The 144,179-nt window shown below is 44.0% G+C and overlaps 1 protein-coding gene across 2 annotated transcripts; it reads right to left on the bottom strand.

Annotated features, from left to right (window-relative positions):
• Window positions 1-60,711: 60,711 nt before the first annotated feature.
• On the bottom strand, window positions 60,712-137,017 carry U2SURP (U2 snRNP associated SURP domain containing). 2 transcript variants are annotated; one of them, XM_056564810.1, is made up of 26 exons: window positions 136,862-137,017; window positions 117,370-117,471; window positions 115,654-115,768; window positions 115,162-115,295; window positions 113,381-113,448; window positions 111,477-111,571; window positions 99,397-99,432; window positions 99,235-99,317; window positions 98,737-98,902; window positions 92,174-92,385; window positions 91,149-91,192; window positions 85,093-85,197; window positions 84,840-84,906; window positions 84,015-84,178; window positions 83,607-83,769; window positions 83,365-83,444; window positions 81,740-81,827; window positions 74,198-74,317; window positions 73,877-74,036; window positions 73,695-73,787; window positions 70,903-70,969; window positions 69,009-69,165; window positions 67,361-67,471; window positions 66,507-66,625; window positions 61,741-61,908; window positions 60,712-61,115 (listed from the first exon to the last, which is right to left on the bottom strand). In XM_056564810.1, exons 1-26 carry the CDS (start codon window positions 136,904-136,906, stop codon window positions 60,977-60,979), a joined length of 2,901 nt encoding a protein of 966 aa, XP_056420785.1. In that variant the 5' UTR covers window positions 136,907-137,017; the 3' UTR covers window positions 60,712-60,976. The 2 variants fall into 2 exon arrangements, with proteins under 2 accessions (XP_056420785.1, XP_056420786.1); XM_056564811.1 differs by lacking the exons at window positions 91,149-91,192; window positions 98,737-98,902; window positions 99,235-99,317; ... (5 more) ...; window positions 117,370-117,471; window positions 136,862-137,017 and having other exon boundaries at window positions 92,174-92,220.
• Between the last annotated feature and the right edge of the window lie 7,162 nt (window positions 137,018-144,179).

Below are 144,179 nucleotides of genomic sequence, written 5' to 3'. Positions count from 1 at the left end.
TGTGTTTTCCCCCCCAAATTTCACATTTTTGCAAGGGTTAATAGCAGAAAATACCCCCAAAAATTTGTAACCCCATCTCTTCTGAGTATGAAGCTACCCCATAAGTGGACCTGAAGTGCACTACGGGCGAACTACAATGCTCAGAAGAGAAGGAGTCATATTTGGCTTTTGGAGAGCAAATTTTGCTCGGGGGCATGTCGCATTTAGGAAGCCCCTATGGTCACAAAACAGCAAAAAAAAAAACACATGCCCTACCATTTTGGAAACTAGACCCCTTGAGGAATGTAACAAGGAATAAAGTGAGCCTTAATACCCCACAGGGGTTTCACGACTTTTGCATATGTAAAAAAAAAAAAAATTCTCACTAAAATGTGTTTCCCCCCCCCAAATTTCAAATTTTTGCAAGGGTTAATAGCAGAAAAGACCCCCCAAAATTTGTAACCCCATCTCTTCTGAGTATGAAGCTACCCCATAAGTGGACCTGAAGTGCACTACGGGCGAACTACAATGCTCAGAAGAGAAGGAGTCATATTTGGCTTTTAGAGAGCAAATTTTGCTCGGGGGCATGTCGCATTTAGGAAGCCCCTATGGTGCCAGGACAGCAAAATAACCCCCACATGGCATACCATTTTGGAAACGAAACCCCTTGAGGAACGTAACAAGGGGTACAGTGAGCATTTACCCCCCACTGGTGTCTGTCAGATCTTTGGAACAGTGGTCTGTACAACATTTTTAATTTGCACAGCCCACTGTTCCAAAGATCTGTCAGACACCAGTGGGGTGTAAATTCTCACTGCACCCCTCATTACATTCCGTGAGGGGTGTAGTTTCCGAAATGGGGTCACATGTGTTTTTTTTTTTTTTTTTGCGTTTGTCAAAACCGCTGTAACAATCAGCCACCCCTGTGCAAATCACCTCAAATGTACATGGTGCACTCTCCCTTCTGGGCCTTGTTGTGCGCCCCCAGAGCACTTTGCGCCCACATATGGGGTATCTCCATAGTCGGGAGAAGTTGCATTACAAATTTTGGGGGTCTTTTTTCCCTTTTACCTCTTGTCAAAATGAACAGTATAGGGCAACACCATCGTGTTAGTGTAAAAAATTTATTTTTTTACACTAACATGCTGTTGTAGACCCCAACTTCACCTTTTCATAAGGGGTTAAAGGAGAAAAAGCCCCCCAAAATTTGTTAGGCAATTTCTTCTGAGTACGGCGATACCCCATATGTGGCACTAAACTGTTGCCTTGAAATACGACAGGGCTCCAAAGTGAGAGCACCATGCGCATTTGAGGCCTGAATTAGGGATTTGCATAGGGGTGGACATAGGGGTATTCTACGCCAGTGATTCCCAAACAGGGTGCCTCCAGCTGTTGCAAAACTCCCAGCATGCTTGGACAGTCAACGGCTGTCCGGCAATACTGGGAGTTGTTGTTTTGCAACAGCTGGAGGCTCCATTTTGGAAACAGTGGCGTACCAGACGTTTTTCATTTTTATTGGGGAGGGGAGGGGGGCTGTGTAGGGGTATGTGTATATGTAGTGTTTTTCACTTTTTATTTTATTTAGTGTTAGTGTAGTGTAGTGTTTTTAGGGTACAGTCACACGGGCGGGGGATTACAGCGAGTTTCCCGCTGCGAGTTTGAGCTGCCGCGCAAAATTTGCTGCATCACAAACTTGCAGCCTGATACTCACTGTAAGCCCCCTGCCCATGTGAATGTACCCTGTACATTCCACAGGGGGGGGACCTCCAGCTGTTGCAAAACTACAACTCCCAGCATGCACAGTTTATCAGTGCATGCTGGTAGTTATAGTTTTGCAACAGCAGGAGGCACACGGGTTGGGAAACACTGAGTTAGGAAACAGACAATGTTTCCCAACCAGTGTGCCTCCAGTTGTTGCAAAACCACAACTCTCAGCATTCTCAGGCATGCTGGAAGTAGTAGTTTGGCAACATCTTTAGAGCCAGAGGTTGCCGAACTACAACTCCCAGCATGTTTGGAGTTGTAGTTTTGCAACATCTGGAGGACTACAGTTTGAAGACCACTACTACAGTGGTTCCCAATCTGTGCCCTTCCAGATTTTGCAAAACTACAACTCCCAGTATACCTGGACAGTAAGGGCATGCTGAGGATGTGTAGTTTTGCAACATCTGGAAGGGCACAGTGGTCCCAAAACTGTGGACCTCCAAATGTTGCAAAACTGCAACTCCCAGTATGCCCAGACGCCAAGGGCTGTCTGGGCATGCTGGGAGTTGTAGTTTACAGGGTCCCAATACAGCAATGCATGTCGCTTTACGGTAGTGAGGACGTTAAAGAACGTCCTATGTCCTTAAGTGGTTAATAAAGTCACTATGTTGAACTTTGGTGACAGCCTCTTGGGCTGCTAACAAACAAGGAAAAGTTTAGGTACGGGCATAGGCACAGTGATGCTGGTGTGCTGTACCTCCATTCTGAGGCAGGCATGGGAGGTGCTCAAAAGCTGAGCTCTGACACCAAACAGGGAGAATGAGGAGACAGCCTAGTGAAGTTGTGACTGGCATGTCATTCTGGAAAAATAGGCCTGGCTATGGTTACCAGGTTACAGGCCTGTCCCTGTGCAGGAGAGACAGGAACCTGCAGGTTGGGAAGGCGCTGGTGTATTAAAGTTCTTGAAGCCTACTGTATATTAAAACTGACTAGAAGGGTTGCCTGTGCAGTGAGGATGAACCTTTGCAAGAGAAGCAGCTGCGCTGCATTGAAAAGGAAGGCTCAGACTTCAGAAAGCTAGGCTTCCCAACCATTCTAGATCTAGCAGGACAGTCCTAGATTGTACAATTGCCATTGTACAATTGCCCTGGGAGACCTGCCTCATTTCTAGCTTTGGAAACATGAATAGGTTGACCCTTTTCCATCCCTTGAATTTCCCCAAGAGATGTCACGTTCAACTGGATCTGCATCCTCAGGATGCTAATCCAGTTGGAAACTGTTGTGAACTAGAGGACTATCAGCTTCCTTTCCCATCACTAACTCTTGTGAGTTGAAGGCTACTTAAGATCTGTGGCCTACAAGAAGTTGTGACAGCCAAGCCAAGGGCACAGTTTCCGGGTACAAACAGCTCCTCACGGTTTTACTCTACCTGCATATGGATGCCTCCTGCAGTAAAAGAAGGAAGCCAGGACTCGACCTTGGGGACAAGGAGAGGCTAGTCTAACAGTTTTGTTGCTATTTATGTGCGAAAGCAGAGAAGGCACTAAAAATGTGTGGGGGCACAGAAGGGGCATTTAAATCTGTGAAGGGGCACAGAGAGAAATAACAATTGTATAGGGTCACAGAAAGGGCATTAAAATCTGTATTAGGGCACTAAAACTGTATGAGACACAGAGGGGGAAAATAAAAATTGTGCATGGTTACAGATCGGCATCATTATGTTCGGGGGACATAGGGGGCCATATTACTGGTGAGGCCACTATGAGAAGAACATTTAGTGTGTTGGGTCTAAGGAGGGACCTATTACTGTTTGAAGGCACTGAAATTGTGTGAGGCACAAAAATGGTACAACTATTATTGTACAGGGCACCACAGGGGTATTATAACCATTCAGGGCTAGAAGAAGTGTCCTGTGTAATGTAACACAAACTAGAAAAGGTCTCCTGTAAAGAGAACAGGAGACTGAGACTATTTGATGGGTTGAATTAGATTCCTGTTAATACTGTATTGTTTAGTAACATTATTTAGTACCATGACTCCATGCTTTTGTGCTTCTATGGACAACTGCAACTACTGAAATTGCTGCACCGCCAAGTGAACTTGTTTGTCTAGATAACATTAATCTGCACTTGTCTTAAAACCCCTTAACCCCTTAAGGACTCAGCCCATTTTGGCCTTAAGGATTTAATTTTTACGTTTTCATTTTTTCCTCCTCGCCTTCTAAAAATCATAACTCTTTTATATTTTCATCCACAGACTATTATGAGGGCTTGTTTTTTGCGCGACCAGTTGCCCTTTGTAATGACATAACTCATTATATCATAAAATGTATGGCGCAACCAAAAAACACTATTTTTGTGGGGAAATTAAAAAGAAAAACGCAATTTTGCAAATTTTGGAAGGTTTCGTTTTCACGCCGTACAATTTATGGTAAAAATTACGTGTGTTCTTTATTCTGAGGGTCAATACAATTAAAATGATACCCATTATTACATACTTTCCTATTATTGTTGTGCTTAAAACAAATCACAAACTTTTTAACCAAATTAGTACGTTTATAATCCCTTTATTTTGATGACCTCTAACTTTTTTATTTTTCCGTATAAGCGGCGGTATGGGGGCTCATTTTTTGCGCCATGATCTGTACTTTTTTTTTATACCACATTTGCATATAAAAAACTTTTAATACATTTTTTATAATTTTTTTTTAATAAAATGTATTTAAAAAGTAGCAATTTTGGACTTCTTTTTTTTTCCGTTCACGCCGTTCACCGTACGGGATCATTAACATTTTATTTTAATAGTTCGGACATTTACGCACGCGGCGATACCAAATATGTCTATAAAATTTATTTTTTACTCTTTTTGGGGGTAAAATAGGAAAAAACGGACGTTTTACTTTTTTATTGGGGGAGGGGATTTTTCACTTTTTTTTTAACTTTTACTTTTACATTTTTTTACATTTTTTTTACACTTGAATAGTCCCCATAGGGGACTATTCATAGCAATACCATGATCGCTAATACTGATCTGTTCTATGTATAGGACATAGAACAGATCAGTGTTATCGGCGATCTTCTGCTCTGGTCTGCTCGATCTCAGACCAGAGCAGGAGATGCTGGGAGCCGAACAGAGGCAGGTGAGGGGACCTCCGTGCGGCGTTCTGAATGATCGGATCCCCGCAGCTATGCTGCGGGCGATCCGATCATTCATTCAAATCGCTCACTGCCGCAGATGCCGGGATCTGTATTGATCCCGGCACCTGAGGGGTTAATGGCGGATGCCCGCGAAATCGCGGGCATCGGCCATTGCCGGCGGGTCCCTGGCTGCGATCAGCAGCCGGCATCAGCCGCGCATGACACGGGTCGCTCCGATGCCCGCGGTTATGCACAGGACGTAAATGTACGTCCTGGTGCGTTAAGTACCACCGCACCAGGACGTACATTTACGTCCTGCGTCCTTAAGGGTTAAAGGGTACTCTGGTGGAAAACTATTTTTAAATTTTTTTTTTATGTAAATCAACTAGTGCCCGAAAGTTAAACAGATTTGTAAATTACTTCTATTAAAAAATCTTAATCCTTCCAGTACTTATTAGCTGCTGAATACTACAAAGGAAATTATTTTCTTTTTGGAACACAGAGCTTTCTGCTGACATCATGAGCATAGTGCTCTCTGCAGAGTAGGAGAAAATCCCCATAGCAAACATATGCTGCTCTGGACAGTTCCTAAAATGGACAGTCAAGGGGCTATATCACCTAGCAATATGCGCAGCAAGGTTCTCGGTGACCTCCGGTCAAAGTCTCCTGTGGGGTGCACGTACATAGATATGAAGCATCAAAATGAAACAAGCAAAAAGCACGTAAGTGCACTCACCGCAAGGCAGAGACAGTCGGGTCGAGGAGTCCAGTGACGGGTAGCCGGGTCACGGCATAGGGGCTGGTAAAGTGTGGCGCTCGGAGGCCCGAGCTTTGCTGAAAACCTGCGTAAACTTTACTGAAGATTTTCTGTAACATGCGAACATAGGAACAGTCTTTGTAACAGAGTATATGAACAGCTTAGCTGAGATTGACCGTTGCTTGGGACTTTTAGTAAGTTCTTTAGCTTGTAGGGATTTAGTATGCGCAGATCTGCTGGATTTAGGGTTATGTTTAGGTCCAGGGTCCTTGCCAACATTAGCGGGGAATTTAGAAGAACTCACTGTGTAATTCAGCCGAGGCCGCAAGGCTTTGGCTTAGTAATTGTCGTTGAAAGTTGCGGAGGTCCTACCTCATTCAGTGACAGCAAACCAAGAGAGCGAATAATGGCCGCAGCTCCCTTATATGGGCAGGGGCTGGCCGTCTTTTGATTGGTCCACGCCATCTGTCAATCAGCTTTACAAGGCATTGTGGGTATCACATGTCCCATAAACCTCCAAAGGTCCTTTTGAACTACCATAGAGACTAGACATCGTCACGTGACCTGCAGGTCCTGCGGCGCTAGCGCAAGGTAAGTACACTTTTTATATACATTTATTTACATTTACTCTAATAATATATTAACTATTTAAGGGGTGACTAGGGGAGGGCTAGACCTGAGGACCCCATGGGTCCTAGGAACCCCTACCAAGGTACGGTATGTAATACGGTACCGGGACCCCACAAACCCCCTTACTTAAAACAAGTTGACCCCGACGCCTGTCCCTTAAGGCAGAGGAACTAGGACGAATGCAAAGGATGAAATTATCATACATTATATACATCCTGACACATTAGACATTTAGAACTCTCTATACATTTTTAAAGTTCCCTAGACATATCTAAAGCTCTCTAAAACATTTCTCAAGCTTTCTAGATATTTATACACAGCTCTCTAAACACTTAAGAAGCTCTCTAAACATTTATTCTCAAGCTTCCTAGATCTTTATACAGCTCTCTAAACATTTATTCTCAAGCTGCCTAGACACATATATCTGACTAAAACATTTTACTTTTCGCCATTTAAGTTTACCTGTTAGTACACAGAAGGTTATATTGGCTTTCCTGAGGCTATCTACCAATAAGTTAGCTACTAGGGTCTATTGGCTACACGCTTCTTACCCCTAGAACACAACAGTATAGCCTTACCTAGGTTACCTTTAGTAAATACGTGCATCAATTTTTAGCTTGCAAGAGCAAGGTAGTGCATCTCACACACGTAGAAAGAAAATAAATTAGTGTACCTAACAGTGGCAGGAATTGGACAATGACTTAGGCTACAATTCCTAAAGTGTTTTTTATTAATGTGAGATATATTTTATTTTGGTGTACTAAGTTAGAATGAAGTAAGTACATTTTAAGTGATTTATTTGGTGTACTATGTGTACAGATACTATTTGGAAGATCAGTCTTGGTATCTTAAGGGTAGTTTACCCTGTGTAGTCCTTTGAGAACGTCGCAACATCACCTCTGGGCTGGCAGGAGTCTCTTCAAATAATAGTTCTGTGGAAATTTCAGTCCCCGAGGGACCAGCTTGAGGCTGGAAACAGGAGAAACTTCTTCGGGTGGACTGAGAGATTTCCTGAAATCAGGTGGAGAAGGTCTTGCTGGACTTGAAGCAGCAACGGGAGAGGTGCTGGTGTTAGCTGGAGCGACCGGTTGCGATTGACTAGGTGGAGCAACTAGTGTCAGCTGGCTAGGTGGAGCAACAAGGGGCGGCTGGCTTACAGCTGGACATGGCATACCCCAATACATGACAGGTTGGTGAGAGGAGAATAAAGGAACGTCCATACTGGGATGTATTCCTTCTCCTGGTACATATTCCCTCACTGGCTTGGCTGGAGGAGGAGTAGGGAGAGGTGCAGGAGGAGGTGATCCCGGCAAGTCTTCCTTCAAGCACACCTTTATTCTGTTTCGGTGGATCACCTGTGGCTCAAACCCTTCTTTCTGTATTTCATACACATCCGTATCGGGATAAGGTATTGCAGTAATAGTATAGGGTTCTGTTTCCCATAGAGAATCCAACTTATGAGTTCTTGGGAACTTTCTGAGCCAAACTTTGGCTCCAAGCTGCAGGGCTTGGGCCGAGGCTTGCTGATTATACTCTTTTTGCTGTCGGCCCTGGGCTTCGCCCATTTTCTTCTCCACAATGTCTCCGGCTTCTTCGATCCTCCTGCGATGTTCAGAGACCCAGTCCTGAGAGACTTGAGGGGAATTATTGAAAGGAGCTTGTAGCCCAAAAGTTCTGTCCTTTGGCAGTTGACCATGTCGGCCCATCATGAGAAAGAAGGGAGTATACCCTGTAGAGCAATGAATAGTGTTGTTGTAGATTTCCAATAACTCAGGCAGTAGTCGGGGCCACTCTTGGTGTATCGAGACAGAAGCTGCTCGGAGCATATGGATAAACACCTGGTTGATCCTTTCGCAGAGCCCATTTCCTTGAGGATGGTAAGCTGCTTCAGAGCTTCTTACAGTCATGCAGCTGGTAGAGTTCCTGAAACAACTGAGCTTCGAAGGATGTCCCTCGGTCAGTGAGGACTGCTTCGGAACACCCCAAGGGTTGGATCCAGTGGCTGTAGAAGAGTTGTGCTGCTGTCTTGGCAGTCAGATCCTTGATGGGAACAACAACCACCCACTTAGAGTAGTGATCCACCATGGTCAGGGCATAGCAATGGCCAAATTGAGTGGGGGTCAGCTTCACATGGTCCAGGGCAACCATCTGATTAGGCCTCTCAGTATGGATGGGGTGCAAAGGTGCTCTCGCATCTTTACAGGGGTTCCTGATGACATTGCACGCGGTGCATTCAGCACACCATTTTTTCGACGTCTCCTCGCATTCCTATCCAATAAAATCTTCGGCAAATAGTAGCCTCCGTCTTATGGATTCTGAAATGCCCCGACTGGTCGTGATATGCATTCAGGACCATAGCTGCATCTTTTCTGGGGATTAAAATTTGATGCATCCGTCCAGGGAGTTTCTGTATAACAGCCCTTTATGGAGGAATAGACGATTTCGCTGTCACCATAACCGTTTCAGTTCAAAGTCCCCTTGCGGCTTGTGGAGTCGAGTGGGCACCTTCTTGTGGAGGCAGTAATACAAGAGGTCCCCTATGACCCGACTGTCATCCTGCAGAGTCTTCCGTGTGTATTGGTCCTTGGAGATTTTCAGAGGTCTGGGTTCGTCACCCTCTTGGGCAGTTAGAGCATTCTGGCTCACGAACCGTTGGTAGAAGAGTGGCATCTCCACATGTTCCCATTCATCCCCTGCAGGGGGTTCTTCACCTGGGGCCATCCGGGAGAGAGCATCCGCATTGACATTGGATTTTCCACTGCGGTACTTAATGCTGAAGTTATAATTGGCCAACCGGGAGGCCCAGCGCTGCTCAATAGCCTCCAACTTAGCAGTAGTCAAGTGGGCCAAGGGATTGTTGTCCGTATAGACCATGAAGGGGGTGGCCGCCAGGTAATCCTTGAATTTTTCAGTGACGGCCAAGACCAACTTGACAGAGCTGTAGTTGGCATTGTTCCTTTCCGCGAAGATGACGGCTGGTGTAGGCTATTACCCTCTCTTTACCATCTTGTAGCTGAGATAAGACGGCTCCCAGTCCTTCGAAACTGGCGTCGGTATATAAGCGGAACGGCTGACCAAAGTCAGGATAGGCCAAGATAGGAGGTTCTGTAAGAAGGTACTTTAAAGCTCAGAAGGCAGTTTCTTGGTCTTCAGCCCACTGTATCGGGAGCCTCCCATTATAATTTTCCTTGGCAGTACCCCTCAGCAGGGCAGTCAGGGGACCAGTAATTTGTGCAAAGTGAGGGATGAAACGTCAGTAGTAGCCGGCAAATCCCAGGAAACTTCGGACGTCTCGCACTGTCTTGGGTGTAGGCCAGTCTCTCACAGCACTTATTTTCTCGGGATCAGGTTGGACACCTTCGGCACTTACAACATGTCCTAGATAGTGCACTTGTGGCTTTAACAGGCGGCATTTGGAAGGCTTGACTTTCAGTCCATGCCGTATAAGGACCTGGAAAACTTCTTTCAGGTGGTCCAGATGTTCTTGATACGTCCAAGAATAAACAATAACGTCATCCAAGTATAGGAGGACACTTTGGAAGTTGAAATGCCCCAAACATCGTTCCATCAGGCGTTGAAAGGTGGCCATAGCATTACAAAGCCCAAAGGGCATACTTTTGAACTCGAAGAGTCCCATGGGGGTCACAAACGCCGTCTTTTCCTTATCCTCCTCAGCCATTGGTACTTGCCAGTACCCACTGGTCAGATCTAGCGTTGAGAAGTAAGCTGCAGATCCCAACGCAGTCAGAGATTCTTCAATTCTGGAAAGAGAATAGGCATCCTTGTGGGTCACACTGTTTAACTTCCGGTAGTCTACACAAAAACGGATAGTTCTATCCTTCTTTTTCACCAGAACCAGAGGAGCCGCCCAAGGACTTTGGCTTTCTTGATTACATCAGCCTCCTTCATTTCCTCCAACATTCTCTTGATGGTCTGGTACATTCCAGGTGCCACCGTCCGATGTCTCTCCTTGATGGGGGGTTTGTCGCCCATAAGGATCCGATGCTGGACCATCGTGGTCCGGCCAAAGTCAGTGGGAAATTTGCTGAAGGCTTCATGATGCTGTTTGGCTACGTGAAGGATCCCTTTCACTTGTTCCTCGGGGGTCTCTTCATCCCCAATTTGTAATTGAGTCCACCAGGGCTCCATAGGGTCCTTATCGGCTCATGGTCGGGCAGCCTGAGTCTTGGAGATCACGTCCTTGGAGTCCAAGCGGTTCAGCTGGGCCACCGGAGTATACTTGGTTAGTTTCGCAGCTACTTCAGAGAGATCCACCAGTCTCACCGGAACTCTCCTGTTTCTTACAGTCACCAGACTCCTAGCCGCTCGCACCAGTGGGTAGTCCTCCAGCAGTGTAGGCTCCAAGAGTGCCTGATAGACCTGACTTCTCACCCCAGGTCAGGCGCGACACCAGATGACAGTCTCTGTCTGCGGATGCAAGGTAACAGCTCGCATGTCTTGAATTTTCCCCCTACAGATGCTTCTCTGATGATTCACAGACTTCTGTTCAGCTCGAAGTATCTGGAGGGGATGTTGCGCGGCTCGCCGGCTTGGTGGTGACATGTGAGGGAGAGATGCATGCAGTGAAGCAACAATATCATCAAAACAATGCCTCATAATATTCATACCCAGTATGCACCCTCCTCGCTAACACTAGTAATAATCACACCCTGCTCCTTTAAAATATGCTCCCCCACCTGTACTGTCGGCTCCCAGTAGCCATGCCTGGGTACTGGTTTCCCGTTCCCTGCAATCACCCTAAACTCTGTCTCCCCAGGCTCACATAATTTTTCAGGCCCCCAATACCTATAGAACACCCCTTGTAGAATCGTGGACACCTGCCAACCAGTATCTATTAAAGCCTGCCGTTTGACCCCCTCTACTATCACTTGTACATAGGGGCAAGGAGCAACTTACATTGACAGTCCCTTCTTGGTGCTGGCTGTCGCTGGACCTTCTTCCGTCACTCCTGGGGTGCGGTCCTCAACCCCAGGGGATGCCAGTTTAAAGCCCAGCATTGGCTCTTCCAGTGTACTAGCTTTCCACAATGGCTGCAGACAGACCTCTGATTGCCAGGGGGCCTCACCGAAGGGGTGCCATGTGGATTGGCAGGGTGGGGATCAGGTTTCTTAGGTGGAAGAGGCATGGGCCTAGGCGAATTGGACCGGCCTGCCATCTCTTTAAACGCCTTGGCTAACTGTTCAATGTCTTGTTTTAAATCCTGCAGATCAGCAGTCCATGGACTGGGGGAAGGGGTAGCAGGGACAGGCGGTGAAGGGACCGGAGATTGGGGTGAGGCCACCTGGGGTTCTGCAGCAGGGACACTAGCTTCCTCTACTGGGGACCCAGACTCGATCACCTTGACGGCTAGTCTTTTAAAAGCTGGGAAGTCCATGTCAGGATTTTGTACCGCTAGCATCCTGAGCTGGGCTTTGTCCCACTTATTCTGTGCCCCCTCTATAAACCGGTCCATCAGAACTCTATTGCCCTGATCAGGCGTGATGCCATCCAACTTCTGCACTGCCTCTAATGCATTCTGCAAGGCTACCGCATATGCCCGGAGAGTCTCATCTGGTTTCTGAAGTCGCTCATATAGTCTGAGGCATACCTCAGAGGTGGAGTGGGCTTCGAACACTTGAGAGAGCCCCTCGAAGATCTGTCCCCCTGTGACTTTATCAGCCGCTGGCCAGGTGCGGAGCTCCTCTAAGGCAGGCCCCTGGAGCTGCCCTAGAAGCAACTGTACCTGTTGGTGAGGAGGGAGTGCATAAAACCCGAAGAGGCTGTAAATCTTCTCTCTAAAATCTCTTAACGTGAAAGGATGGGCGGCGCTTCTGGATCCCGCGCGCGGGAAGGCCCTGCGCCGGTTTTGACTCTTTTCAATGCGGACTGCAGCTCCGCTATACTCTTCGCCTCCCCCCTTACTTTTCCCCCTTGTAACGTTCGCCACACACGTCACTCTTGCACATTAAACACAGTCTCTTGTATAAACACAGTCTCTTATATAGGGGGGAGTACACTTTCTCTGGTGGCAACAGCAGCAAGCACACACCCGTATCCTGTTCGTGAGACGCCAAAAAGGCTTTGTGGTGCCTTGTAGGTGTGAATGGTGATCGGGATGTTGCTGTGCAGGTTATAAAGGGTGCTATTGACGCCAGGGTGAGGGTTAAATGCTGTATGACTTGGCCTATCCCCACCCTTCCCAAAGACGATAGGTGTTTGCAGAATAAAGTATTGTCCACAACCAGAGCTTCGCTGAAAACTTGCGTAAACTTTACTGAAGATTTTCTGTAACATGCGAACATAGGAACAGTCTTTGTAACAGAGTCTATGAACAGCTTAGCTGAGATTGACCATTGCTTGGGACTTTTAGTAAGTTCTTTAGCTTGTAGGGATTTAGTATGCGCAGATCTGCTGGATTTAGGGTTATGTTTAGGTCCAGGGTCCTTGCGAACATTAGCAGGGAATTTAGAAGAACTCACTGTGTAATTCAGCCGAGGCCGCAAGGATTTGGCCTAGTAATTGTCGTTGAAAGTTGTGCAGGTCCTACCTCATTCAGTGACAGCAAACCAAGAGAGCGAATAATGGCCGCAGCTCCCTTATATGGGCAGGGGCTGGCCGTCTTTGGATTGGTCCACGCCATCTGTCAATCAGCTTTACAAGGCATTGTGAGTATCACATGTCCCATGAACCTCGAAAAGTCCTTTTGAACTACCATAGAGACTAGACATCGTCACGTGACCCGCAGGTCCTGCGACGCTAGCGCAAAGTAAGTACACTTTTTATATACATTTATTTACATTTACTCTAATAATATATTAACTATTTAAGGGGTGACTAGGGGAGGACTAGACCTGAGGACCCCACGGGTCCTAGGAACTCTGACTTTGGGGACCCCTACCAAGGTAGGATATGTAATATGGTACCGGGACACAACAATAACATCATAAATAAGTAGATATGTTTTAAGTCAGGAGATACACAAATATCTCAGATGTAAAATGTAGGACTTAAAGACAACTATTTATAAAAGGATAGAGTCCTCCAAGGGAGTAGTGACAATTCATCCCCCTTACAGGCTTTCTTAAACCTGCACATGCCCATAGAGCACAATGGATTAGCTTTAGGCATCATTTATGTTAAAAGCAAAATTGAATACCGTACATACTCGAGTATAAGCCGAGTTTTTCAGCACAATTTTTCGTGCTGAAAACGCCCCCCCTTGGCTTATACTCGAGTGAACTCTCCGCCTGTCCGATGGCTGTCCGGGCATGCTGGGAGTTGTTGTTTTGAAACATCTGGAGGTCCGCAGGTTGAAGACCACTGCCGGGCCTTCGTCATCATCCAGACCCTCCCTTTAGTTTTCTACTCACCTCCCCTCGGTGGGAAGGAAGGGTGAGCTGGTCCGGGCCATCTATGCGGCAGGGACCGTCCGCTGGGGAGGGTTAGTTGTTCCGGGCTGTCCATCAACACAGGGAGGCCCTCTTCTCCTCTACAGGCTGGCCCTGGACTAGTGAGGTTGCCTTGATGACGACACACAGGGACGTCCCTGAGCATGAACGTCCCTGTGCGTCATCATCAAGGCAACATCACTAGTCCGGGGCCGGCCCGGAGCGGAGAAGAGGGCCTCCCTGTGAAGATGGACAGCCCGGAACGACTAACCCTCCCCACCGGACGGTCCCTGCAGCATAGATGGCCCGGACCAGCTCACCCTTCCTTCCCACCGAGGGGAGGTGAGTAGAAAACTAAAGGGGGGGTCTGGATGATGACGAAGGCCCGGCAGTGGTCTTCAACCTGCGGACCTCCAGATGTCTCAAAACTACAACTCCCAGCCGATGGCTGTCTGGGCATGCTGGGAGTTGTAGTTTTGCAACATCTGGAGGTCCGCAGGTTGAAGACCACTGATTGAAGGGATTGACAGGCGGTGATGATGAAGGGGGGGGGATGATGACGGGGGGTCTGGATGATGAAGGGGGGGATGATGTATTTCCCACCCCAGGGTTATAGTTGAGTCAATAACTTTTCCTGGGTTTTTGGGGTGAAATTAGGGGCCTCGGCTTATATTCGGGTCGGCTTATACTCGAGTATATATGGTATATAGCGCTGTGGGGATAAAAATGAAAAATGTTTTGAGGGAAAAAGATCTGTATATTTGCATCTATTGGCACAATTATATAATATTATATCATATAACCTAAGTTTAAATAGGTGAGTAACAGACCAAAGAGCACAGTTCATTGAAAAAATATCCATTGTTGATACATTATCTATATATGTAGAGCAGTTACTATTTTCTGTGAAAACCATAAAAGATGTCTGAATAATGACTATTGTATCAATAACTTACTTATATGCATAAAGGAGAATAACCCCAGGATCTTCAGCCCCTTGTTGAAGGAAAATGTCAGCACATTGGAAATGCACAAGTTCTATGTATCTGACACCCACTGACTAACAGTGAAACCACTAAATGGGATCAGGTTTCTAAAATGGGGAGGACAACCCACCTACTGCACCTACTGCACATGGGCTTTTCGCAAAAAATTCTATGGCTTTATCACCATGAGAAAGAAACCGCTTTACTAATGTGATCGCCAGAACAGGTATAAAAAGGACATTTTTACCAGCTCATGAATACAAGATATTATGTTTTAAACAAAATGTATTTAAAGGCTCTTGTAATACAGAAAAATAAAGTATTTTGTAACCATGATGTTTCCATGGTTACTAAAAATATTGATAAAGGAAAAACAATAACATAAACAAGAATGAGGGCAATAAATAATTTATAAACATTGTATTGCAGGCGATGACTGCTCTGTTTTTCAATGAGAATGTATATTGGAAGCCTAAGTGTTAGATGTGTCATAACTACAGTGTAATAAAACTAGGTTAGCGCGTTAACAAAATGTTCCCATTACCCCGATTTAAGAATAAAGTGGTCAATAGGGCATACAGGTAAATCCTCTGTTTGTACACATCAAAAGCATTTAGTGAACATGCAAGATAGAGACATTTTAGATATAATTTTTTTAACCCATTCTGCCTCTCAATGTTTCAGGGCTTTACCTCTGTCCCCACCACATTTCGAAGAGGGTATGTGATCAACAATAGGAAACGTCATTGTTAACCCCTTCATGACCCAAGTTTTTTTGTTTTTTTTTAAATAGGAAAAGGGGGGTGATTCAAACTTTCATTAGGGAAGGGGTTAAATGATATTTATTCACTTTTTTTTTCACTTTTTTTTTTGCAATGTTATAGCTCCCATAGGGAGCTATAACACTGCACACACTGATCTTTTACATTGATCACTGGTTTCTCATAGGAAACCAGTGATCAATGACTCTGCCGCTTGACTGCTCATGCCTGGATCTCAGGCACTGAGCAGTCATTCGACGATCGGACAGCATGGAGGCAGGTAGGGATCCTCCGGCTGTCATGTAAGCTGTTCAGGATGCCGCGATTTTGCCGCGGCGATCCCGAGCAGCTCCCTGAGCTAACCGGCATTAGTTTACTTTCACTTTAGACGCGGCATTCAACTTTGAACACCGCGTCTAAAGGGTTAATAGCGCGCAGCACCGCGATCACTGCCGCGCGCTATTAGCCACGGGTCCTGGCCGTTGCTAGGTGCCGGGCCCGACACCTACGTTATAGAATGGGAGCCGACCCATGACATACATGTATGCCATGGGTCGGGAAGGGGTTAAACATTATGGTCAGCTTAATAAAAATGTCCAGGTATCAGTATATCGTCATACTTGGGGGAACATATGCTTGGCTTAGTAATGTTTGGCATTCCATACTTACAAATGTTGAAATCAACATAAAAAAATCATTAGCAACAAATTAAGTTTTGCAAGTTAAACATGTATTCATTGTACGGCTCATTTTTGTGACGGGATGAACAAAATGATCATCTTTTAACATAAAGAGACCAATCTTAAAAACACAAGGAGGAAAAACAGCCTTTCACCCTATGGTTAAAAGGCTCTGCCAAGGATTTGGATTTCACAGACTAATGTTGGTTTTGGCAGGTTTATCTTTTGGATTATAAGGCCTTCTATACAAAAACACAAGGGCTAATAAAGACTCTTAAATGTTTCTATAATAATTTTTAGTATAGACCAGTGTTTCCATATAATATACAGTCAGGTCCATAAATAATATTGGGACATCGACACAATTCTAACATTTTTGGTTCTATACACAACCACAATGGATTTGAAATTAAACGAACAAGATGTGCTTTAACTGCAGACTTTCAGCTTTAATTTGAGGGTATTTACATCCAAATCAGGTGAACAGAGTAGGAATTACAACAGTTTGCATATGTGCCCCCCCCACCCCCACTTGTTAAGTAATGGGACAATTGGCTTCTCAGCTGTTCCATGTCCAGGTGTGTGTTATTCCCTCATTATCCCAATTACAATGAGCAGATAAAAGGTCCAGGATTCATTTCAAGTGTTCTATTTGTATTTGGAATATGTTGCTGTCATCTCTCAAGATGAGATCCAAAGAGCTGTCACTATCAGTGAAGCCATCATTAGGCTGAAAAAACAAAACAAACCCATCAGAGAGATAGCCAAAACATTAGGCGTAGCCAAAAAAACTGTTTGGAAAATTCTTAAAAAGAAGGAACGTATCGGTGAGCTCAGCAACACCAAAAGACCCAGAAGACCAAGGAAAACAACTGTGGAGGATGACCGAAGAATTCTTTCCCTGGTGAAAAAAAAACCTTCACAACAGTTGGCCATATCAAGAACACTCTACAGGAGATAGGTGTATGTGTGTCAAAGTCAACAATCTAGAGAAGACTTCACCAGAGTGAATACAGAAGGTTCACCACAAGATGAAAACCATTGGTGAACCTCAAAAACAGGAAGGCCAGATTAAAATTTGCCAAACGACATCTGAAAAAGCCATCACAGTTCTGGAACAACATCCTATGGACAGATGAGACCAAGATCAACTTGTACCAGAGTGATGGGAAGAGAAGAGTATGGGGAATGAAAGGAACATGATCCTAAGCACACCATCTCATCAGTGAACATGGTGGTGGTAGTGTCATGGTGTGGGAATGTATGGCTGCCAATGGAACTGCTTCTCTTCTATTTATTTTGATCATGTGACTTCTGACAAAAGCAGCAGGATGAATTCTGAAATGTTTCAGGCAATATTTTCTGCTAATATTCAGCAAAATGCTTCAGAACTCATTGGACGGCGCTTCACAGTGCAGATGGACAATGACCCAAAGCATACTGCAAAAGCAACCAAAGAGTTATTTAAGGGAAAGAAGTGGAATGTTATGCAATGGCCAAGTCAATCACCTGACCTGAATCTGATTGAGCATGCATTTCACTTGCTAAAGACAAAACTGAAGGGAAAATGCCCCAGGAACAAGCAGGAACTGAAGACAGTTGCAGTAGAGGCCTGGCAGAGCATCACCAGGGATGAAACCCAACAATGTCCGATGAGGTCTATGCGTTCCAGACTTCAGGCTGTAATAGACTGCAAAGGATTTGCAACCAAGTATTAAAAATGTAAAGTTTGATTTATGATTATTATTCTGTCCCATTACTTTTGGTCCGTTAACAAGTGGCATGCACATATGCAAACTGTTGTAATTCCTACACTGTTCACCTGATTTGGATGTAAATACCCTCAATCTGCAGTTAAAGTACATCTTGTTAGTTTCATTTCAAATCCATTGTGGTGAGGTATAGAGGCAAAAATGTTAGAATTGTGTCGATGTCTCAATATTTATGGACCTGACTGTAAGCAATATATTGACTACAAATATTAGTGGACATCAGCAGGATGCATTTGGATTTAGAAATATTCTTCTTATATAGTATTAGGCCACTTCTATGTCCCCATGTAGAAGCAGGCACTATACACTGCCTCTAGGCCACATGGAAAAACCCACTCATCTCTGCATTGTTCCCCCACACCTCCTTGGGCACCGGCACTGGAAGCCATGACTGAAGTAAGAGAATGTACCGTGTCCAGTCGTGGGCACGGCCTACTTAAAACACAGCAGACACAGTTCAAAGCCATGATTGCCCGGGGATCTAGAATCCCCAGATGGGTCCCCCATCCCCGGCATGCCTGGTCATGGTCACACCCCCGTGACAACAATTAAGTCTATATTAATCATTTTCCAAAGTGCCATCTAAAGGTGAAGATTTTAACATATAAAGTAGTACTGTGCGAGAAATGAATGCGTATATGCTCACACAGATAGAACTCTGCGATAGTCTGGTATCATTTGTAACTAGGTAACTGCAGTTTTAACCTCTTTAATATATTGCAATTGTAGAACCAGGGCACACAAGGCAAGTGTTATTCACTTCATTAACTCATCTAACAGGATTATGATATCACAGGTCTTCACCAGAGCAATGTATCAATTGGCTAAAAAAGTTCTAATGAGCCAACCTTTCGTTTACCTTCCTGGAGCATTAGAATGATTAAATTCCTTTGTTCTAACATTTTTCATTCCTTTCTAATATACTCATCCACAGAGCTCCACTCATACCATCGGCACCTGGTTCTGTACGCTGACATAATCCGAGTTTTCTGTAATCCCCTAGATCTCTATTAAATATGTTATGTAATATGAAAGTGCAGAGGATAAGAGTTTATGACAATATGATCAGTGTTGTCTCTGAAGCTAAAACTTCACATAATAAAGTGCATGCAAAATATAGAGAAGGGACATTTTTGAGTAACGTTTGACCAAAATGTGAATCATAATTTTTTTTTTTATACATAATTCATATACAGTTACATAAAGGTCACTCTTTGTAAAAAAAAAAAAAAAAATGTACTCTGCTTGCTGTCATCCAATAGAACTACTTCTAGCAGATAATAGTCAGTCCTTGTCATGTGATGATCACACAGATGTACGGCTTTTTGCGAGTTTGTAATATCCACTGGAATTAAAGCAGACCTGTCATCAGGTTTTTGGGGTTATAACTAAGTCCACAGTTATACTGGGCATCTCAACCTGAATCCAGGCATCACCAGCTTCCAATAACATTTAAAACATGGTTGTTATGTATGTTGTTTTGTCCATGTTTATTTTTGTTTACTTTGAATGGATCTTGAATACATTTTTGAATTTTATTGAAGCTGGTGACTAGTCTGCATATTGGCTGTCTATGCAGGAACCGACACGCTTTATTCCATGTTATCCATGCTTCACCTAAAGATAATGCATGACCCAACACATGTCCAGATTTATGGTAGTGAGGGTTATTAGTTTATTTTTATTTTTAAATAAAATAAATCTTTGTTTTGCAGATTTCTCCCTCCAGCTGTAAGATATAATCCTTTTAATAAATATGCAAATCATGCAAATCAGGCGTACCCCTGGGGCACAAGAGCCCAGCAAAGTTCAGCCCATCCACTTCTAAACACCTCCTCTCTATTAGTCTGTAACTAGCTCCACCCATGTGATTGACAGCCACACGTTTGCCTTTTCCCCATGTGCTATGTGCAGGAAAGAGAGGGAGAGGGCCTGGGCTGGGTACCTGCAAGCTGAGCCAGTCTATGTAATCTCCTCTTCCTTTAGCTTCTCAGCAGCAGCAACAGTGTATACTGTAACCCCTTCCTTGTTATGTTGTTGCTGTTTTCTTCATATCTGCTTATATAGCACCATTCAAACCCAGGGCATCAGTAACCCTTTTTCACCCCTCCACATGCCATCTAGTACTGTACTGTATAAATCAACAGCTCAGCACTGTGCCAGCTGTTCAGTCATGTGCACTTACTCCAGCACTATGTCATGTTATGGCAGAGAAGATCATTTGTTGTACTGTGATTGGCCAGAGAAGTAAGGTAAAAGAAGTTCCCATATGTATACTACTGGCTAAGAGCCCTGATCTGGTTTTACCCCTGAAATGTAAAAAATTAGAAATAGCTGTAGAGGGAGCTCTCATGGGCTTAGTAAGAGCATGATATCACTAAAACCACATTGGAACCACTCGGAAGGGTTAATCTAACAAAACCAGGCAAGTTTAAAAAAATTTTTTTTTTAATTAAGGTATGATTTAAACACTAAAGGTTACTAGTGAATGACTGCAAGCAGAGATCTTTAAATGGGCACTGTCACCAACTTTATTTTTTGATATGTTGTAGTACTTATGTACTACAACATATCTCTAATATACTTTTATTATTATTTTTTTTAATTAAAATTGTTTAATTTACATTTGAAAACCGGCCACTAGGGGTCTCCCTCCTAGTGGCCGGCTGCAGCCTGGCGTGACGTCACGCCTGAAAAAGGACCAATGCCGGGCATTGGTCCTTTTTCATTCAGCCTGCGCTCGCTCCCTGTCTGTCAATCAGACAGGCAGGGAGCGAGCGCATTGGCTCCCCGGCCACTGGCTGGGAGGCCACTTCTCCCGCACATCGCTACTGCCGCCTCCGCCGCCTCGTCGCCGCCTCGTCGCCGCCGCTGTCCCTGCACGCCCGCTGCCGGACTCTGCAGTAAGTGTAATGGGGGGGGGGGTGTTGTGATGGAGGGAACGGGGTATGGCGCGGGGGGGGGGGGAGGGAGACGGAGGGGACAGGCTAGTGCCGCATGTAACTAATAGTTTATCTACACAGGGTGCCTCCAGCTGTTTCAATACTACAACTCCCAGCATGCCCTGACAGCCAATAGATGTCAGGGCAAGCTGGGAGATGTAGTGATGAAACAGCTGGAGGCACCCTGTGTAGATGAACTAAGGGCGGAAGTCCCCCCCAGCAGGCATCAGTGACGTGGTGCCTGCTGGGGAAGTCTGCCTGGTAGTGAGCACACTGCCAGGCAGACAAAAAGCATTTTTAATATAGTAAAAATAAAAATTAAAAGCAGGGAGGGTGTTAGGGATAGATTGGCAATAGGCAGGGACAGAAAAAAAAATAGGATGGTGGGAGCTACCCTTTAAATTAGTATTTAACTGTACTGGAAATGTGTATTTATTCTTACTTATTATACAGTGAATAAAATTTGTTTTCTAAAACTGTAATTCCCTTTTAAATTGATGCAACATGTTCTGGGACCCCATGTGTAAGGAAAGTCTCAGCACATTCACACAGCTGTGTTCCCATAGTTGTCTACTATGGGACTGAATGGTCACAGAATGTAACATTGCAAATTTGCAGCCTGTTCCCTGCAGAATTGTTTTACAGACACGTGGGAAACTAGAGCCCTTGAATTAGCTACCTTTGATAATGAAGCCATTTACTAGAGCTCCTCAGAAGTGAACAGATAAAAAACATGCCAAGAATCCTAGACGGTAATTGTTATAAGTTGTTTCTTTTATGGGTTTAGTCAACTACCTAAAACTAGTTAGTGGCCAGTTTTTTTTAGATATTAATGATGGCAAAGGAAGCAACACGAACTATGTCTGGTATGGTAAAATGTGTGTGGAGTATACAGGCTCAAGTGTACAGGCTATATACAGGCTCAAGTGACATCACGCCTCCGGCCCCTGTGTAGCGTCACACTCCGCCCCTCAATGCAAGCCTATGGGAGGGGGCGTGACAGCTGTCACGCCCCCTCCCATAGGCTTGCATTGAGGGGTGGAGGCGTGACGTCACATGCCACCTGCCCTGTGGTCGCCGGTAATCTGACCCGGAGCGAACATGCTCCGGGGACTGATTTTAACTGGGGTGCTGCGTGCAAGATCACGGGGGTCCCCAGCGGCGGGACCCCACGATCAGGCATCTTATCCCCTATCCTTTGGATAGGGGATAAGATGTCTAAGCGCCGGAGTACCCCTTTAAACTAAGCCAACTAAAGCTAAAACCAGATAGTCTAAAAATTTGCCAAATTTCAAACAGCCTGAGCCGCAGTGATAAATCTGGAGAATACTTAATTTGTCTAGTCTAAGTTGCAACATCTGGAGGCACACATGTTTAAAAACACTGCTTTGAATCATTCACACTGAACTTGACAGGTAAATGAAGGATTCTCTATCATTTCTCACCACCCATAAAGTTCAAGGCAACTGTCCCTTCTAATACCTACTATATACATGTCTTCCTACTATATACATGGTGCTGTATCCTGAATGTATTCCACCCTGCCGGTTTAGTCTGGCAACTTGTCATTATTATCATTAGTAGATCGCTGCTTAGATCAGGGCTGCTTTGTGGTGTCCCCCCAGCTCCCCCACAAATCATCCCCCGACATGGTAGCCGCCTGCTTCTTCCTGTTCAGTCAAGTGCCCTTTTCTCAAGCACCATGTGTGCACAATATTTTCTTTGTGCTGAAGCCATATTGGCATAGCAAAGTAGGAAAAAGAGTAGGTGCTCTGCTGTCTTTGGCCATTGGGGACCATCAGTGAGGACAATAAAGTAACCCTGTCACCACTTTTATATAACAAAACCATGAAGTACTGTTGTCTTTGAGTTGTAGCTTGCTTTTCGCAGAAAAAAGTTGCTGTGTGAACACAAGCGTGACTAATCTTTAGTCTGTGATGGATTCTTAAGGAAATTTATCAACATTAAGGACAAATAATTCAACCTTCTTGATGATACCACAGTAATACTTCAGATTCTCAAGAAAGTACATGGGAAATTATTGTTACAAAAAATATTGCATGTCCTGTCACCTGGAAATGGAAAATGCCAGAGGGGACGTGTGTCCTGAAACACAATTTCGGAATCCCTGCTGAAACAAGGATCATGTAGCAGATCAGTGCGCTGCTCACTATGATAACAAAGAGTCAATGGAATCTTTCATATCTACTGACCCAGAATGCCCCCTGCTGATTCTGTCTTGCATTACTTCTTATTTAGTTGCTTATGAAAATTAGCTAAATGAACTATAAAAACACATATATAATGTGTCTACACATTATATTATACAATATCAATAGACCAGCATATGTTCTGTGCATTATATAAGCATGATGTATTATTACCAGCTGACCTCACTGTTATTTCACAGGGCAAAGAGCCAAGAAATCTTTCATATCTACTGACCCTTAATGACATCACATTTCGCTGCATGGGAATAAAAACTCTAATTATTTGCTGGGAAAACAGACATATACCGTATTTTTCGCCGTATAAGACGCACTTTTTCTTCCCCAAAACTGGGGGGAAAAAGTCGGTGGATCTTATACGGCGAATACACCCCTATCGCGGCGGTCCCTGCGGCCATCAACGGCCGGGACCCGCGGCTAATACAGGACATCACCGATCGCGGTGATGCCCTGTATTAACCCTTCAGACGCGGCGATCAAAGCTGACCGCCGCATCTGAAGGGAAAGTGACACTAACCCGGCTGTTCAGTCGGGCTGTTCGGGACCGCCGCGATTTCACCGCGGTGGTCCCGAACAGCCGGACTGAATAGCCGGGTTAGTGCTTACAGGACACCGGGAGGGACCTTACCTGCCTCCTCGGTGTCTTCTCCGTTCAGGGATCCCCTGTATGGCCGGCGCTCTCCTTCCTCGTCATCACGTCGTCGCTTACGTGCGTCGGCGTGCGTAATGACGGCGATGGAGAGCGAGGATACCCGGCCGGCAGCAGAGACGTTCCAGAGCGACGGGGACGCGGCGACAGCGATGGAGCGACATCCAGGGCAGCGATGACGGGTCCGGAGCGGAGGGGACACGTGTGTATTACCTCCTCCTGCAGTGGTCTTCAATCTGCGGACCTCCAGATGTTGCAAAACTACAACTCCCAGCATGCCCGGACAGCCAACGGCTGTCCGGGCATGCTGGGAGTTGTAGTTTTGCAACATCTGGAGGTCCACAGGTTGAAGACCACTATTGGGTTCAAAATCTTTATTTTTTAAGATTTTGCCCCTAAAAATTGGGTGCGTCTTATACGCCGGTGCGTCCTATAGGACGAAAAATACAGTAGTATACACAACACATTATACACTCACCAGCCACCCACCATATTAACATTAAAACACACAAATCACCAGGCCCAGATGGCATCCATCCCAGAGTTTTGCAGGAATTAAGTACCAGGCTAGACAGACTGGCGCTTAGGATATGTGGAGCCAATATTCAAAAATGGAACCTGGAAACTATAGACCTGTAAATGTAACATCTGTTGTGGGTAAGAAAATTACAGTTTTCTTAGAGATTGCATTCTGGAGTATCTGAATAAAAATAACCTTCTAGTACTGCACCAACATGGGTTTACAGTATGCAGGATCAGACGAATCTGAACAGCTTCTATGAGGAGGTAAGTTATGGATTGGATGGGGGTGAAGCTGTGGATGTTAGATATCTGGACTTTTCTAAGGTGTTTGATACTGTGCCACACAAAAGGGTAGTACATAAAATGAGGATTCTGGGACTAGGGGAGGATATATGTAAATGGGTTAGCAGCTGGCTCAGTGACAGGTAGCAGAGTGTATGAATGGAACTTACTCTGGTTGGGCGACAGTTAATAGTGGGGTAGCACAGGGGTCAGCACTGGGTCCACTTCTTTTCAATATCTTTATAAATGACCTTGTAGAGGGATTACAGAGTAGAATTTCAATATTTGCATATGAAATTAAACTAGGTAAGGTGATCACCACAGAGGAGGATAACATAATATTACAGAGGGATCTGGCAAACCTGGAGGCTTGAGTACAGACTTGGCAAATGACATTTTGTGTGGATAAATGTAGTTATGCACTTTGCCAACATGTACAATTATGTGCTAGATAATAAGACATTAAGTCAAACTTCTTCTGAAAAGGTCTTGGGCATATTGGTGGAAAGTAAATTCAACTTTAGTGATCAGTGCCAGGCAGCTGCTGCCAAGGCTAACAAAGTCATGGGATGTATCAAGAGAGGCCTAGAGGCTTGTGACAAGGACATAGTTTTGCCTCTGTATAAATCACTAGTCAGACCACATATGGAGTATTGTGTCCAATTCTGGGCACTTGTATGTAGGACATGGCCTGACTGGAGAGGGTGCAGAGGAGGGCAACAAAGATAATGAATTACAATAAAAGAGAACATACAGTGCTCCGTGGTGTGATATAGAAAGGTGCCACAGTAATAATTTCAGATCAGTAACTGCTCACCGATGTGGGTTGTACCAACCAAGAACAACATTGGAAATAGCATTTAAGCAATGACCGGGACCCTGCAGCCGCTCCAAGCCTTGTGCACAGCATACAAAGAACAACAGACCTCCAGAGAATTAGGCTGGCACACAAAGGGTGCTGGGAGCTGGATAGGTGGATTGTACATTTATTACCCACAATGCAACGCGTTTTGTGGTAATACCGCTTCATCAGGCATATTGGGAACACAGGAGTACATCAGTATTTAGCAGTATAAATTAACCCTATAGATACAGACAAAAAAAATTAGACAAATATATATTTTTATATATAATAATACAGATACATACCTAAATTAATATAGAAAAGTGAAAGAAACCAATATCTGTATAGAAAAAAAGACAAAAACTAAAAAAACAAACAAAAAAAAAAATAGAAAGAAAATATATAAAAAAAATGTATATATAAAAAAATATATAAAAAATATATTTAAAAATATAGATTAAAAAAAAACACACATCAGAACGGATACATGTTAACGGGCATTCTCAATGATCTGATTCAAACCCCTCGGAAAAAGAGTATCAAGGGTAAAAATCCAATATGATTCCCTATTATTTAATTTCTGGACTCTATTATGTATATGTGACAGAATGGTTTCAATGACTACCAAACTCAAAGCATCAAAATCGTTATTGTGTTTAAGTGTCAAATGACGAGATATGCTGTGCAACATGTATCCGTTCTTTCTTCAAATTAGATCTATGTTTGTTAATACGGGACCGCACCGTCTGAACCATTGCAAGCCACATCTATAGGATAAAAGGTAAACTGCAAACATGCTGTCACAACTATTATGTTCCTTGATGCTGTAGGATTTTTTAAGAAATATTAGAACAAAAAAAAATCCTTTCTGCTATCAATCATAGAGCAGCATTTGCATCTAGATTTACAGTCATGGCCGTAAATGTTGGCACCCCTGAAAGTTTTCAAGAAAATGAAGTATTTCTCACAGAAAATGATTGCAGTAACACATGTTTTGCTATACACATGTTTATTCCCTTTATTGGAACTAAACCAAAAAAGGGAGAGAAAAAAAGCAAATTGGACATAATGTCACACCAAACTCCAAAAATGGTCTGGACAGTATTATTAGCACCTTTAACTTAATATTTGGGTTCACACCCTTTGGAAAAAATAACTGAAATCAGTGGCTTCCTATAACAATCAATAAGCTTCTTACACCTCTCGGCCTGAATGTAGGACCACTCTTCCTTTGCAAACTGCTCCAGGTCTCTCTTTTTGGAAGGCGCCTTTTCCCAAGAGCAATTTTAAGATCTCTCCACAGGTGTTCAATGGGATTTAGATCTGAACTCATTGTTGGCCACTTCAGAACTCTCCAGCGTTTTTGTTGCCATCCATTTCTGGGTGCTTTTTGACATATGTTTGGGGTCATTGTCCTGCTGGAAGACCCAAGATCTTGGACGCAAACCCAGCTTTCTGACACTAGGCTGTACAGTGCGACCCAAAATCCATTGGTAATACTCATATTTCATGATGCCTTGCACACATTCAATAGTATATGTAGGGGGAGGAAAAAAAGGACAGATATGGCGCTAATATAGTGCCGGTTATCCGTGGATAATGGATATATGGTAGCAAGAGTCAAGAGCCTGCTCACCTTTGAGTGTTGCGCTAGTTTCAGGCACAACACTGATGAAAGCTTTGAGCAAGTGTCTTTTAGCCGGTATGCCTGGAGCAGCTGGCCGTCGGTCCGGTCGGAGATGGTGGGTAGGATAATGTTGTATATGTGGGAGGTTGGAATCCCGGCACGGGTTTCCTAAATCTTCCTGTGGATGACGACTTTGGTGCTGAAGCGCTACTCCGACGGGGTTAAACAGCAGACTGAGAGGGTGCAGAGATATAGTGATAACTTTTTATTATATTCATAAAAAGTATTGGTGCTCAGTTGGACACCGCGTTTCAGAAGGGCTCCCTCCTTCCTCAGGAGACCACTCACTCCGCAACCCTCATCCTCCTGCTCAGCAATCAATTTTTTTCTGCCGCAAGTCCTCCATAGACTACAATGGACCCATGTATTTCAATGGGCAAAAAATCACATTGTTATAGTGCTATTCTATTCTCTTCTATACACCATTATCAGCAATGGGAGGCTGACGTCACAGACCCAGACTCCAATAGAAATCAAACCCGCCAATTTTCAAATGTCCTAATGTTAATGTATTCATGTACATGTATGTATATATTGAACACTGTGCACAGTGCAATGCGGACCTGAGGAAGGAGGGAGCCCCTCCGAAACGCGTTGTCCAATTTAGCACCAATACTTTTTATGAATATAATAAAAAGTTATCACTATATCTCAGCACCCTCTCCGACTGCTGTTTAACCCTGCCGGTGTAGCGCTTCAGAGCCGAAATCGTCATCCACGGGAAGTTTTAGGAAACCCGTGCCGGGATTCCAACCACCCACATGTGCAACATTGCACACATTCAAGGCACCCAGTGCCAGAAGCAGCAAAACAACCCCAAGACATCATTGAACCACCACCATATTTCTCTGTAGGTACTGTGTTCTTTTCTTTGTAGGCCTCATTCCGTTTTGGTAAACAGTAGAATGATTTGCTGTAACGTTGCTGAATTTGGATCCACTGACCTGTGTGGCTGATGACATGGGCCGTATCGGGGAGCAGAGTCTGAGGTGCCACTGGTCTTCACCAGAGCCCGCCGCAAGGCAGGATGGGCTTGCTGCGGCAGGCAACACCCAGGTCGCTACCCCCTATACGACTTGACCACACAGGTAGCTGGGTGAGGCGTAGTGCAGTAGGATGAGGCTGAGATGAAGTCAGACTTAGCAGAAGGTCAGGGCAGGAAGCAAAGGTGTGTAGCCAATAACGTAGCGGAAGGGTCAGAACACGGGCTGGCAACAGACAAAGGGTACGCTTAATCTCAGGCAAATGGCACTGAAAATCTGGCAGGGAAGAGTGGGAGGTGCAGGGACTATGTAGACAGGTGTCAGGTGTTACACATAATTATGGGTGTACTGGCCTTTTAAATTTCAGAGCTCAGGCGCACGCGTGCACCCTAAGAGTCGGAGACACACGGCCTGGAGCTGAGAGGCCTAAGAAGAGGCAGCGGAGGACTGAGGTAAATGACGGGCTGGGATCCGCAAGCGGGCGCGTCCTATGATGCGAATCCAAGCCCCACCGGCAGCAGGGGAGAACGGGACAATGCGCTCATGGCCAACGCAAGTGACCGGAGTGTAAAGTGTAACATGTGCTTCACCAAAAAGCTCTATCTTGGTATCATCTGTCCACAAGACATTTTCCTGGAAGGATTTTGGCTTACTCAAGTTAGTTTTGGCAAAATGTAGGCTTGCTTTTTTATGTCTCTGTGTCAGCAGTGGGGTCCTCCTTAGTCTCCTGCCATAGCGTTTCATTTCATTTAAATATCGATGGATAGTTCGCACTGACACTGATGCTCCCTAAGCCTGCAGGACAGCTTGAATATCTTTGGAACTTGTTTGGGGCTGCTTATCCACCATCTGGACTACCCTGCGTTGACACCCAGGGAGATTAGCTACAGTACCATAGGTTGCAAACTTCTGGATAATGTTGCGCACTGTGGACAAATGCAAATGTAGATCTCTGGAGATGGACTTGTAACCTTGAGATTGTTGATATTTTTCCACAATTTGGGTTTTTAAGTCTTCAGACAGTTCTCTTCTCCTCTCTCTGTTGTCCATGCTCAGTGGGGCACACACAGACACACAATACAAGACTAAGTCAAGTTCTCTCCTTTTTATCTTCTTTCAGGTGTGATTTTTATATTGCCCACACCTGTTACTTGCCCCAGGTGAGTTTAAAGGAGCGTCACATGCTTAACCCCTTAAGGACCAAGGACGTACCGGTACGTCCTTGGTCCTGCTCTTCTGATATAACGCGGGGTTACACAGTAACCCCGCGTCATATCATGGCGGGCCCGGCGTCATAGTGAAGCCGGGACCCGCCTCTAATAGCGCGCAGCGCCGATCGCGGCGCCGCGCGCTATTAACCCTTTAGCCGCGCGCTCAAAGCTGAGCCGCGCGGCTAAAAGTGAAAGTGAAAGTTCCCGGCTAGCTCAGTCGGGCTGTTCGGGATAGCCGCGGCTAATCGCGGCATCCCGAACAGCTGACAGGACAGCGGGAGGGCCCCTTCCTGCCTCCTCGCTGTCCGATCGCCGAATGACTGCTCAGTGCCTGAGATCCAGGCATGAGCAGTCATCCGGCAGAATCGTTGATCACTGGTTTCTTATGAGAAACCAGTGATCAACATAGAAGATCAGTGTGTGCAGTGTTATAGGTCCCTATGGGACCTATAACACTGCACAAAAAAAGTGAAAAAAAAAAGTGAATAAAGATCATTTAACTCCTCCCCTATTAAAAGTTTGAATCACCCCCCTTTTCCAATAAAAAAAAAAACACAGTGTAAATAAAAATTAAAATAAACATATGTGGTATCACCGCGTGCGGAAATGTCCGAATTATAAAAATATATCATTAATTAAACCGCTCGGTCAATGGCGTGCGCGCAAAAAAATTCCAAAGTCCAAAATAGTGCATTTTTGGTCACTTTTTATATCATTTAAAAATGAATAAAAAGTGATCAATAAGTCCTATCAATGCAAAAATGGTACCGTTAAAAACTTCAGATCACGGCACAAAAAATGAGCCCTCATACCGCCCCATACATGGAAAAATAAAAAAGTTATAGGGGTCAGAAGATGACAATTTTAAACGTATTAATTTTCCTGCATGTAGTTATGATTTTTTCCAGAAGTCCGACAAAATCAAACCTATATAAGTAGGGTATCATTTTAATCGTATGGACCTACAGAATACATATCAGGTGTCATTTTTACCGAAAAATGTACTACGTAGAAACGGAAGCCCCCAAAAGTTACAAAACAGCGTTTTTTTTTTCAATTTTGTCGCACAATGATTTTTTTTCCCGCTTCACCATAGATTTTTGGGCAAAATGACTGACGTAATTACAAAGTAGAATTGGTGGCGCAAAAAATAAGCCATCATATGGATTTTTAGGTGTAAATTTGAAAGAGTTATGATTTTTTAAAGGCAAGGAGCAAAAAACGAAAATGCAAAAACGGAAAAACCTGCGGTCCTTAAGGGGTTAAAACAATCTTATTTTTCCACAATTTTGAAAGGGTGCCAATAATTTTGTTCAGCCCATTTTTAGAGTTTGGTGTGACATTATGTCCAAATTGCTTTTTTTCCCTCCCTTTTTGGTTTTGTTCCAATACACACAAAGGGAATAAACATGTGTATAGCAAAACATGTGTTACTGCAATCCTTTTCTGTGAGAAATATTTCATTTTCTTGTAGAGTTTCAGGGGTGCCAACATTTATGGCCATTACTGTATTATAAGGAAATTTACCTGAAACATCTTTGTCACATCCTGTAATATCGATTCTATTATTCATGAATTTTATTTGGCAAGGGGCCACCAAATTCCGCAGATTCATAGATCTGCAGAATGTAATGCCAGGCTGAGCAGGAATCATATTACTTAAAACTGGATTAACTTTTAATATGCACCAATGTTTAGTTAAAACCTCCCTAATTTTGCCAGATGCAGAATTAAAATCAGTAATACAGTTATATCTAAAGCTGTTATCATATTTATTTATATTTTTATTTTTATTTTCATTTTAGTATAACATTTATTTTTTCCAAAGGTTGTGCAACCAAATATTAAGTTAAGGGTGCCAATAAATTGTCCAGCCCATTTTTGGAGTTAGGTGTGACATTATGTCCAATTTGCTTTTTTTCCCTCCCTTTTTTGGTTTTGTTCCAATACACACAAAGGGAATAAACATGTGTATAGCAAAACATGTGTTACTGCAATCCTTTTCTGTGAGAAATACTTCATTTTCTTGAAAACTTTCAGGGGTGCCAACATTTACGGCCATGACTGTAAATCTAAATATAAATGCTGCACTATGATTGATAGCAGAAAGGATTTTTTTTGTTCTAATATTTCTTTTTTTTAAAATCCTACAGCATCAAGGGACATAATAGTTGTGACCGCATGTTTGCAGTTTACCTTTTAGAACAGATACATGTTGCACAGCATATCTTGTCATTTGACACTTAAACACAATAACGATTTGATGCTTTGAGTTTGGTAGTCATTGAAACCATTCTGTCGCATATACCGTATTTTTTGCCGTATAAGATGCACTTTTTGTTCCCAACTGGGGGGGGGGGGGGGGGGGGGGGGGGGAAGTTGGTGCGTCTTATACGACGAATACACACCTATCGGGTCGGTCCCGATCGCGGGGATGCCATGTATTAACCCTTCAGATGCGGCGATCAAAGGTGACCGCCGCGTCTGAAGCGAAAGTGACACTAACCCGGCTGCTCAGTCGGGCTGTTCAGGACCGCCGCGGTGAAATCGCGGCATCCCGAACAGCTTACAGGACACCGGGAGGGACCTTACCTTCCTCCTCGATGTCTGCTCCAGGCCGGTATCCCCTGCATGGCCGGCGCTCTCCTTCGACGTCATCACGTCGTTGCGCACGCCGTCCCGTCATCCAATAGGAGCGGCATGCGTAGCGACGTGATGACGGCGACGTGATGTCCACGACGGAGAGCTTGGATCCCAGGGAAGACAACATCCGGAGCGACGGGGACACCACGGGGACGCGGCGCCAGTGATGGAGCGACATTCAGGGCAGCGGTGACGGGTCCGGAGCGGCGGGGACACGTGAGTATTACATCCTACCAGTGGTCTTCAACCTGCGGACCTCCAGATGTTGCAAAACTACAACTCCTGGGCATGCTGGGAGTTGTAGTTTTGCAACATCTGGAGGTCCGCAGGTTGAAGATCACTGTTGGGTTCAGAATCTTTTTTTTCTAGATTTTGCACCTTTAAAATTGGGTGCATCTTATATGCCGGTGCGTCCTATAGGGCGAAAAATATGGTACATAATAGAGTCCAGAAATTAAATAATAGGGAATCATATTGGATTTTTACCCTTGATACTCTTTTTCCAATGGGTTAGAATGAGGTAATTGAGAATTCCCATTAACATGTATCCGTTCTGATGTGTGTTTTTATCTATATTTTTATATACAGTGATCCCTCAACTTACAATGGCCTCAACATACAATAGTTTCAACATACAATGGTATTTTCTGGACCATTGTAACTTGAAACCAGACTCAACATACAATGTGACGTACAGTCCAGATCTGTGAAATGTGTCAATGGCTGGAAGAACTGACCAATCAGAATGGGCATTTTACTGGTAAATCACCTGTATTACTGAAGTGTATGCACTGACTGGCTGTCTGGTAGCGCCCCCTACAGTACAGGGAGGAACTACAAGTTCTGGACTACTCCTTAACCGTGCCAGGGTTAGCTGCTCCTTTGGACACCAAGTAAGGGCGGCTCCATTTGGGACAATGTGTGTACTGTACAGGACCCTGAAGAAGCTCCTGTCCTCTACATAAACCATTGTTTCCTAACCAGGGTGTCTCCAGCTGTTGCAAAACTACAACTCCCCCATGCCCCGACAGCCAATGGCTGTCCGGGCATGCTGGCAGTTGTAGTTTTGCAATAGCTGAAGGCACCCTGGTTGGGAAACACTGAAACAGACAGTGATTACAGCTCCCAGCAACTCATTCTTACTGTTATATGTATGGAATTGCTTTATCTCTATTAGTTATCTACTTATTTTTCTTTAATCCTCACTTTTTCTTTTTTTTCGGATGACATTTTGGGGCTTCAGAACCAATTACCAGGTTTCCATAGAGTTCTGGTCTCAACATACGATGGTTTCAACATACAATGGTCGTCCTGGAACCAATTAATATTGTAACTTGGGGGACCACTGTATATTTATTTATATATATTTTTATATATATAGTATTTTTTTTTCTAACTGGTTTTGTCTTCCTTTCTATATAGATATTGGTCAATTTTGCTTTTCTATATTAATTTGGATATGTATCTGTATTTTTATATATAAATATATATTTGTATAAATTTTTTTTTTAGTCTGTATTTATAGGGATCATTTATACTGCTATATATACTGATATACTCCTGTGTTCCCAATATGCCTGATGAAGCGCTATTACTGCGAAATTTGTTGCATTGTGGGTAATATATGTACAATCCACCTATCCAGCTCCCAGCACTCTTTGTGATCCAGCCTAATTCTCCAAAGATAATTAATGGTATGGGAGGATTACAAGACCAAGACAGTTTATCAAGCTTGGGGTTATTTAGCTTGGAGAAAAGATGTCTTAGGGGAGATCTGATGATCACAATGTACAAATATATGAATGAACAGTACAGAGATCTTCTAGTGATCTTTTTATACCTAAGCCGATAACCATGACAAGGAGGAATCCTCTACGTCTAGAGGAAAGAAGCTTTCACCATCATCACAGATGGGGATTCTTTACTGTAAGAGCAGTGAGACTATGAAACTCTCTGCCACATGAAGTTGTGATGTCTGACTCAATAGACAAGTTCAAGGGGGACCAGAATATTTTTCTGGATAAAATGTGATATTAGAGGTTATGGATACGAGATTTATGGGGATAAAAAGTTGGCACTGGGATTTATTCTGATGGCCATAGTGCAATCGGAAAGGAATTTTTCCTCTGTTATGGGGCAATTGGCATCAGCCTCATGAAGGGGGGTTGCCTTCCTCTGGATCAACACAGTAGGGTTTTAGGTTGAAATTGATGGACTCTTGTCATTTTTAACCTTATAAACTATGTATGTAACTTTATTAGGTTCATCTGTTCAATCGCATTCAACTCAATGCATTTAGGTTTAAATCAAGCATTATCAGCAGGTGTGTGGACACAAATTCATCAGAAGTAAAGTCAAATGAGAATGACATGACATAAACCTTATTTTAGAAAAAGAGAGCCACAAAAACTGCATCATGGAGAAAAGGGGCGGTTTCTGTGGGGGTTTAGGCCAAAAAGAGGTCAAACAGATATGACTGCTGGTAGCCTTATATGTAGAAATGACCTGCTCAGTTATCAGGTAATAGGGAGACATGGATAGATCAGTGGGGTGTCAGTAAAGTGAGGAGGGGGCTGAGGTGATGTGCTGTCAGCCCAGAGATTTTCTCCTTTTCCACTTTTCTCCGACCTGCTGACAATATTCCTCCCATCAGGGGGTATATGGAAGAACTGCTGGTAAATTGAAAAGAGCTTTGAAAGACTTTATAAAATACGAAGATTAATTTTTACATACCATTTGTTTTAGAGAGCTGTTTTGTAGTGCCTGGAGATGTTATTTCAGGTCTGTTTCTTAGATATAATAACCTTGGCTGCTCACCTTCTTGAATTTTAATAAAGATAAGGCAAAGTTTCAAAGACATTTTCTTCATAAAGTGTGTGCAGAATGTGCAGCTTCTCTTTTCTGTCACACGATGTCCAGCTTAGATGTGTGTACAAGCCAGTGTCTATGGATAAGGCCAAGGAACGTGCTCTCAAGAAAAAGTGCAAGAAAACGCGCATACGTATCACACAAAAAAAAATGTGCACAAAGGATGCGGTCTATCAAAGGCCCCTCTCCGAAAGGAGAGAGCCCCCCCAACAAACCTTACCCTTACCCTCCTGGCCAAAAGGCACCTGCGAGGTTCCAGGTTCAATGTCCCATTTTGCCGAAGCTACTAAGGGACCACAAGAGCTACCGGCATCAACCTAGGCGGTAGCCAAGGTATCTGCCCGCAGAGCCGTTAATGGTTGGTACCCTGCCTGTGCAGGAGTACCCGTGGTTTTGGCAGGGAGGTGAGAACGTAATGGACAAGGTAGTAATGGTCATTACAAGCCATGACAACATGTATGTAATACTGAAACACATCCTGTCTGTACCTGTATCATGACTAGATGTGAAGAAACACTACAGTTATTGCATCCTAGCTGGTAAGTCCTGTGATCTTGTTACTATACATATATTTGATGGCACAGGTGGGACATCGGGAACATATTGTTTGAGTTTAATTACAAACTCTTTACATCTTGGGGTCTAAGTTAAAAGAAGATGTCCAGCAGTAAGAAATGTATCCCCTATCTGCAGGATATGGGATAAATGTCTGATCACAGGGGTCTCCCGTACGGAACTCTGGCTCTGCTACTATATGTGGCGTTTCAGCTTTCGTGTGTCTCTGCCTCTCCCATAGAGATAAATGGAGGGAGTGTGGGTCAACCACTTGACATGCTGAGTACGAAACTTGCATTAACAGAGCAGAGTCGGGGACGAGCCAGAGCCCCGTACAGGAGATCACGGGGGATCCCAGCGGTCAGACCCCCGCGATCAGACATTTATCCCCTATCCGCAGGATTCTTACTGCTGGACATCTTCTTTATTTTTGGGGTATGGAATAATGCTAAGGTCTGATTAAAAGATCTGTGGGATGTGTGAAATTGTCAGGGGCAGAACTCTGGCATTAGGTTGGGGGTTTGGGGACGGCAATGCAGTCACGTGGTCCTAGCGCTGCCCGCAGGATCTCCGGCGCACATTACATCTGGAAATTCCGCAGTGTGATCCTGGCCTAAAAGTTGGTCTAAGCCTTGATGTTGTGGTTAATGACAGTCTGCAGGTGTGATGACCCTTCGGATGATATAAATAAATACTAAGACTAAATACAAAAAATAATGATGATAAAAAATTGATAAATGATAAAAAAATTAATGCAAGCATATAACTTTCATATTCAATTCCTTTTAATATGACTGCAATTAATTAAAGGGTATTCCAGTGATAATGTTTTACAATGGAGTGGGGGTGCTTTCAAAATAAGAAAAAAATAGCATATTCACCTGTCCTAATCCCCAGAAGAAGCCATTTCGCAGCTCCCGAATCCCACTGTTCACCGTTGCTTCCTCTGAAGTGTCATCCCTGTAGGATATGCCTGATGACCTGCCTTTGTCAGTGAATGGCTCAGCTAAGGCTCCTTTCACACTATGAGCATAAATGTCCGTTTTCTTTTTAAAAACGGATGTATAATAACGGATGAAATAACGGTAATGTCCGTCAAAATAACGGGCATGTTCATCTGTTAAGACCTGTTATAACATCCCTCATGTACGGCCGTTTTAACACCTCTGTCTACAGACTCCCACAGCCGGGACTGCTACTACTCCCATCATGGAACAGACTTGTTTCCATGACGGGAGTAGTAGTTCCCCGGCTGCGGAAGTCTGCCGGTGGCTGGTGAGGCTACATTAGTGTTTGTAATACAACCCCCATCATGGCACAGACTCTGTTTCATGATGGGGGTTGTAGTACAGGGGCTGAGGGATTGATCGCACCGGGGCTCACTTCTAAGACCCGATGCGATTAGAAGTTATCAAACAGGGGAGCGGGGTGGCATGCTTCACTCTCCTGCTATATACGTTGTATTTACTTTAATTTTTAAATTCCCCGCTGGGAGCCTTGAATGGCCGGTACTGAGGAGCCATTCAGGGCTCCCGGCGGGGTTTTCAAATTGATATATATCTGGCCCCCACAGCGCTTCTATATATCTTGTCCCCCGCAGCGCATTTATATATGTTCCCCCCGCAGTGCTATCATAAGCCCCCGGCAGCGCTATGAATGAAAAGTATTTTACAGCAGCGCATCTGGCCGGCGCGATGTGCTGCTGATAGAATACTTTTCATTCATAGCGCTGCGGAGGCATGTGATTATAGAAGCACTGTGGGCGCTAGACATATGGATATATGTCTGACCCCTGCAGGTCATCTATATACAGATGCTGCTGCAGCGATATGAATGACAAGTATTCTTTCAGCAGCACATCGCGCTGGCCAGATGCGCTGCTGTAGAATACTTTTCATTCATAACGCTGCCGGGGGCCAGCGCGATGTGCTGCTGAAAGAATACTTGTCATTCATATCGCTGCAGCAGCATCTGTATATAGATGACCTGCAGGGGTCAGACATATATCCATATGTCTAGCCCCCACAGCGCTTCTATAATCATATGCCTCCGCAGCGCTATGAATTACAAGTATTCTATCAGCAGCACATCGCGCCGGCCAGATGCGCTGCTGTAAAATACTTTTCATTCATAGCGCTGCCGGGGGCTTATGATAGCACTGCGGGGGGGAACATTTATATGCGCTGCGGGGGGAACATTTATATGCGCTGGGGAGGGAACATATATAAATGCACTGCGGGGGGAACATATATAAATGCACTGCGGGGGAACATATATAAATGTACTGCGGGGGGGGGGGGGGACAAGATATATAGAAGTGCTGTGGGGGATTGATATATACCCCCCCAGCGATTTTATATATCTTTCCCCACCGTGGTGCTTCAATTTGAGACTTGAATGGGATTTTGTAAAAGACGTTTAACATCCATTTTTAGGCTTTTCTAACGGACGTTTATAACGGATCTTTTAACAGATTAATTTTACAGTGTAAAAGGGGCCTAAGTGCATTTTTTCCTCATCTCTGTCCTCACTGCAGGAGATGAGCACCATAGACCTACACTAGAATCTGTATCTTGCAGCAAGGAGACAGACAGGGAGAGAAGTGCCCAGATGAGCACTGCCCCCTACTCTCTCTTCTCTCTGTTCTAGCAATCTGTGTGGGTCTAATAAAAAGTTTTAATATGTGTTATATTGAGGGAAATATTGTATTTCATAAAAGTCATTAAAACTAGGAGCCACCCATGTAATGCATAGATGCACTCCTTTCAGCTGAGCAGGTTCTACTCTTAGGGGGTGATTGTAAGCTGAACGACCGATTATTGCCCTCTGTAAAAGAGTGTTCCATGTCCAATTATGTACATACAGTGGGGCAAAAAAGAATTTAATCAGCCACCAATTGTGCAAGTTCTCCCACTTAAAACGATGAGAGAGGCCTGTAATTTTCATAATAGGTATCCCTCAACTATGAGAGACACAATGAGAAAAAAAAAATCCATAAAATCACATTGTCTGATTTTTAAAGAATTTATTTGCAAATTATGGTGGAAAATAAGTATTTGGTCACCTACAAACAAGCAAGATTTCTGGTTCTCACAGACCTGGAAATTCTTCTTTAAGAGTCTCCTCTGTCTTCCACTTGTTTCCTGTATTAATGGTACCTGTTTGAACGTGTTATCAGTATAAAAGACACCTGTCCACAACCTCAAACAGTCACACTCCAAACTCCACTATGGCCAAGACCAAAGAGCAGTCGAAGGACACCAGAAACAAAATTGTAGCCCTGCACCAGGCTGGGAAGACTGAATCTGCAATAGGCAAGCAGCTTGGTGTGAAGAATTCAACTGTGGGAGCAAGTATTAGAAAATGGAAGACATACAAGACCACTGATAATCTCCCTCAATCTGGGGCTCTACGGAAGATTTCACCCCGTGGTGTCAAAATGATCACAAGAACGGTGATCAAAAATCCCAGAACCACACAGGGGGGGACCTAGTGAATGACCTGCAGAGAGCTGGGACCAAAGTAACAAAGGCTACCATCAGTAACACACTACGCCACCAGAGACTCAAATTATGCTCTGCCAGACGTGTCCCCCTGCTTAAGCCAGTACATGTCTGGGCCCGTTTGAGGTTTACTAGAGAGCATTTGGATGACCCAGAAGAATATTGGGAGAATGTCATATGGTCAGATGAAACCAAAGTAGAACTTTTTGGTAAAAACTCAACTTGTCATGTTTGGAGGAGAAAGAATGCTGAGTTGCATCCAATGGACACCATACCTACTGTGAAGCATGGGGGTGGAAACATTATGCTTTGGGGCTGCTTTTCTGCCAAGGGACCAGGACGACTGATACGTGTAAAGGAAAGAATGAATGGGGCCATGTATCGTGATATTTTGAGTGAAAACCTCCTTCCATCAGCAAGGGCATTGAAGATGAAATGTGGCAGGGTCTTTCACCCTGCCCAGGATATGAAGGAGGGGCTTCATAAGAAGCATTTTAAGGTCCTGGAGTGGCCTAGCCAGTCTCCAGATCTCAACCCCATAGAAAACCTTTGGAGGGAGTTGAAAACATCACTGCTCTAGAGGAGATCTGCATGGAGGAATGGGCCAAAATACCAGCAACAGTGTGTGAAAACCTTGTGAAGACTTACAGAAAATGTTTGACCTCTGTCATTGCCAACAAAGGGTATATAACAAAGTATTGAGATGAACTTTTGTTATTGACCAAATACTTATTTTCCACCATAATTTGCAAATAAATTCTTTAAAAATCAGACAATGTGATTTTATGGATTTTTTTTCTCATTATGTCTCTCATAGTTGAGGTATACCTATGATGAAAATTACAGCCTCTCTCATCTTTTTAAGTGGGAGAACTTGCACAATCGGTAGCTAACTAAATATTGTTTTGCCCCACTGTAGATAGATAGATGGGTAGATAGACAAAATGATTATAAGATGTAAACATACAGTGTATTGGGGGATACTGTTAAATTAAGGAAACTGAGGATTAATTATGTCAAAAGGAAAGGAATCAAATTAGGAAATATGATTAAAAAAAACATTATGTATGAGCCATGCCCACAGTTACAGTGCAACTACAAAGGTCTTAGAAAAGAATAATTGCCAAAGAAATCAAAACAGACCACAAAAATAAAGCTTTACTGTCATTTCAAAAGGGGTTTGAGCCTGAATGTCTTAGAACAAAACAGGCAGCCAAAACTTGATTCGACTGGGTTGTAGACCCCAAGGCTACCATTGTGACTTTACTGGAGTCTTTGGAAGGAATTTGCTGCCAGGACCGAGGTTGCGTTTGCAGAGATAAATTGCCTTTGATCCAGCACTTAAATAAAGCAATTTGTTCCTTTATTTAATCTTTTAAAATAGAAGTTTGAAGGCAACATCCCAGTTGTCCTGCTATTTTAAAAGATTAAATAAAGGAATGAATGATTTTATTCAAGTGCTGGATCAAAGTTATTTTCTTTCTTCCAAGTTATGAGCACTTGTTCCACAGGGGTGAGCTGGAAATATATATATATATATATATATATATATATATATATATATATGTATATGTATATAAATATATATTGCAACTGCAGAGCATTAAAATGGAGCTAGGACATTAATCAAAAGTCAAAAGACATCACAGGAGCCCCCAGGAGGGGTCATTTACCGAGGTCAGTACCAGAAAGGCTCCTATGGACAAAATTGATAGGAAAGAGAATAAACAGTTAACAGTTCAGAGGTCATATAGCCAAGAGATCACATACATGCACAATCAGCAGGGTTAACAGGCAACATTCCAAAAGTCAAGTGATTAGGTCATATCATTACAGAATCTGCAGACATGACGGTGTTACGGGGTACACAGTCCAGATAGGTCAGATGCCAGAAGATCCCACAACGATTGGACACAGAGCCAAAGCTCTGATTGCCTTAGCATTAAGCAGTGCAGTGGCCATGGTCATTGAGGGACCCCAGCATACAGCAAGTGACAGAGAAGACCCATGCCATAGGAGCCCGGTGAGATAAGTATATTGCCACCAGTCTGAGTAGAAGAATTTGAGGCACCACCTAGATGTTGACCAGAGCCTGCCGCAAGACATGAAGGGCCTTGCTGCTGGGAGCCCGAGTTGCAGGTGACAGAATTGAGCTGTCCTGGCCCCTCTTTTAACATCAGATGATTTGACAGTCCCCTTGCCTGGCAGTCTAGGCAAGGACGCATGAACTGCTGGGAATTGTAGTTGGTTCTTGGGGGAGGTAGCCACCTGTCAACAGTAAAAGGGTATAGGCTGCTGCCTCCTGATACTGCTAGAGGAGAGTAAACACACGGTGCCTCACATTGGCACAGACTCAGCGATCACATGTCTCCACTGAGGCAGCTCCTGCACTCAAGTGGGAACCGCCTCAGGAGGAGGATGCTTGTTTTGGGGCAACATTGTTGAACATGACATCTCTGGAAATGGACTAGACTGCCTCCTTCAAAAGAATTAGGAAGCCTTCACCTGACACCTCTTCTTCCTCAAGTGGGGAAATAAGACCTAAAAGAACTACAGTACTTGCTCATTTAGGGACTCAATAGACTCCATGCCATATACTCTGCTCAGTCAAGCCAGGAAGGTCAGGCTAGCAAGATGAATACATCTTGTTTGAGGTATAATAAAATGTCTTTGGGAGTATTTGTCTAAAAATATTTGTCTAAAAATCCCTCAGGTGATACTTGCAGGAGTAATTCACCAAAAATGTTACACTATTAGGTGCTGGTCCCTCATTATGCATTGTCTCTACTAGTCTCTAAGGGGTGTTTGTCCCCACTTATCACCAAGGGGCCCCAATTTCTCATTCAGAGTCACAAATCCTGAATTCACCAGAGGAGAGCTTTTTTTTCCCCAAGGCTCTTTGGCATTATTACTTCTGAAAACCTCGCTGTAGTAGGCTGCGATTTAGAGACCATTGCACAGTGAACAGTCTGGATTCTTCCAAACAAATTTTCAAGTCTTGGGAAAAAATCTGTTCAGATCATTGAGTCTGAGAATACTAAAAGAGGGTCTTACCCTCCCACTAAAATGGTTTCCATGTCAAAAGAGAAGCTCATTATTATGTAACACAAGCTGGGCTCCATTCTGGACCTGGCGCTGTCACAAGAATAAAATATCTGCTTCCACGGAGGGGAAAAAAGCTTAGATCAGCTTTTTCCTGTCCTAAAATCAAACAGATCAGTGAGGCCGGTCCTCAATGTCCCATCAATAAACAGGATCTTAAGAACAGAAAACACTGTAGACTTTAGGTTTCTTTTTGGCCTTCTAAATCGTGGTACCCGTTGCACTCATAGCAGACTGCTTCCAAGGGTCCAGAGACCTACTTTTATGGCCTCCTCAATGTGGATTGCCATCAGTTAGGTTGTTCTCATTCCCCGGCTTGTCAGACAAGGTGAACAATCTAATCAATAATTCCCTACAACCTAGGACTTGGAATAGATGTAAAGCCATGATCTCTCTGTTATGGGACCAGAATTACGACACTTGGGCAAATCGGTATTGGCTCATGAATAACTGTCAAGGTAGAATTGGCTCTTGAATACTTTTAAATTCAACAAAAGCATGATGTCCAATACCATAAAGTCTGTGAGTCAGAATAGAATTTTGGAATTCCCAACCTAGCGAACAACAAAAATAATTTGAGGTTAGTAAAGGGAACTGCAACAATTCGCCCTTCTATTCTCAAATATTCCCTGAAATATCCTAATGGAGCACAGGACGCAAAAGTAAGTACTTTTCACATGCAGAGTTGTTTTTTTCTTTTTTTTCAGTTAACCATATACCCCCTTTAATTTACTGACATGTGCCTTTATTAGCCCATTGTTGCTGGAACATGCAAAAAATAAATTATTACTGGTACAGATATCTACTAGAGATGAGCGAGCTGCACCCGGCCAACCCAATCTCACTCAAAACTTTGGGGTGACAGTGGTTTGCCAAGATTTTGAACTTTGTCAGACTCGGCTGGCCTCATAATAATAGCAGAAGAAATGAGAAAACACATGGCGTTTTGGCACCTGAAAGAAAGGAGGAAGTACTGGGAACACTGAGATGACATCAGGGTAGCCCAGCATACCTTGCAGATAGCAGCAAGATCACTTGACCCCAGGCTATCTAATTATTGCTTGAACCCATGTGACATACAGCTCCCAGACCAATCAGGAGATAGAGGAGATGAGAGAGAGAGAAAGGAGAGAGAGAGAAAGGAGGGAGAGAGAAAAAGAAAGGAGAGAGAGAGAGAGAGAGAGAGAGAGAGAGAGAGAGAGAGAGAGAGAGAGAGAAAGGAGAGAGAGGGAGAGAAATAAAAAGGAGAGAGAGAGAGAGAGAGAAAGAGAGAAAGAGAAAGGAGAGAGAGAGAGAGAGAGAAAGGAGAGAGAGAGAAAGAGAAAGGAGAGAGAGTGAGAAAGGAGAGAGAGAGAAAGAGAAAGGAGAGAGAGAAAGGAGAGAGAGAGAGAGAGAAGAGAAAGGAGAGAGAGTGAGAAAGGAGAGAGAGAGAGAAAGAGAGAGAGAGAGAGAAAGAGAAAGGAGAGAGAGAGAAAGGAGAGAGAGAGAGAGAGAAAGAGAAAGGAGAGAGAGAGAGAGAGAGAGAAAGGAGAGAGAGAGAAAGAGAAAGGAGAGAGAGAGAGAGAGAAAGGAGAGAGAGAGAAAGAGAAAGGAGAGAGGGAGAGAAAGAGAGAGAGAGAAAGGAAAGAGAGAGAGAGGGGGAGGGAGGGAGGGGGAGGGAGAGAGAGAGAGAGAGAGAGAGAGAGAGAGAGAGAGAGAGAGAGAGAGAGAGAGAGAGAGAGAGAGAGAGAGAGAGAGAGAGAAAGAGAGAGCAGTGCACAGGAACTACTGATCCAGGAAAGCCTAGAACTGCTGACCTCAGACAGAGAGGGAGAATTTTTGGAGCACTTAGAAAAATCCATTGTCTCTTCACTTGCCAGACTAAAAACCTGCTGCCACTACTAAACAGAGAGAATTTTTGATACTTTTTGTTCAATTATTCTTCACTGTTTATTGTTTCTTTACTATTTTGAGACATTGTCACCAATTTTTTAAACGTTTGGAAAAAGCCATTGCATCTTATGATACCTCCTTGTGCATTTAAGCACCATCTGCCAACAAAAAAGAAATACTATATGTAGCTTAAAGGGGTACTCCGCTGCTCAGCATTTGGAACAAACTGTTCCAAATGCTGGAGCCAGCGCCGGGAGCTCGTGACGTCATAGCCCCGCCCCCTCAATGCAAGTCTTCCATAGACTTGCGTTGAGGGGGCGGGGCGTGACATCATAAGGGGGCAGGGCTATGAGGTAACAGGCTCCCGGTGCCGGCTCCAGCGTTTGGAACAGTTTGTTCCAAATGCTGAGTTTTTCGCCGTATAAGACGCACTTTTTCTTCCCCGAAACTGGGGGGGGGGGGAAGTTGGTGCATCTTATACAGTGAATACACACCTATCGGGTCGGTCCCTGCGGCCATCAACGGCCGGGACCCGCGGTTACTACAGGATATCACCAATCGCCCTGTATTAACCCTTGTGCCCTGTATTAACCCTGTATTAACCCTTCAGACTCAAGGATCAAAGCTGACCGCCACGTCTGAAGCGAAAGTCGGGTGGTTCGGGACCGCCGCGGTGAAATAGCGGCGTCCCGAACAGCTTACAGGACACCGGGAGGGACCTTACCTGCCTCCTCGGTGTCTGCTCCGTGCCGGAATCCCCTGTATGGCGGCGCTCTCCTTCAACATCATCACGTCATCGCGCACGCCGTCCCCTCATCCAATAGGAGCAGCGTGCATAGCGACGTGATGACGGCGACGGAGAGCATGGATCCCGGGGAAGAAGACATCCGGAGCGTCGGGGACACCACGGGGACCCCGCAACAGCGATGGAGCGACATTCAGGGCAGCGTTGACGAGCGGTGATAGGTCCGGAGTGGCGAGTACTACCTCCTATACCAGTGGTCTTCAACCTGCGGACCTCCAGATGTTGCAAAACTACAACTCCCAGCATGCCCGGACAGCCGTTGGCTGTCCGGGCATGCTGGGAGTTGTAGTTTTGCAACATCTGGAGATCCGTGGGTTAAAGATCACTGTTGGGTTCAGAATCTTTTTTTTTCTAGATTTTGCACCTTTAAAATTGGGTGCGTCTTATATGCCGGAGCGTCCTATAGGGCGAAAAATACGGTACTCACCAGTACAAACGGCATTGAAAGGTCAAAAATCAGATCAGAGTCTGCTTCAGAAACACTGGTCCATAGGATTTGTCTGGTGTTGCAGCCTCATTATTTTTCTGGATATACAGTTACAGTCATTGAACAAGCATAGCGGTGGTTCTGAAAAATAAATAGGATCCTTTGTTCTAATCCTTGAGAATTTATTCTTTAAGAGGACATGTTAATATTCATATACGCTTTTCTAATCCTCTATATCCCAGAGCCTCATTTCTCCGCGTTTAAGTGCTAATTGCTGAATGTCCTCTGGTTTGTTCTATCCTGAGCCTGAATGTTCCACTTTCCTTTTTAGTTCTTATAATTTATAGATAATTATATTACTATTAATAATCACGGTATGAAAATAGCTCCAATGATAGTAGTGATAATTTACTGACTGTAGCAGCCGGCCACAAGGGAGGAGAGGAGGAGACGTATACTTTTCCAGCACCGGTTACTAAGGTAGGACAATCTTTTCTTCTCCAGCTATGCCCACTCTTAAAGGGGTATTCCAATGCCCCAGAATGCTAGGTGCCGGCTGCGGGGTCGTGATGTCATGCCACGCCCCCTCAATGGCAAGTCAATGGGAGGGGGCGTGACACTTTTTTTTAAAATCATCTGGTGCCCGAAAGTTAAACAGATTTGTAAACAACTTCTATATAGAAATCTTAATCCTTCCAGTACTTAGCAGCTGCTGTATGCTCCACAGGAAGTTGTATTTCTTTCTGGAATTATTTTCAGTCTGACCACAGAGCTCTCTGCTGACACCTCTGTCCGTATCAGGAACTGTCCTGAGCAGGAGAGGTTTTCTATGGGGATTTTCTTGTACTCTGGACAGTTCCTGATAGGGATGTCTCGATACCGTTTTTTTTAAGACCGAGTACGAGTACCAATACTTTAATTCTAGTACTCGCCGATACCAATTACGAGTACTTTTCTTTAAAGGGAATCTGACACCAGTGTGACCCTGTTTCTGGCGCTGCTTACCGTGCTGATATGTAGGTTCCTTGTTGTGTACAATGGAGGCGGCTGCTGTAGTATGAGCCAAGATTCCTCTCTTCTCCATTGGACAGAACAAGGAATTTGCATTGGCGGTGAGACCGATGTACACATGGTGAGCAGCAGTAGAAACCGGGTCACCTGCACTACTTACCTATAAATTGAAGTTAGTGCAGGTAACTCTTCTGTTAGATTGCCTTTCATAGTAGGTAGTATCCCCTTTCAGACATTAGCAGCAGCCCCCCTTGTACACAGTAGCCCCCCCCTTTAGACAGTGGGCCCCCCAGTTTAGACAGCAGCAGGGCTCCCCTTTAGACAGCAAGCCCCCTGTAGACATTAGTAGCAGCACACAGCTCACCTGCAGCTGCCCTCCGTCGGGTGCTACAGCTCCACTGCCCCGTTCTTGGGATGGGATGTGGTCAAGATAACTTGCTAAAGTTTAAACAGCATTAGAACGGAGAAGAAAGGGGATTTACGTGACATTAAATGTGGTAAGGTTGTTGGTGCTTGACAGACTGGTCTAAGTATTTCAGAAATTGATGATCTAATGGGATTTTCAGGCACAATCATCTCAAGGGTTTACAGAGAAAGGTCCAAAAAAGAGAAAATATCAATATCAGTAGCCTTTGGCTGTCCAGGCATGCTGGGAGTTGTAGTTTTGCAACAGCTGGAGGCCCACTGGTTCTACTGTGACATCATGTGTACATTATACCAGTAAACATGTGATTACTGTGTCATGACATTGCTGTGTGCATGGTAGCACTCTTATATGCAATATTCTGGTTTTATGATATCATTAAGTGTAACATACCAGACCTGTTACATCACGGTTTGCATAATTCCTGTGCCATAATACTGTATTTATATACCGTATTTATCGGCGTATAACACGCACCTTCATTTTCACCGGGAAATTTGAGAAAAAAGAAAAAATGAAAAATAAATTACTTTGAAGCTCTGCATTAAATGCCTCGTCATCACCCCAACTTTGATTCCCCCCCCCAGGACCACATCATTCCCCCTCTTTTATGAGCCCCGTGCCACATTTACCTCCCCCTCTACTCCCCTGTGATTCCCACTGCCTCATCATTTCCCCCTGCTCGTTATCCCCCTCATCCTTTCCCCCTGCTCGTTATATTTTTTATACTCCATTACCTGGCTGCGCTCCGGCAGGCTAAGGTCAAAATCTTCATTTTTTGCACTCGTCTGTTCTTGTAGACCCAGTTTTTGAATTTTTACAAGGGGTAAAAGGAGAGAAATCTTCCTAAAATTTGTAACTCAATTTCTCTTGAGTAAGGAAATAGCTCATATGTGTATGTGAAATGCTCTGTGGGTGCACTACAAGGCTCAGAAGGGAAGGAGCGACAATGGGATTTTGGAGAGTGAGTTTTTCTGAAATGGTTTGGGGGGGCATGTCACATTTAGGAAGCCCCTATGGTGCCAGAACAGCCACAAAAAAAATAACTGCACCCCTCAAGGAATGTAACAAGGGGTCCAGTGAGCCTTAACACCCCACAGATGTTTGACGACTTTTTGTTAAAGTTGGATGTGTAAATAATTTTTTTTCCACAAAAATTCTGGTTTTCCCGCAAATTTTACATTTTTAAAGGGTTAATAGGAGAAAATGCCCCCCAAAATTTGTAACCCCATCTCTTCTGAGTATGGTAATAACCCATGGGTGGACGTCAAGTGCACTGCGGGCGAACTACAATGCTCGGAAGAGAAGGAGTCACATTTGGCTTTTGGAAAGCAAATTTTGCTGAAATGGTTATTGGGGGGCATGTCGCATTTAGGAAGCCCCTATGGTGCCAGAACAGCAAAAAAAAACACATGGCAGACTATTTTGGAAACAGCACCCGTCAAGGAATGTAACAAGGGGTACAGTGAGCCTTTACACCCCACAGGTGTTTGGCAAATTTCCGAAAAAAAAATTTCCACTAAAATGCTTGTGTTACCCCAAATTTTTCATTTTCACAAGGGGTAAGAGGAGAAAAAGCCTCCCAAAATTTTTATGGAAATACCCCATATATGGGCGCACTACAATGCTCAGAAGAGAAGGAGCGCCATTGCGCTTTTGAAGAGAGAATTTGTTTGGAATAGAAGTCGGGGGCCATGTGTGTTTACAAAGCCCCCCCGTGGTGCCAGAACAATGGACCCCCCCACATATGACCCCATTTTGGAAACTACACCCCTCATGGAATGTAATAAGGGGTGCAGTGAGCATTTACACTCCACTGGTGTTTGACAGATCTTTGGAACAGTGGGCTGTGCAAATGAAAAATTTTATTTTTCATTTTCACGGACCACTGTTCAGACACCTGTGGGGTGTAAATGCTCACTGCACCCCTTATTATGTTCCATGAGGGGTGTAGTTTTCAAAATGCGGTCACATGTGGGGGGTCTAATGCTCTGGCACCATGGGGGCTTTGTAAATGGACATGGCCTTCAATTGCAGACACATTCACTCTCCAAAAGCCCAATGGCACTCCTTCTCTTCTGAGCATTGTAGTACGCCCGCAGAGCACTTTACGTCCACATGTGGGTTATTTCCATACTCAGAAGAAATGGGGTTACAAATTGTGGGGGGCTTTCTTTCTATTACCCCTTGATAAAATGAAAAATTTGGGATAACACCAGCATTTTAGTGAAAAAATAAAAATTTTCATTTTCACTTTAACGAAAATTCTTCAAACACTTGTGGGGTGTTAAGGCTCACTATACACCTTGTTACGCTCCATGAGGGGTGTTGTTTCCAAAATGGGGTCACATGTGGGTGCTTTTTTTTTTTTTTTTTTTTTTTTTTTTTTTTTTTTTGCGTTTATGTCAGAACCGCCGTAACGATCAGCCACCCCTGTACAAATCACCTCAAATGTACATGGCGCTCTCACTCCTGAGCCTTGTTGTGCACCCGCAGAGCATTTTACGTCCACATATGGGGTATTTACATACTCAGGAGAAATTGTGTTAAAAATTTTGGGGGTCTTTTTTTTCCTTTTACCTCTTGTGAAAATGAAAAGTATGGGGCAACATTAGCATGTTAGTGTAAAAAATGTAAACTTTTTACAATAACATGCTGGAGAAGACCCCAACTTTACCTTTTCATAAGGGGTAAAAGCCCACCAAAATTTGTTAGGCAATTTCTCTACGGAAATACCCCATACGTGACCCTAAACTGTTGCCTTGAAATACGACAGGGCTCCGAAGTGAGAGAGCGACATGTGCATTTGAGGCCTAAATTAGGAATTTGCATGTGACGGACCCGGATGCAAGAATTACACTTGCCTCTGATACCAAAGTTAACCTACGCCAGTATTTCCCATACAGGGTGCCTCCAGCTGTTGCAAAACTCCCAGCATGCCATGTTTTGCAACAGCTGGAGGCTCCGTTTTGGAAACGGTGCCGTATGAGACGTTTTTCATTTTTATTGGGGGGGGGGGGGGGGTAACTGTGTAGGGGTATGTGTATATGTAGTGTTTTACCCTTTATTTTGTGTAGGTGTAGTGTTTTTGGGGTACGCTCATGGCACACGGCAGGAGTACACACATGGCAGAGGTTTACAGCGTTTGAGCTGCAACAGAAAATGTTCTGCATCTCAAACTTGCAGCAAGGGGGGGGGGGGGCAAACCTCCAGCTGTTGCAAAACTACTACTCCCAGCATGCCCTTTGGCTGTCTGTGCATGCTGGGGGTTGTAGCTTTGCAACAGCTGGAGGCACGCTGGTTGCAAAACACTGTGAGTTTGTTACTTAACTCATTGTTTCGCAACCAGTGTGCCTCCAGCGGTTGCAAAACTACAACTCCCAGCATGTACGGTCTATCAGTGCATGTTAAGAGTTGTAGTTTGCAACAGCTGGAGGCACACTGGTCAGGAAACAGTGAGTTAGGTAACAAACTCTTAGTGTTTTGCAACCAGTGTGCCTCCAGCTGTTGCAAAAACTACAACTCTCAGCATGCAGTGACAGCGAGGGGCATGCTGAGAGTTGTAGTTATGCAACAGCTTGAGGCATACTACTACAACTTCCAGCATGCACTTCGGCTGTCCGTGCATGCTGGGGGTTGTAGCTATGCAACAGATGGAGGCACACTGGTTGCAAAACACTGAGAATTTGTTACTTAACACAGTGTCTCCCAACCCGTGTTCCTCCAGCTGTTGCAAAACTACAACTCCCAGCATGCCCAGACAGCTGAAGGGCATGTTGGGAGTTGTAGTTATGCAACAACTGGAGTAGAAGTTTGGAGACCACTGTGTAGTGGTGTTCAAACTGTAGCCCTTCAGATGTTGCCCTTCAGGGATGTCCCAGGACCCCCCCCCCCCCCCCAGGGGTTTGCCCGGGGTACCTCCTTAAGTACCAAGTACGCCCTGGGTCCTTAAGGGGTTAAAAGTGCGTGTTATATGCCGATAAATACGGTAATGGGTTATTTACCTTTAAAGGGGTTATCCAGGAAAAAACTTGTTTTTATATATCAACTGGTTCCAGAAAGTTAAACAGATTTGTAAATTACTTCTATAAAAAAATCTTAATCCTTTCAGTACTTATGAGCTTCTGAAGTTAAGGTTGTTCTTTTCTGTCTAAGTCCTCTCTGATGACACCTGTCTCGGGAACCGCCCAGTTTAGAAGAGGTTTGCTATGGGAATTTGCTTCTAAACTGGGCGTTTCCCGAGACACGTGTCATCAGAGATTACTTAGACAGAAAGGAACAACCTTAACTTCAGAAGCTCATAAGTACTGAAAGGATTAAGATTTTTAAATAGAAGTAATTTACAAATCTGTTTAACTTTCTGGAACCAGTTGATATATATAAAAAAAAAGTTTTTTTCCTGGAATACCCCTTTAACGTCTATGATCATTAAAAAAAAAAAAACTGGCAGAGGAGGGTTGCATTTAATGTTAAGAAGAAAGTATCTGCAAGGGATTTAGAATCCACGGGTTGCATCATTTCTCACGTTCCTGTGAAGAATGACTCCGCTTTTCCGTGCAGTGGGATCGGCGAATGATTATTTTGCTTGTAACAATTACTGAAGTTTTCCTAGTATGAAGCAGATTAGACTCATTATTAGTCGGCTGGAATACTTATATATACTTTGTTATATCTGTCAAATCATCCTAAACTAAGACCATGCTGCTTTATTTACTATACACTTTTACCAATAAAGAGTACTTGTCCCGAACGTGATAAATGTAATAATCCTCCCAGTTCACTCCCCCATCATGATAAACCACAATCTGCCTTTATTTTTATTATTATTTCAGTTTTCTTCCTTAATATTGTTTTGTATCTTCTGCTCATTCAGCTCTACAGACTGGGAAGGGATCCTGCTGGGGAGAACTCTCTCCCTCATTCAAGACTGTGCTTTTTACCTATATACTGTGTCAGTACTTACACAAGTACACTGATCCCTCAACTTACAATGGCCTCAACATACAATAGTTTCAACATACAATTGCCTTTTCTGGACCATTGTAAGTTGAAACCAGACTCAGCATACAATGCTATGGACAGTCCAGATCTGTGAAACGTGTCAATGAAATGACCAATCAGAATGGGCATTTACTGGTAAAACTCCTGTATTACTGAAGCGTATGCACTGACTGATGTCTGGTTGCATCCCCTACAGTACAGTGAGGTATTACATGTTCTGTACTCTTTACCTGCACCAGGATTAGCTGCTTTTTTGGACACCAGGATAGGGCGGCTCCATGTTACTTTTTTTTAGGACACTGTGTATACTGTACAGGACCCCGAAGAAGCTCCTGTCCTCTACATAGACCAGTGCTTCCAAAGCAGGGTGCCCCCAGGTGTTGCAAAACTACAACACCCAGCATGCCCGGACAGCCTTTGGCTGTCCGGGCATGCTGGGAGTTGTAGTTTTGCAACAGCTGGAGGCTCCCTGCTTGGGAAACACTGACATAGACGGTGATTTACAGCTCCCAGCAGATCTTTCTTACTTTTATATGTAAGGATTTGCTTTATCTATTTTAGTTATCTACTTATTTTTTATTTAATTCTCACTTTTTTCCTATTTTTGGATGACATTTTGGTGCTTTTAGAACCAATTACCAGGTTTCCATAGAGTTCTGGTCTCAACATACAATGGTTTTGACATACAATGGTCGTCCTGGAACCAATTAATATTGTAACTTGAGGGAGCACTGTACATGTATACATTGCTGCATCTGCATATTATTCATTACACAAAAGTTTTCTATTCTATTTTCTCATTGTAAATGTATTTATTTCCTTTTAGCACATTATTATGGGGGCAGCTATCTTGCCTGAGATACTTTTACCACAATTTAGTTATATGCTTTACTGCCAGCCCCATGGATGTAGGAATTAAGGGGGAGATTTATCAAAACCTGTCCGGAGGAAAGGATGCTGAGTTGCCCATAACAACCAATCAGATTGCTACTTCAGAGGCCTTTTCAAAAATGAAAGAAGCGATCTGATTGGTTGCTTTGGGCAACTCAGCAACTTCTCTTCTGGACGGGTTTTGATAAATCTCCCCCTAAGACTGGGGCGGACTCTATTGACTTCTATGGGAGAGTGTTCCAGGCATGCTCTGTGACCTGTATAGAGGGCATTGTGCAGAGAGGATGGGAAAGCTGAGTTTTGACCATCACCTGTGAATGGCCTGATCTCATGTTATTTATATAGTGGTGTTATCTTTTACTGTAATTCCGTCTGTGATGAAAAGAAGGATGCTAATAAAACGTAGCCTTTAACCCCCTAAAGAACACAATTTTTTTTTGCGTTGACGTATTCTCCACCTTCTCGCATTATAACATCCACAAATCTTTTATTTTTCTATGTACAGACCCATGAGGGCTTGTTTTTACGTGACCAATTGCACTTTATAATGACACTTTTCATTTTACCATAAATTGTACGGTGCAATAAAAAATATTTGTGGCAGAAAATTGAAAGACAATTTTGTAACTTTCGGGGGAGGGTTCAATTTTACACAGTGTACTTTACAGTAAAACAGACACGTCATTTTCATTCTATGGGTCAATACGATTTAACCGATACCCATGGTTACATGTTTTTCTATTATTGTACTGCTTTTTAAAAAAAGTCAAACTTTTTTAGTAAAAATTGTCTTCTCTGGCCCCATATTACTTTATTTTTACAAATAAGCAGATTTTTATTAATTTTTTTTCTTGAGATGTGACTAAACTTTTGGAATTTTTTGTTTCTTTGTTTGTTTTTCACAAATGTGTTTACCGTACAGGATCATTAACAATTTTAATAGATTGGAAATTTTTGCATACGGAGATACCAAAAGTGTTTTTTTTTAAATTAGTAACATAGAAATAAAGGGCTCTTTACTTTTTTTTTTTTTTTTAAACCTCCCTTTTTTTTTACATTTTATAAGTCTCCACAGGGGACTATTTATAGCAATCTATTGACTGCTATTACTGTTCAGTGCTATTCACTGATCAGTGATATCTGCAATCCATTTGTACAGACTGCTAGAAGGAAGACCATACAAATAAATCGCAACAGAGCAGCATAGAGGAGGTAAGTAGACCTCGAGCTGCCATCTTGACTCATCAGAGCCCTGCAAAGGCGCTGCCAGTGATCTGCAAACACTTCAGATGCTAAGATTAGTTTTGATCAGGCATCTAAAGGGTTATTGTTTGTCATCAGATGGATCAAAGGATGTCCAGGCATGCTGGAAGTTGTAGTTTCCAGCTGTCGATTCCCTACCTGAGCAAAGATCCAGCAGGCTCCAGCGAAGATCCCAGGTCCCCAGGCATCTTCTTCCCAGAGCCCCACGACATCCAGGGGCGGGCAGAAAGGGGGGTTGCCATGGCAACCCCCTGTCCTGCGCTGCCATTGGTCAGAACTCCGTTCTAAGTAATGGCAGGGGATAGGAGGAGATCGCAGCTTTGCGACCTCACTCCTATCCTTTAGGCTGATCGGGGCTGTTGCTGACAGCTCCGATCAGCCCTATTTTCCGGGTGATCGGGTCACCAGAGACTCGATCAGCTCGGAATTGGAGAAAATCGCATGTCTGAATTGACACACGATTTTCTCCGAACACCGACATGGGGGGGGTCTCAGGACCCCCCTGGGCGATGTGCCAGGATGCCTGCTGAATGATTTCAGCAGGCATCTGGCTCCGGTCCCCAACCGGCTAGCGGTGGGGACCAGATTTCCCACGGGCGTATGGACACGCCCTCGGTCCTTAAGGACTCGGAATGCAGGGTGTATCCATACGTCCTGTGTCCTGAAGAGGTTAAGGCATCTAACCAATCTGATGCCTTTACAAGGCTCAGACAATCACATGACTCATTTGATTATTTTTTTTTTTGTTATTGGCTTATTTAAAGATATGTGCGGACAATAAAATTGATTTTAATGGCAGAAAAGATTTCATTATCTGACACATGAGCATTTGCTCTGCTATTCGCAGGTTCTTTTATACAGGAAGCTTACAGGGAATGAGGAACTCTTATTAATTTATATTCACACTACAATCCATTGTTTCCTCTCAGTAATGCAGGATAGGCTCCCTATGAAGAAACACGCACCAAGCAATAACTGCTGCCTTCATTGTTTTATAGCATACACGCTGTGAAAATATATAGATTATAGAATTTCATTCATTTTAACCTTGAATTACCGTATTTTTCGCCCTATAGGACGCACCGGCATATAAGACGCACCCAATTTATAGGTGCAAAATCTAAAAAAATAAAGATTTTGAACCCAAGAGTGGTCTTCAACCTGCGTACCTCCAGATGTTGCAAAACTACAACTCCCAGCATGCCCGGACAGCCTTTGGCTGTCCGGGCATGCTGGGAGTTGTAGTTTTGCAACATCTGGAGGTCCGCAGATTGAAGACCACTGCATAGGAGGTAATACTCACGTGTCCCCGCCGCTCCGGACCCGTCACCGCTGCCCTGGATGCCGCTCCATCGCTGTCGCCGTCGCTCCGGAACGTCTCTGCTGCCGGCCGGGTATCCTCGCTCTCCGTCGCCGTCATCACGCACGCCGACGCACGTACGCGATGACGAGGAAGGAGAGCGCCGGCCATACAGGGGATCCCTGAATGGAGAAGACACTGAAGAGGCAGGTAAGGTCCCTCCCAGTGTCCTGTAAGCACTAACCCAGCTATTCAGTCAGGCTGTTCGGGACCGCCGCGGTGAAATCGCGGCGGTCCTGAACAGCCCGACTGAACAGCCGGGTTAGTGTCACTTTCCCTCCAGACGCGGCGGTCAGCTTTGATCGCTGCGTCTGAAGGGTTAATACAGGGCATCACCGCGATCGGTGATGTCCTGTATTAGCCGCGGGTCCCGGCCATTGATGGCCGCAGGGACCGCCGCGATAGGGGTGTATTCGCCGTATAAGACGCACCGACTTTTTCCCACCAGTTTTGGGGAAGAAAAAGTGCGTCTTATACGGCGAAAAAATCTAGTCTCTAGAGAAGTATATTTTGCTTAGAATTTTAAGCTGAATTTTATATTTATCAGCATTGTGGGCATGGTGGTGACGTGTTTCGGCCGGTGGCACCCGGGCTTACTCATACAACGGTAAGACTGCCGTGCTATTCTTATGAGGGGGAGGATGCTCTCCAATTAGTCCACACCTGTGGTGCCAGACCGGCGAGACCTCCCACCCATATAGGGATTTCACAATGTGAGAACACCTAAAAGAAACAAAAACAATAATAAACAGATTGTTCATAATACACATTGTATTGATCCAAATGGTTATTATAATATGTCACATAATAACATCAATAGAAAATAACAAAAATGACTCAGCACTAGGTTTATAAAATAAAATCACATATTCTGAAAGTCTCCAATTGTGTAAAACACAAATAGCAAAAAGGCTAATTGGACATAATGTCACACCAAACTCCAAAAATGGGCTGGACAAAATTATTGGCACCCTTTCAAAATTGTGGAAAAATAAGATTGTTTCAAGCATGTGATGCTCCTTTAAACTCACATGGGGCAAGTTACAAGTGTGGCAATATATAAATCCCACCTGAAAGCAGATAAAAAGGAGAGAAGTTCACTTAGTCTTTGCATTGTGTGCCATACTAAGCATGAACAACAGAAAGAGGAGAAGAGAACTGTCTGAGGACTTGAAAACCAAAATTGTGGATAAATATCAACAAATTCTAGGTTACAAGTCCATCTCCACAGATCTAGATTTGCCTTTGGCCACATTGCACAACATTATCAAGAAGTTTTCAACCCATGGCACTGTAGCTAATCTCCCTGGGCGTGGATGGAAGAGAAAAATTGATGAAAGGTGTCAGTGCAGGATAGTCTGGATGGTGGATAAGCAGCCCCAAACAAATTCCAAAGATATTCAAGCTGTCCTGCAGGCTCAGGAATCATCAGTGTCAGCGCGAACTATCCATCCACATTTAAATTAAATGAAACGCTATGGCAGGAAAGCCAAAATCCTTCTAGGAAAAGGTCTTGTATAAAGATGAGACCAAGATAGAGCTTTTTGGTAAAGCACATCATTCTACTGTTTACTGAAAACCGAATGAGGCCTACAAAGAAAAGAAAACAGTACCTACAGTGAAATATGGTGAAGGTTCAATGTTTTATTTTTTTGCTGCCTCTGGCACTGGGTGCCCTAAATGTGTGCAAGGCATCATGAAATCTGAGGATTACCAACTGATTTTGTACAGCCCAGTGTCAGAAAGCTGGGTTTGCATCCGAGATCTTGGGTCTTCCAGCAGAACAATGACCCCAAATATAAGTCAAAAAGCCCCCAGAAATGGATGGCAACAAAGCGCTGGAGAGTTCTGAAGTGGCAGCAATGAGTCCAGATCTAAATCCCATTGGACACCTGTGGAGAGATCTTAAAATTGCTGTTGGGAAAATAAGAGAGACCTGGAGCAGTTTGCAAAGGAAGAGTGGTCAACATTCTGGCTGAGAGGTGTAAGAAGCTTATTGATGGTTATAGGAAGTGACTGATTTCAGTTATTTTTTTCCAAAGGGTGTGCAACCAAATATTAAGATAAGGGTGCCAATTATTTTGTCCAGACCATTTTTGGAGTTTGGTGTGACATTATGTCCAATTTGCTTTTTCTCCTCCCTTTTTTGGTTTAGTTCCAATACACACAAAGGGAATAAACATATGTATAGCTAAACATGTGTTGCTGTAATCCATCCATTTCTGTGAGAAATACTTCATTTTCTAGAAAAATTTCAGGGGTGCCAACATTTACGGCCATTACTGTTGATGTAAACCTGAACAAAATAGCAGCATAATGTGGCATAAGTACATAATCCCAGTAGGAAAAAAAAAAACATGGCATCATGGATGAAAGGTATCATGATAGTTGTTATAAATATTAGATATGCAGATTGTGCTTGGAAAAATAAATTAATAATGAAAATGAAAGTAAATGGGACATAAGTGTAAATATAAATGTAAAAAATCAAGTGTCTGGGCGGATAGCTGAACAAGTAGCGGAAGTTTAAAAAGGTGGCAAGAAAACGTAAGGCTGGGTTCACATCACGTTTTTACCAATAAGGGACCACATACGGCTTGGGGAGCGAAGACCTTGCGCTCCTGTATCCCTGCCGTATGACGCCCGTATGTTATTCTTTTCAATGAGCCGACTGGAGTGAAATGCTGACTCCAGTCGGCTCATTTATGCACCGTATGCGGTTTTCCCACCACACCTAAAATCGTTGTCGACCACGGTTTGAGGTCTGGTGGAAAACCACATACGGGGCAAAAATGAGCCGACCGGAGTCAGCATCTCACTCCAGTCGGCTCATTGTAATGAATAACATCAGGGCGGCATACGGGAGCGCAAGGTTTTAGCTCCCCCAAACCGTATGCGGTCCCGTATTGGTAAAAACGTGATGTGAACCCAGCCTAAAATACAGGATATATCGTTAAATATGTTCACCTGAATAATTTAAAAAAAAATGTATTTCTGAATCATGATTCAGAAATAAATGTTTTTTCCACTGGGATTATGTACTTATGCCACATTATGCTGCTATTTTGTTCAGGTTTACATCTATGGGGAGATTTATCAAAACCTGTGCAGAGGAAAACTTGCCCATAGCAACCAATTAGCTTGCTGCTTTCATTTTTATGAAGGCCTGTGAAAAATGAAAGAAGCGATCTGATTGGTTGCTATGGGCAACTGGGCAAGTTTTCTTGTGCACAGGTTTTGATAAATCTCCCCATATATCTTTAGATACTTGTTCACATTATTGCAGCTTTTGGCTTATTGTGTTTATTACATACATGACAATTGATGTCCATTCCCATAATGATGGTTTGTCACAAATACACAATTGGAGACTTTCAGAATATGTGATTTTATTTTATAAACCTAGTGCGGTCATTTTTGTTATTTTCTATTGATGTTATTATGTGACATATTGTAATAACCATTTGGATCAATACAATGTGTATTATGCACAATCTGTTTATTGTTTTTGTTTCTTTTAGGTGTTCTCACATTGTGAAATCCCTATATGGGTGGGAGGTCTCGCCGGTCTGGCACCACAGGTGTGGACTAATTGGTGAGCATCCCCCCCCCCCCCCCCTCATAAGAATAGCACGGCAGTCTTACTGTTGTATGAGTAAGCCCCGGGTGCCACCGGCCGAAACACGTCACCACCATGCATCATTGTTGTTCTGCATGCTTGATACGATAAACCGTACGATCTGCTTCGATTTCACTGCGCTGGACTTCCATTTCAATCTTCCATCCTGCCTCCGGTGAGATCCGCACCTCTCCTGGTCACAGTTGCTCGTTCTGGGTGAGCTGAACACTACTTTCTTTTCGTGTATTAGATATTATGATATAGAGTACTATTTACAAATAGGACAACATATGACCAATGCAGTATTGGTAAAAAAAAAATACTACACAAAATGAGGACCAAAATGTGGGTACATACCCTTAGGGTATTGTTCACACGGCAGAATTCTGCCGGAATATTCTGCACAGACATTCGACTGCAGCAGCATTCTATTTTAATGGGATTCTGCTGCACTGTGCACATGGTGGCATTTTTATGGCCAATGTTCCTGCTGCAGAAATCCAGATTCTGGGGAATACATTGTCACCTATGAGACAACGCATTTCAAAGCGGTCCTAATGCCTACCACCCGTGTTTTGCAGGCAGACATTCCACACTTTTTTAGCCGTGTGAAGCTGGCCCTAAACTGCTTCTAAACTGCAGATTTCCACTAGATTTAGCAAAATCTGCAAGTGTTACACGGTGAAATCAATAACAAAACTGTTGTTGCATCGTTGTGGGTGCGTTCACATAAGCAGATCCACAGTGTATTTCACGCCGCGCAATATACTCACACATGGCAGCAGCTCTCGGTCTAGCTCGTGGAGCGGCCACGATGTGAGCGAGTATACAGTTCATGAGCTTGCACATCACTTCAGTGTGTCTGCTCGTAGTGATATATTGCCACTCCGAAGAGGCACATGTAAAAACACCATGCAGCAATTCATCAGTAGATCCACATCATAAAATAGGCTATTGTTCCACTCGTGTAAACATACCCTGAAAGTTGTGGGCAGTCTGACTGAGGAGGGTCTAAAATGTGGCTATTGACTACTCATCACATTAGGCCACAGCTGGGTGAAGGTATATTTGTGGACGATACATCCTTCATAAACTTTAATAAGAATTAGCTGAAGACTATTGTGAAACTTACTAAAACTGATCATCAAAGTTCTATTTTAACAAAACACAAATGGAGGCAACATGGATTATACGTATTTAAAAAAAAAAAAAGCTATACATAGAAACAAACATACACATGACAACTTTTGGGCTGGGCTCACACTATGGAATTTCTGACTGGAATTCCGCTTCTGAATTTCAGTTGGAAATTCTGCTGTCTGAGGTAAAATGGGAGTGAATTGGTTTTCTAATAACCCGTTCACACTGCAAAACTTTCTGGGCAGAATTCCGGTCAGAAAATGCCAATTTGAATATTGCACCAGTAAAATGAAATTGCTCAATGTTCTGTCAGAATCCACGCTGCAGGCATTGCTGTCTGTCTATCTATCGGGATGACTCCGTCGGCGCTGGCCGCAGCTCTGCTGGCCGCAAATGCTGTAGTGTGAACCCAACATTAGAATTAATATAAAATACCATAGTGCCTAATAAGAGAAGCACTCTGTGTAAAAAGTGATTGGTCATTATTCTACAGAGGAGGCAAACCTAGGGACACCAGTTGGGCATTGCTGTCTTACAGCTACATTAGTCGACCTCTAACTACCTTTAAAAGCAAATTGTTAAAGGGGGACTCCTGCCCTAATACATCTTATCCCCTATCCAAAAGGACAGGGGACAAGATGTCAGAGCGCGGGACCCCCGCACAGTCAATCAGCACCCACCTTTGCGAGCGCTCCGCAGCGCTGGTGGTAGTCACGCTGCACACTCAGCCTTCAACGCAAAGGTGGGTGCTAAATGACAGATTGCGGGGTTCCCCAGCGGCAGGGCCCCCGGGGATAAGATGCATTAGGGCCGGAGTACCCTTTTAATAATCATTTCAGATTTTATTTGAAACACAAATTTTCAAAGCTACAAAACATGATGGCGTGGGGACAATGAAGTTATATTCGTGTCACAACATACTAAAACGGAGCTTACAGGAAGGTAAAAGAAAAGGAGGGGGGGGGGGGGGGGGGGGGGGAGGGAGGGAAAAAAAAAAAATAATTTTACTACTACTGCCAGCAGATCATATACACAATTATGTAAACCCTAGCACAAAATGGATTCTTATTGAAGAAATACATAGCCACAGTCAATGGGATTTTTTACAATATAAAACAGCAACAAAATTCTACAGATGCAATTGTTCATAAGTATACACATGCATTCACAAAAATTGTAGGAATGCTTCCTTATGGAACCTGTTATTTTTACCGCTTTTTTTCTCAATTTTTATTAAATTTTTTCTTAATAGGACTTCTCAGGCACAGAGAAAAAAAAAACATTTCAGTAAATGACATCTTCATAAAAAAAGAAGAAGAAAAACAAAAAAAACGCAAGAGTGATGTTCGGTCAGTGTTTGCTTTTCTTTGACTTTTTGTGAGATCTGTGTGGGGATCTGGACTGCGACCTGGACTTTTTCACAGACTTTTTTGGGGACCTTGACCGTGATCTTCTAGATCTTTTAGGCGTTCGAGAGCCTGAAGGCGACCTGAAATATAGACATTAATCAAAGCATTAAACACAATCATTTCAGCATATTGAATAATACAAGTTATATAAAAATAACACTTCCTTAACGCTCCTTTAAATAGAGAGGTGATGTAGTCTCTGTTGTAAATGGTTGACACCTTCTGAGGCATATCTCACAGATACATCATAAATGTCATTTGTTGGGACACAATGGTAGACATTACTGTGGTTTTTTTATTCATTCAAAAGATATACTTTAAGACCAAAATAAAAGCTCACAGAATGTAAAATTCAAGAAAAGGGTCTTAAAGTGTTGCACTGACTTGCAGATACAAGGGCCAAAATACCATTGAACTGCTTAATGTGTATTCTTTCAGCCGTAAAATAGTTATGGGCTTTATCTATGACTTCTCTACAGCCCAAAGGTCTGATCTTCCATATCAGACACAGCAACATGTCATAGTGCCTGGACAGACAACATAGAGGGTGCTGTTCTCGGGGAGTCCTATGACCCCATGTTTTAGTTATCACAGGTGATCACAGAGCTAAAAAAAAAAAAAAAAACTTTTAACACGAAGACCCTATAAGACAATTAGGTTATAACCTTTTGTGAAAATGTAGTGCTAGAGGTATCTATAGCTTACCTTTTGCCCTTTTTACTGACATCTCTGGGAGAGTCCTTATGAGAGGATCTGGATCGGGAGTTATCCTTGTGCGACCTTTCAGACCGTTCAGATTTTGGTGAAGGAGATTTGCCTCGCTTGCTACTGCTGCTACGTGATGGACTGGGAGATCCACTGTGACGCCTTTTCCTAGGTGGCATAAACAATTTTTTAGAACACCAATACATTAACACACAAAGCAATAGATTTCATCTTTGTAGATGGCTGACAGACCACAGCATACTAATACAATATGTTGAGTGTTCACTCTGCAGTAAAACGAGCCCTATATAGCAAACTACTGAGCTTATGTGTCACAAAAAGTCAATTTTTTTGTACTCACTATATAAAAAAATAAAAGTAAAATAAAAAAATTCTTAGCCTTCATTGGGGGACACCTATACTGATGGGTATATGCTCTTGCCACTACGAGGCGCTGACACTAGGGAAAAAAAGTCTGCTCCTCCCTGGCAGGATATACCCACCCACTGGAAGTGAGGTAATCAGTTTTGTCACAAAAGAAGGACCCTAGAAAGGATTCCCGGATAAAAAAAAATAAAAAAATAATGAAGAAAGGGTGGTGCAGTGTCCCCCAATGAAGGCTACGAGAAAGATTTTACGGTGAGTACGAAAAAATCTCCTTTATTGGGGGACACCTATACTGATGGGATGTACCAAAGCAGTCCCCTAGGGTGGGAAGAACAACCGGAACAGCTGCAGACCAAAAACCCAAGGTGTGACAAACTTCTAAGCCTAGAAAAGAAGAAGTGCGGTACAGAAAGACCACCCCACAATGGAGTCACAGAGAAGTCAGGGCAGGAGAGCTAACCTGCTCGGGACCAGAATCATCACTAAGGCCGAAAGAACCAGAAGGGCCGAACAAGAAAAGAAGGCACGCCACAACATACTAGGATAGTGTCCAAGACAAGAAGACTAACCAGATGTGGACCGAAGCAACATCCCGTCAGGATGGGAATGGAGGGGGAACAAAAGGGAAGGTTACTCCAGGAAGACTGTAGTGTCAGTGTAGCGCAAAGGGAAGGGGGAACAAATCCCTCCAGGGAGATTGCACAGAGGGAGGAGAGCAATGGCAGGACCCAAACAACAGACTGAGCTAGAACGGCTGTCGCAGAGCCATACATGATCGCATAAACTCCTCCCACAGAGGAGAGTGCCAAGTCTGCACGAGCAGCAGTAGATAACCACGAAACAGGAAGAGAGCCAGGCTGCAAAAGTGCGCAGCTCAGCTGATTGCTCCCAGCGAAAAACAAGGGCCCAGCCAGGTACCCCACCTATATAGAGGAGGGGAAAACAAGGGAAGGCCGCGATGAAACCCAGGCCGAGACCATGCCAAGCTCCCTGATCCCCGTACCCCCTGGGGAAGGGGGAAGGTGAAAGTGTGCCAGGCACTACAGGAGCAGGGAAATGCCACCCAAGGCTAGGGGGAAAAAGTACTGGGTGGACGTAGTCCCCAGGAACACCAACAACATATCAAGGAATGGAAGAGCTAATATGTGTCCCCGAAGTAAGTAGCACATGCACCCACAGCCGTTAAAGCATTGAGAGGAAGACCCCAACGTGGTGAAACCCTGAACCAGAAGGGAATCAACAAAGCCATCCTGGTCATTCTCTAAGGCAACAGGGCCGGCGTCTGAACCACCCTACACAGGAACCCAGGAGAGATACCTGAAAGCATGGGGGGGGCTGAACCGACTGTCGCCCCATTATGCCCCATGCCAGAAAAGAGGTGCTCAACCATCAGAAACCTGTGGAAACAAGATCCCAGGAAGGCCCGAGGCACAGCCCACCAAAAAAAGGGAAGGTGGGCTCTACACGTGCAGAGTGGCCTAGCATATGTAGGGACACAGACATGGTTACCGCACAATAGTAGTGGGGTACCAAGACTGCAGACGCGAAAGAAAACGCAGACATGCAAAAGTCCAGGAGCATGGGAGACAGTTTACCACCCAACGGTGTGTCACAACCATACCCCTAGCAGACCAACATTACACCCTTAGAAAGGGGAACAGAATGCTGCTGTTTCTGTGAAAGTCCATGGAACCTGCAGGAAACGCCCACACCATATCTCCCAATTGTGCCACACACCAATACTGCTGTCGCAGATGCAAGAGACGAATGATGTGTGTGGGGGAAAGGGAACATACAGACACAGTCTGACAGGCAGGTATAGTCTGGTTATCAGGCATAGGGACCATGGCCACACCAGGTGCTACAGTCAGAACCACACACAGAAAGTGGGTTACCAGCCTTCAGCCGAGAGAGCGGCAGGCATGTAGAGGGATCTGGTAAAGGAAGGAACCCTGCGACCCGTATATGGTGTATTCTAGGGGGCCCAAGGAGCAACATGGGGAGACTCACTTGGAACTGCACCATGGCAGTGGGTTACCTGAACTTCCGTCCACGGTGTGGGAAGCGTATGGTAGTGACTCTACATAGTGGTAGACCATGCAGACAACCGTCTGGCTGACTGGTATAGGATTCCTGAATGCTCAGGGTCACTCCATCGAACCCCCCCACACAGAAAGTGAGGTACTGAAGCACGACCTAACGGGCGACCTGGCAGTGTAAGAGACCCAGCAGAGGAAAGTCTGGCTGACTGGCATCAGTCCCGAGTACCTGCAGGGACACTCATCCAGAGTCCTTACACCATCAGTGAGGTATGGGAACTTCGACCATGCCCGCAGCATCTCAGAGATGGGAGGCCAACAGTGATGGAGACTGTGCAGACAACAGTCTGGCAAACAAGTACACCTCCAGGTGCTGGCGAAAAGGGGGAGACAGCCAGATAGGTGATCACTGTGCCCCACTGTAGTATGTGGGAGGTAGGGGAGGCCTAGGAGCCATAGATAGTATCTCCCCCACCTTGGGAGAAAGAGGGAGGCTGAGGAGCCGCAGAATGCATCCCCACACTTTGTCTAGGGTCCATAGGACACGCTGGGACACATCTTCGTACACCTCACACACCAACCACAGATACACCAGCCATGTGGTGAGTGACAGGCGGCTTAGGAGACCACGCAGACCACTGTCTGGCTTACTGGAATGGGTCCATAGTATCCAACGGGTCACTCCTTCATACACCTCGCACAGCAGTGGGGTACCGGAACTCCAGCCGCAGATACAGCAGCTGTGTGAATAGTTACAAGCGGTGGAGGAAACCACGCAGACCACTGTCTGGCTTACTGGTATGGGTCCAAAGTAGACAAAGGGTCACTCTGTCGGACACCTTGCATCAGCAGTGGGCTACCGGAGTGCCAGCCGCGGATGCGGCAGCCGAGAGATGAGTGACAGGCGAGACTACTGTCTGGCATATCAACATCAGGACCAATTCTTGCCCACGCAGGGACACTTCCACGGAGACCTCGCACTAGACGGGAGAATCCGGAGCACTAGCAGTGGATGTGGCAGCCTGTGCAGGAGGGAATCATATTGTATGACACATAAGAACACCCCATGATGGGTGACCGGCGGACCTGACTGAGTGCCCTTAGCATCCGCCGGGAATACAAAAAACTTGCAAGGGCACCAGACCAGTGACTTGCCTTGGTAGGGAGGGACTGGAATTTGTCCGTGGGCATGACGGGCATGGCAGTTTCCAAGGGATTGAGAAATCCCTGGCAATAACCCGCCACGTCGGTGCACATATGTTCCTGACAGAGTGAGAACCCTGCAGAAAATCGATTCGCCAGAGGCATACCTCAACTGACAATGTAAATCGCCTAAAGCAGATCACCGTATAGGGTGACTGAAGGAATAAAGCGGCCCCTGATTTAGTCCCTAGAAAAAGGACCCTGCAGATATTAAACTGATAAAAACAGATGTGACAGACCAAGGCTGCAATAGCACTTTGTTGCTACAAAGGGGAGTTCAAGAGGCAAAGAAAAATCGAGGGCGCAATGCAATTGATGGCCACACGAGGGCGCCAACCACCACCAAATGGTCCGAGTGACCATTTTTATTGGCGAGAAGGGAGGGCGCGGTGGAAGAACACCGCCCCTAGTGTCAGCGCCTCCTAGCGGCAAGAGCATATACCCATGGTCTCTCTGTCCCCCAATGAAGAGCGACCGAGAAATAGGTATATTTGTTTAGACCCACCTCCCCAATTCAAGACCTGACAGTACTAAAAGTCTACGCAACAAAAATATATATATATATTTAGAGGGTATCATTTTAAATATCTCAAGACTTATACCCATTGCCAAAATAAAAGGCCAGGTGCGCTCTGTTGAGCATTGTGCCCCTATGCTTCTGGTCGTCTCCTCCCATCAGGGAGCCAATAGGTAACAGAAAGCACATAACTCAGCAATCAAAATTTCTGAAATATGACCGACAACTCAATGTGTTTTTTTTGTAATGATAGGCAAAATCCAGTGCATGATCCCATCACATTGCAAACACTATGTGGCAGTGATAGGCTAATAACAGGCCAAAGAAGCTGGCAAAGGGACTGTGGCTAAATCAGAGAGGCTAGTCTACAGACATTGTGGCCTGTCTGTACTGTATGTATCAAACTAAGCCCCTACTTGTCTGGTCTGCACAACACACTTTTCAAACCATTTATTTAGGTGAGATGTAACCAGTAGAGTTTGTTATGAGGTTGCAGCGCAAGCATCACAGCCTGTTAAAACTGCTGATCTTGACCTATGCTGAGGACAAGCCAGCAATAAGCACTTTAACTTACATTTTAAAAAACAATGTTAAACAAAATGTTTAAAGTCTATACTTACCTCTCTTTTCTGGTTGGTGTTGAGTCGTCTTTCTCTTTCTTCTCTTTTGATCGGTAATCAAACTTGTCTTTATCTTTCTTATCTCTGTCTCTTTCTCGCTCCATTTCTTTTTCTCTCTCCTGTTAGAGATTACAATTAAGTTAGTTGCACTTTTAACTACTACCACCTTGTGGTATCAAACTACAGAAGAATAAATACTATTAGGCCTTACAACTACAGCACTTACTAATGCCGTTATTGTATCCCAGACTGTTTGTTCTAAAGAAAAAAACCAATAACCAAACATTTACATAATAATAGTTTCCTATCTAGTGAAATCAACTGGGCAGAGCAAGAAAAAAGAAGGTTCTAATTTCACAATGGTGACCAGTGAGATCAAAACTTTTGTAAGCTGAAAGCCACAAGAGACCTTGAAGGCAGCTGGTTACCTGATAAACAGGAGACTACAGGTGATGTATTGTTACAGACACACTACACCCCCGCTATGTCTGAACCATCACTAATCGTAAATCTGATGCTCTGATGAACTCTGGGACTATTCCATTCTACTCAAGTTCACTTGGACATTCTCCCCAAGGAACCAAATATGTGGCAGTATATAAAAGGAGGGGTCATGACTACTGGGGACAATAAGAGGACATTTTCAGCTAAAGAATACACACACTAAAGGCTGGAAATATGATGCCAAGCATCCAGAATGTTGTCATACTTGTGATAACCCTTTTAAATTAGTAAAAGCAATAATACAGTGTATCCCCTCTGCTGCCTCCATACATAAAATTAAAAAACAATTCACCCATTTGGATAGAATGAGCCTATATGGACACAAATTCAGAACCAAAACCCAGACATACCCTCTGAAGCAGCTTGTCTCTATAATGTTCAACCTGTTCCTGAATATTTTGCCCGGACTTCTTTGGCCTTTTACCAGACTCAATTTCATCCTGGAATTTCATTACCTTTAGCTTAAATAGAAAAAGGAAAAAAATATTGCCATTACACTAATACAATTTAATTTTATATATCCACATTTGTTTTAACCCCTTGCCGCAAAACACTGGATTTATATGGCGCTGTGGCATGGGAGGGTTATGAAGCGAGCTCAGGAGCTGAGCACGCATCCTACCCGCACGGTCCCGGCTGCTATAAGCAACCAGGACCTGTGGCTAATGCCGACATCGCCGTTCCGGCAGATGTCCGGCATTAACTCTTTAGAAGCAGCGATCAAAGTTGATCGCCGCGTCTAAAAGTGAAAGTAAAAGCATCCCAGCAGCTCAGTCGGGCTAATGTCCCGATCAGCTGGGACACAGCAGGAGGGTGGTTAACCTGCCTCCTGCGTGTCCAAATGGCAATTGATTGCTGCAAGCCTGAAATCCAGGCTGGAGCGATCAACCGCCGATAACACTGATCAATGCAAAGCTATGGCTTTGCAGTGATCTGTGTAAAAGATCAGTGTGTGCAGTGTTATAGTCCCCTATGGGAGCTAGAACACTGCAAAAAAAAAAAAAAAAAAAAAAGTAAAAAAAAAAAAAAAAGTAAAAGTAAAGATCATTTAACCCTTTTCCCTAATAAAAGTTGGAATCACCACCTTTTCCCATAAAAAAAAACTGTGTAAATAAAAATAAACAAACATATGTGGTATAGCCGCGTGCATAAATGTCCGAACGATAAAACTATATTGTTAATTAAACTGCACGGTTAATGGTGTACACGCAAAGAAATTCCAAAGTCCAAAATAGCGTATTTTTGGTCACTTTTTATACCATAAAAAAAATTAATAAAAAGCGATCAAAACAAAAATGGTACCGATAAATACTTTAGATCACGGCGCAAAGAATGAGCCCTCATACATGGAACAATAAAAAAAATATAGGGGTAAGAAGAGGACAATTTTAAAGATATACATTTTCCTGCATGTAGTTATGAATTTTTATCGATGTAATAAAAAAATCAAACCTATATAAGTAGGGTATCATTTTAATCGTATGGACCTACAGAAGATAAGGTGTCATTTTTAATGAAAAATTTACTGCGTAGAAACAGAAGCCCCCAAAATTGATAAAATGGCGTTTTTTCTTCCATTTTGTCGCACAATGATTTTTTTTTCCGTTTTGCTGTAGATTTTTGGCAAAAATGACTGATGTCATTACAAAGTAGAATTGGTGGCGCAAAAAATAAGCCATATGGATTTTTAGGTGCTAAATTGAAAGGGTTATGATTTTTTAAAGGTGAGGAGGAAAAAACGTAAGTGCAAAAAACGGAAAAACCCTGAGTCCTTAAGGGTTTAAAAACAAACCACTTTCCCCTAAAGGCATTTTTGGACTAATGGAAATGGGATATATTACTGCCAGAAGACACAGATCTGTATCATTGGAAGCATTATTAAGTGTAATTCTCTCTTCCCGTGTACTTTTAGTTTGAGGTATACAGAGCAGTATATTATAGAATTGCGCTAGTTGTAAAATCTTAAACTCCAGTGGAAATAGAACTGTTGTCACTGACCTCAATTTCTCGAAGTTTGGCACGTTTTTCTTCACTCATTTCAGAGTATTTCATGGATTTGGAATCAGACATGTCATCGCGAATGGGGTTGGAGTAGTAGTGTTGGTCCTCTGACTTAGAACTCTGTGTATCATCATCATCACTTTCCTCTTCTTGACTAAAAACAAACAGCACATCAAGGCAAGTTATAAGGATCCCGCTGTTTAGTAGCCAGGTATTGTCATGCTCCTTATAATAGCATACATCATGTCAGTCATATGATTTACATGACCACAGTATAATAAAATAGGGTAATTCCCTCTTATTTATGGACATCAACGGGTTTAGTCAGGTTTTCTTTACTATAATTGTCGCAAAATTGTCGCAACTGCGACTACACGATTTTTCGTGCGACATTTTGACTGGAAAGCGAGAAAAGCAAGTTTTCCTAAAATTTACTATGTAGTAATAATTTTAAAATGGACTACGGGTAGTCAGGTATTTATTAACTGCGACAGTCGCAACTGCGCAAAAAAAAGTCGCAACAGCGTTAAAAATTGACTAAATTTACTCCAGCTCAAACATGGAGCAGAAAAAGCTACTACCAAAGTAAAAAAGGTAAAATTGCTTACGTGAAAGAAAATTATCAACAGGCTGAAACCAGTTGATAAATACGTCGCACATAAGCAAAAAAAAAGTAAGGAAAAAATTACTAAAAAAAAGAATACATAAGCAAACATTGATAAATGTCCCTCATTGTTTGTTGAATTCAGGGAAGAACATAACTACGTTGTGAGTCTTATGTTGGGAAAGAGGAAAATCTGTTCTGCAGTCTAGAACTGGTGCTTCGACTTTAACTATTGTATAGGCTTATACCAAAGGTATTCTATTACACCACAGGACCCACTTTTGCAAACTTATGACAGGTTATAGTGAAAAGAAAGGATATTTGACTGTAGGGACTCTAGCTCTGCTCTATGGGACGTTTTATAAATCTGTACACAAAAGGAGCAATATCTAATAAGAGCAAACAAAGGCACATTGTAGACTAAACATTGGTACAAAGATAGAGAGATGCATCAACCAAACCAGATAGAGCAGGTATATGAATAGGATATACAAGCATGGAAGGAATCAATCAGGCGCAAAAAAAAAACGAATGCAGAGCCATGCACCACCTGCACTTACCCCAACATACGTTTCGCGCTACTGCGCTTCGTCAGGGTGGCGTGCCACGCCCCCTGACGAAGCGCAATAGCACGAAACATACGTTGGGGTAAGTGCAGGTGGTAAATGGCTCTGCATTCATGTTTTTTTTTGCGCCTGATTGATTCCTTCCATGCTTGTATATCCTATTCATATACCTGCTCTATCTGGTTTGGTTGATACATCTCTATCTTTGTACCAATGTTTAGTCTACACTTCCTTTATTCTGTCCAGCAATGTCTATTGTGCCCACACTTAATATGTTTTATATTAGGTACTACTAATTAAGATTTAGGTGTGTCTTATTACTTTGGTTACTGTGTTTCTCCAATCGGTGGGGATATTTATGGGTTTCCAGCAACACTTTTCATTATATTTATCTAATTTGGTGACTGTAAACCGTCACATTGCTAAAACAAAGGGTCTGAGCGGTCAATTTGGTCTCAGCATCTAGACCCCGACTGATTCAAACTTCTGAAATGTCATAATGGCATGTCAGAAGTTTTAGATACCCTTCAAAACCTTGTAGGTGCTACAGCTGGCAAAAAGAAAACTGTGTCCAATCCTAACGGGTCAAGAGAAAGGCAGAATAATGTGCACAATGAAATGGTACATTTTAAACATGACTTAAAATATTTGGTATAATGGCATCATTTCAGCTCATTCTAGTTCTAGTGTGGTAAAATGCCCAAGTTAAATTTGTCCTTACTTTTGATTTTCGTCTTCATCAGATGCCTCATGTTGATCAAATACCTCCCACTTCGATGTTGTTACAGCTATAAAAGAATAATAATACAAATAAAAACAGCTTATTTAACTTGACTCGATTTTTTTTTTAAAACACCATTTTAAAAGGTATACAAAAAAAAAAAAAAGGAATCTGCAATAGAAGTGAAAAGGGGTTGCCTGGAGATAAAAAAAACAAAACAAAACAGATGTTTAAATATTTGTCAGGAGTTAATGTGAGACTCACCAACAAGCCCGGACAGCTGCTGCACCAACTACCAGCTCCTGTTTACCCACAGGAAGTGTCCCTGCTGACTGGTCATAGTGTCTCACCGGTCAGTGACTGGCTGAATGAACACTTCTTGTAGGCATGACCTATCAGGAACCAGGCTGTAGTGGTGACAGGCGGGGCTAAAAGTGTTGTTGTGGAGGCTCATGGGTAGGTGTGCGTATATAAACTTTGCATTTTGACACTATCAACACAATTTTTTTTTTCTCCAGACAACCCCTTAAAACACCATGACCTAGTAAGTCAAAGTAGTACATATACAGATATACACAGCTCAAAAGAATAAAGGGAACACTTAACACAATGTAACTCCATGTCAATCACACTTCTGTGAAATCACACTGTCCACTCAGGAAGCAACACTGATTGACAATCAATTTCACATGATGTTGTGCAGATGGAACAGACAACAGGTGGAAATTCTAGGCAATTAGCAAGACACCCCCAATAAAGGAGTGGTTCTGCAGGTGGTGACCAAAGACCACTTCTCAGTTTCTATGCTTCCTGGCTGATGTTTTGGTCACTTTTAAATGCTGGTGGTGCTTTCACTCTAGTGGTAGCATGAGACAGTCTACAACCCACATAAGTGGCTCAGGTAGTGCAGCTCATCCAGGACTGCGCATCAATGCGAGCTGTGGCAAGAAGGTTTGCTGTGTCTATCAGCGTAGTGTCCAGAGGCGCAACCAGGAGACAGGCCAGTACATCAGGAGACAATGAGGAGGCCGTAGGAGGGAGACAACCCAGCAGCAGGACCGCTATCTCCGCCTTTGTGCAAGGAGGAGCAGGAGGAGCACTGCCAGAGCCCTGCAAAATGACCTCCAGCAGGCCACAAATGTGCATGTGTCCACTCAAACAGACTCAGGAGCAGACTCCATGAGGGTGGTATGAGGGCCCGATGTCCACAGGTGGGGGTTGTTTGGCATTTGCCAGAGAACACCAAGATTGGCAAATTCGCTACTGGCGCCCTGTGCTCTTCACAGATGAAAGACAAGTTCACACTGAGCACATGTGACAGACGTGACAGAGTCTGGAGACGCCGTGGAGAACGTTCTGCTGCCTGCAACATCCTCCAGCATGACCGGTTTGGCGGTGGGTCAGTAATAATGTGGGGTGGCATTTCTTTGGGGGGCCACACAGCCCTCCACGTGCTTGCCAGAGGTAGCCTGACTGGCATTAGGTACAGAGATGAGATCCTCAGACCCCTTGTGAGACCATATGCTGGTGCAGATGGCCCTGGGTTCCTCCTAATGCAAGACAATGCTAGACCTCATGTGGCTGGAGTGTGTCAGTAGTTCCTGCAAGAGGAAGTCATTGATGCTATGGACTGGCCCGCCCGTTCCCCAGACCTGAATCCGATTGAGCACATCTGGGACATCATGTCTCGCTCCATCCACCAACACCACAGACTTTCCAGGAGTTGGTGGATGCTTTATTCCAGGTCTGGGAGGAAATCCCTCAGAAGACCATCTGCCACTTCATCAGGAGCATGCCCAGGCGTTGTAGGGAGGTCATACGGGCACGTGGAGGCCACACATACTACTGAGCCTATTTTTGACTTGTTTTGAAGGACATTACATCAAAGTTGGATCAGCCTGTAGTGTGGTTTTCCACTTTGATTCTGAGTGTGACTCCAATCAGGCGTTTGGCAGAGGAGGCAGGGGCATGCCGGGACAAGTTGTTTCACGCGGTCTTGCGCTTCTTCAAGCCGGAGTTTGGCATTCCGGCTTGAAGAAGCGCAAGACCGCGCAAAAAACTTTTCCCCGTGTGCCCCTGCCTCCTCTGCTGAACGCCTGCACGAGTCTCAAATAAGTGTGGATGGTGAGTGCAGTCTTTTGATTTCTTCATTAGTACTGCATATTCCTTGTGACTTGCACCGCCCACACCCAAGATCACAGCGGCATCACTCCTATTCTTTCTACCCACCCTAGTCCTGCATGTGTCGGGTTCCACTCCTTATCAGTCCATAAACATGGAGTATTACATGGCTGTCCACAAATGTGATTCAGGCCCCCTTTTTCTGTTGCTTCAGTTCTCATGTTTACATTCCTATTGCAGGCACTTTTGGCAAAGGACAGGTGTCAGCTTGGGCACTGTGACTAGTCTGTGGCTTTCCACTCAAAAAAAATCATTAGCATTGCTGTATACTGATCTTGGCCACTTTTTTTTTTTGCAGAGGTTTGACCACCAAGACCCCCACTGATCTCTAAACAATAGGGGTTGCAGTATAATAGCACAGCAAAGTAGTCATGGTATTTCAAAACTCTATACCCTATACATTTCAATGCCTAAGCTGCAGTGTCTACTTAACCTGTAGTCATAGTCATTCTTAGACTAGTGAAGATACCAGCATTCAGATCTTCAACACTCTCTAAAGTAAAAAAGCTATATTATAACTGTATCCCCTAACTTACCAGAGCAGGAAAAGTTCCTAAGCAGAGATTGCACAATTGCTTGCATTTCTTCCATATTCGCAGTTATTCACTCACCTTGATTTTCTAGTTCTGATTCGTCTACAGCTTCCCATTTAGACGGTGCAACTTTGAAAACCGGCTCATTCTTTTTCTCATCATTGATATCCACTTTAATATAAAAGATAAAAATCCAGGTCAGGGTGCACTCTGATCAGTAAAAATTAGCCACATACAAACACAAAAAACTACTTTCTTACATGGAATGCCATCCAAGTCATCATCAAGAGCCTTTAATGGTACACCATCCAAATCATCAAGTGGTGCAACATCAATGGGAAGTCCATCAACATCCTCTAATGGAGCTCCATCTAATTCTTCCTCAATAATTGGGGCACCGTCTAAGTCATCAACTATTTCCTGTGAGTGCAAAATATACATTATATATATATATATATATATATATATATATATATATATATATATATATATATATATATATATATATATATATATAAAAATTATAAACATCTTTGGTGAAACAAATGTGACATTTCCTCACTACATTAGGCTGTACCTACCTCAGGTTCCTTTTCTTCTATATTTACAAGACCAAGGAAAATGTTTTGCAGTTTGATCAGAAAAGGCTCAGGGTAAATTGCCCAGTCTTCCCAGGCCCTGAAGCACGCCATAACACGTTGCTGCATAAAAGAAAAAGATAAAACAAAAAACTTAAATTATAAAAAAATGTGTTTGCATAGCCCCAGAAATTGAGTTTATAAAAGGACTTCTAAAAGGTTTAAGGGTTTGTCCGGGGACTTCATGTGCTTTACAAATAAATAATACTTGCTCACCTGCCCTAATCTCCAGCCACTGCAGTTCTGAAGGCGCATAGTCCCCACTGCTTCTGCTGGATTAAGGACACCCTGACCCTGCAGAAACGGTCTGCTCTGGATGTGTAAATGTACATTCCAGTATAACCAGCGACTAGTTAAAGTTACTTCAGGAGATGTAGAGGAAGGCCCAGGAGTTTTAAAGTGCAACTGTCATGAATATTGTACTCCCCAGACTAATATCATGATAGTATACATCAGTGATTCCCAACCACGGTGCCACGGGATTTTGCCGTGATTTATTTATTTTTTTTTTAAATGTCCCGCTCCGGCCTTCTGACTGACGGCACAGGGGAGGGAAACCTGCGTGCGCACTGCACACACAGCGTCCCCCTCTCCCTTGCGGTACAGTGATCCGAAAATGGTGTCCTGGGGCGGAACGAGCTGCATCTGCGCCGGACTCCCGTGCCTGCCGTGGAACTGCAAGCTGCGCGGGCCGGCTTGCTTAAGGTACCGTACCCTTTCCACCCCTCTGTTACCCCTTCTCAACCCTGTCCAACACCCCCCCCCCCCCCCCCCCCATCACCCAGGTCCACCCTCAAACCCCCCCCACCGTCACACAGGCCCACCTCCCTGTCCATCCCAGTCACCCATGTTCACCCTCCATTGTACACCCCTCTGTCACCGCCCATTGTACACCCGTCACCCCTCCTCTACCCCCCCCCCTGTCCACTCCTATGCCCCCATCTGTCCACTCCTCTACACCCCTCTGTCACCCCTGTCCACTCCTCTACACCCCACTGTCACCCATGTCCACTCCTCTACACCCCTCTGTCACACATGTACACTCCTCTACACCCCTCTGTCACACATGTACACTCCTCTACACCCCTCTGCCACCCATGTACACTCTTCTACACCCCTCTGTCACCCATGTAAAAAAAAAGTGCGGAGCCTAATCGGTTTGTTTTGCAGGTTCAACAGTGAAGAAAAATACTAGTGTAAAAATAGTGATGATGGCCCGGACCAGATAAAGAAGAGAAGGCAACGATGCAAATTAGAGAAGTTGTGATTTGGGAGTTGCTGTATAAAGCAGCACTTTAAACTACATACCAACTGAAAAATAAAGTGCATTGTGTTTACCGTTTTTTCTCCTTTGAATCTACTGAGGCTTTACATGAGTGCTCCTTTATAATGTACAGTGCCCATACTCCTCTTCCTTCTTCTCTGCATGGAGGAGATGTGCTTCTTCTGCTTTCACTAGAGGCAGAGCTCTTGCTCGCTCCCTGCCTCTAGCACTGCACAGGCGCAGGCGCAGACAACAGGAGCGAGCGCTCTCTCTGCCGGCTCCATGCCCCTAGTGATAGCAGAAGCAGTGCATCTCCAGCACCCAGAGATGAAAGAAGAGGAGTACAGGCACTCCACATTATAAAGGAGCACATATAATGTAAAGCTTCAGCCGATTCACGCCGGCCTACACATAAAAATCAGGGCCGCTTGCGCTGGCGACCTGTGTGTAAATCACACTGCGGTCCCAGCGCTCACTTACAGGGGACAGGCGATGCAGAGGTGGGGCAGTGTACCCCGGGCCACGCCTATCCTACTGTTGCTGGCTGCACAATAAAACTTTCTCTGGCTGATAATGTGATATATATATATATATATATATATATATGGAGCAGCCAAAAGGGGGGGGGGGGGGTACAATATCCATGATCCATGACAGTTGTGCTATAAATATTCTGCTGCCGAACCAACGTCGGTTAAGTATGATTTAACTGTCCGCCAGGCAGGTATAGAAAATAGTTAATGCGTTGGCATGGAGAGGGAACAAGGCAGGCGGAGGAGAGAAGATTTATTGCAGGCTGAGAGAAGAGGGGGGAGGAAAGACATCAGTGCAGGGTCAGGCAGAAGGCATGGCAGCACTGCAGCGGTGAGGAGTGCAGGAAGGGTAAGCAGTCTACCTGCTGTGGCTTAAAAATACTGGAAAAGCAGGGTGACATGCAGCATGCTTGTCACCTAGCTTTTCCAGTTTCCTTGAGAGCTTTGCTCTTACTCTCCTACAAGGTTTAGGTAGGAAGATCGGGGAGCTTACTCAGCTAGTAAAAGGATATTTCTGATCATCAATACCACGAACATTGGCTTCAGGATATAGTGGATATATTTAACTGGTTGTTTACTCTTAATGTTTATGTTCACAAATTATATGACCTTTTAATGGTTTTAACAGCGAGCGAGCCAGAGACCGAGCGAGCCAGAGACCGAGCGAGCGAGCCAGCGACCGAGAGAGAGTGCCAGAGTGAGAAAGACAGAGACACGCTGGGCACACATGCACCAGCCCACTACGGCTCCAAGAACAGGAAAGCCGTTCAAGGGAGAGGGACGCCCCAGGCGTCCAGGAGGTTGCCCAATGCAAGAAAACTCCCCGGCACCTGAGAACATGAACGAAGAAGGGAGAACAAGGCGAACAAGCCTTGGCCCCCAGTGGTTCGAACAGACCCAAAGACCCCGAGGCAAAGGCCCAACAGGATCGGAGTGAGAGGGGAAAGGGAGCCTAGCCAGAACTCCCAGGTGCCAGACACATAAACTCCAGCAGACAACCGGGTCAGTGTGGCGCAACTGACTGAGTAAGAAGGAAGAATGGACCCACCATCCAGGAGGTCTACACCAAGGAAGGAGGAAAGCAGTGGCAGGAACCACAACACAGATGGGCCAGACCGCCGCAGCTGAGCCATCAATGACTGCATCTGTAGAGAAAATAAAAGAAAGGACCAACAGACGGCGCCTCGTGTATTTACCCTCAATAGATCGGGTGGTGGGAAACCCCACGGGGCTTATAGATGGCCGCTCACCTTGAGATCTATGCAAAAAAGCATATCACCCAAGATATACACCCAAGGGGTAATGTCGTGCGAGTCGCTGCTATGCCGATGGGTTGCAGGAGGAAACAAGTCGTCCTGGGAGTCAATATTAGAAGTAGAGCAGGAAAAACCCCTCAGGTATGGCGCTGCAGACTCTTGTAGACAGATGAGGCGGATGCCAAAGGTAATAGGAAAGTCCTCAGCAGGACATTTTATTAAAAAAACAAAACTGACAAGATTACGCGTTTCGGGAGGATCCCTACCTTTCTCAGATCAGGATAAGGACAGTACAACAATAACAGGTTTACACGCCCCAATAATGGGCACCAAAAACACATGGGAGGAGTAACAATCCAAACTTGAAAATCGGCAGTTGCCAGCCACGGTCCAACACATAACCTGACCTTATATTACCACAATTTACAATTGTATTGCTTCCTAATGTATATTCATACTGTATATTATATGTAAGTGCTGTTTCTGTACTTTGATTTTCAAGTTTGGATTGTTACTCCTCCCATGTGTTTTTGGCGCCCATTATTGGGCCATATAAACCTGCTATTGTTGTACTGTCCTTATCCTGATCTGAGGAAGGGAGGGATCCTCCCGAAAGCGTAATCTTGTCAGTTTTATTTTTTTTTTATAAAATGTCCTGCTGAGGACTTTCCTATTACCTTTGGCATCCGCCTCATCTGTCTACAAGAGTCTGCAGCGCCATACCTGAGGGTTTTTTCCTGCTCTACTTCTAATCAATGACTGCAGACATGCCTCCAGCAAATGAAAGAGCCCAGGCTGTCGGAACAGCAGGCAACTAAGAAAGAAGAGAGGTGCCAGGCCTAATTGCCCAGAGCAAAACAGGAATTCAGCGAGATACACCATAAAAATAAGGGGAGAGAGAAGGCACCACAACGGCAGTAGCCACTTAGAGAGAACATGAACTGTCTGTTGCCGAGCCCCAGACAGTGAGAATAGCAACCCCTGAAAAAACATACCAAGGCATGGAGAAGCAGTGCACGTCCAACCAATACCAGTAAGATGCATGCGCATCAACATGCAGTTGAAGAGGTACGTCCTAAAAATGGGACAAAATCCTAGGCCTTGGAATAAAAGATAGACGCTGTGACAACAGAGCATTTCCGTCCCTTGCCTAAAGGTAACGGCTCAGACGACTGGGCCGCCCAGCGTAGAAAAGCAGAAACTCTGGTAAGAAACCCAGAGACACTAGGCACAGGGAAGCTGCAGAGTCCACAAGGATCTGTAGACAGTGCCCATCTCCTAGAGGTGCCACCAAGGGCACAAAGCAAGGCACCAAAACTGCAGGCACCGTAGGATGGAAGAGTAGAGGTGAACCATGCAGACAGTCTGGATTACCACATGAGGGTCAAGGAAACACACAGAGCCACTGTTCAGGAACCTGACAAGGAAGGCAGGTTACCGGATTACAGCTGCCTGTGCAGCAGGTATGGGTAGGTAACCTGGAGAATAAAGAAACCAAGCAGACAGACTGGCTAATTAGTAGAGGGATCACTAAACACACAGGGCCAATCCTACAAACCCTCACACTGGAAGTGGGTTTCCGAACCTCAGAATTGGGTGAACTAATAGAGAAGGAGACCCCACAGACTGGCAGAAAGTATAGGGCCCATGGGACATGTGGGGCCACCCATTTGAAACCCCACTGCCAGCGGGGTACCTTACTACCTGCCATGGTGCAGGGAGTGCATGATAGGAGAGCAGAACACTGTCTGGCTGCCTGGGCAAAAGGTCTCTTGAACCCACAGGTTCACTACTTAGGACCCGGACTGGGGCCGCAGGTGCGGCAGCTATGCAATCGACCCAGCAGTGTGAGACTAATGGTGTGAGGTCCCTTTTATCTAAAGAGGCACTCTTCCGGACTTCCCACACTAGTACTGAGAGATGGAAAAGCCAGCTGTATGCGCAGTAGCCCGTGATGGGGCACCGACTGAGATGAAAACTTACAAACCAGTTTGATGTGTCGACGGGTACAGCCGCAGGCTAAATGGAGACCACAGCACAGATAGATCAGCCCTGTGCCCCTAACGGGAACCAAACTGCTGTAACAAAAAAACTTGGCAACCCCTAGGATGTATTTCAAACAAAAACTGCCGTACTTGCAGAGCTAGGTGGCCATGTCCTCAGGTGAGGTACCTGAGAGGATCCCATGGCGAAGTTCAGAGGCTCAGGCGATGATGCCTTGGTGACCCAGGTCGAGGCGCAAAAATCGGGGGGAGTGCAGAACCAGCCGCCTAGAGGCAGTATTAGAGAGGGTCACAAGATGCCTGTAGTAGGACCAACTCGGGCCAGGGGTAGAGTGGTGCACTAGACACATGGGACCCCGGAGAACCCCCTGGGGGAGATGTCCACTTGAAGCCACGCAAGAAACTGGTATAGGGTCTGTAGTCCTGAACTCTTCCGGAAACTGTGTTCTAGATGCTTCCTGGCCGGGTCCAGAACCAGTCAATTAAGCATGAGAACTGAATGTCTTGGAAGACTGACTAGAACTATGGAAAGAGACTCCTGCGATGTCACTGTGCGCTGCGCAATGACGAGTGACGTCTTCAACGCGACGTTACTCGTCAGTGCACGGAACACAGTGACCGCTCATGATGCCGCCAGAGCCTGAAGGAGCGCGGTCCCCAGGACATGTACCTATAAAACCAGTGACTGGGAGGGAATCAGGCAGCGGCACTCTGGCTCCGCAGAAGCTGCTGCAGTTCAATGATTTAAACCGCCCACTTTAAATAATTGAACTGCAGCAGTTTCTGCGGGGCCAGAAACAGTTCATTGACAATTACCCGCACACACAGGCAGCCTCATTTTAACAAGAATATTTGGGTAAAAAAAACTTTTACCCAAATTTCCTTGGAAAAATTAGGGTGCGTGTGATAGGCCGGTGCGTTGTATACACCGATAAATACGGTACGTAGTTAGTATGGCCGGAAAAAAACACATCAATCAAGTTCAACCAAGGAATTGAAACGAAGGGTTACGGTGGGATGAGGGGAAAGGGAAGTGATTATATTTATGCATAAGCATTTATGTTATTTTTTTCTAGGAATGTACCTAACCCTGATTTAAAGCTTTCAACTGTTTCTGCTGGGACCAGTTCCTGAGGTATACTATTCCATACATTCACAGTTCTTATGGTAAAGAAGGTGTGTCGCCCCTTGAGACCAAACCTTTTCTTCTCCAGATGGAGGGAGTGCCCCTTTTCCTTTGGGGTTTAACCTGGAACAGTTTTTCCCCATATATTTTGTATGGGCCATTTATATATGTTGATCATATCCCCCCTTAAACGTCTATTCTCAAGACTAAACAAATGTAATTCTTTTAATCTTTCCTCATAGCTAAGATGTTCCATGCCCCATATTAGTTTAGTCGCGCGTCTCTGCACCTTCTCCAGCTCCACAACGTCCCTTTTATGAACTGGTGACCAAAACTGAACAGCATATTCCAGGTGAGGCCGTACCATTGCTTTATAAAGGGGGAGTATTATGTCCCTCTCCCTTGAGTCCATGCCTCTTGATACACGACAATATCCTGCTGGACTTAGAGGCAGCTGCCTGACATTGCATGCTATTCTGTAATCTATGATCTACAAGGACACCCAGATCCTTCTCTACCAGTGACTCTCCCAGTTTAACCCCCCTAAGACATATGTTGCATGCAGATTTAGATACAGTTCTGGCTATAAATAGGTCAATACATTTATCTCACCAAGTAGGCAAAGCTTGGGGTAAACTGGGCAGGCTTAGACACCGTGGCATAGTAGCTACAATTTGGCATACATTTTACACTAATGTTCATGGGCCATCATGCTTAAACCTATTTTATTTAGAGGCCTCTAAATGAATCAGAAGAGGAGCTTTGCCCCGCAGATCAGCTAAAGACTAAAAGCATAGGGGCATTTTCACAATGGGTGGATACACTGCAAATATTTGCAGCAGATTTGTGTGCAGAAAATCCACAGCACATTACAATAGCAGTGCAGAAATCTTATCAATAGACTGCATAAAAAATTCTCACAAAAACTCTCCATAAATTGACCTGTGATATGGCTTTTACGCTGACATTTATGCTGTGGAAATGTGGTAGAATTAGTGTAAATTTCCCCTCATTGACTTCAAGAGGAAAGTCAAAATCCGCAATAAATACAGTTTTTGTAGATTTTGCTGCAAAAATGCTGCAGCAAATTTTGCAACTTTAGATTCCAAATATATTAGTTTTTCTTCAATAACATTCACAGTGGCAAACCCTCCCGATTCGGAGCAGATTTTCGTGCATAAATATTGGGGATTTCCCATCTACAGCATATCTGCCTTGTGTAAACATACCCTTAATGTATTTATTTTCTAAAAATGACATTTGCAAATGTAAAGTTTTAAAATAAAGGATAGAATTCACTAACCTTAAAATTCTCTGACTGTAGGTGACCCTGTATGGCTCTATAGGCAGCATTTAAATCAGCAAAAATTTGGCTTAGCTTAGTTTCAAAGCTGGAAAGACAAGAGAAAAGTTTAATTTCATACATGACAGTCTCCACAATTAAAAGACAATACTGCCTTAATTTATTTATGTGTAAATAAGTATGTAAAAGTTTAAATTAAACCAGGAAGGAAGGGCTGGTACGAGCAAGGACAAAAAAAAAAAAAAAAAAAAAAAAAAAACAGCAAATTAACAGCAAATAAACCAATGACATTAAGTATGAGCAAGTGCATGTTCAGGTCAGAGGTATTTAAAAGGGATTATACCAAGAGTATTTAAGGTACAAGGCTATCTAGGGCACCGAGTAAGAGGGTCTGATCAGTTGAACCCTGACCAATTACATGAATGGAGGTCAAATACCCACATGCTCAGCCAACACTCCATTCACTGTCTATGGGACTACCGAGAATAGCCGGGTACAGCAATTGACAATGAGCAAAGTCCCATAGTGAGGGAATGGACAGATGGGTACTGTTGTGGAACATACTGATTGTTTCCAAATTACTCTTTCATGACTTCCGTTCTTGTGACTGGTGCTAGACCCAGCAGTTTGACCTCAACCAATCAGCTAGTTATACCCTATACCAGTGGTCTTCAACCTGCGGACCCCCAGATGTTGCAAAACTACAACTCCCAGCATGCCCGGACAGCCGTTGGCTGTCCGGGCATGCTGGGAATTGTAGTTTTGCAACATCTGGAGGTCCGGAGGTTAGAGACCACTGCCCTATACCTTTTCAACCTACATACTAAAAAAGCCCACTCACACTACATATTTTCAGAGCGGAATTCTGCTGCGGAAAATACGTGCAGCAGTCTCCCTTAGTGTGAATAGTGCAGCAAAATCCTATTCAGCACAATGGAATTTCAGACCCCAGGGGTTATCCAGGAATGAATATATATATATATATATCAACTAAGTTAAACAGATTTGTAAATTACTTCTATTAAAAAATCCCAATCCTTTCAGTACTTATGAGCTTCTGAAGTTAAGGTTGTTCTTTTCTGTCTAAGTGCTCTCTGATGACACGTGTCTCGGGAACCGCCCAGTTTATTAGAGGTTTGCTATGGGGATTTGCTTCCAAAATGATCGGTTCCCGAGACCCTTTTCATCAGAGAGGACTTAGACAGAAAAGAACAACCTTAACTTCAGAAGCTCATAAGTACTGAAAGGATTAAGATTTTTTTAATAGAAGTAATTTACAAATCTGTTTAACTTTCTGGAGCCAGTTGATATATATAAAAAAAAAAGTTTTTTCCTGGATAACCCCTTTAAGGAATGAACATGTTCATTCTATTGGCGGAAATTACGTGAAAAAGCATTGCCGTCTATGGAGACGGCGCAATTCTGAGTGGTCCTAGTCCCAATTTGTTCTGATGACATCTCATATAAATGGAATCTCTGCCCGAAATATCTCCCAGCAGAGATTCTGTAGTGTTAATGAGCCCTAATTCAAATCTATTTTATATTCTGAGCAACATCGCTTTGCTTTAGTGTTTTTTTTTAGTTTTTTTTTTATATAGCATCTTAAAATAAAGCGCATCACTTACAATTTTCTATAGTATGATGCATTGGCAACTTTAGCCGAAGAATTAAACAAGACGTCCGACACCAGGTACAGTCTGGCAATCTGTAAAGAAGTGAGCACAAAAATAAGAACAGAGTAAAAAATGACAAACCTCACCAATAATAGTTACTGAGAACATAGGTATATTATTACCAGTATTGAAATACAAAAAGGAAAAGTCATTTACACATTAACATGCTATAAAACTGAACACTAAAATGAAACCTTTTTGGGAAGAGGGGTTTTCAATATTGATAGTGATTCTGCTATGCAATCTACAATTTCTTCTGCTGCTTCTGCATGGTTAAGACAGAACACCATAGCTTCACCAATGTCATTCTTCCGTGGCGTTAAACCGCGTAATACTTCTTCTAACTTGTCTCTTTGTCTAAAGAAAAAAAAAAAAATACAAAAATTAAGATGGGAAATGGCCATATGCATTAAATATAATTCAGCAAAACTCTGCCACCTAATCTATATGGGGTTCCCCTGAGTCATTCTGACAGTAGACATGATTGAACCGTTGTTGTCGCAAGGAATAAGCAATGAACAAGTGACTGCTTATGGTGCAGTTCAGTAGTTCGCCATCTGTATGACAGCTTTAATAAAGAACTGCTATGCAGGAATACATACTCCTCCTTGAGCGATCCTTTTTTGATGGGTTCCTCAACAAAAGTTTCAGTCTCTTGTTCCTCGGTCATGCCATGTAAATATGGATTTAATGGTGGTGGCCTCCAGAAGGAGCCATTCTTGAACATTCGGAAGTCTTCTGTCTTCCATTTAGTAGGTGAATCTCCCTAAATTAAGTAAAACAAGCATTACTGCCAATAGATATAAAAAAAAAAAAAAAAAGTTTTTTCTGCCTTTGGTAACTTCTTATAGTGCTCTAAAAGGGGTACTCCGCTCCTAAGCATCTTATCTCCTATCAAAAGGATAGGGGATAAGATGTCCGATCGCGGGGGTCCTGCCGCTGGGGACCACCGTGATCTCGGCTGCAGCACCCACCTGTAGCGGCTTCTGGCAGCGCTGGAGGCTCTCATCCTAACACCTCAAGACCACAGTGACGGAAGATAGTGATGTCACGACTTCGCCCCTGTGTGACGTCACGCCCCGCCCCCTCAATGCAAGTCTATGGGAGGGGGCGTGATGGCAGTCACGCCCCCTCCCATAGAATTGCATTGAGGGGGCGGGGCGCGATGTCACAATCTCACGTCTCTGTGGTCGGGAGCCGAAGCCTCCAGCGTTTCCGGAAGCCGCAACAGGTGGGTGCTGCAGCCGAAATCCCGGGGGTCCCCAGCGATCTGACATCTTATCCCCTATCCTCTGGATAGGGGATAAGAGGTCTAGTGGCGGAGTACCCCTTTAAAAGCAGTATTGTGATAGGAGGCCACATACAGTTTTCATAAATCTGCCCCCATTGTGTTGCATTTGTTCATTGTGTGATTTTGTACTACTTGCCTGTAATATTGAGTACAGCTTCCATCTGTAGTATACATGCGCTGGTGTCTGGTTTTCGAATAAGAACCTAGATTTGGATATTTAGGACAATAAAAAGCAAAGTTATGGTTTATTATTTCTTTTATGAAGTTACTTACAACTTCCAGTAGCTTCAACAATAATCCTCACATTGGTCAGAGAAACACTAATTAGTACAATAATGCTAATTTGGAGACAGTAGGCTCACTGATCCGACAACGCCTGTCCTTCATACCTGAACATTGGATTGTTGATTTCTCTGTTCATGATCATAGCTTCAAACATCGGACCCTCACGCACCACAAATTCGATCATACGATGGATCAGAGCGAGTAAATTCCTACAACGACAGCAGAGTTAAAGAAAAATGTATTCACACCCTACCTACTAGTTGCATTTCACCTAACACCTATACTGTTTACTAAAGACCCTGTAATGTGTTAACATACTGCATGGAGACTGAGTGCGTGTGTCCACTGTCAAATGGGCTGTGAGGGTAAAAATCAGACTTGGGAGGCCCTACAGCAGCTAAGGGATCGGCCTGAATGCACAGAAAAAACTAACCCTTTAATCCCCCATAGTTGTCTAACTATTGCTGAGGCTATAAATGTACATCTGAAAAGATTTTCCCAAAAGTTTTGAGATTTCCTTTTTTTCTACAGAGATAAGCATTTTTAAAGTTACAGCAGGAAGTGCATTCTAGCAGTAACAACAAGTGGGGGGGGGGTGAGGGAAATACCAATTTCATCAATAATTTATTTCTTAAATAAATTAGACAATTAAAATGATTAAAGTATGGCAATTTTGGTTTTGCTTTGAAAACCCTTTTAAAATGGAATTGCATTTTGAAATAAAAACAAGAGGGTGGTTATTATGCACTTTGGTATATATAGACTAGATAAGATAATCCCTGTATATATTATATTTTAGGGTTCTTGTTGCATTTTATTTTTAAACCCTGCTGGCCAATAAGTTTCCATGTCTCTACACTTCTTCTTTGCATCTGACAGTCCATCTCTCAGATGCTGCCACTCATGTGCTTTTCTGCTCATTTACCTAAACACAGAGATCCAGTGGAGCTGCGACATTGAAGCTGCTCTTTGGATGACACTACAGGAATTCCAGCCAGACAAAATCCGTCTGGAGATTCAGAGGGCGGGACGCACCAACTGAATCAGTCAGAGCTGGGACCACACGGATATTGCCTTCCCCATAGATGGCAATGTCTGTGGTGCGGAACATCTGCTGCAGAAATTCCACAGCATACATTGTGCAGCAGAATACCACGGACAGTAATAACATTCTGCAGAACCAGAATTTCCGTATATACTCGAGTATAAGCAGATTTTTTCAGCACGATTTTTCGTGCCGAAAACGCCCCCCTCAGCTTATACTCGAATGAACTCTCCGCCTCTCAATCCCTTCTCAGTGGTCTTCGACCTGTGGACCTCCATAAGTTGCAAAACTACAACTCCCAGCATGCCCGGACAGCCATCTATGCTGCAGGCACCGTCCAGTGGGCAGGGTTAGTCGTTCCGGGCTGTCCATTTTCACCAGGGGGACCTCTTCTCCATGCTCTGGGCCTGCCCCGTACTAGTGACGTTGCCTTGACGACGACGCACAGGGACATTCACCCTTCCTTCCCACCGAGGGGAGGGGAGTAGAAAACTAAAGGGGGGGGTCTGGATGATGACGAAGGCTGTAGTGGTCTTCAACCTGCGGACCTCCAGAGGTTTCAAAACTACAACGCCCAGCATGCCCGGACAGCCGATGGCTGAAGGGATTGACAGGCGGTGACTATGAAAGAGAGGGGGGGGGGGGGGGGATGATGACCGGGGTCTCGAGGATTACATGGGGGGGGGGGGGGGGAGATGCATTTCCCACCCTAGGCTTATATAGTCGAGTCAATAACTTTTACTTGGTTTTTGGGGTGAAATTAGGGGCCTTGGCTTATATTTGGGTCGGCTTATACTCGAGTATATACGGTAAGTTGCTAAGCGGAATTCTGTAGAGCGAACCTAGCTGTAAAACGTGTCCAGGGTTATTAAATGCTGACCCAACAGCATAGAAAATATATTCCTACTATTTAATAATGCATCCTGTGTGTCCTAAGATAGATTTATAGTGTTCCTGTCATTAAAAAAAAAAAAAAAAAGGAAGTGGAGATCAGTGAGAACACCGGCACTATCAGAGCAACAGAGGAAGGGATTGGTGAGCAGAGTATCGTTGTTAGTACCTGAAAAACCCTCAAATCTGCTGGTCAACCCCTTTAATCTAAAACACAGGCTTTCCTATACTAACCACCCTCTTTTTAATTATTAAAAATCATCAAATTGCATGCTGATCACAAAACACTGTTCTAAAGGGGATTCTAGCTTTTCCCATAAATAAAAATATATACCATGGCAAAGATTCATCAAAACCTGTGCAAAGGAGAAGTAAACCAGTTGCCCATAGCAACCAATGAGATCACTTGTTTCATTTTTGAAAAGGCCTGGTGAAAAATAAAAGAAGCGATCTGATTGGTTGCTATGGGCAACTGGTCGACTTTTCCTCTGCACAGGTTTTGATAAATCTCCCTCCACGAGTTTAAAAAAAGATAGAATAAAAAAAAAACCTTTGTAAACTGCAAGATACTCTGTGCTTTATACTAGGGTTACTTGACATAGGCATATTCCAGGTCCATATTACCTCCTGTATTTGCTGTAATTACTTTTTATTAAGAACAAGATTGGACACCAGAAGGAAAGGGGGGGGGGGGGGGGGGAGAAACTTTCCCCTGATTCCTCTAACAGATTAATTCCATTTTTTTTTACACAATTAAGTGCATTAATAACACCAACACAGGAGAATACGGACATGAAGTATTACTCTTTACAGCTGAACACTTAGCAGCTCATAAAAATTAAGGGGGATTTGTTTTTAAACCTTGTGCAGAGGAACAGGGGAGCAGTTGCCAATAGAAACCAGATTGCTTCTTTTATAAAAGAAAAAAAAAAAAAGTTTCTGAAAAATAGAAGTAGTTTGATTGGTTGCGCCCATAGCATTACCGCTCCACTGTTCCTTTGCACAATCTTTGATGAATATCCCCCAAATATGCTTTTCCCAAAAGCACACGGATGTTGACTTAAAAATGCATATTGTTGTTTTTTTTTTAAACATTTCTAAAGGTAGAGATCATTGGAGCTTTGTAAGGGGTTTAACAAAAAATCCCAAATAGTATATTTTAGGGGGAAAAAAAAAAAGCCACAACAGAACAGGGTCAGAAAGAAAAACCCATTATGAAAAATATAAGCAGATACAAGTATCAGAAGGAAAAAAAAAATAGTACAAATTTACAACTAAAAAACGTAAGTAAAGCTATGATAAGTGTTGGGTATGTAGCACGTGGTGCAATCTTAATCTGGTAAGCTTCCAGTGGAGCACCAATACAAGAAAAAAGTGACAATTTTGTGTTGGGTCAAATCCTGGAGCCTGTGTCTCTACATCCAAAGGCCTTTTAGGAAAGCAATCATTTGTAGTATGGGGACAATACAATACAAGTAGATAAAAAGAGAGGTACTGTAAATATTAATAGTAGACACTACATTTTGGCCAATAGTTAGGTGCTTCAATTATGACAACAACCACATTTATTGGAGTCGATCGTACCAATGTCTGGTCAAAATACTTTCCCAATCCTTCCCTTGATGTTTTCCTGGTCCCCCGCTGCCGCAGACAGTTCAGCTGTGGTGTTGCTCACCGAGGCCAATGTCAAAGTCTTTGGGAATTTGAGTCCGATTCATTTAAGTGAGGTTGCTTTTTCATCTTGAAGAATAGACTGCACTTCACTGAGCAAGAGATTATACCATTCTAACCTAGCTCCAACCCCATATTATATAAATAAAGATACAGTAACTTAAAAGGAGTATCAATTTTTATTTATTTTTTAATAATACAATTTAACATTTTTAACCTGTTAGGGCACATAGCAGAATTTAAGAGCAGATAGATTACGCTCAAAAATTCCAGTACAGCAGGCTCCCATTGTTTCCAATGGGATTCTACTGCAGAATTTCCGTGGAGGAAAACTTTGAGTCCACTCTGAAATGCATTTCCGTCTATGGAGACTGCACATGTCTGAGCGGTCTTAGCGCCAACTGATTCATTTGGCACCTGCCATGTACAGAATTTCTGGCCAGAATTTCTCTCAGATATTCTGCTGTGTGTATGGGCCCTATATGTTCAGATCATATACATTTTTTTATTTTCTGTAAGTCTTGAATAATGAGGGAGCCATCTTGGTTGAGCTGCTGCTCTGATGTGTAAAAGCTGAGAGATTTACCTTACAAAAATAGCCTCAGTTAGAAAGCAACTTAACTTCCATGGGAAATATTTTTTGGGATGTGGTCTGTAAAATTTATGGCCAATGGTGGATCCTATATTATCTGCCCCGAGCTTTATAAAGGTCATGTAACTTGTTATTGTTATCCTGCCTGCGATAGTAAACTGCTGCTGAAAATTGATCTCTACAGAATATTGAGCGGCTTTCAGGGACATTTTTAAACCTCCCAGAAATGTCTGATTGTATCTAAAAAAGGTCATTTTCAGATGATACACCCCTTTAAGTACATTTAAAATGACAGTTGATTTGTTATTAGTGTTCCTATAATCTGAACTTAATGATAAAATAGGTGGTGAATACGAAATGGATTTTCCAGAATGACAGGACTTCTGAATTAGGTTACAAAAAATTGACAAAATACTAAAACCCTGCTGGCCCTTTGTGTAGACTGATCTGATTTTTAGTAGCAAATCCTTTGGCGGTGTCACAAGGGTTTAAACTGTCCCAAAAAAAAACAAAACACAAAAAAAAACCCTCTAAGGATACGTTCAGACGAGCGGATTTACAGCACATACTTTGCTGCGGATGCGTTGCTGAAGGACCTCTGTATGCTGCCTTTACGTGTGCCTGATCAGAGTGGCAATACGCCGCTACAAGCAGACACTGCGATGTGTGAGTCGCCGCGCACATGCGCAGTATACTCGGACATCGCTGAAGCTCTCTGCCTAGCTCATAGAGCAGGGGTAGCGGCCGCGATGTGTGCGAGTACTCGCACATCACTTCAGTGTGTCTGCAAGTTGCGGGGTATTGCCGCTCCGAGCAGGCACATGTAAAGGCAGCAAACAGAGGTCCTTCATTGGCAGAACCGCAGCATAAAATACGCTGTAAAGCCGATTGTCTGTACGCACCCTTATACTGGAAATTAGAGGTGGCCCAATACCAAAGATTTCACCTATGTGATTTTACAGAAGAGCTGCACAACTTCCAAGGGTCAGTTTTCTTTAGTACATAAATAGACAACAAGTTTTAAAGTATTATTCTCTTCCTTGAAACACATTGTCCATGCTTAGAATAAAGAAAACCTTTGCAAGAACCTTGAAAGCTTGTGCAGAACTTCTGTAGTTATTGTAACCTCTTGTTGCCTTACTGTGGAAGCTGCAGCTGAATCCAAGGGATTCTGGCTCCTTAAAGGGATACTCCGCTGCACACATCTTATCCCCTCTCCGCTATGGCACCCCAGTCAATTGGTGCACAAAGCGAATTCCGCTCCATGCCCGACAACTGGCGATGCCAGCGACCACGCCCCCTCCATTCACCTCTATGGGAGGAGGCGCGATGGCTATGTACTAGCAGTCACGCCCCCTCCCATAAACATGGATGGAGGGGGCGTGGTAAGACGTCACTTCCGTGTTCCGGACGCCGCCGGCCCAGAGATCGCGGGGGTGCCCAGTGGTGGAACCCCAGCAATCTAACATCTAATCCCCTATCATTTGTGTTTGAAATCACTACAGACCCTAGTGATTTTATGGCTGGAAGCAAATATGGAGACTTTGCTGCAGTTTTGTAAGCCAAAAGCAGATATAGATCCAGCAAGAATAAGTAGTCCTATTTGAATTCACTTTTGGCTTTAGCTCAAAAACACCTACACAATTGGCATCTGAGTTAGTGGTGTTTCTAACAGCAAGAATAGTTGCGATAACTGCAATTCTTGTTGCTGAAAGTAACAAAGCCTACTACAAAATGTACATGGTGCACTTCAATGGACCTATGGAATCTGTTTATAAACCAATGTAAGTGATGACAATGTCTCTACAGTGCAGCAGCAAAATAAAATTAATTAAAACATCAAATAAACTGTTGCTCAGTGAAGCCCCAGTCAGCTCCTCAAGACCGCCAACCAATTCTTTGTAGTTCTGAAGGGGATACTTTCTAAGTCATATGAGTAATAATAAAGAAAAAAAATGTACCTTTCTGTTGGGATAACCACTTTGACTATGGCTTGCGACAGAGTCTGTATATGAAGTCACATCAGATAATAAACATAGAATATGTGAGTAATGTTAACATAACAAGCAAAAATATACATATTCATTTAAAAACACTAAATATCTAGTATAACTTTCTGCAGGCACTTTGTGAAAGGCACAATAAACACCTTACAAGATACAATGTAAGTGCCTATGAAGTGGGTAATAAAAAAGTCCTGACATAACACACATTAAAGGAATAAATAGGTACTACGCTGGAAATTACAAGGCAACGTGGGGTACAAATACTGTGCAATGACCTATAAACTATGGCAGGGTTACAGAATGCAGCAACTCAATTACTAATATCTAAACATAATCCTCAATTTTAAATAGAGGAAAAACCTCCATACAGAGCTTGGTTAAGTGGTACAAATTTGATTAAAAAAATTTAAATATTAAATTGGCCAGGCAAAAAATACCGCTCTTAAATGAGTATTGTCACATTTGGGCAAACTCACTCAAACCATGGAGTCACTACTATTTACTAATAGAAGGGTGCTGCAATATCAGGAACCTCCGAAAATATTCACCATAAAGCATTTAGATAAATATTTATGGTATAACATAAAATCAAAATCATCATAAGAAAAATTCCAATATTAAAACTACACAATACTTTAACCAAGCCCTGTATGTTTCTGAATACTAAAATTCCATTAAAAAACAAAAAACCATCCCAGGGTCCACATTGTTTCTAGAAAGTATTAAAACAATTTTCCCAAACAAGCTAAGGGGCAATATCGTATCCAAACTACAAATACCCAATATATGTATTTCCACATTTTAAGAGTAACTATATTTGTAAAAGCAAGGGGCACAACTACTGTGGAAGATGTACTAACCTGTAGAAACGTGTATATATAGTTGACACAGCTGAGCATAAGGGCTATATGATATTTTATATGTGTATACTATGAAAGCAGAACCTTTGATTGTGAGGCAAACTCTGTTAAGCCAATTACCTTCTCAAAATCCTCCTTGTTTTTCGGTGGTGGTAACATGGGAGCATTAGGATTCTTGAGGCGTTCTCTAGGCTGGGCATTAAAAGGCAGACCAGATGGAGGGGGTGGAAGGGTGTGCTCCATCATGGACGGGGGAATATATATTGGGTGCGGAGGGATGGGCACAGCTTTTCCCCACCCTAGCTTCATTTCAAAGGACATAACCATTTTTCCTGTAGTGAAAAAAAGAAAAAACAAGATATGTAACTGCAGCAATCCCAGTATTGCATACAAATTGTTCTGGTTTTAATTGGTTTATGAGGCTGGGTGACTGTCAAGCAGGGTGATGTGCACATGTCCTAGTCTTAAAGGGGTACTCCACCCCTAGACATCTTATCCCCTATCCAAAGGATAGGGGATAAGATGTTAGATCGCCGGGGTCCCGCTGCTGGAGACCCCGGGGATCGCTGCTGCAGCGCCTCGCTATCATTACTGCGCAGAGCGAGATCGGGGCGGGAGCATACAGGGGCCGGGGCGATACAGGGGCCAGAGCATAGTTACGTCACGGCTCCGCCCCTCGTGACCTCACTGCCCGCCCCTGTCAATACAAGTCTATGGGAAGGGGCGTGGTGGTCATCACGCCCCCTGCCATAGACTTGCATTAAGGGGGCGGGTCGTGATGTCATGAGGGGCGGAGCCATGACGTCACGCTGCTCCGGCCCCTGTATCGCCCGTCATTACGCACAGAGCGAACTCGCTCTGTGCAGTAATGATGGCGGAGTGCCGCAGCGGCGATCCCCGGGGTCCCCATCAGCTTTGGATAGGGGATAAGATGCCAGGGGCGGAGTACCCCTTTAACTGCTTAAAGGGGTATTCTGGGTTTATACATCTTATCCCCTATCCAAAGGATAGGGGATAAGATGTATGATTGCAGGGGACCCGCCGCTGGGGACCCCCACATCTCGGTGCAGCCCCTGGCATTCTGCCGGGGGCTGCACCGAGATCGTGGGGGTCCCCAGCAGTGCTGTGGAGTTGGGACGAAATTTTGGGTACCTGGAGTCAGAGTCGGCAAACAATGCACAGACTCCGAATAAATTTAGATTGGAATAAAAAAAAAAAAAAAGCAAGTTTAACCCCTTCCCGCAAATGGACGTGTATACACGTCCAATACATTTTCTATCACCATGTCCGTTGGCATGGTGATAGAAACGTCACCTCAGCTGTTCTGGACAGCTTACCGATGACACTATGCAGCTGGGGACCAATCAGACTGGTCCCCTGCTGCTGATCGTTGTCATTAGTCAGTCAGTGACTGACTACTGACAAGGACTTGCGGGGTTCCGGGCTCATCGGGTCTCTGGTGACCCGATCGCACGGAAAATAGGGATTTTCGGAACAGTCAGAGACAGTCCCGATCATCCTGAAGGGTTAGGAGCAGCTGCAACCTCGCTCCTAAACCCCTGCCATTGGTCGTTAGGGCTAGCGACCAATGGCAGGAGGGGGGCGGGAGGTTAAAGGTGAAATCCCCACTCTGCCCGCCCCTGAATGTCGGCGCAGAGCGGGGGGAAGATGGTGGACGGTTCGGAAATCTCACCTTACACCCGGACCGACGATCGCAGTGGGACTGGTGGCAGGATCGGGACAGGCAGCGCGGGACCGACGGAGGCAGCGGCGGACGCAGCAGTAAAGATCAGCCGTAAGTGATCTTCACTGCTGCATTCCAGGAGTTGCCAAACTACAACTCCCAGCAAGACCAGACAGCCAAAGGCTGTCTGGGCATGCTGGGAGTTGTAGTTTTGCAACATCTGGAGGCCCACAGCTTGGAGACCACTGTTCAGTGGTGTCCAAGCTTTAGCCCTTCCAGATGTCGCAAAACTACAACTCCCAGCATGCCCAGACAGTCCGGGCATGCTGGGAGTTGTAGTTCTGTCTGGGCATGCTTGGAGTGTAAGTTCTGCAACATCTGGAGAGTTACAGCTTGGACACCACTGAACAGTGGTCACCAAACTGGGACCCTCCAGATGTTGCAAAACTAACTCCCAACATGTCTTTTGGCGGTCTGTGCATGCTGGGAGTTGCAGTTTTGAAACAGCTGGAGGCACCCTTTTTGGGAAACCCTGAGTTAAACTCAGTGTTTTGCAACCAGTGTGCCTCCAGCTGTTGCATAACTACAACCCCCAGCATGCACGGACAGCCAAAGGGCATGCTGGGAGTGTTAGTAGTATGCCTCCAGCTGTTGAATAACTACAATTCCCAGCATGCCCTCAGTTGTCACTGCATGCTGAGAGTTGTAGTTTTTGCAACGGCTGAAGGCACACTGGTTGCGAAGTTTGTTACCTAACACAGTGTTTTGCAACCAGTGTGCCTCCAGATGTTTCATAACTTCAACCCCCAGCATGCACGGACAGCCAAAGGGCATGCTGGTAGTTCTAGTTTTGCAACAGCTGGAGGTTTGCCCCCCCCCTCCCCCATGTGAATGTACAGGGTACATTCACACAGGCGGGAGTCTACAGCAAGCTTCTTGCTACAAGTTGGAGATGCAGCAAGTCTTCTGCCACAGCTCAAACTCCCAGCGGGAAGCTCGCTGTAGACCCCGGCTGTGCGAGTGTACCCTAAAAACACTACACTATACTACATTACACAAAATAAAAAGTAAAACGCTACATATACACACTCTTACAGTCACCTCCCCCCCAAATAAAAATAAAAAAATTCTCGTATGACACCGTTTCCAAAACGGAGCCTCCAGCTGTTGCAAGACAACTCCCAGTATTGCCGGACAGCGATTGACATTCCATGCATGCTGGAAGTTTTGCAACAGCTGGAGGCACCCTGTTTGGGAAACACTGCCATAGGGTATTTTTGGACGGTTCCGTCCTTATGCAAAGCCCTTATTTAATATTCAAATGCTCATGGCGCTCTCTCACTTCGGAGCCCTGTCGTATTTCAAGGCAACAGTTTAGGGCCACATATGAGGTATTTTCGTACTCAGGAGAAATTGGCAAAAAAAATTTGGGGGGGCTTTTTCTCCAATTACCCCTTGTAAAAATGTAAAATTTGGGTGAAAACCACCTGTGGGGTGTTAAGGCTCACTGGACCCCTTGTTACGTGCTTTGAGGGGTGTAGTTTCCATAATGGTATGCCACATGGATTTTTTTGCTGTTCTGACACCATAGGGGCTTCCTAAATGCGGCATGTCCCCCCCAAAAAACCATTTCAGAAAAATTCACTCTACAAAATCACATTGTCTACAAAATCCCCTTTCTGAGCCCTCTACTGCACCCACCGAACACTTGACATACACATATGAGGTATTTCCTTACTTGAGAGAAATTGGGTTACAAATTTTGGGGGGATTTCTCTCCTTTTACCCCTTATAAAAATTCAAAAACTGGGTCTACAAGAACATGCCAGTGTAAAAAAAAAAATGCAGATTTTGAATTTTCTCATTCACTTTCCTGCTATTCCTGTAAAACACCTAAAGGGTTAACACACTTTCTGAATGTCATTTTGAATACTTTGAGGGGTGCAGTTTTTATAATGGGGTCATTTGTGGGGTATTTCTAAAATGAAGGTCCTTCAAATCCACTTCAAAACTGAACTGGTCCCTGAAAAATTCAGATTTGGAAAATTTTGTGAAAAATTAGAAATTTGCTGCTATACTTTGAAGCCCTCTGATGTCTTCCAAAAGTAAAAATATGTCAACTTTATGATGCAAACATAAAGTAGACATATTGTATATGTGAATCAATATATCATTTATTTGGTATGTCTATGTTCCTTACAAGCAGAGAGTTTCAAAGTTCAAAATTGCAAAAAATTTTAAATTTTTCATGAAATTTTGGAATTTTTAACCAAGAAATGATGCAAGTATCGTCGAAATTTTACTGCTATGTTAAAGTAGAATATGTCACGAAAAAACAATCTCGGAATCAAATTCATAAGTAAAAGCATCCCAGAGTTATTAATGCTTAAAGTGACAGTGGTCAGATGTGAAAAAAACGCTCTGGTCCTTAAGGTGAAAATGGGCTTGGTCCTTAAGGGGTTAAAAGTCCCAATTCACAATAAGTTATAATTAATGACTTCTCTACTGTAAGAATAAAGACCAATGCATGCAGTGCCTCACGTCACCGCAAAACGAACACGTTAAGTGACCGTGAAGAAGCATGCTTTTCATGCGCTTCACTATATGGCACACAACGCACAATTAGGAGGGGCAATACTTATACTTTCCATAGTGTTGTGTTCTGCTGTTACAGGAAACCCATGGGTAACCTAGCCTCTCACTGATAAGGGATTAAGGAAATATGTTTTTGCAGGACTACAGACACTTGTATAAGTGAAGGGAATGGAGGGTCAATAGTTCAAGACTGAAGCTGTAAACCATTGGAAAAACTGCTGCCATTCAGCTAAGGCTATCAAAACTTGTAAACTCCAATTGTTAGCTTAAACTTTAAACATGACTATGGGATTGTACTAGGGAAATCATGTTTTATAATAAATGCCCCTTTCTGGATCCTTCCACTGCCCTATCTTCAGCAGCAGATCAGCACACAAAAAGGAGAAGGCAGCAGCTTCTGCCCAACTACCTCTCTCTGCTAGAAGAGCTTAGAAGAACTTGGTGGAACAGCTTCTTGGATTCAACTGTAAGTGTTTATAAATACATTCGCATATTAATACAGAGGAGTCAGAGGTACAAAAAACTGCGGAGTCGGAACATTTATCTACCGACTCCACAGCGATCATACATCTTACCCCCTTATCCTTTGGATAGGGGATAAGATGTATAAAGCCGGAATACCCTTTCAAGTACACAGCCCGTTTTGGCCTTAAAGACCGAGACTATTTTCATTTTTTCGTTTTCCCCCTTACCCTTTAAGAGCCACAACTTCTGCAGCTAAAAATACAGCTGCAGAAGAAGTCTTCTCAGCTATAATTTTATGCTTCTGTAGAGACTTTGGCTCTTTACTGACAAGCAGGGCATAAAGCTTTTTCTTTTAGCTGCCAAGCTAACCAGAGATCTGGCTCTATTGAGTGGGCATACCTGTCCCCCAGTGATCAGCAAAATAGGATTTGTACATTGCTATTCACTATAAACACAAGGTGGCACCATACAAAGTAAGTATAGCTGTTCATTGGATCATTTAACAGTATGCATATATAGCTAATGCTATGTAAAAAACAATTTCCACGCAGTGGGCAGGCATCAGTAATACTTACTACAGGCAGTTGTCATAGCCAACTAATCAGCTTCCAGCTACAGCCAGAATAGTAAAGTATACAGAGTCTGCAGTGGTCCATAGGGCTGGGTGGTATGACCAAATATGTGCATCACGGTATTTTTTTTAACTTACGGCAGTTCCACGGTATATAACGGTATTTTCAACCCCCCCCCCCCCAAATCATGTGACCCGCCAGCGCTGTTCTGCCCCCGGCTTCTTACATGACAGTGGGCTCAGCCTATGACTGGCCGGGGCGGCGCATCGCTCCGGCCGGTGATAGGCTGACGGCTGTCCTCCACGCTCTCCAAGCGATCGGCCTAGGTGGGCGAGTTAAAAGTTTATTTTCTGTATCTTTTGCAGCCCAGGCATAGGCATACAGCAGTGGTCTCAAACCCGCGGACCTCCAGCTGTTGCAAAACTACAATCCCAGCATGCCCAGACAGCCGTTGGCTGCCCGGGCATGATGGGAGTTGTAGTTTTGCAACAGCTGGAGGTCCTGCAGGTTGGAGACCACTGGCGTACAGAGAGTTCCAGCGCCCGGTGGCCCCCAACAAAGAGGAGGAGGGCAGTGCTTTACATTTGTGCATAGTGCCCCGCTGGGCTGATCATTAATTTGGGGGGGGGGGGGCGGTAACATAGGGTTTGTTCCCCGATGTGGGGACAGCGCTGCGCTAGGCTGATAATACATTCCCAAGGGGGAGGAGCCCAACCGGTATTGCGGTATGGGGGAAAATTCATATCGTGCAGCCAAAAATATTCGCTATGAACCGGTATACCGCCCAGCCCTAGTGGTCCAGTCACCAGAGCACAGATTTTTTTTCTTTATAAATACGATATGCAATACAATGGCCCTTATTTACTAAGAGTGTTGTGTAGGTTTCTTTGTGGGTTTTAATTCCCTACAATTTATTTTCCACGGTATTTACTAAGGTTTCCCTACACTTTGCCTTTTTTTTTTTTACACATGCTCTGATCTGTCCGGTTTTCCTCAGTTCAAATCCCCCACATTATATGTGGAAACCTTAGTAAATATGTTGTTTTTTGTGAAAGTCAAGAACACGCCCCTTTTTGGAGACCACGCCCCTTTTTCCGACGGCCCGCCCCCTTTTCGGGTTTTCTTAGCAAAATGGAGAGTTAGTCAGGGTTTTTTCAATTCTGGCGCACAATCTAGCACAGACAGAATTTCTGGCACAAGGCGACAGAATCTGGTGCACAACCAGACAAAACATGTCGGGTTTGCAATAGCAAATGAGGGCCACTATGTGTATTAGTAAACTGTTCTCTCAGCCAGTATTTACATCACTAAGTAGAGCCATTTCATATGCGGGACAGGACTACACACAAATATACAACAAAAGTTACCATTCAAGTTTTTTAGTGCTCTTTCAGCATCTCGCCTGTTCATGAAGGCAACAAACCCACAGTTCCTTTCTCGTGCTCTCTCCTCATCTGTTCGTGGCCACATGATTTTAACACTAGCCAATGGGCCAAACCTCCCGAATTCCTGGCACAGCATCTCTTCGTTCATCTGTACAATTAAAGAATATACAAGCATTAAACAGGAATTTTAAAACTATAATATTACGTAATATTTGAATAGGCCATTAAATTGACCCTAGTGAGTGATAGTCGTGGAAGATGTAAGTGCTATAACTACAGGAACCATTACCAAACATACACTAAGCTATTAGATGGGAGCACTGTTAAGTGTCAGCTTTACACATTTGTTTTTTTTATAAAAGCAACGGATTATTAAAAAAATTCCCAAAATGTGAACCGAAATACAGTCAAATGAAAAAATAAAATAAAATTTAAAAATGTACACATGCAATAAAAGCTCTTAGATCAAAATGGTATTACCTGAGGGTTGATGTTTCCTAGATATAAATTAGTTGTGCTTGGATCCCCAACATCATGTGACCCAGGGGCATAGTCATCAAGAGCTGAACAAGAGAGGCCAAAGTTAATATGAAGTAGTTTACAGTAAGTGGCAAATAATATTTAATACACTAAACAGGTTACCACCGGAGGCTCTATTTCTCCTTGATTGAGAATCCACTGAAACAAAAAATTATCAAAGTCAGAGATCATTGCAAATAATTGGAAATCTCAGGACAATGAGGAGAATTACCAAAACTGTGAAGAGAAAAAGTTGACCAGTTGTCCATAGTAACCAGATTGGCCTTGTTAAGAATAAAAAGCTATGAAAAATGAAAGAAGCCTTTACGTTGCTGATGTTTTGTTATATGTGATTGCTCGCTTTATGGAAATTGCTTATATGCTACAGTTGTACAGTGTTATTTCTTTTATGTTTTAAAAATAAAAATCTTAAATTGAAAAAAAAATAAAAATGAAAGAATCCGATTGGTTGCTATGGGCAACTGGTCAACTTTTTCTCTCCCCGCAGGTTTTGATAAATCTTCCATAACATGTGAAAACTGTAAATCTTATATCAAGACAGGAGGGCTTCACATTATGCAATAACTTTTACTGAACTCCAGCAGCGAAAGAGTTACAGAGGGAAAAGTCGTCTAGGTAAAACCTAGCATGATTATACAATAACGGAACATCCAACAGGACAGGATCTAGGTAGTATAGGTTGATGACTTGAGACTCCGCATCTTTCTATGCTTTCTATGTTTTAGGTCTCTTGCCATTATTTATTATTATAAGATGCAAACATTTCCCTGTCACTGCCCCGCAGGCATGTTACTGCCAACACTGTGAAAACGGAGCATAAAGCGTTCACACATGTATACCATGTGACCTCTCCATTACATCCCATGAACAAAGATGCCGCAGGTCCACACTGCTCACAAAAGGAGAAGGGGCTATTGAATGGGGAATAACCAAAGAATAGAAAAACTGTAATTGGTATATCTTATGTTTTTTTACCACATTTCTATATGGTGGCCAAACCCTTTGAAATTACATTAACCCCTTCAGGACGGAGCCCATTTTGGCCTTAAGGACCGGAGCGTTTTTTGCACATCTGACCACTGTCACTTTAAACATTAATAACTCTGGAATGCTTTTAGTTATCATTCTGATTCCGAGATTGTTTTTTCGTGACATATTCTACTTTAACATAGTGGTAAATTTTTATCGATACTTGCATCCTTTTTTGGTGAAAAATCCGTAAATTTGATGAAAAATTTGAAAATTTTGCATTTTTCTAACTTTGAAGCTCTCTGCTTGTAAGGAAAATGGATATTACGAATACATTTTTTTTTGGTTCACATATACAATATGTCTACTTTATGTTTGCATCATAAAATTGATGTGTTTTTACTTTTGGAAGGCACCAGAGGGCTTCAACGGTCAGCAGCAATTTTCCGATTTTTCACAAAATTTTCAAACTCAGTATTTTTCAGGGACCAGTTCAGGTTTGAAGTGGATTTGAAGGGTCTTCATATTAGAAATACCCCATAAATGACCCCATTATAAAAACTACACCCCCAAAAGTATTCAAAATGACATTCAGTCAGCGTTTTAACCCTTTAGGTGTTTCACAGGAATAGAAGCAAAGTGAAGGAGAAAATTCACAATCTTCATTTTTTACACTCACATGTTCTTGCAGACCCAATTTTTGAATTTTTACAAGGGGTAAAAGGACAAAATTTTTACTTGTATTTGTAGCCCAATTTCTCTCGAGTAAGGACATACCTCATATGTCTATGTAAAGTGTTCGGCGGGCGCAGTAGAGGGCTCAGAAGGGAAGGAGCGACAAGGGGATTTTGGAGAGTACGTTTTTCTGAAATGGTTTTTGGGGGGCATGTTACCTTTAGGAAGCCCTTATGGTGCCAGAACAGCAAAAAAAAACCACATGGCATACCATTTTGGAAACTAGACCCCTCGGGGAATGTAACATGGGATAAAGTGAACCCCACAGGTGTTTCACGACTTTTGCAAATGTAAAAAAAAAAAAAAATTTTTACCTAAAATGCTTGTTTTCCCAAAATTTTTTTATTTTTAAAAAGGGTAATAGCAGAAAATACCCCTAAAAATTTGAAGCCCAATTTCTCCCGATTCAGAAAACACCCCATATGGGGGTGAAAAGTGCTCTGCTGGCGCACTACAGGTCACGGAAGAGAAGGAGTCACATTTGGCTTTTTGAACGCAAATTTTTCTCTGGGGGCATGCCGCATTTAGGAAGCCCCTATGGTGCCAGGACAGCAAAAAAAACCCCACATGGCATACCATTTTGGAAACTAGACCCCTCGGGGAACGTAACAAGGGGTTAAGTGAACCTTTATACCCCACAGGTGTTTCACGACTTTTGCATATGTAAAAAAAAAAAAATTTTTTTTTACCTAAAATGCTTGTTTTCCCAAAAATTTTACATTTTTAAAAAGGGTAAAAGCAGAAAATACCCCCCAAAATTTGTAATACAATTTCTCCCGAGTACGGCGATACCCCATATGTGGCCCTAAACTGTTGCCTTGAAATACGACAGGGCTCCAAAGTGAGAGCGCCATGCGCATTTGAGGCCTAAATTAGGGATTGCATAGGGGTGGACATAGGGGTATTCTACGCCAGTGATTCCCAAACAGGGTGCCTCCAGCTGTTGCAAAACTCCCAGCATGCCTGGACAGTCAACGGCTGTCCGACAATACTGGGAGTTGTTTTGCAACAGCTGGAGGCTCCGTTCTGGAAACAGTGGCGTACCAGACGTTTTTCATTTTTATTGGGGAGGGGAGGGGGGCTGTGTAGGGGTATGTGTATATGTAGTTTTTTTTACTTTTTATTTTATTTTTTGTGGTAGTGTAGTGTAGTGTTTTTAGGGTACAGTCGCACGGGCGGGGGTTCACAGTAGTTTCTCGCTGGCAATTTGAGCTGCAGCAGAAAGTTTGCGGCAGCTCAAATTTGCAGCCCGATACTTACTGTAATCCTCCACCCATGTGAGTGTACCCTGTACGTTCACATTGAGGGGGACATCCAGCTGTTGCATAACTACAACTCCCAGCATGCCCGTTGGCTGTCGGTGACTGCTGAGAGTTGCAGTTTTGCAACAGCTGTAGGCACACTGGTTATGTATCACTGAGTTTGTGACCTAACTCAGTGTTTCACAACCAGTGTGCCTCCAGCTGTTGCAAAACTACAACTCCCAGCATGTACGGTGCATGGTGTACGGTGACTGCTGAGAGTTGTAGTTTGCAACAGCTGGAGGCACACCGGTCGTGAAACACTGAGTTAGGTAAAAAAAAACTCTGAGTTTCACAACCAGTGTGCCTTCAGCTGTTGCAAAACTACAACTCTCAGCAGTCACCGACAGCCAACGGGCATGCTGGAAGTTGTAGTTATGCAACCAGCAGATGCACCACTACAACTCCCAGCATGCACTTTAGCTGTTTGTGCAAGCTGGGAGTTGTAGTTATACAACAGCTGAAGGTACACTTTTCCATAGAAAGAATGTGCCTCCAGCTGTTGCAAAACCATAAGTCCCAGCATGCCCATAAGGGAATGCTGGGAGTTGTGGTGGTCTGCCTCCTGCTGTTGCATAACTACAGCTCCCAGCATGCCCTTTTTGCATGCTGGGATCTGTTGCTAAGCAACAGCAGGAGGCTGTCACTCACCTCCAACGATCCTCGCCGCACAGGTCAGTCCCTCGTCGTCTCCGCCGCCGCAGCTGCTCCTGGGGCCCCGATCCCAACAGGGGCGCCGGGGATCGGGGTCCCCAGCACCCGGGGTGCACGTCCCGCACCCGCTCACGTCCTCCGGAAGAGGGGCGGAGCGGGTGCGGGAGTGACACCCGCAGCAGGCGCCCTGATTGGTCGGCCGGTAATCCGGCCGACGAATCAGGGCGATCGTGAGGTGGCACCAGTGCCACCTCACCCCTGCAGGCTCTGAATTGTCCAGCGATCTGCGGCGATCGCCGACATGGGGGGACATAATGACCCCCCTGGGCGATATGCCGGGATGCCTGCTGAACGATTTCAGCAGGCATCCGGCTCCGGTCCCCAACCGGCTAGCGGTGGGGGCCGGAATTCCCACGGGCGTATGGATACGCCCTCGGTCCTTAAGGACTCGGCATGCAGGGCGTATCCATACGCCCTATGTCCTGAAGAGGTTAAAGAGCTGTAAAGAGATTAAACGCAAGAGAGGTACATTCCTCATCCTGATTTAAACATTAAGAGTGCTTTTAATCCTTTATATTGATGGCTTACCCTTTAGACAGACCATAAAAGGAGAACTCCAGCCAAACAAAATTACCTTTATATAGCTGCACGATTTAAAATTATATAACTTTGCAAAATACAAGTGCAATCTTTGCTGGGCACATAATCTGTTTCTCCCAGCTTTTCCTCCAGGAAGGAAGTCTAGTAGTTCCTTCCTGACTGTCAGGCACTAGTCTGCTTTGTACCATTACATTACCTTCTCCTCACGTCAGGGGCTTCAGTGTGTGATTGTACCTGATTGGCTGAGACACACACACACCTCCCCTCATCTATATTCACTGCTTCTCTAACCATGTGACCTCAGCTCTCTGAAAGAAGCCCCTCCCTGCAGCTCACACAGGAAACAAGTGCAGGGGCTATGTCCTGAAGAGGTTAAAGAGCTGTAAAGAGATTAAACGCAAGAGAGGTACATTCCTCATCCTGATTTAAACATTAAGAGTGCTTTTAATCCTTTATATTGATGGCTTACCCTTTAGACAGACCATAAAAGGAGAACTCCAGCCAAACAAAATTACCTTTATATAGCTGCACGATTTAAAATTATATAACTTTGCAAAATACAAGTGCAATCTTTGCTGGGCACATAATCTGTTTCTCCCAGCTTTTCCTCCAGGAAGGAAGTCTAGTAGTTCCTTCCTGACTGTCAGGCACTAGTCTGCTTTGTACCATTACATTACCTTCTCCTCACGTCAGGGGCTTCAGTGTGTGATTGTACCTGATTGGCTGAGACACACACACACACACACCTCCCCTCATCTATATTCACTGCTTCTCTAACCATGTGACCTCAGCTCTCTGAAAGAAGCCCCTCCCTGCAGCTCACACAGGAAACAAGTGCAGGGGCTGATGGTCTATGTAGTTTTTTTTTTCTCCAGCTCTCAGCTGTATTTTGAAAGGTTGTTTATGGGGGTCGGATTTTAAAACAAATCAGCTTGGATGGTCTAGTCTATTGTTAATTAGGGATCAGGAATAACCAGCCCAGATTGTGTGGCAGTGACTGATTAGTTCCTTAAGAACAAGCGTATTGTTGATTTCTGTACAGCACTAGCACTTTATAACACGTGGTGGTTTTTGTTTCTGTCTTGTCTGAATATGGTTTAACCCCTTAAGGACCAAGCCCATTTTAACCTTAAGGACCAGGCCAATTTTATTTTAGAGTTTTCGTTTTTTCCTCCTTGCCTTCTAAAATCCATAACTCCTTTATATTTCCATATAAGGGCTTGTTTTTTGCATGACCAATTGTACTTGTAATGAAACCTCATTTTACCATGAAATGTACGGCGACATGTATAGGACATAGCACTGATCAGTATTGTCGGTGATCTTCTGCTCAGGTCTGCTCGATCTCAGGCCAGAGCAGAAGACCCTGGGAGACGGCCGGAGCAAGGTGAGGGGACCTCCGCCCACCATGCTGGATGATTGGATCACCCAAAGTACCGCACTGCCGCAGATGCCATGATCAATACAGATCAGATCGCGGATGTCGGCCATTACCGGCGGGTCCCCGGTTGCTGCCAGCAGCCGGAACCTGCCGTGTATGACGCGAGCACCGTTCCGATGCTCGCGGTCATACACAGGACGTACATGTACATCCTGGTGCGTGAAGTCCTGCCAAACCTGGACGTACATTTACGTCCGTGGTCGTTAAGGGGTTAATGCAGAACTGTAGCATTTGACCTGTTGCTGCAGGAAGATGTATCCCTATGGCACGTGTTAGGTAGAGATTTTGGTATCTGGTTCAAAAACACTACTTGATCCGTACCAGCTATTGGATTGTATAAAGGGTACTCCCAGAGAGCCTAATTAAGGATTATATTGTGACTGAACAAATGGAGGGCTACTCTGTAGGTCACCTGTGAGTTTTTTGCACACATTTAATTTGCAGATAACAACCAAAGTGTGAGTACTGATTCTAAGTGCACTGTTGACGCTAGCTCCCACAAAGATTGTAACAATTTTCTACCATATTCTGGACGGTGTTTATTGTAAGAGTTTACTATTAAATTGGATGTATTTTTTTTTATAAGAGGGGGGGTAATTTAGATTTTAATGTATACCAATAAAAGCTGTAATTTAATAGGGATGCCTTGTGGGGTCATTGTGAAATAAAAAAGGTATAATATATACTTATACAAGTTATTTTTACCACTTCATCTTCTCACCAGCCTATTCTTTCATTTACAGGTATGTCCTCATCTCTTGAACAAATACCACCATCATTTGTTCTCACCACTGCAAATGTGTTTAGCTGAATTTAAATAATCAACCTGGTATGTCACTCATCCTGTGAATGTGTACTCCCATTCCCCCATCATTGCTTTGTCCTGTATATTTATTACTGTTATCTGGCAAGTGTTTCTATTTTGTTTGATCACAATTTAATTCCCTTGAGTGATCCCAAACGGTTTATTTTTTCTTAACTTCCCCAAATTTTATTGCTCCCCACCCTTTTTCACACCTGATTGCACTCCTCTGCCAATCTTCTGGCTTAGCCTAGCACTATATATTACAGGCAATAGGTCTTGTAGACCTTAGGTCTGGATACATTCAAATATGCCATCTAATACTGCCATCTAGAGTGCTTCTAAAGTGTGACATCAAGTATTATACCAGAATTGAACCAGAAGGGAACAAAAGGGAACTAACTCAACATTTTAACTACAAAAGTCACTCTTTTCAGAAAAAAAAAAAAAACATGCACTCACTTATTACTTACATCATTGTGATACATTTTCTCTTATATCCCCCACCGATTTCTCCAGTGGACTCTATATACATCTGTCCATGCCTCCTTCCCTCACCTATGTATTGCTCGCATGCACTGCTCACCATCATAAACCACCCAAAGTCACCTCATTCCATGGTACAGCACAGAAGTCGCTTCATCACTTCACCCAGCCATCTGCTCTCCCTCTTTCTTCTGCTTTTAGCTGCTGGGGACATTGCTCCTAACCCTGGCCCACCTTTCACTAATATTTGCTCTACACTACCTGCCTCTTGCGGAACCACTACAAACTTTAACTGCACTCTTCTAAACTCTCGATCTGTGTGCAATAAGCTCACCCAGATTCATGACTTATTTCTCACTAATTCTCTTAATCTGCTGGCTCTCACAGAAACATGGATACAACCTTCTGACACTGCTTCTCTCGCTGCTTTATCTTATGGTGACCTTCACTTTTCCCATACCCCCAGATCTGACACCAGGCATGGTGGAGGAGTTGGGGTGCTACTAGCCCCACAATGCACTTTTCAAGTCATCCCCCCATTACCCTCACTCACGTTTCCCTCTTTTGAGGTCCACACCCTCAGGCTCTTCCGCCCATTGTCTCTCAGAGTGGCGGTCATCTATTGTCCTCCTGGTCCTCCCCAAATGTTCCTGGATCATTTTGCCACCTGGCTCCCTCACTTTCTTTCCTCAGAAACACCTACACTCATCATGGGTGATTTTAATATCCCCATTGATACCCCAATCTCCTCTTCTGACTCTGGGCTTCTGTCTCTAACCTCCTCATATGCCCTTTCACAGCTTACTGACTCTCCCACACACAAGGATGGGAATACACTGGACTTGATCTTCTCTAGACTTTGCTCTGTCTCTAAATTCACTAATTCTCCTTTTGAGCTCTCTGACCACAACCTTCTCTCTTTCTCTATCAGTAACTCCTATCCTCTTCCAGACACTCCAACCTTGTACACTTACAGAAACCTGCGTGCCATAAACACCAGTCAATTTATAGACATTCTACAATCTTCACTATCTCCAATCTCTTCTGTCTCCTGCCCTAATCTAGCAGCCAAACATTACCATGACACCCTAAAGTCTACCCTGGATCAAATGGCACCCTCTAAAACACGAACCTCCCGACACAGACTGCAGCAACCCTGGCACACGTGAACAACCCGCTTTCTCAGGCGATGCTCTAGGTGTGCTGAACGTCTGTGGAGGAAAACGAAGACTTCTTCCGACTATCTGCACTATAATTTCATGCTTAAATCCTATTACTCCGCTCTTCATCTCGCCAAACAAACATATTTTACCTCCCTCATCTCTTCTCTGTCTAACAACCCAAAACGCCTTTTTGACACGTTCAACTCTCTCTTTCGGCCTAAAGTACAGACCCCAATCACTGATCTCTGTGCTGAAGACCTGGCCGAGAACTCTCTCCTTGACCCCGTACAGTCTGGTTTCCGCTCCCTTCACGCCACAGAAACAGCCCTAACCAAAGTCACTAACGATCTTCTGACAGCCAAATCAAATGGCAATTTCTCTTTACTGATTCTCTTGGACCTGTCTGCGGCTTTTGACACTGTGGATCACCAACTCCTCCTCAGTAGTCTCCGCTCCATTGGTCTCAAGGACTCTGCTCTCGCCTGGTTTTCCTCCAATCTCTCTGGCCGCTCCTTTAGCATCTCGTTTCCTGGCTCTACTTCTCCTCTACCCCTTGCTGTCGGGGTTCCCCAGGGATCGGTCCTAGGTCCTCTACTCTTTTCACTCTACACATCCCCCATTGGAAAAACAATCAGTAGATTTGGTTTCCAGTACCACCTCTATGCTGATGATACCCAACTCTATACCTCTTCCGCCAACATCACCCCTGCACTCCTACAGAATACCAGTGACTGTATTTCTGATGTCTCAGACATCATGTCCTCTTTATATCTGAAACAAAATCTTTCTAAAACAGAACTTCTTGTTTTTTCTCCATCAACTGATACTGTACCTCACCCTGACATTTCCATCTCGGTATCTGGTACTACAATAACTCCCGGGCAGCAGGCTCGCTGTCTTGGAGTTTATACTTGACTCGGATCTGTCTTTCACTCCCCATATTCAGTCTCTTTCACGTTCTTGTCACCTGCATCTCAAAAACGTTTCCAGAATCCGCCCGTTTCTCACTACTGAAACTGCTAAAACTCTCATTATTGCTTTGATTCACTCCCGCCTCGACTACTGTAACTCTTTACTAATAGGCATTCCTTTCTCCAAACTCTCTCCTTTCCAGTCCATCCTTAATGCCGCAGCCAGACTCATCTTCCTCTCCAGCTGCTACACCGATGTCTCCTCCCTGTGCCAGTCACTACACTGGTTACCAATTCAGTCCAGAATACAGTACAAAATCCTCAGTCTCACACACAAAGCTCTCCACAATGCTGCACCTCCCTACATCTCCTCTCTCATCTCTGTCTACCATCCTACACGTTCTCTCCGATCTGCTAATGATCTCACACTAACATCTTCTATAATCCGAACTTCTCACTCCCGTCTCCAAGACTTCACTCGTGCTGCACCGGTTCTCTGGAATGCTATCCCTCAGACTCAACAACAACATCCATAGTTTCAAACGTGGCCTAAAAACACATCTCTTCAGACAGGCCTATAACATTCTTTAATTGGCCTCAACATATCCCCACACCGCTTGTTTGAATAGTTATTGTATAATATTATGTCTGATACTTGTCTTTGTTTGTACCCCATAATTGTAAGCGCTGTGGAATCTGTAGGTGCTATATAAAATAAATTTACCACTATTGGCTTGATATCTCCTTTAATAACAATCAGTTGACTAAAGGATAAGCCATCAATACAAAAGTTCCTTTGAAAGGAATCTGTCTTCTATCCAAGACTCACACCGACACTGTTAAATAGCTGTTATGGCAAGAAGACATATGGTATCTTTCATATATCTATCTGTGCTTCCATAACATAAAAAATGCTTTAATTCTTCTACGTCAAGTGTCAGAGGCATTCCCAAGCTTCTGATGTGCTGAATCGTCTCCTCTCCCCCCCCCCACCTTCCAACCCTGTCCATCCTTAATTTACTGGAAGCTGAGCCCTGCACCCAATGGCCACACTATTGTAAACCAAACCTGTTTTCTAGGATGTATGCGCCAGAATTGGGCGCATTGCACCACAAATTGTGTCTGCGCAAGAATTTGCAGAAAAAAATAAAAGTTTAAAGGGTACCTGTCATCAAAAAAACTTTTGATATATTATAATATATATATATAGATTAATGTATGCAGAATAAGTTCCCAATAGCATGTTATTAAAAAATACGCTTCTTTCTATTTAATTTTCAACTTTGAAAAATGACCACTAGGGGTCTCCCTACCAGTCCTTTTTTTTTTTATAGCTTTCAGACTCATGCTGGAGTCCTAAATCTCAGACTGCACCCGGGACACAGACAAGCTCAGCACTGCTCCCTGGCAGTAAGCAGACGAGTTTGTCTGTGTCCCGGATGCAGTCTGAGATTTAGGACTCCTGCATGAGTCTGAAATCTATAAAAAAAAAAAAAAAAAAAGGACTGGTAGGGAGACTCCTAGTGGTCATTTTTCAAAGTTGAAAATTAAATAGAAAGAAGCATATTTTTTAATAACATGCTATTGGAAAGTTATTCTGCATACATTAATCTATAATATATCAAAAGTTTTTTTGATGAAAGGTACCCTTTAAAAACCTGACCAACTCTCCATTATACAGTAGAATACCCCAATAGTGGACAAAGGGAATAAAAATAAATAAATAAAATTAAAAAGTGTTCACTATTGGGAGATGTCCCCTATTGGGGAAAAAGGCTCAAAATTCTTTCTAAATGACGGAGTACTGTTCTGTACTCACTCCAGAGTGCAATTACCTACAAAACACTATAAAAAGTTAAATATAAAAAAATAATTTTGCACTGTAGTAAGGCTTTAAAAAAATCTAAATATAATTAATTAGAGGGATTCCAAATCATTCCTCCATTTCCTCATCACCCTTCTTACCTGGCCAGCAGGCAGTGACGAGTGACGCTTCTCTGCGCTTCACTCAGTGAGGACAGTGACAAGTGATGCTCCATACTGCCGCTGCCCTCAGTGAGAGGCGCAGAGGAGTCACTCCGGACAGCCGCCGCTGCTCATAGCCGTCACTGTCCTCACTGAATGAAGCGCAGAGGAGCGTCACTCATCACTGTCTGTTGGACAGGGGGGTCCAGCAGGGGCCAGTGCCCCTGGGAACCCAAGACACTTAGTGGGGTATTGGCTGTACCCCCCTGACAGCAGCCCTGTGTACAAGATAGGGTGGCACACAAGCCTGGATGTCCCCTATTAGGTGTGTCCGCTATTGGGAATGTGCCCTATTCGGAGGGTGCAAATACATTAAGTCCTATGGGACACTGCAGGGGAATTAAAAACTGTCCTCTATTGGGAGGTGTCCACTAAGGGAGATTTAATTTTACTCAGAAAACCTGAAAAGGGGCGTGTCCACGGGGAAAGGGAGCATGTCCATGAGGTTTTCGCAAAATCCCAACATATTTACTAAGGTTTCCACAGAAAATGTGGTGGATTTGAGGTTTGGAAAACCCAAAAAATAAAAATAGCAAAATGTAGGGAAAAGTACAAAACGTAGGGAAACATTAGTAAATACCAAGGAAAAATACTAGTGGGGAATTAAAACCCACAAAGAAACATGTGCTTCACTCCTAGTAGAGCAGGGCCAATTTGTGTGCACAGGAATGAGATTAGAAAACAAGGCCCAACTTTCTGATGACTGTCAATCAAACAGGGGCATAGATGAAAGTGGTGGTAAGGAGAGGTTCCAGCCATCGGCACTTCCCTTGGTTTTGGGAAAGCCTTTTTTGATTCTTGGCATAGAAGAATAACAGCATTTTTCCTATGTTATGGAAGCACAGGCATATAAGAAAGGTACAATGTGTCACCATGCCCTAACAGTTATCTAAAAGTATTAGTTAGGAATGTAAATTTCTGCTGACAGATGCCTCGAAGTGATTAAAAGCATACACCACAGCCATGGAAAACAAGGCTGCAATCTACCAGCAAAATGCAAACACTGTTGCATTTTAATTTGGCTTCATATTCCTGCTGAAAATAAATTCTATATAAAGGCAGATTTCTGGAGAACTGGAAAAAAAAAATTCTTACGTGGGCGCCTCGGTCCTTCACCATCTGTTTGTGGAGGTTCAAATCTGCTCATTCTGCCTTTTGTTTTGTGTCGTTCATCCCTCTCTTCCTGAATCCTAAAGAGAACAAGTGGGGTAATAATTTATAAAAAATAAAACTAACAATTAAGTCATGATGTCAGAAGGCCTATTGGTCAGCATATTATTATAAAATATTTAAGAAGTTTTAAAGACACACTAAAAACTAGAATAATAAAGGGGACGACGGCGTATACAGTGGTGCACAGCAGCATGTCCAATAACTTTAAAGGGATGAACATAGTCACTAGCAATATCATGGTGTGCTGCGCTACTAAGCCCATAAAAATAGTGTGTTACCTGCAGGAAATAGCCTGAACATAGTAACTTGATGGCTAAGTTTGGGCCATTGAAGGGAATGGACTCACTCTGGTGTGCCAAAGTATACGTTGGCATCCTATTAAAAGAGAGATGCCAATGTTTTCTATGGCACACCACAGCAAGTATACCGCACTAAATCATTAAAGCGTTACTGTAATTTGTAAGAATTATTTTTTTAAATGCTTAAGTCAGTGTTAATTTGTAAAATACCTTTTTATCTATGTATTAATGTAATGAGCCTTTCTGAAGTCCTCTGAGAGGCTGGAGGCATTTCCCCTGGACCATGATGAGCTGCTCTCCTCCCCCTCCCGTCGAGGTCTGCACAAACATTTTTACATTTGCACAGGTTTCTGCCTAAAAGCATGCTCTATATAACTAATGCAGCCATGTGAAATTATATGGTGCAAGGACAGAAGAAAAACCTGCATTTTGTGCCAGAAAATAAAGATTTTTACATTTCCACAGCTTTGTCAGCAAAGTGCATGCTTTTTATAACCCTAAAGCAGCCATGTGAACCTATATGGTGCAAACACACACAAGAAATAAGTTCATAAAATGATCAAAAGAGAAACCATTTTGTATATAAATAATAGTTTAGCACCTTGCATTGCTTGCCACAGTGCATGGGAATGATTCTCATCTGAAGAAGCTGCAAGCTGTCTGCATCTTGTCTGGATCTCACAGATGTTCTCACACAGTTGAAAGCTGGCGGATACACTGTACTGAGGCAGGGGAGCGAGCAGAGGAGAGAGAAAAACCACACCCCACTCCCTTCAGAATTTTGTATTTTTATCTTGGTAGTAGTCAGGACCAAAGAGCCCTGGATACCAGGGTTCGTTTTTCAAAATTACAGAGACAGAGACCCCCTAGTGGCCATTTGTTATACATTTATTTCACATCTTTACAAATAAAGTGTTTTAATCAAGTATAGAAAATGCTTAGTTTTTAGGGAAGTATTAAATTAACAAAGGTTGTTTCTAATGACAGTAACGCTTTAAAGCTGTGTGAACCCAGGTTAAGCAGCATTAGTGTTTCTCAAGTGTTTCTGCATGCTCTTGTAAATAAAAAAAAAAATAAATAACCCACAAGTTCTACACATCTTGTCTAGTGTCGTATGCTACAACAAAACTGCTGTTGCGGTGCACTTAACGGTCTATTCACATGTACAGTATTCTGCTGCAGATTTCAGTGTAAACTATATGACGTGGTCACAACTTCAAATCCTGCACAGGATACTGTACGTGTGAATAGACCCTAAGGGTGCATTCTCATCTCATTTTCTGGCAGGCAGAATTTCAAAACAGCCTTCAGAAGTATCCCTGCTGGACCTGTGCAGTACCCCATTTATTTCAATGAGCTGACTGTATCTGGATTCTGGACTGGACTAAAAACCGCAGCAGACCACAGTTTACAGTCCGGTCCACAAACCGGATACAGTAATAAAATAAGGTAAAAGTTTTCTGCTGGTGTATCAGCCGGCTGAATTAAAAGAATTTCACAGTCCATGAGAAAGAAAGATTTACTTACTGCTTGAGTTCTTCTTTGAAAAGCTCTAAATTACTTTTCTTCTTCTCTTTCTCTCCTTTCTTTAAAGGCTAATAGAAAAAAATGTATATATTTGTTAATAAACAATTAGGACACGATCCACTAACAATCTGCACAATAAAGGAAATATAAATGGGGCATTTGTCTGCCCTATGGGAAAAAAAAAAAAAAAAAAAAAAAAAAAAAAAAGACAAAAATACTGTGCCCCACCCCCTCAGCCCAACTCTATATAAAGTAGTAGTTAGCTACACAGGGCCCTTTCATTTCTGACAGCCTCGCAGTCTGACTGGGAGCACATGGTAAGTGAGCTTTTACACCTTGTTCACACTGGTGCGGTGCGGCATCCATTGCTGCCGTGGCACAGTGTCTGTGGGGAGGTGCGGCCCAGGGACTGGTTTGAGTGGCATTGGGCCCCTCTGCCAGTGGATCGTTCCCCCTGTGGACACTGGTGTCGTGGCGGTGGTGGTCGCCGCCCAGTCCTACGCCATTTTATGCTAGGGACATTAGGGACCCACTCTGAATAGGTGGCCTTGACGTGGCGAGTGGGCTTGTACTTTTTAATCAAAATGTATACTAACAACCTGTTCGTTTTTAAATTTATGCTGAGAAGCAAGTAGATCAAAATACAAAATGTAGATGTGCGACCATGTCTGTTTTCTCTACTTGAAATCATAAAATAAAACTCCAAATTTCTTTTCACTGATAGGGTAAATTTAGAGCCAAAAGGCAGGATATTTATCAAAACCCGTGTAGAGGAAGAGTGGAGCAGTTGCCCACAGCAACCAGATCACTTTAATTTTTTAGAGGCTTTTTTAAATTGAAAAACAATCTGATCCACTCTTGATAGTCTGACAAGGACCAAAAAGAGAGACTGCTAGAATATCATTGCACTTTGTTAATGTATGGAGCAGGAAGCTGCATTCTTTTAGCTGTGCCAAGAGCAGCCCTGCTTGTTAGCTATTCTTGGCTGACTTAAAAACACAAAGTAAGTCTGATACTCCTCTTATGGGTATAAAGTGTGTGTTTGTTATGTATCTACATGTGAAAGGTTATCCTGTAATTAGCTTTTGAATAAAATTTTATTGACAATACAGGGCCCATTGACGGCCCTAGTATTTTTGTTAAGCCATTGGAAAGGTCGGAAATTTGCTTTTCAATGTCTATGCTTCCATATACTAGTAACTAAAAAACAGCGTGTAAAAATTCTATACATCTCGAACCTTTTTGTTTAGAAGGTGTTGTACTTGGGTCGGACTTAAAGGGTTACTCCACTACCCAGCGTCCAAAACATTGAGTTCCGAATGCAGTGTGCAGGATTCCGTGTTCACACTCTCCTCTCAATGCAAGTCTATGGGGGGGCGTGACGGCCGTCGTGCCCCCTTCCCATAGACTTTCATTGAGGGGACAGGCCGTGACGTCATAAGGGGGCAGGCGTCAACACGGAAGGCCACACACAGCGTTCGGAACTCAATGTTCTGGACGTTGGGAAGCGGAGTAACCCTTTAACAAGATAAAAATGCATACAAAACTACATGACTCTTGATTGTATTGTACTGGATTACATTTCCACAATTTGCCAGATGTATAATTTTAGAAGATATTTGGGTATGATAGGATTTATTCTGTAATGCAGGTTTTTGAGGGTTCCCCCCCCCCCCACCAGTTAAAACTGTCTAGACGCCTAAAGGAACGGGTTAAACCAGTTAACAGGTAATAGTTTTCCAGTACTTTTACACCAAAAAAGGCACAACCATTTCTCTTACTGGTTTCTTAGGTTCCATAAGTATAATCTGAGGGGGTGCTCGCTCAATAGGTGCTGCTTGTGGAGGTTTGGGCTCAGAAAACCGTGAGGAAGGTTTATACAATTTGCCTTTCTTCTCATCCAGGTCGAGTTCTTCTGCAATATAATAGAGGAAGAATCGATATACAATATATATTTTCATTACATTATCCCCATCCGATATGTCTATTTACATTGAATATTGGAGAGTTAATATATATCCACAAAAAATATAAAACTATTTCTATCATGTATATAAAGATATACTGTATATAGTTTGAAGTTCAAAACCAAACAACCCACAACTATTGACATTAGGTGCAGTATACAGCTATCGCTTAGTACATGCTGGTTTAAAATCTATAAAAATAATTGTGGGCACTTTTTTGTGACACTGGTTTCTTTTTGACAACAAGTCTAACGCTTTTTTTTAATGGGGAAAGAACAAAGCGATGGTTCTAGGACATGCACGTACCTTTTGTGGGATTGACAATGCCCCCTCTGACAAATGTTTTAACTTTGCTGGCATCGCCTCCTTCAAACGCAGCAAGGAACTCCTCGTAAATCTCTGCGGCAGCTTTTTCATCTTCCTGTGCAATAGAAAAAGACAAGGCTGTACCTAACACCAATATGCAAACCATATAATCTGCCAATGTATTATTGTTTTAATGAAGGTGACATATAATGAACTATTAGCACTGGGACAGCAGGCAGTTACTCTCCTATGGCAAGAAACACATTTTCTCGCCTTGTCTGCACATAAACGTATAGCCAAAAGAATGTGGACATCCATATAAGTGACCGAAAACGGAAAATCCAACCTTAAAGTGCTGTAATCTCATAGAAAACTACAGCACACAACATAGTGTGGGGTACTGAAACTCTCCTACTCTAGAGAGTTCCTGACATGGACAGAGATGGCAGCAGAGAGCACTGTGGTCAGACAGAAAACATTTACACAACTTCCTCTGTAGTACACAGTAGCTGATAAGTACTGGAAGGCTTAAGATTTTGTACATAGATGTTATTTACATATACAGTGACCCCTCGACCTACGACGGCCGAGACAAACGATAATTTCAACATGCGATGGCCTCAGAGGCCATCGCATGTTGAAGGCAGCATCAACATACGATGCTTTTGTATGTCAGGGCCATCGCATAAACGGCTATCCGGCAGCGCTGACTGCTTCAGCGGCCACCAGATAGCCGTTTACAGTGCCCCGTGTGGTCCGCTGACGATCACTTACCTGTCCTCGGGGCTCCAGCGCGTCCTCTTTGGGATCCTCTGCATCGTCGGCGCTCTCCATCATCGGCATCACGTCGCTGCGTACGCCGTCCCATCATCCAATAGGAGCTGCGTGCGTAGCAACGTGATGGCGGCGACGGAGAGTGTGGATGCCGGGGAAGAAGAGGCCTTGCCGGAGCATCGGGGACACGGCGACCGCGATGGAGGGCGACATCCAGGGCAGCGGTGACGGTCCGGAGCGGCTGGGAGAGGTGAGTACAACTTCCTCTAACAGTGGTCTTCAACGTGCGGACCTCCAGATGTTGCAAAACTACAACACCCAGCATGCCCGGACAGCCGTCTGCTGTCCGGGCATGCTGGGTGTTGTAGTTTTGCAACATCTGGAGGTCCGCAGGTTGAAGACCACTGTCCTATACTTAACATTGCACGGATCCCTCAACATGTGATGGTTTCAACAAACGATGGTCCGTTTGGAACGGATTACCATCGTATGTTGAGGGACCACACTGTATGTACAACTTCTCTTCCCCCCCCCTTTCCCGGAGAACTCCTTTAACACCTTAGGGACCCAGCCCTTTTTTGAAATACTGACCACTGTCACTATATGCATTAATAACTCTGGGATGCTTTTACTTTTCATTCTGATTCCGAGATAATTTTTTCGTTACATATTCTACTTTATGTTAGTGTAAATTTTCGGCGATACTTGCATAATTTCTTCCATTTTTCTAACTTTGAAGCTCTCTGCTTATAAGGAAAATAGACATTCCAAATAAATTATATATTGATTCACATATACTAGGGATCGACCGATTATCGGTATGGCCGATATTATCGGCCGATAATCACGATTTTGGGGATCGGTATCGGCAATTACCTTGCCGATAAGGCGATAATTTTGCCTGGAATACCCCTTTAAGCACTATGTATTTAGAGGTCTCACCTTCTTTTTCAGTTCCTCTTGCTCTTTCTTGCTTAGTGTTCTCTTTGCGGCACTCATTTTCCCAATACTGAATGCTTTAAGCTTACTCTCCAAAAGAGGTTGCTACAAACAGAGAGAGAGAAAAAAAAAGCTTTGTTAAAGCATTAAGAAGCAAATATTCGTACTTAACATTGCTATGGAAAAATATTAGATTACAGATCTAATTAAAGTCAATGGGTCTGATTACAGGAGGAGAAGCAGCAAGGATTCTGAATACTAGACCTAATTTATGTCTGTTCCTCAAAAAGCTTCTGATTACAAAAAGGGATCCATTAGGTAACCGAATACTTTCCAACTGATTGTAAATAGGCCTTGACTCCATCAACTAGCCACAGTTTACATTCAATGCTTCATGCCCTCTGCACATAAGTGGTTAATCTATTATAGCCTAAAGGAGTTACAGCTCAGCTTCCTCCATCTCCCATTCAACTGCTGCAAACAAGAGCAGGAGACTGAGCACTTTGTTGTACTGCTTTATCTACCTGTGTGCTGCAAAGGGTAAAAATATAGGAATCAGTGTGACAAAGCATTGGGTATATGCAAGACAGAAGAATGGATGGCTGTTATTGTGTATAATCCTTTCATGTTTGACTAAGCAATCTCATCTGACAGGATAAATATATGTTCTTACATGAGCCCTACTGTACTGATAGTAAAAATGACAGTATTAACAGCAAAAGTGATTGTTAAGTAAAGAAGTGCAAAAGTATCATCAGAATATGTCATTTAAACCAGGTTTTTCAAGTGAAACCTGAACTGTGATTGGCTGCTGTGGGAAAATCACTAGCTTTTATTGCATGCTATTTGATCAATCTGGGCCAACGTGCCTAGAAATACAACAAAACAGAGTTTTGCAATCTATTTATTTTTGCTTTTCACAAATTTTTTTTGGTGGTGCAGGTTCATCAGTCTCACTCACTCGCAGACCGATTCTCACCTAGTTTTAATGTTCAGTGGCTAGCTGTCTTCAGCACCTGTGCAGATCTGGGCTAGTCTAAAAACCTGGAGTGGCCCAGGAAGTGGATGGGCCTACCCTTTAAAACCTTCCATCCCATGAAAATCCAGACCCGATAGCTTAGTCCAGTGTTTCTCAAGCGCGTTTCTCAGTAACCCCCCCCCCCCCTTTACAGGTCATGTTTTCAGGATTTCTTTAGTCTTTCACAGGTGATATAATTATAGTCAGTGAATCAGGCATCACCACAGTTATATCACCTGCGAAAGACGAAGGTAGCCTGAGGCCTTACCTTTTGTTCCCTGGTGTCCGTGGCTCTGTCATTGAGAGAACCAGGCTTTATAAATGGAGTGATTAATGGAGTTCAATAGAACTGCATTGATCTGTATGAGGAATCTAATGATTCCTCCAAAAAGTTCCCTAAGGGACGAATAAAAAAAGTGTAAAAAAAAAAAAAAGTTTAAATAAAAAGTTTAAAAGACATTAACCCCCTTCCATATTAAAAGTTTTAATATTATATAACATACACTGCTCAAAAAAATTAAGGGAACACTAAGCTAACATTCTAGATCTGAATGAATGAATCGTATGAAATACTTTCATCTTTACATAGTTGAATGTGCTGACAACAAAATCACACAAAAATTATCAATGGAAATCAAATTTATCAACCCATGGAGGTCTGGATATGGAGTCACACTCAAAATCAAAGTGGAAAACCACAATACAGGCTGATCCAACTTTGATGTAATGTCCTTAAAACAAGTAAAAATGAGGCTCAGTAGTGTGCGTGGCCTCCACGTGCCCGTATGACCTCCCTACAATGTCTGGGCATGCTCCTGATGAGGTGGAGGATGGTCTCCTGAGGGATGTCCTCCCAGACCTGGACTAAAGCATCCACCAACTCCTGGACAGTCTGTTGGTGGATGGAGCGAGACATGATGTCCCAGATGTGCTCAATCGGATTCAGGTCTGGGGAACGGGCGGGCCAGTCCATGGCATCAATGCTCCTCTTGCAGGAACTGCTGACACTCCAGCCACATGAGGTCTAGCATTGTTTTGCATTAGGAGGAACCCAGGGCCAACCGCACCAGCATATGGTCTCACAAGGGGTCTGAGGATCTCATCTTGGTACCTAATGGCAGTCAGCCATTAGGGGGTGGGTTCGATCCACTATAGAGGTAGTCAGAGAGCTTACTTCTGCTTCCGTGACTCTGTCGTTAACCCCTTAAGGACTCAGGGTTTTTCCGTTTTTGTACTTTCGTTTTTTCCTCCTTACCTTTTAAAAATCATAACCCTTTCAATTTTCCACCTAAAAATCCATATTATGGCTTATTTTTTGCATCGCCAATTCTACTTTGCAGTGACATTAGTCAATTTACCCAAAAATGCACGGCGAAACGGAAAAGAAAAACATTGTGCGACAAAATAGAAGAAAAAACGCCATTTTGTAACTTTTGGGGGCTTCCGTTTCTATGCAGTGCATATTTCGGTAAAAATTACACCTTATCATTATTCTGTAGGTCCATACGGTTAAAATGATACCCTACTTATATAGGTTTGATTTTGTCGCACTTCTGGAAAAAATCATAACTACATGCAGGAAAATTTATACGTTTAAAAATGTCATCTTCTGACCCCTATAACTTTTATTTTTCCATGTACAGGGCGGTATGAGGACTCATTTTTTGCGCCGTGATCTGAAGTTTTTATTGGTATGATTTTTGTTTTGATCGGACTTTTTGATCACTTTTTATTCATTTTTTAATGGTATAAAAAAGTGACCAAAATACGCTTTTTTGGACTTTGGAATTTTGCGCTTACGCCATTGACCGTGCTGTTTAATTAATGATATATTTTTATAGTTCGGACATTTACGCACGCGGCGATACCACATGTTTATTTTTTTATGGGAAAAGGGGGGTGATTCAAACTTTTATTAGGGAAGGGGTTAAATGACCTTTATTAAGACTTTTTTTTAACATTTTTTTATTGCAGTGTAATAGGTCCCATAGGGAGCTATAACACTGCACACACTGATCTCTCATCCTGATCACAGGCGTGTATTAACACGCCTGTGATCAGCATTATCGGAGCTTGACTGCTCCTGCCTGGATCTCAGGCACGGAGCAGTCATTCGCCGATCGGACACCGAGGAGGCAGGTAAGGGCCCTCCCTGTGTCTGTTCAGGACGCCGCGGCGGTCCCGAACAGCCCGACTGAGCAGCTGGGTCACTTTCACTTTCGCTTTAGAAGTGGCGGTCAGCTTTGACCGGCCGCTTCTAAAGGGTTAATACCGCACATCGCCGCGATCGGCGATGTGTGGTATTAGCCGCGGGTCCCGGCCGTTGATGAGCCCTCAGCATGGTATAGTGAAAAATAAAATGGCAATTTATTTATTTATTTATTTTTTAAACACACAAAAATAGTATAATGTGATGGAAACTATACACATTTGGGATTGTTGTTATCAGGCTGACCAAAAGTATCAAAACAACATGTTTGCTTGACCACAAGGTAAATGGTGTAAAGAACCACCAAATTATCAAAATATTTTTTTTTTTATTTCAATTTCACCATTTTTTTTTTGTTTTGGAGCATCCGATAAGGAAAAATAAAATGTGTTATTACAAAGTACAATCTATCCCGCAAAAAACAAGCCCTAATATGGTTCTGTAGATGGAAAAATAAAAAAAAGTTATGGTTATTATTGGGCGAGAAAATTGGCCCAGACAAGTGGATTGTCATAAGGGACAAGAAGATTGTTCCCCTGTTTTAGTCCATTGAGCAAGTAGCATTTTTTTTTTTTATTCCACACCCGAGGACATTCACAGAGTTGCCCCTAAGCAGCTCCTGTGTCGTCTTGTCTGTGACCGTGTTATTGTCTTGTTGGAAGGTCAGCTCAGTCTCTGGTCCAGAACACTCAGGATCAGGTTGTAATTAAGAATCTTGTTTCTTGCAGTCTCCTTTAGGTGCTTTATTTTTGCAAACACCAGGTGGGCTTGTGTGTGTCCTTTAGGTTCACATCACTGTTTGCATTCAACCAGCTCAGGGTCCGATCAGCTGTTTTTTCCCTCATTATCCGAACGGACCCTGAAATGGGTCAGATGCAAATGGCTACTGGTGTAGTAGCCCCCCAGGAACCAATGGTAGCCGGCGGGTGTGCGGGTGTCAGCCAGTGAAGATGTCTTAGTCTAGCACTGGAAAGTGCTTAGTCATGTAACATTCCACACCAAAACACAAAAGGCACTACATCAGAGAGCGGCCAGTTCAGAATAAAAGAGAAAATATAAAATAAAAAAAGCAGGGAAGAAGTTGAGGTGTTGGGTGCGGGTCCAAGGCAGCCGCCACTGGTCACTGTTTTAAAGTGCCCATGGCCAGGCTGTTGATCTTTAACAAGGAGCCGGCGCTGCAGCCACTTTAATTCCGTAACCAGCAGATTTATCGGTGTATAATACGCAAGTAGGATTTTTGCCTATTATTTTAGTCTTAAAAAGTGTGTGTTATACGGTGATAAAAACAAGATAAAAGTTTGGTGGGGTGGAGAGCTCTTGGAAGAGTCCCGATTGCTCCAAACATTTTCCATTTAGGAAGTATGGACGCCACTCTGCTAGAGAACTTTCAGTGCAGCAAAAAAAAAATTTGCGCCCTTCTCCAGATCTGTGGCTCCACATAATCCTGTCGGCGAGCTCCTCGGTCAGTTCTTTACTACAGAGCTATTGGTTTTTGCTTTGATATGCCTTGTCAGCTGAGAGACCTTAGGCTAGTTTCACATCAGCGTTTGTGACCCGTTCAGGCATAATCAGTTTGTTGTTGAATGGATCATATTTTGAAAGTGTTCTAAACTGGTTAAAACTGGTGCATTCAAAAACTAGGCTCTGCCATAGAGATGTATTGAGGGGGCGTGTCGGCCGCCGCTTCGTGCGGTGGTCGACACCCGCTATCTAGCAGGAGAGCCGGGGCCCTGTACAGAGAGATCGCAGGGGGCCCCAGCGATCTCAAACTTATCCCCTATCCTTAGGATAGGGGATACGTTTTTCACCACAGGACTACCTCTAAGTTCACCAGGCGGATCCGGCTGCTGTATGCCCAAATCATGGTGCAAATAACCCCTTATATAGACAGGGGGGTGTCTTTCCAAATCATGTCCAGTCACCAAAATTTCTACACCTAAAATCAAGGTGTAGAAACAGATCAGTTGATCAAAAGGAATGGGTCATAGCAAAGGGTAAATATTTTATTTTCTGCCCTTGTGATAAAAAAAAAAAAAAAAAAATATTTTTTAAATTTAAAAAGTTGGACTCAAAAAAAAAATCTGAATGCATTGTATACTCTAGAGCAGGGGTCTTCAACCTGCGGACCCTCCAGATGTTGCGAAACTACAACTCCCAGAATGCCCGGACAGCCGCTGGCTGTCCGGGCATTTTTGGAGTTGTAGTTTTGCAACATCTGGAGGTCCGCAGGTTGAAGACCCCTGCTCCAGAGAGTTAGCATATACTGTAGCTAAGATCTATGCTGGCTGAGATAGCTTAGCTTTCAGGCCATTGTGCTTGGGGCAGCCACTGCAGTGCGCCTCTTACGACGGAATTTCTGCCTCAAATTAAAGCCCATAGACTTCTATGGGATTCCGCACTCCCATTAACACTTCTGAATTTCCCCTGGTAGATTTTCCGCACGGACTCTGCGGAAATTCAGAAGTGTGAACGGTAGTGCAGAATCCCATAGAAGTCTAGGAGCTTTAATTTGAAGCGGAAATTCTGCCATGTGAATAGACCCTTAATGAACCAACTAAATCCTACAGTTGTGGGATTTTACTACAGACCATCTTATCAAAAGCCAGATCTTTGACATCAGTAGAACATTCTGCGGCATATCTAACCTGGTTCCTGGGATTTGTCTAACCTTGGACCAAACAAATAGTGGATATTTAGAATAACTAAAGCTGTGCTACTCGCCCCCATATTGATTATTCCTAATAACTTGATTTCTAGTTGTTCAAAGTATGTTCTGTGTTACGAGTGATGGAATATAATCACAGCGGCCTTGGGTTCACTTCCCACTCAAGTACTAAACACACAGCATTACGCGCACATTGTGAACAAAGACCTGCAGGAGATCGCTATACAGGGTACTCAAGCACCATGCGCCTTTGTACTTAAGTGGTAAGAAGTGAATGCGTTTCTCTAAAGGAAAAAAAATCTCTAGCAGAATTACATTTCTTCCCTGCATCTTTTGGGTATGTAAGAAAATATCCATTTGTACGATTTATGCAAATTAATCTGCAGTCCAGCACTGGATTGAAATGCCACAAAATAGATATTTTATAAGCCATACAATTCATAATCAACCCATAAAAAGCTACACCTTACATGTTTTTAGGCAAAAGAGCAGTGTTCTCAAAACAAGGTGCCTTCAGCTGTTGCAAAACTACAATTCCTAGTATGCCTGGAAAGACTGACTGTCCATACATGCTGGGAGTTGTAATTTTGCACAGCTGGAGGTACCCTAGTTGGGAAACACCGTGATAGAGGTTTAATGCAAATTGGACAGATTTTAACCTGTATTGACAATAAATTCTATTTTGTTAGAATGATCTAAAGACCAGACAACAGCAGTGACCTCAATTCAATGAAAAGATAAATCTCAGAAAGAAGGCTTATCACGCAAAGATGAAGCAGAAAAAATATTTTGTAAAGTGGACCACCCTTGCATTTAACCACATCATAACCTTACTACAAAACTATTGTGAGGCCACAAATGCCAAACAAATTCTAGGATCTGTACAACCATAAGACTAAGGCTATGTTCGTATATACTTGATCCACTGCAGATTTAATATAAAAAATATGCAGAAGATTAAAGGGGTACTCCACCTCTGTCTGATCGCAAGGGTCCCAGCGGCACCCAGGTGGTCTAAAGATTTATATTCCGAACCCCGGGATTGGGAGGCTGTAACATCACGCCAGGGGGCATGATGGCTGTGGTCACATTCCAGTGAGGGAAGAGATTGTCTGAACCACCAGGAAGGTGAATGTGGCAAAAATCAGATGCTGCAATACCAAATCACAGGTGCCGATCAGCTGAGAGCACAGACTGAGGTCTCTTACCTGGCTTCCATCTGAGCTCCAACAGTGCAGGCAGCTTTTAGTAATGGAGCGCCGATGTCACCAATCAATGCTGTATGCAATCAAAAGAGCACTGTGTAGTAACGGAAGCCCCCAATAGATGCAAAATGGCGGGTTATAATTTTGCCCCACAATTTTTTTTATTACAAAAAACATTACAATTGGTAATGTAAAAAACAAGCTCTCATATGGGTCTGTAGATGCAAAATTAAAAGTGTTACAGCTATGAGAAAGCGAGGAGGAAAAAACTGAAGCGCTGCGATTTCTAATCACACACAGTTTATATATATATATATATATATATATATATATATATATATATATATATATATATATATATATATATATATATATTTATTATACACCAAACACACTACACACACGCCCCCCACCGTAGAAAAAAGGCGATGGCCCACCGGGAGTTTTCGGTGGAGGTGGCATACGCTTTACTTGCCGCCGACTCCGAATCTGCCAGTGAGGATGAGCCCACTTTTCTGTGTTCTTCCTCATCCTCTGAATCATCTAGCACTGATAATGAGTCCCCCAGGTGGCAGCGGAGATGCCGCCAGGCGAGGCCACACACCCCCTATGAAAGTGACCCAGTGGCTGACACTAGTACGAGCATCCATGCTGCTCGTAATAGAAGTCCGACCTCCCGGACAAGCGTACCGGAGGCCCCCTTCTGGTGAACCTGTCAGGAGACCTCCAGAGCGATATCAGCCATGGATTTCTGAGTTTGTTGGCGACTCAGGAATCCGGATTGACACGGCCAGATACACTGAAATAGACTATTTTAGTTGTTTTTTTTGGAGCAAATGAACTCGTACGCCCACCACCCAGATTAGTTTTTGGCTAGGCCCAATGAATGCTACTCCATCAATGCAGCCGAAATGAGGAAATGCATATGGGCCTAGTCAAAAAAACAACATTCAGGTTGTACTGGAGCGGGGACGTCCTCTACCAGACATGGTCATGACACGGAGGCTGTTCGAGGCCATACGGAGATGCATGCATTAATTCGATAATGCAGCATGTCTCTCTCCTCCTCTCCCCCCCCCCCCCCCCCCCCCCCCAAGTGATCCTGCCTATGACTGGCTTTACAAAGTGAGGACATTCATAGAACACTTTGGGGTCAAATTTTTGGAGGCCTACGTACCCCTCAGGGAGCTCTCGGTAGATGGGTCTCATCAGTTTTAAGGGGAGACTCATCTTCCGCCAGTATATTCCCTCGAATCAGGCGCGGTATGGCGTGAAACTCTGCAAACTTTGCGAGAGTACCTCCTGGTACACTTACAAGTTTAGAGTATATGAGGGACGAGATTCCAATATTGAACACACAGAATGTCCCCCACTCTGGGTGTTAGCGGGAAAATCGTTTAGGACCTTGTGCACCCATTGCTGGACAAGGGTTACCACCTTTACAAGGGCAACTTTTATACCAGCAACCCTCTGTTCACATCCCTTGCTGCCAGATCCACGTCCGCTTGTGGGGCCATGCGGAAGAACCAGAGAGGCCTCCCTCTAAATTTACTCCAGACACATATGCCCAAGGGTGAGTCCCATGCACTTACCCATGAAAACCTGTTGCTGGTCAGGTATAAGGATAAGAGGGATGTCCTCATGCTGACCACAATTCAGGATAATGGCAGCTCACCTGTCCCTGTGCGAGGTACCACAACAATGGTCCTCAAGCCTGATTGTATTCTGGGCTACAATCAGTATATGGGGGGAGTTGATCTCTCTGATCAAGTCCTTAAGCCATACATGGCCATGCGGAAAACACGTGTATGGTACAAAAAAGTTGCGGTCTACTTGGTACAGTTTGCCATGTGCAACTCTTTTGTTCTGTCCCAGCACTCTGGCAACACAGGGACATTCCTCCAGCTCCAAGTAGAAGTCCTAAGGGCCCTGATCTTTGCCGACCGGGAAAGAGCAGGCCGGAGTTCGCAAGGAACTGGAGTTATAGGTGCCAGGATCGTCCCAGGCCAACACTTTCCAGGTGAGGTCCCCCACATTGGAAAGAAGGGACAATCCCAGTGTGACACTTGCCCCAATCATCCGGGCCTCTGCATTAAAAACTGCTTCAGGGAGTATCACACTTCCATGCAGTAAAAAATTTTCCCTTTTCCCAATTTCCCATAATTTGACCCCAATGTACCAAGTCAGGAGTACATTCCAATTTTTAACCCTATAAACCACTAAATTGCCCAAAAATCTAAAAAAAAAAAAAAAAATGATAAGACCTCTGGGTCAAATGTGACACCTTTTCTTTTGGAAACTACACCCCTCAAGGAAGGTAACAAGGGGTACAGTGAGCCATAACACCCCACAGGTGATTGACGAACTTTCGTTAAAGTGGGACGTGAAAATGAAAAATTTGATTTTTAACACTGAAATGCTGGTGTTACCCCAAACTTTTCATTTTCACCAGGAGTAATAGGAGAAAATGCCCCACAAAATTTGTAACCCCATTTCTCTCGAGTAAGGAAATACATCATATGTGTATGTAAAGTGCTCTGTGGGTGCACTAGAGGGCTAAGATGGGAAGGAGCAACATTAAGCTTTTGGAGAGCGAATTTTGCTGAAATGGTTTTTGGGGGCATTTAGGAAGCCCCCATGATTCCAGAACAGTAAAAATAAAAAAATTAAAAACATGCTATTTTGGAAACTACACCCCTCAAAGAACTTAAGGGGTGCAGTGAGCATTTATACCCCACTGGCATTTGACAGATTTTTGGAACAGTGGGCTGTGCAAATGTATAATGCTCACTGTACCCCTTGTTACATTCCGTGAGGGGTGTGGTTTCCAAAATGGGGTCACATGTGGAAGGAGTCCACTGTTCTGGCACCATGGGGGCTTCGTAAACACACAGCCTTCAATTCCAGCCTAATTCTCTCTCAAAAAGCCCAATGGCACTACTCCTCTTCTGAGCATTGTAGTTCGCCTGCAGAGCACTTTACTTCCACATATGGGGTTACAAATTTTTTTTGGGGGGGCTTTTTTCCTATTACCCCTTGTGAAAATGAAAAGTTTGGGGTAACGCCAGCATTTCAGGGAAAAAATAAATTTTTAATTTTCATGTGCAACTTTAACGGAAATTTGTCAAAGACCTGAAGGGTGTTAAGGCTCACTATACCCCTTGTTACGTTCCGTGAGAGGTAGTTTCCAAAATGGGGTCACATGTGGGTTTTTTCTTTTTTGCGTTCATGTCAGAACCGCTGTAACGATCAGACACCCCTGTGCAAATCACCAATTTAGGCCTCAAATGTACATGGCGCTCTCTCACTTCTGAGCCATGTAGTTCGTCCGCAGAGCATTTTACGTACACATATGGGGTATTTCCGTACTCAGAAGAAATTGTGTTACAAATTTTGGGGGTCATTTTCTCCTTTTACCTCTTGTGAAAATGAAAAGTATGGGGCAACACCAGCATGTTAGTGTAAAAAAGTTTTTTAATTTTTTACACTAACATGCTGGTGTAGCCCCCAACTTTACGTTTTCATTAGGGGTAAAAGGAGAAAAATCGCCCCAAAATTTGTAACGCAATTTCTCCCGAGTACGGAAATACCCCATATGTGGCCCTAAACTGTTGCCTTGAAATACGACATGGCTCTGAATTGAGAGCGTGCCATGCGCATTTGAGGCCTAAATAAGGAATTTGCAATAGGGGCAGATCCAGTTACCTACAGTAAAACCCTACAGCAGTGTTTCCCAAACAGGGTGCCTCCAGCTGTTGCAAGACTCCCAGCCTGCCAGGACAGTCTATGGCTGTCCGGCAATACTGGGAGTTGTGGTTTTGCAACAGCTGGAGGCTCCATTTAGGAAACACTGCCGTATGAGACGTTTTTCATTTTTATTGGTGGGGGGGGGGGGGGACGTGTAAAGGGGTGTATATGTAGTGTTTTACATTTTATTATGTTAGTGTAGTGTTTTTAGGGTACATTCACACAGGCGGGGGTTCACAGTAAGTTTTCCGCTGGGAGTTTGAGCTGCGGCGGAAAATTTGCCACAGCTCAAACTTGTAGAAGGAAACCCGCCCGTGTGAAGGAACCCTGTACATTCACCTGAGGGGCACCCCCAAACCTTCAGCTGTGGCAAAACTACAACTTCCAGAATGCACTGACAGACCGTACATGCTGGGAGTTGTAGTTTTACAACAGCTGGAGGCACACGGGATGGAATCACTGAGTTAGGAAACAGGCTCTAGCTCAGTGTTTCCAACCAGTGTGCCTACAGCTGTTGCAAAACTACAATTCCCAGCATGGCCAGACAGTCATGGATGCTGGGCATGTAGTTCTGCAATATCTGGCCATTCAGATGTTGCAGAACTACAACTCCCAGCATGCCTGGACAGTCTGGGCATGCTGGGAGTTGTAGTTCTGCAACATATGAAGGGCCAGATATTGCAGAACTACACGCCCAGCATCCCTGACTGTCTGGCCATGCTGGCAATTGTAGTTTTGCAACATCTGGAGGGCTACAGTTTGGAGAACACCGTATAGTGGTCTCCAAACTGCCACTTCAGATGTTGCAAAACTACAACTCCCAGCATGCCCAGTCAGAGAATGCTAAAATTTGTAGTTTTGCAACATCTGGAGGACCACAGTTTAGAGACCACTACACAGTGGTCTCCAAACTGACCGTCCAGATGTTGCAAAACTACAACTCCCAGCATGCCCAGACAGCCTTTGGCTGTCTGGGCATGCTGGGAGTTGTAGTTTTGCAGCTTTTAGAAGGCCACAGAAGATCACTTACCGCGATCTTCGCTGCAGCCTTCTCCGCCGCACTTTCCGGCCGCTCCTCCTGTGTTGATGCCTCCGCCGGTCCGGGTAAGCCGGGCCATGCTCCCCCCCCCCTCACTGCCCGTGTTCCCCCCGCTCTGCCCTGAGTTCCGATCGGTGGGCAGAGCAGGGGAAATTAACTCTAACCCCCTCCCGCCATTGGTTGTCAGCCTGACCAACCAATGGCAGGGGATAGGAGGGGTGGCAACACTGACACCTCGCTCCTATCCTTTAAGATGGTGGGAGCTTTCTTATTTTCCGGGCGATCGGGTCACCAGTGACCCGATTAGCCCGGATCGCGATACAGATCGCAATCGCTGACATGGGGGGGGGGAGGGATGCCTGCTGATAGATATCAGCAGTCATCCCGGTCCGATCACCGCCCGGCGTTGATCGGAAGTGCGGAGGGCGTATGAATATGCCCTTCGTCCCCAAGGAGTCAAAAGGGTATTCCGGGCAAAAACATCTAATCCCCTATCGAAAGGATAGGGCATAAGATGTCTGATCGGGGGGGGTCCGCTGCTGGGACCCCCGCGATCTCCCTGAATTCTCTGCGTAGCTGCGTCTGAAGTTTCAGAAACCGCCGGGCTTCCGAGACGGAGACGTGAGGTCACGCCACGCCCCTTCCATTTATGTCTATGGGAGGGGGCGTGGCGTCCCGTCTCGGAAGCCCTGCGGTTTCTGAAACTTCAGACTCAGCTACGTAGAGAATGCGCGCTGCTGCAGGGAGATCGTGAGGGGTCCAAGCAGCGGGTCCCCCGCGATCAGACATCTTATGCCCTATCCTTTCGATAGGGGATAAGATGTTTTTGCCTGGAATACCGCTTTAATAACTCTGGGATGCTTTTACTTTTCATTCTGATTCAGAGATTTTTTTTTCGTGACATATTCTACTTTATGCTAGTGATACATTTTTTGCGTTACTTGCATCCTTTCTTGGTGAAAAATCCCAAAATTAGATAAAAAATTTGAAAATGTTGCATTATTTTAACTTTGAAGCTCTCTGCTTACAAGTAAATCAAATTATATATTGATTCACATATACAATGGCCCAGATTTATCATAGAATGTCTACGGTAGAGCTATTTTCCCACGTTTATTTGGGTGGTGGGTTTGACTAGCCTGCATCTTATCTATCAAGAAGGTGCAGCAGGATGATGAATTTTGCGCAGCTCTGCTGTGGGTGGGAAAACATCTACCACATACACTTTTTCTAGACGTGAGGGAGGGAAGTAGACACTTTCCCGGGTCCTGAATTTGGCAGATTAGGTGTTTTTACTTACTTTCACAGAGCTGCCGGGACATTTTTACTTGCATTTTAGACGCTACAATCAAATTTGATTGCGATGTCTAAGGGGTTATAGCCGGGGATCACCGTGATCAGTGATGTCAGGCATTAGGAGATGGGTCCTGGTGGCAGATAGCCGCAGAGACCACTCAGTTATGACCCACTCTCAGCTCCTGAGCACGTGTCATAGAAGGGGAGTGGGACGCTGTCGTCCACAAGGGGTTAAAGGTTGAATTGTGGAAGGTAGAAGTGATTCTCCCGCCTACTGGTAGGTGGTGTAGCTTTGCGCATAAAATAGCGACTTGACAGAAGTCGCAAATGATAAATACGTGACCACTGCATGGTCAAAAAGAAAAAGCTCTACAGGTAGGCGAAAAGAGTGAAACTGTCTATATCAAAAGACGCATAAAAGTCACTAAATATGCTGCTTGCATCTGAACTGCACCAAAAGAGAAAAAAAAATGCTCTAAAAGCAATGATAAATCTCCCAATATGTCTACTTTATATTTGCATCATAAAGTTGACATGTTTTTTACTTTTGGAAGACATCAGAGGGCTTCAAAGTTCAGCAGCAATTTTCCAATATTTCACAAAATTTTCCAGATCGGAATTTTTCAGGGACCAGTTCAATTTTGAAGTGGATTTGAAGGGCCTTCATATTAGAAATAAGGGATCGACCGATTTATCCATTTATTCACGATTTTGGACGTTATCGGCAATTACTAGAGATGAGCGAACTTACAGTAAATTCGATTCTTCACGAACTTCTTGGCTCGGCGGTTGCTGACTTTCCCTGCATAAATTAGTTCAGCTTTCAGGTGCTCCCGTGGGCTGGAAAAGGTGGATACAGTCCTAGGAAAGAGTCTCCTAGGACTGTACCCCCCTTTTCCAGCCCACCGGAGCACCGGAAAGCTGAACTAATATATGCAGGAAAAGTCAGCAACCACCGAGCTGAGAAGTTCGTGACGAATCGAATTTACTGTAAGTTCGCTCATCTCTAACAATTACCTTGCCGATAATCCGATAATGCCCTGCACCGCACCCTCCCCCCCGGCCAGAGACCGCCACCACCCCATTGCCTCCCCCATCCCCGGGGCTCGAGATACTTCTGGCTCCTGCAGCGTCCTGTGTTACACTGTGCAATGTTGAGTGATGTCCTCAACGCGACGTCACCATCAGTGCGCACAGTGACAGCTCATGAGGACGCCGCTGGAGCCAAAAGTATCGTGGACCCAGGGAACAGGTAATTATAAAACCGGGAATGGGGGAGGCAATGGGGCAGCGGCTGTCTCTGGCCGGGGCAGTGCGGTGCAGTGGGGGGTGCGGCGCCGTGGGGAGCCGCTGCAGTTCGTTGATTTAAAGCGCCCGCTTTAAAATGGGTACTCCGGTGAAAACCTTTTTTCTTTTAAATCAACTGGTGGCAGAAAGTTAAACATATTTTAAATTACTTCTATTAAAAAATCTTAATCCTTCCAGTACTTATGAGCTGCTGAATGCTACAGAGGAAATTCCTTTCTTTTTGGAACACTGAAGACATCATGAGCACAGTGCTCTCTGCTGACATCTCTGTCCATTTTAGCAACCATACATAGCAGATGTATGCTAAGGGAAGCATGGTGGCACAGTGGTTAGCACTGCTGCCTTGCAGTGCTGGGGCCTTGGGTTCAAATCCCACTAAGGACAACAATAAATAAAGCGTTATTATAATAACGTCAGCAGAGAGAACGGTCCTCGTGAAGTCATCAGAGCATTCAAAAAAGAAAAGAATTTCCTCTGTAGTATTCAGCAGCTAATAAGTACAGGAAGGATTAAGATTTTTTTTAATAGAAGTAATTTACAAATATGTTTAACTTTCTGCCACCAGTTGATTTAAAAGAAAAAAGGATTTCACCGGAGTACCCCTTTAAACCAATGATCTGCAGTGGTGTCGCCGGGGGGGATAAATAGCCGATAACTTATATCGATATTCCGGTATAAGTTATCGGCCCTAACCTCCACAGAGTATCGGTCCTAATTAAAAAAAATAAAAAAAATCTATATCGGCCGATCCCTATACCCCATAAGTGACCCCATTATAAAACTACACCCCTCAAAGAATTCAAAATGACATTCAGTAAGTGTGTTAACCCTCTAGGTGTTTCACAGGAATAGCAGCAAAGTGAAGAAGAAAATTCAAAATCTTCATAATTTTTTTTTACTATCACATGTTCTTGTAGACCCAGTTTTTGAAATTTTAAAAGGGGTAAATGAGAAAAAGCCCCTCAAAATTTGGAACCCAATTTCTCTCGAGTAAGGAAATATCTCATATGTGGATGTCAAGTGCTCTGTGGGTGCACTACAAGGCTAAGAAGGGAAGGAGCGACAAAGGGATTTTGGAGAGTGTTTTGCAACAGCTGGAGGCTCCGTTTTGGAAACACTGCGGTACAATATGTTTTTCATATTTGTTTTTTTTTTGGGGGGGGGGGGGGCAGCTCAAACTTCAAGCAGGAAACTCACTGTAAACCCACCTGTGTGAGTGTACCCTGTACATTCACATGGGGGGGGGGGGCAACCTCCAGCCTGTTCAAAACTACAACTCCCAGCATGTACTGACAGACCGTGCATGCTGGGAGTTGTAGTTTTGAAACAGCTGGAGGCACACTGGTTGGAAAATTAGGTTCTGTTACCTAACTCAGTATTTTCCAAGCTGTTTTCCTCCTGCTGTTGCAAAACTTCAACTCCCAGCAAGTACTGATTGCCAAAGGGCATGCTGGGTGGGAGATATAGTTATGCAACAGCTGGAGGTATGCAACAACAACTCCCAGCATGCCGAGACAGCTGTTTGGGCATGCTGGGATTTGCAGTTTTGCAACATCTGAAGACCTACACTTTGGGAGCCATCAGCAACCATTGTGCAAAGGATCCTTAGGGCTTGGGTTTGTGTGACCGAATGGGCCCTGTGATGGATTGTGCACGCACTATATTTTGTTTCCCACTAAACTCCCATCATTCTGCCGTAATTGCAGACAGAACTCCAAATAGCAGAGTCCAATGACAATGTGAATGAGGCTTTATAGATAAAATACTGATGCGCTGTCTTCTAGAAAGGAAATTTAACTTACACTTTGAAAATAGGATGCAAAATAGATTAAAAAAAAAATACAGATGAAATCTTGACGCTAGCCAGATCAGCTAGGGAGGTATCAGATTTTAATCCCTCTATACATATTTTAATAGCTGTTTGGAAAAAAATATTGCACATGAAAAAGCACATGCTGCAGCCTTAGGTTATGTTACCTTCTGTTAAAGCATAACTGTCACCAAACTAAACTTCTAGTATATAGTTCCTTATGTTATTATAAGACAATTTGCTATTTACTTGTCGTTAAAATTCTCAACTTTTATGTGTTTAATGCGATTGAAAAAACGGCCACTAGGTGGCTCTGTTCTATTCCCTGCACAAGTCAGTTAGTTTGGTCTCCACTCGGACTTGCAGAAGTCCAAACTCAGGAAGTGTGAGCAGGGCACGGCGAGACACAGCTCTCACAGACTTCAGTGACGTTGCGCCTGCTGGAGAACGCTGCCTTTCTCTTGCCAGGTGCTCACACAATGTACACAGCTGCCATCCATCCAGGAGTAGTGCCCACTACATACACAGCTGCCATCCACCTAGATGGAGGGGTCCATACACCCAGCAGTAGTGCCCACTACATACACAGCTGCCATCCACCTAGATGGAGGGGTCCATACACCCAGCAGTAGTGCCCACTACATACACAGCTGCCATCCACCTAGATGGAGGGGTCCATACACCCAGCAGTAGTGCCCACTATATACACAGCTGCCATCCACCTAGATGGAGGGGTCCATACACCCAGCAGTAGTGCCCACTATATACACAGCTGCCATCCACCTAGATGGATGGGGTCCATACACCCAGCAGTAGTGCCCACTATAAACAGCTGCCATCCACCTAGATGGATGGGGTCCATACACCCAGGAGTAGTGCCCACTACATACACAGCTGCCATCCACCTAGATGGAGGGGTCCATACACCCAGCAGTAGTGCCCACTATATACACAGCTGCCATCCACCTAGATGGAGGGGTCCATACACCCAGCAGTAGTGCCCAGTATATACACAGCTGCCATCCACCTAGATGGAAGGGTCCATAAACCCAGCAGTAGTGCCCACTACATACACAGCTGCCATCCACCTAGTTGGAGGGGTCCATACACCCAGCAGTACTGCCCACTATATACACAGCTGCCATCCACCTAGATGGAGGGGTCCATACACCCAGCAGTAGTGCCCACTATATACACAGCTGCCATCCACCTAGATGGAGGGGTCCATACACCCAGCAGTAGTGCCCACTATATACACAGCTGCCATCCACCTAGATGGAGGGGTCCATACACCCAGCAGTAGTGCCCACTATATACACAGCTGCCATCCACCTAGATGGAGGGGTCCATACACCCAGGAGTAGTGCCCACTACATACACAGCTGCCATCCACCTAGATGGAGGGGTCCATACACCCAGCAGTAGTGCCCACTACATACACAGCTGCCATCCACCTAGATGGAGGGGTCCATACACCCAGCAGTAGTGCCCACTACATACACAGCTGCCATCCACCTAGATGGAGGGGTCCATACACCCAGGAGTAGTGCCCACTATATATACAGCTGCCATCCACCCAGATGGAGGGGTCCATACACCCAGCAGTAGTGCCCACTACATACACAGCTGCCATCCACCTAGATGGAGGGGTCCATACACCCAGCAGTAGTGCCCACTATATACACAGCTGCCATCCACCTAGATGGAGGGGTCCATACACCCAGCAGTAGTGCCCACTACATACACAGCTGCCATCCACCTAGATGGATGGGGTCCATACACCCAGGAGTAGTGCCCACTACATACACAGCTGCCATCCACCTAGATGGAGGGGTCCATACACCCAGCAGTAGTGCCCACTATATACACAGCTGCCATCCACCTAGATGGAGGGGTCCATACACCCAGCAGTAGTGCCCAGTATATACACAGCTGCCATCCACCTAGATGGAAGGGTCCATAAACCCAGCAGTAGTGCCCACTACATACACAGCTGCCATCCACCTAGTTGGAGGGGTCCATACACCCAGCAGTACTGCCCACTATATACACAGCTGCCATCCACCTAGATGGAGGGGTCCATACACCCAGCAGTAGTGCCCACTATATACACAGCTGCCATCCACCTAGATGGAGGGGTCCATACACCCAGCAGTAGTGCCCACTATATACACAGCTGCCATCCACCTAGATGGAGGGGTCCATACACCCAGCAGTAGTGCCCACTATATACACAGCTGCCATCCACCTAGATGGAGGGGTCCATACACCCAGGAGTAGTGCCCACTACATACACAGCTGCCATCCACCTAGATGGAGGGGTCCATACACCCAGCAGTAGTGCCCACTACATACACAGCTGCCATCCACCTAGATGGAGGGGTCCATAAACCCAGCAGTAGTGCCCACTACATACACAGCTGCCATCCACCTAGATGGAGGGGTCCATAAACCCAGCAGTAGTGCCCACTACATACACAGCTGCCATCCACCTAGATGGAAGGGTCCATACACCCAGCAGTAGTGCCCACTATAAACAGCTGCCATCCACCTAGATGGAGGGGTCCATACACCCAGGAGTAGTGCCCACTATATACACAGCTGCCATCCACCTAGATGGAGGGGTCCATACACCCAGCAGTAGTGCCCACTACATACACAGCTGCCATCCACCTAGATGGAGGGGTCCATAAACCCAGCAGTAGTGCCCACTATATACACAGCTGCCATCCACCTAGATGGAGGGGTCCATACACCCAGCAGTAGTGCCCACTATATACACAGCTGCCATCCACCTAGATGGAGGGGTCCATACACCCAGCAGTAGTGCCCACTATATACACAGCTGCCATCCACCTAGATGGAGGGGTCCATACACCCAGCAGTAGTGCCCACTATATACACAGCTGCCATCCACCTAGATGGAGGGGTCCATACACCCAGCAGTAGTGCCCACTATATACACAGCTGCCATCCACCTAGATGGAGGGGTCCATACACACGGGCACACTCTCAGTCTGCCCCGGACAGTACAGGCCGCACACACCGAGGCCTCGGCTCCTGCGCAGCACACGCGGCGGTCACACGTCGTCACAGCCGCCTATACAGCAGCCCGGGACCCGCCAGGCACATTATTCGGTCACCGGGGACACCGAGTCACACCCCAGCCCCTCACTGCTCGCCGGTGTACGCTCTCACCTTAGAGCCCGCTCTCTGCGAGCCTCCAGACATCTTCTCCGCCATCTTGCGTCCCAACAGGCCAATCAATCGAGAGCGGAAGGAGGTGTGTGCACTCAGCGAGCCAGCCCTGCTGCCGATACCCGAGCTATCGATTGGGATCAGGAGCGCGCAGTACTGTGATGACGTCACCTCCACCTGAGTGTTATGGGTGTGAGGAAGGGGAGGGGGGTGGAGCAGCTCTGTGTGTGACTGAATACGGCTTCTGATTAGGCTGCGTGTACACCACCTTTTTGTCTCCGTTACATAGTATGTACTGCAGTGTAGAAAAATGTATCCCCTATCCATAGTATAGGGGATAAGTGTCTGATTGCGGGGACCCCAAAGTCAGACCCCCACAGACACCTATTCCCTATCCTTTGGAGAGGGGATACATTTTCCTACACTGTATTCCTGTCCTTGTTAGGGCTCGATCATACTGTAGTGAAGAAAACTGTTCCCCAGCGTTTATCATCAGTTGCTTGGACACATTTCTCACAGGGAACAGTTTTCTTAAAATACCGGACACCTGACAGGCACCATTCAAGTCAATGGATCCGGTGGTGTCAGTTGTGCTCAACTTGTTCAGGGTTCATTTAGCACCAATGACAGTGTGAACTTACCTTTAATCGTATCCAATGTATCCTGCAGAGAAGGGGATGCTGACAAATACTGTTTAGAATGCCAGGTGCTGCACAGAGATTATGGGGTCCCGGCGGAGGGACCCCTGCCATCAGACATCTTTTATTCTTTGGACAGTGGATAAGATGTCTAGGGGGAGAGTACCCCTTTAAGGCTGGGATCACACTACATTTTTGCCATACTGTTTTCAATCCGTTTTTCTAAAGAAAACCGTATGGCAAAAAAACGGATGGAACAGTATGGGAAAAAGTAAACCGTATGCGTTTTTAAACAGTATACTGTTTTTAAAAGTGCATACAGTTCCGTCAGTTTTTATAGAAAAAAAACCATACGTTTTTGAAAATTGTCCATTTTTAATGGGAGGGGTCTTGGGTGGGGACTTTAGGATTCAAATGTGCATGTGCAAAGTAAAAACGTATATGTTTTTCCCGTATGGAACCGTATACATGTGCGTCTCCCATTGACATCCATGTAAAAAAAAAAGTATGCGGTTGCAGTACAGTTTTTAAACCGGAGTCAAAACCGTGGTTGACCACAATTTTGTCTCCGGTTTAAAAACCGTACCACAACAGCATACGTTTTTTTTAACATGGACGTCAATGGGAAACGCACATGTATACGGTTCCATACGGGAAAAACATATACGTTTTTACTTTGCACATGCGCATTTGAATCCTAAAGTCCCCACCCAAGACCCCTCCCATTAAAAATGGACAGAATTTTAAAAAACGTATGGGTTTTTTCTATAAAAACGGATGGAACTGTATGCACTTTTAAAAACAGTATACTGTTTAAAAACGCATACGGTTTACTTTTTTCCATACTGTTCCATCCGTTTTTTTGCCATACGGTTTTCTTTAGAAAAACGGATTGAAAACAGTATGGCAAAAACGTAGTGTGAACCCAGCCTAACTTTGCTGGATGCAAAAATGTAGTCAACTTTGTTATTGTGTACAGAAATAAAAGAAAGAAAATCGAATTAGGATTTTTTAAAATAATGTAAATCAATCTGAAACGGATTTTGCTGTATGGCATACAACAGCATCTGTTTTTAATATCAGTTTAATGTTTTGTTTATAAAAAAAAAAAAAAAAAAGTCACTGCTGAGTATTCATAGTGTGTTTGGGATCATGCTCCCTGTCCCTGTTTTATGCTGCCTGCGGTTTGGATGCTATGAGCAGCAGGACCCATGGTACTCCGGTGGAAACTTTTTTTTTTTTTATCAACTGGTGTCAGAAAGGTAAATGGGCACTGTCATGAAAAATTATTTTTGATATGTTGTAGTACTTAAGTACTACAACATATCTCCAATATACTTTTATTTAAAAAAAATGCTTTTAAAAAACATTTTCAAAGCAATTTGAAATTCGGCCACTAGGGGTCGCCCTCCTAGTGGCCGAATGCAGTGCGGAGTGACGTCACTGCAAAATTCCGACTGATTCCGGCAGGGCATCAGTCAAAATTTTAGCGCAGGTGCAGGAACATCCAGGGCTGCGCATCGGCTCCACGCACTCGTCGACGGCCCTGCTGCAAGGTACGGGGGGCGGGGGGGGGGGTGTTTGGGTGTTACTCACCGAGCGGCAGGAAGAGGCTCCCCCGCACCCGTCCCTCCCGCATCGGCTCCCGGCTCACTCCTTCCCCCATCCAGCTCCTGTCCTGGGTGCCTCCAGTTGTTTTACCACTACAACTCCCAGCATGCCCTGACAGCCAATAGATGTCAGGGCATGCTGGGAGTTGTAGTGGTGAAACAGCTGGAGGCACCCTGTTAGGAGAACTAAGGGCGGAAGTTGGCCCCCCCAGCAGGTATCAGTGACGTGGTGCCTGCTGGGGAAGTCTGCCTGGTAGTGAGCACACTACCAGGCAGACTAAATGCCATTTTTAAAATAGTAAAAATAAATAAATAAAGGCAGGGAGGGTGTTAGGGATAGAAGGCCAATAGGCAGGGACAGAAAAAAAAAAACGATGGTGGGAGCTACCCTTTAAACAGATTTGTTAATCACTTCTATTAAAAAATCTTAACCCTTCCAGTACTTATTAGCTGCTGAATACTACAGAGGAAATTATTTTCTTTTTGGAACACCGAGCTCTCTGCTGACATCACGAGCACAGTGCTCTCTGCTGACATCTCTGTCCATTTTAGGAACTGTCCAGAGCAGCATAGGTTTGCTATGGGGATTTTCTCCTACTCTGGACAGTTCTTAAAATGGACAGAAATGTCTGCAGAGAGCACTGTGCTCGTGATGTCAGCAGAGAGCTCAGTGTTCCAAAAAGAAAATAATTTTCTCTGTAGTATAAAGCAGCTAATAAGTACTGGAAGGATTAAGATTTTTTAATAGAAGTAATTTACAAATCTGTTTAACTTTCTGGCACCAGTTGACTTTAAAAAAAAAAACAAAAGGCTTCCACCGGAGTACCCCTTTAATGCTGGACATTGCCGATTGGGCCAATGCCCGGCATTAACCTTAGACGTCGCAATCAAGGTTGATTTCGGCATCTAAGGGAGCTGATGGGGACATCCGCTGCAAAATCACTGTTCCCGGTCAGCTGAGAGGACGGCGGGAGGGCCCTTACCTTCCTCCTTGCCGTCCGATTGGTGCTCTGATGTCCCAAGCCAGCAATGACAGGCTAGAGCAGCAAAGCACTGATAACACTGTTCAATGCTGAGCCAAAGCTCAGTATTGAACAGTGTATGCAATCCAAAAATTGCATGGTATAAACCCCTATGGGGACTTAAAAAAAAAGTAAAAAGTGTAAAAAAAAGAAAAGAATAAGCCCCTCCACTAATAAAAGTTTAAATCACTCCCCCATTTCCCATTTTTTAAATAAAATAATGTAAACAGAAAAAAATATAAATATGTGCTACCCCTGCATGTGTAAATGTCCGAACTATTAAAATATAATGTTAATTAAATTGCACGGTCGACGTACACGTAAAATAGCCCCGTATGCGGAAAAATAAAAAAAGTTATAGGGGTCAAAAAGGACAATTTTAAGTACTAAATTTGGTGCATTTAGTTATAAGTTTTTTTTAAAGTAGTAAAATAAAATAAAACCTATATAAATTGGGTATCCTTGTAATTGTACAGAATAAAGTTAAGGTGTAATTTTTACAGAAAAATCCACTACCTAGACAGAGAAGCTCCCAAAAATTACAAAATGCTGTTTTGTTTTGAAATTTTACCCTACAAATATTTTTTTCTTGTTTCACCATATATTTTGTTATGAAATGATTGATGTCATTACAAAGCACAATTGGTGACGCCCAAAAAAAATTAAGGAATTATTTCCTACCATTAATTCGGTTTACACTAATCCTTCATGATGTTTAAAAGGGCCCCTCCACAAACACACCGCAGTGCTTTTCAAATTACTACCAGGATGTGAGATATAGTGAACCCAACACCAACAATATAGGGGGGGGGGGGGGGGGGGGAGTTACGGTGGTGCCATCATGAAGGATTAGTGGAAACTGAACTAACGATAGGAAATTGTCACGATTCGGCTAGCTGGATGTGGATCCTCTGTGTCAGTGAGGGATTGGCGTGGACCGTGTCGGTGGACCGGTTCTAAGATGCTACTCGTATTCACCAGAGCCCGCCGCAAAGCGGGATGGTCTTGCTGCGGCGGTAGCAACCAGGTCGTATCCACCGGCAACGGCTCAACCTCGCTGACTGCTGAGAAGGCGTGGGACAGAAGGACTAGGCAGAGGCAAGGTCAGACGTAGCAGAAGGTCGGGGCAGGCGGCAAGGTTCGTAGTCAATGTGGATAGCAGAAGATCTGGAAACACAGGCTTTGGACAACACTAAACGCTTTCACTGGCACAAGGCAACAAGATCCGGCAAGGAAGTGCAGGGGAAGTGAGGTAATATAGCCAGGGAGCAGGTGGAAGCTAATTAGGCTAATTGGGCCAGGCACCAATCATTGGTGCACTGGCCCTTTAAATCTTAAGGAGCTGGCGCGCGCGCGCCCTAAGGAGCGGAGCCGCGCGCGCCAGGACATGACAGCCGGGGGCCGGGACAGGTGAATGACTTGGGATGCGATTCGCGAGCGGGCGCGTCCCGCTATGCGAATCGCATCCCCGCCGGCAATGTCAGTGCAGCGCTCCCGGTCAGCGGGTCTGACCGGGGCGCTGCAGAGAGAGGAACGCCGCGAGCGCTCCAGGGAGGAGCAGGGACCTGGAGCGCTCGGCGTAACAGAAATAATTCCTTTTTTACACTGCATCCCCCTTCATGATGGCACCAATATGGAGCCATACCAGATAAGTAGCTTTAGGAAGGGACCATGGCCTGCAGGACCTTGCACCCAAAGGAACAGTCCTTATTGGCCAATACGTCCAATCTGTAGTGACGGATGAATGTGTGAAGACTTGACAACGTAACCACCCTGCAGATTCGATCTGGAGAAGCGTCTGCTTTTTCGGCCCATGAAGAAGAAATTGCTCTTGTAGAGTGTGTTTTTACTGCAAGAGGACAATCTTTCCCTTCTGATTTGTAAGTTTCTGAAAAAGCAGATTTAATCCATCTACCAACTATATCTTTAGAGGCCTTCTTGCCTCTATTCCTACCCTCATACTGAAAAAAAAGATTCTCATCTGACCTCCACTCAGCCATAGCTTCCAGGTACCTGTGAATAATCCTCCTAATATTGAGGGTATGAAAAATCTGTTCTTTCAGATTTTTGGAGGTTTGACAAAAAGAAGGTAAAATAATTTCTTGACTTCTATGAAAAAGAGAAGACACCTTGGGAAGAAAAATTGGACAGTGTCTGAGAATTATCTTCTCATCTGTGACCTAAAAAAATGGTTCTCTAATAGAAAGGGTCTGAATTTCCTCTATTCTGCGGGATGTAGCAATGGCAACTAAAAAGGCCACTTTCCACGAAAGGAATTTAATTTCTGCAGCAGAGACAGGCTCAAAGGGTCTTTTGGTCAACCCCAAAAGTACAATGTTGAGATCCCAACTAGGTACAGAAGGTCTCAACCTGGGTCCGATGACACTGACCCCCTTAATCAATCTCTTAACTAGTTTATCTTAAACTAGAGATACACCTAGGAAATTTGACAGTGCTGATACCTGCACCTTAATAGTGCTACAACTAAGATCCATTTGGAGACCCTCCTGCAAGAACTCTAAGACAAGAGAAATGTTAGGATTATCTATATCAAAGGGCCTATCCTGCAACCAAAAATTTAAATTAACGCCAGGTTCTAGTGTATATAGAAATTGTAGAAGCTTTCCTCCATGACTGGATCATGGAGATCTATCTTAGGAAGACCTCAAGTCTGGACTATCAAATCGAAATCGAAGTTCCCATTCCCCAGGATCCACCCTCCTCCTGCTCAAGAAGTTTGCCTGAACATTGTCTATCCCTCTCAGATGGACTGCTGAGATAGAAAGGACAGTTTTCCTGGAGAGACATTGGAGATGAGAATGTCTGGTCCCTCCTTGGTGTTTTAGGAAGGATACCGTGGTCATATTCTCAGAGGAATAAGAGCCTCCCAAACTGCCCTTAGTTCCCTGTAATTGGAAAATCACCGGCTTACTTCTGGAGTCCAGGATCCCTGAACTGAGCCCCACTGGGAAACTGCCCCCCAGCCGGTCCCACTTGCGTCTGTAGTTAACGTCACTCCTGGGGAACGGGCCCAAACTACTCCTACGGACAGATTCCTCCTGTCCTGCCACCAATCCAGAGATCTTGGTGACTAAGGAGATAGGAATTTTGCTGTCTAGGGATGACTGACTCTGGTCCCAGTGGGAGACAGGAAAGGAAGTCTGGGCAACTGAATCTAAAGAGATTCCCAGGAAAACCTTGCAGGTGGAGGGAACTAGACCTGACTTTTACCTGCCACCCGAGAAACTGGAAGAGATCTAAGGATCTCTTCCCTGGATCTCGCCACAAGCAGAAAGTCGTCCAGATAACAAATTATCTGGACGCCCTGCTGCCTTAAGTGGGTGACCATCTGTATCATGAGTTTGGTAAGAACTCGAGGGGCAGAGGAGATCCCGAACAGGAGACATTGGAACAGAAAAGAGTGAATCTCTCCATTTGGAGACACAGCTAATCGCAGGTACCGCTGGTACCAGGGGTAGATAGGGGCATGGTAATATGCGTCCTTCAAGTCTACTGAACACATCAGAGCGTTCTGAGGAATCAGAGGGACTATGGTATCTAGGGATTCCATCTTGAAGCATCGGTAGACTATCCACTTGTTGAGATATTTTAGGTTGATTATTGTCCGATATGACCCATTCGGTTTCCTCAACAGAAAGAGTCTGGAGTAATGACCCCGACCTTCTTGATCTGAGGGGACCGGAACAATAGCTCCTGTAGATAACATGTCTAGGACTCCTTTTTGCAGCTGGGCTGACTCTGTGGGGGAGGCAAGTAAAGAGACCTGAAAATTGTTGGGGGGAAGACTCAAAAATGCAATTTTTAACCCCTGTTGAATTACCTGCAGGATCCAAGGGTTTGAGGTTACACTGGCCCACTGGTCCCTAAATTGGAGAAGCCTACCCCCCCCCCCCCCCCCCCCCTCCATTCATTTCTCCTGTAATTTCTTTGCGGAAGCAGGGTCGGAGTTAATTTTGGAATTGAGAATAAAACTCTTTCCTTTATTCCCCTTGGGGTAACTCCAGCGCCTCGACTTCCCCTTCCCTGC

The sequence above is a fragment of the Hyla sarda genome, chromosome 3 (assembly GCF_029499605.1).
Source record: "Hyla sarda isolate aHylSar1 chromosome 3, aHylSar1.hap1, whole genome shotgun sequence".
NCBI classification, from domain to species: Eukaryota; Metazoa; Chordata; class Amphibia; order Anura; family Hylidae; genus Hyla; species Hyla sarda.
This window is presented reverse-complemented; position numbering and strand designations above follow the sequence as displayed.

Coding starts and splice junctions, on each gene's coding strand:
- U2SURP (XM_056564810.1), bottom strand. CDS start 136,906: ATGGCGGAGAAGATGTCTGGAGGCTCGCAGAGAGCGGGCTCTAAG. Junction 92,386..98,736: donor AGCACTAAAAAACTTGAATG/GTAACTTTTGTT, acceptor TTTTCACTACAG/GAAAAATGGTTATGTCCTTT. Junction 61,909..66,506: donor ACACCAACCAGAAAAGAGAG/GTAAGTATAGAC, acceptor TATGCCACCTAG/GAAAAGGCGTCACAGTGGAT.